Source organism: Chlorocebus sabaeus, chromosome 6 (assembly GCF_047675955.1).
Source record: "Chlorocebus sabaeus isolate Y175 chromosome 6, mChlSab1.0.hap1, whole genome shotgun sequence".
NCBI classification, from domain to species: domain Eukaryota; kingdom Metazoa; phylum Chordata; class Mammalia; order Primates; family Cercopithecidae; genus Chlorocebus; species Chlorocebus sabaeus.
In genome coordinates this window covers 23,778,904-23,919,355 of record NC_132909.1, presented here as the reverse complement: position 1 = coordinate 23,919,355, position 140,452 = coordinate 23,778,904, and the positions used below count along the sequence as shown (strand labels likewise).

The 140,452-nt window shown below is 52.1% G+C and overlaps 3 protein-coding genes and 1 long non-coding RNA gene across 10 annotated transcripts; 3 read left to right on the top strand and 1 right to left on the bottom strand.

Moving 5' to 3' along the window:
• Nucleotides 1–34,267: 34,267 nt before the first annotated feature.
• GRAMD1A (GRAM domain containing 1A) lies at nucleotides 34,268–60,672 on the top strand. Its single transcript, XM_007996289.3, has 19 exons — nucleotides 34,268–34,454; nucleotides 43,021–43,231; nucleotides 43,325–43,345; nucleotides 43,790–43,874; nucleotides 43,995–44,098; nucleotides 44,187–44,282; nucleotides 45,380–45,460; nucleotides 47,127–47,239; nucleotides 47,410–47,560; nucleotides 48,053–48,251; nucleotides 49,693–49,836; nucleotides 53,012–53,130; nucleotides 53,212–53,354; nucleotides 55,453–55,556; nucleotides 55,642–55,815; nucleotides 55,901–55,988; nucleotides 57,187–57,294; nucleotides 57,378–57,498; nucleotides 60,261–60,672. Exons 1-19 carry the CDS (start codon nucleotides 34,447–34,449, stop codon nucleotides 60,351–60,353), a joined length of 2,163 nt encoding a protein of 720 aa, XP_007994480.3. The 5' UTR covers nucleotides 34,268–34,446; the 3' UTR covers nucleotides 60,354–60,672.
• A 981-nt stretch (nucleotides 60,673–61,653) lies between these two features.
• On the bottom strand, nucleotides 61,654–64,517 carry LOC119621736 (uncharacterized). 3 transcript variants are annotated; one of them, XR_012093196.1, is made up of 5 exons: nucleotides 64,129–64,517; nucleotides 63,476–63,728; nucleotides 62,878–62,942; nucleotides 62,671–62,758; nucleotides 61,654–62,165 (listed from the first exon to the last, which is right to left on the bottom strand). It is a non-coding gene; the product is annotated as an uncharacterized lncRNA (long non-coding RNA). The 3 variants fall into 3 exon arrangements; XR_012093195.1 differs by having other exon boundaries at nucleotides 62,878–63,728; XR_005238285.2 differs by lacking the exon at nucleotides 62,878–62,942.
• Nucleotides 64,518–64,646: 129 nt separating this feature from the next.
• On the top strand, nucleotides 64,647–74,691 carry SCN1B (sodium voltage-gated channel beta subunit 1). Its single transcript, XM_007996296.3, has 6 exons — nucleotides 64,647–65,038; nucleotides 66,718–66,884; nucleotides 67,703–67,943; nucleotides 73,366–73,507; nucleotides 73,879–73,950; nucleotides 74,040–74,691. Exons 1-5 carry the CDS (start codon nucleotides 64,999–65,001, stop codon nucleotides 73,943–73,945), a joined length of 657 nt encoding a protein of 218 aa, XP_007994487.1. The 5' UTR covers nucleotides 64,647–64,998; the 3' UTR covers nucleotides 73,946–73,950; nucleotides 74,040–74,691.
• A 1,252-nt stretch (nucleotides 74,692–75,943) lies between these two features.
• HPN (hepsin) lies at nucleotides 75,944–100,582 on the top strand. Of its 5 annotated transcripts, none has more exons than XM_007996295.3 (13): nucleotides 75,946–76,129; nucleotides 76,710–76,779; nucleotides 83,392–83,493; nucleotides 83,576–83,617; nucleotides 93,587–93,716; nucleotides 93,788–93,910; nucleotides 94,041–94,081; nucleotides 94,259–94,424; nucleotides 94,539–94,729; nucleotides 99,258–99,353; nucleotides 99,547–99,689; nucleotides 99,877–100,041; nucleotides 100,258–100,582. In XM_007996295.3, the coding sequence occupies exons 2-13, from the start codon at nucleotides 76,764–76,766 to the stop codon at nucleotides 100,294–100,296; spliced, it is 1,254 nt and encodes a 417-aa protein (XP_007994486.2). In that variant the 5' UTR covers nucleotides 75,946–76,129; nucleotides 76,710–76,763; the 3' UTR covers nucleotides 100,297–100,582. The 5 variants fall into 5 exon arrangements, with proteins under 5 accessions (XP_007994484.3, XP_007994485.2, XP_007994481.3 ...); XM_007996291.3 differs by having other exon boundaries at nucleotides 76,565–76,779; XM_007996293.3 differs by lacking the exon at nucleotides 100,258–100,582 and having other exon boundaries at nucleotides 75,944–76,129; nucleotides 76,727–76,779; nucleotides 99,877–100,239.
• The last annotated feature ends 39,870 nt before the right edge of the window (nucleotides 100,583–140,452 follow it).

Below are 140,452 nucleotides of genomic sequence, written 5' to 3'. Positions count from 1 at the left end.
CAAAGCCATGTTTATTCCGCTCACAAATCTACAACTTGGACAGGACTCACTGGGGCTCATGTCTGCTTCACTCAGCATCAGCTGGGCCACTTGAAGACAGGGGCTGGAACCTTCTGAAAGCTCTCTCACGTACAAGTCTGGCAGTTGATGCTGGCTGTCGGACGGGGCTGTGACCAGGTTACCTACAGGTGGCTTTTCTGTGCATCTGCTTGGGCTTCCTCACAGCATGGAGCCTGGGTTCCGAGGATGAGCATCCTGAGAAAGAGAGAGCCAGACAGAAGTGATCCCCTTTTATGACTTAGCCTTCAAAGTCATCTGGGGTCACCCCTGCCACAGTCTCAGGCCTGCTGGATGGAAGGGGTGAGAACATCGATCCCGTATCTCCACGAAGGAGATCAAGGTCATCGAAGTCATTGTAAGGAGGGCATGTGGTATGGGATATATCCGTGCATTCACCTTTGGAAAATACCATCAGCCACAGAGAACAAACAACCCCACCACCATGCCATCCCCGAGTTTTCACGGGTGTCAGTGACAACAAGCATCATAGGATGAAAGGAAGTCAGCAGTCACGAAAAAATAAGGCAGCAAGAAGTACAATCCTTTCCACCTCGTCTCCCATGAGAGCAGGAGGTTGGGAATGAATCCATCTGCCTGAACTAGAGAAGAGACTTTATGCAACGTCACTGGGCCAAGCCTGTGGGTTTGGGCTTGTCAGCTGGCCTGTTACGATGAAGCTTGTTCTCGTCTATTGCTGCACAAAAAACTACCATAAATTTAGCAGCTTCAAACAACACCCGTTTACTATCTCACAGTTTTGTAGGTCAGGAATCCAAGCAGGCTCGGCTGGGTTGTGCTCGGGTTATTACAAGGCTGAAATCCAGGTGTCCGCCAAAAATTCTATCTGTTAGCCAGGGCTTCTATCATCAGCTCTTCCATGCGGGGCGCTGCTAGGGAGGTCCTGACCACCAGAGAGCACTAGAACCACAATCCCGGTCCCAGGGAACTTTGCTTGTGCTCCAGCCCCTTTCTGTCAAAATGCGGTCCAGCCACCAGCCGCAGCAGCCTGGGAACTTGTTTGAAAAGCTGAACCTCGGGCCGGGCGCGGTGGCTCAAGCCTGTAATCCCAGCACTTTGGGAGGCCGAGACGGGCGGATCACGAGGTCAGGAGATCAAGACCATCCTGGCTAACACGGTGAAACCCCGTCTCTACTAAAAAATAACCTCGCGGGCGCCTGTCGTTCCAGCTACTCGGGAGGCTGAGGCAGGAGAATGGCGTGAACCCGGGAGGCGGAGCTTCCAGTGAGCTGAGATCCGGCCACTGCACTCCAGCCTGGGCGACAGACTGAGGCTCTGTCTCAAAAAAGAAAAAAAGCAGAACCTCATGACTTAAAACCATATCCGCTGAATCAAAATCTGCATTTTGTCAACCCCCCGGCCCCAGTTGCGCCCACCCAGGCAATTCGTGTACACCCTTGAGGGCCAGGCTCTAACTCAGTGGTTCTCTAAATTGGCTGCATGTTAGAACCACCAGAGGAACTGTTTGTTTGTGTGTTTGTTTATTTGTTTGTTTGTTTGAGATGGAGTCTCCATCTGTCGCCCAGGCTGGAGTGCAATGGCGCGATCTCGGTTCACTGCAACCTCCCTCTCCCAGGTTCAAGCAATTCTCTGGCCTCAGTCTCCTGAGTAGCTGGGTTTACAGGCTCCCTCCCGCCATTACGCCCAGCTAATTTTTGTATTTTTGTAGAGACGGGGTTTCACCATGTTGACCAGGCTGGTCTCGAACTCCTCATCTCATGTGATCTGCCCAGCTCGGCCTCCCAAAGTGTTGGGATTACAGGCGTGAGCCACCGCGCCCAACCCAGCGGAACTTTTAAAATCCCTGATGCAAGGGACTACCCCCAGAGATTTTGATTGCATTGGTCTGGGGTGCAGCCTGCTGCCCAGATTGTTAAAAGCTTCCCTGGGGATTTTACTGTGCGGTTAAGGTTGAGAAGGGCTGCAAGCCTGGGTCATTGCACACCGTAAGAACCTTGTGTATGAATGGAACTGTGCTATGGAACAACTAACTCCATGCCACCTATGTGTGTAGGCACAGGAGAAACACATAAAGCCTTGTCTCTCAAGGGTCTCCTGGAATGGAAGACCTCAGCCCTCAGGGGCCTTCAGATAATGGTGCAGTCAGGGCAAACATGGAACACCAAGGATGTGTGATCTCATTTTCCAGGTGCTTCAAAGACTCAAGTCAAATACCAACTGCTCAGAGAGCAAATTCTAGTTCACCCACCCCAACGCATGCTCAGTGATGGGGCTCACGGCAGTTTCCTGTGTTTGCTAGTCTCACCTTTCTAACTCCATTGTGGGCCCCCTGAGAGAAGTAATGAGTTGGGTCCCCCGTCAGTGGAGTCCCATTCGCCATTGCTTTTGTGACCTAGGAAGAAACCAGCTGACGGTGGAATTGGTGAGTTGTGCTCCAGGAAAGAAGGTGCCTGGGCCGGGCGCGGTGGCTCAAGCCTGTAATCCCAGCACTTTGGGAGGCCGAGACGGGCGGATCACGAGGTCAGGAGATCGAGACTATCTTGGCTAACACGGTGAAACCCCGTCTCTACTAAAAAGTACAAAAAACTAGCGGGCGAGGTGGCGGGCGCCTGTAGTCCCAGCTACTCCGGAGGCTGAGGCAGGAGAATGGCGTAAACCCGGGAGGCGGAGCTTGCAGTGAGCTGAGATCCGGCCACTGCACTCCAGCCTGGGCGACACAGCCAGACTCCATCTCAAAAAAAAAAAAAAAAAAAAAAAAAAAAAAAAAAAAAAGAAGGTGCCTGGAAGACAGAGATCAGCGGTGTTAGGAGGGACTCTAAAAAAATGTATTCTTTCCTATGTATATAGAACTTCATGGTTCCCAATGCACTCTTAGGTGCACTGTTGCATTTTTATGACACCCATCTGCATTAGATTAGAGTAGGTTAGCTGTACGAATGAGGAAAACTAAGCGACAGAGGCGTAAATAGATAGGCTGGAATTTGCATGAGTCAGGCAGAATTAGAATAAGAAATCACCTTCCTAAATTTCCTAATTTCCTTTGTGCAGTTTCCAGGATGTAGCAATACCCAGCTTCTGACCGCTCTTTCCTCACTGTTGAGAGCATTTCTGCAGGATTTTGTCTTCATTCTTTCTTTTTGTTCTCCTCCCCAAAATTGTGGATTTGTTTTGTCATTCTGGAACTCTCTCTTAATCTCCCACCAAATGTCCACTGATGTACTTGATTTCTCATTTTTGAAGGAACATTCACCAGGTATAAATTCTTAATACGCGCTAGCAAAGACAATGATTTCATCACATTATAAGCTTCTGGAATGCAACAAACTTATTTCCCATTGCATCTCTAGCACCTTCGACAAATATTTGTGGAATGAATGAATAATGGATGAAGGGGATTTGCAAAGTTAAATGTGAGCGAGGGAGGAAGCAGACACAGGAAATTAATCTGAGCCAGTCTGCAGGTGGTGTGGTGGAGATGGTTGTAACCTCTGGACCAAGAGCTGTGAACGATGGTGCACAAAGAAATACTGTCAGCACCACAGAGAGTGGGTTTTATCTTCTCAAATAATGGCCAACTTTCCTGCGTCTTCTTGCCTTTTCCTGCTCCTCTTAAGGATGTATTCCCTGCTCAAATGAAATGCTGAAACCTGGCTGGGTGCAGTGCCTCACGCCTGTAATCCCAGCACTTTGGGAGGCTGAGGTGGATGGATCACCTGAGGTCAGGAGTTTGAGACCAGCCTGGCCAACATGGGGAAACCCCATCTCTACTAAAAATACAAAAATTAGCCGGGCATGGTGGCGGGTGCCTGTAATCCCAGCTACTCAGAACGCTGAGGCAGGAGAATCGCTTGAACCCAGGAGGCGGAGGTTGCAGTGAGCCAAGATGGTGCCACTGCACTCCAGCCTGGGTGACAAGAGTGAAACTCTGCCTCAAACAAAAAAAAAAAAAAAAAGAAAGAAATGTTAAGTTTTCCGTTTGAGATATTCTTTCAGGTTCTGTATACTGATGAAACCACTGATGCCACTTGGTCTAAAGGAACCCACAGGAGCTGCTGACTCACCAAAGAATGCAGTTTTCATACCCTGATTTCATCTCCCTAACCCCAAGCAATCAACAGCCCCAATTCTTCAGCTCCTCGTCCTTCCATGATCCCCTTAAAATCGCCAGCCCAAAACTCCCTGGGGAGATGGATTTGAGGGTTTCCTCTCCTGTCCTCACTTGGTGCCCTGTGGCCATGAAACTCTCTGCTGCCCACACTGTGGAATGTCTCAGTGGAATGGTCTGTCACTGCACAGAGGGCATGTGAGCCTGTTGGACCTATAACACTGAATCATCAGGATGCTCTGAGGCTCCATACCCCAGGCTCACCCTGCACTGGCCAGCTCCCCCTGCTCTTCTCCCCATTGCTGTCCTCCCACACTCCTCCACTTTCTTCCCTGAGAGCTGGCTCCCAGGGTCTGCAGGGCTCATCCAGGGTGATTCTGTGGCCAAGGGGCACGGTTCCAGCTCAGCCCCTTCTGCCCCTTGGACTGAGAACCAGGGTCTGCAGTCCGCAGTGGAGTAGGCCTTCTGTGTGGGCTCTGGGTCCATGCTTAGGACCTTATGAGGGGCAGGTGGTGGTAGAGGAAGAGGCTACACCTAATGGGCACTTGATTGGCAACAGGAAGGCTTAGAAAGGGGTCACAGGCTGGAGAGCTTCACGGACTGTATCCCACCATGAAGGAAATGGAAACTTGGCTTTTCCATTCTCAGATTACAAGGGAAGAAACTTTCATGATGGTGTTGATAAAGAGTATTCTGACTGAATACGTTGGGGCCAATTTGGGGTTGGGTCTCAGGGAAATGAAGAGGGTGTGAGAGCCCAAATCTTTCCCTTCATGTAGCCCCCAGAGTCTTCAAACTCTCCTACTTCTTCAAGACCCAAGCCCCTTCCTTCGACTCATCTTGGATCACATCCGAACGAGGTAACAAACATTTGTTAAGAATTTGTATTCACGGTTGGGCACGGTGGTTCATGCCTGTAATCCCAGCACTTTGGGAGGCTGAGGCTGGTGGATCACCTGAGGTCAGGAGTTCGAGACCAGCCTGGCCAACATGGTGAAACCCCATCTCTACTAAAAATCCAAAAAATTAGCCGGGCATGGTGGCAGGCACCTGTAATCCCAACAACTTGAAAGGCTGAGGCAGGAGAATCACTTGAACCCAGGGAGAGGCAGAGGTTGCAGTGAGCCAAGATCACGCCATTGCACTCCAACCTGGGCAACAAGAGCAAGACTCTGTCTCAAAAAAAAAAAAAAAAAGAATTTGTATTCACAAAACTTTGTGCCAGGCTGGATGCGGTGGCTCATACCTGTAATCCCAGCATTTTGGGAGGCCAAGGCAGGAGGATCACTTGAGCCCAGGAGGTGGAGGCTACAGTGAGTTATGATCAAACCACTGTACTCCACTCTGGGTGACAGAGCAAGATCTTATCTCAAAAAAAAAAAACAAAAAATTGGCCAGGCGTGGTGGCTCAAGCCTGTAATCCCAGCACTTTGGGAGGCTGAGACGGGCGGATCACGAGGTCAGGAGATCGAGACCATCCTGGCTAACACGGTAAAACCCCGTTCCTACTAAAAAAATACAAAAAAAACTAGCCGGGCAAGGTGGCAGGCACTTGTAGTCCCAGCTACTCGGGAGGCTGAGGCAAGAGAATGGCATAAACCTGGGAGGCGGAGCTTGCAGTGAGCCGAGATCCAGCCACTACACTCCAGCCTGGGCAACAGAGCAAGAGTCTGTCTCAAAAATAAAAAAATCACCCAATTCTGTGCCACAAGGAAACTTTTGGGGACTATGGATACACACATTTGCTAAAAGCCATTGAAGTATATGCTCAAAATGAGTACATTTTGTGTGTAAATTACACCTCAATAAGTTGATTTAAAAAAAAAAAACTGCATCAGAAGATTGGCAAGAATATTGGCAATTGTTAAAGCTTGATGATGGACACGTGGCAGCTCATTATGCTTTTCTCTCTACTTTTGAGAATGTTTAAATTTTTCATAATAAAATTAAAAAATAAATTTACTCTGTGCTAATATGTTTAGTTCTAGGAAGCAAAGTGTCATTGGGTATGTAAGATTCACACTTTAATTCTTCCATGTCACAAGCAATTCATTGAACACCAGCCTTGTGCCAAACATTGGACTGGTGCACTGGAAATCTTATGACAAGGTCACAGCCTGCCCCTGTCCTGATAGTGTGTACAGTGGAGGGAAAGACATGGATGCTTAACAAATAATTGCCCAGGTAAATGGTGACTTTCATAATCCATATAAAGAAGCCAGATGCCATGAGATATGATGGAAGAACCCATCTTGCTCTAGGCAATCAGAAAGGCTTTCTAGAGGAGGTGATGGTTAAACTGGGTGCTGAAGGATGAATAGGAGAGTGAGAGAAAAATATGGAAGCATTCGTTGTTGCTATTGTTGTTTTTTTGAGACAGGGTGTCACTCTGCAGTGGCACTCACTGTATAGCGGCACTCATAGCTCACTGTAAACTCGACCTATTGAGCTGAAGGGACCATCCCGCCTCAGCTTCCCCAGTAGTTGGGACCACAGGTGCACACCACTATGCCTGGCTAGTTTTTTTTTTCTTTTCTTTTTTGCTAGAGACAGGGTCTTGCCATGTTGCCCAGGCTGGTCTTGAACTCCTGGCCTCAAGTGAGCCTCCCGTCTCAGCCTCCCAAAGTGCTGGGATTACAGGCGTGAGCCACAATGCCAAGCCATACACAGGAATGTCTTAATCCAGCAAGCTTTTATGGTATCAATGCTATGTGATTAATTCCAAGTACTTTTCCTTGGGGAACTCTTATTCTACCAGGAGATTCCAAATGTGGTAAACACTTTATTACGATTCAAAGCATTAATTACTCTAATGGAAAAAACCTATCTCATTGAGAACCAAGGAGAAAAAGAGTTCTTGGAGAGAATTATTGCTGAAGTATTTACAATGGAAGTTGCTGCTAAACTGGGTGTTAAAACACAGTTGATGTTCGCTAAGTGCACCAAAGGGACTGCATGAAGCAGTAGTGCTCCAGCTATTCAAAACCTCAATGAGGACTTTGTTCCAAGAAGGACAAGGGTCTGAAACTGGACTTTGGAAAGCGGGTGGATTTGTACAGAAAGGAAGAGTATTGTAGGCAGGCTGATCGCGCAGGTTTTAAGGTGGTGTGTGAGAGACAGAGTGAATGGAGCTGAGGGAGCAAGCAGGGGGATATTTGGCTGGGTGTTTAGCTAGGGTAGGGTCCACATGGAACCCTTGGATGCCAAGACGAGGAGGTTGGAAAGGACCCTGACAATGGGACCTCACTCCCAGTTGCATTCCCCTCTCACTGCCTCAACTTTAGGTGTGTGGAAAAGCAGACCCTGGTGACCTTTCAGTACCAAGAGTCATCTTTGGTCAAAATTGCTGAGGATCAGGTCTGGCTGGGAGCAGCTAGTCTGGCTGGAGGCAGAGGTGGCCAGGAGCCGAGCACCAGGGGAGAGAGAGCTCTCAGCATGGTGAGGAGAGCACTGTCCAGTTTACATATTTCTTTCTGGAGGAATCAAGTTCTCCCAACTTGATTCAGGACCGGTGACCCCCACACTGGGGCTTAGCATGTGAGGGTTCTTGGCTTTGCTCAAGAAAGAATTCGAGGGTGAGTCAGTGGGAGCCAGTGGTAGGGTAGAAGAAAAGATGTTCATTGAAGAAGCCGTGTTACAGCTCCATGACTGCTCCTGCAGAGCAGGACTACCCAGTCCCATAGGCAGAGAGCAGCAGCTCAAAGGAGTTCTGCAGTCAGATTTATGCCCACATTTAATTGCATGTAGACTAAGGGGCGGTTTATGCAGACATTTCTAGGGAAGGGGTAGCAGCTTTGGGGTCGTTATATCATTGCCATGGAAAGGGGTGGCGACTCTCGGGTGTGGCCATGGCAATGGTAAACTGACATGGCGCACTGGTGGGCGTGTCTTATGGAAAACTGCTTCCCTCCTGTCCCTGTTTTAGCTAGTTCTCAATTTGGTCAGGTGTCTGAGCCTCACCTTTGAAGCTGAGCCCACCTCCTACCTCACGTGCGTATTGCAGCCAGTGTCATTGAGTCCCTGCATATACCAGACAGATTCTGATATTTGCCTTCACCCAGTGAAGTTCATGACCATTTGGACATGGTGCATAGATAGTGATAGAATAGAAAGGTAATAATGTCATCCACTATGCATTGTCTTCATTCTAATCACAAAATAAGTGTTTGAAAAATTAAGCACTATATTTTCAGGTGCCTTTCAAATTCTAGACCCAGCATACATACATACATACATACATACATACATATTATGCATAATACATATGTGCTGTATTTACTTTTTTTTTTTTTTTTTGAGAGAAGTCTCACTGTGTTGCCCAGGCTGGAGTCCAGTAGCGCCATCTCAGCTCATTGCAAGCTCCGCCTCCCAGGTTCAAGTGATTCTCCTGCCTCAGCCTCCCGAGTAGCTAGGATTTCAGGCATGCGCCACCACGGCCAGCTAATTTGTGTATTTTTAGTAGAGATGGGATTTCCCCATGTTGGCCAGGCTGGTCTTGAACTCCTGACCAGCCTCCCAAAGTGCTAGGATTACAGGCATGAGCCTCTGTGCCCATCCTATATTTACTTTATAACTGTACTTCTCTTATGTAGTGAGTATATATAAAGTAGTGTTAAAATATACATATTTAACATTTAAATATCAGGCAGCATTAAAAGACATGGCTGGGTCCAGTGGCTCCCATCTGTAATTCCAGCACTTTCGGAGACTGGCAGGCAGATGGAATGAACCCAGGGTTTTGAGACCAGCCTGGGCAAGATGGTGAGACTCCATGCCTACAAACAATACAAAAATTAGCCGGGCATGGCAGCATGTGCCTATAGTCCCAGCTACTCAGGAGGCTGAGGTGGGAGGATGACTTGGGCATGGAAGACCAAGGCTACAGTGAGCTGAGATGGCATTACTACGCTCCAGCCTGGGTGACAGAGCAAGACCTGGTCACAATAAATAAATAAACAAACAAACAATAAAAGACACATAAATAAATAACTGTCCTCTGCCTTGCATCCACATCCCATAATCAATCATTTTCATCTTTTGGCTCTTCTACTATTGCTTCATGTTGCTGAATAATTTGCATATTCTAATATCTCTTTTGCATTTTAATCAATATTATTGAAGGATAGTTTATATACAATAAAATGCACCCTTTTTTTGCTACTTATCGTTTTGACACACCTTCATTCCACATGTGTTTATTAGGTGTTTACAATGCTCTAAAAGTGCATTACAAATAAGTCATCAAACCACTAGCTTAGCATATTCACACAGGCATGTCAGCAGTGGGGAAAATAAAACAATTAATTACAATGTCCTGTTAATAATATCCTGTAGGCCGGGTGCAGTGGCTCACACCTGTAATCCCAGCACTTTGGGAGGCCGAGGTGGGCAGATCACGAGGTCAGGAGATCGAGACCACCCTGGCCAACACGGTGAAACCCCATCTCTACTAAAAGAAATACAAAAAGTTAGGTGGGCATGGTGGCAAGCACCTGTAGTCCCAGCCACTCGGGAGGCTGAGGCAGGAGAATGGCGTGAACCCGGGAGGCGGAGCTTGCAGTGAGCTGAGATTGCGCCACTGCACTCCAGCCTGGGTGACAGAGCGAGACTGTCTCAAATAATAATAATAATAATAATAATAATAATAATAATAATGATATCCTGTAAATATCAAACAAAACACATTTTTTCCTTTGTCCTCATTGCAAACTATACCGCCTAGTCTACCCGTAAACAAAATTATTTGAGCGTATTATAAGTATTTCCATCAGTTTGGGATTCTTAGACTCAAAATTCTTGGCCCTACCAGTTGTAAACTTTTAAAATTTTAATTCTAATCGGCCATATAAATGCGTAATAGAAAGAGTCAAAGAATTCAACAAGATTTCTAAACCCAGCAGCTCTCTTCTCTATCCCATGCCTTCCTGCCCCACCCCCCTCTCCAGAATTAGCCACTCTCTCTTTTAGTAAATAGTTCTATTTTCATCTCCTTTTTTTTTTTCAAGTTGGAGTCTTGCTCTGTTGCCCAGGCTGGAGTGCAGTGGTGCCATCTCTGCTCACTGCAACCTCTGCCACTTGGGTTCAAGCGATTCTCCTGCCTCAGCCTCTCAAGTAGCTGGGATTACAGGCATGCACTGCCACACCAGGCTAATTTTTGTATTTTTAGTAGAGACAGGGTTTCATCATGTTGGCCAGGCTGGTCTCAAACTCCTGACCTCAAGTGATCCGCCCACCTCAGCCTCCCAAAGTGCTGGAATTGCAGACATGAGCCACTGCGCCCAGCTCCATGTTTATAAATAGCAGGTTTATATACAGTCTTGAATTTGAGTGCTATATATTATGAACTTACTTTTTACTAGAAGATGATGAATTCGCTCTTTTCACTCCTCTCCCACACACATATTTCCTTCCCCTCTCTCCATCCTCCCAGAATTGTCATGTCATGATTTTTATTAAGTTCAGTGATTATGTTATAGTGATCAGGAAAATGTTAGAGATGAGCTATGTCGTGTGTTGTCCTTACATTTCTTTCTCATGCAAACTTTTTGTTTTCCTTTACAACTGTAGTTAAGATTTGTCCTTTTCCCCACTTTGAATAATTTAACCTCCAATCTCTGTTCTTCTGCTCCAATCTATACTTTCTTTAAGCCAGCTGCATGAGTCTCCTGCTGGGACTTCACTTCACCATCTTGTCATATTGGTCCTTCATTTTCTCTTTCCTCTTACTCCCTTGTTTAGGGTGGAAATATCTTCCAGGAACTTCCTGAGAAAGATTGTTTGGGAGGAAATTTTTTGAGACGTTGTTTGTCTGAAAATGTCTAACCCGGTTTCCACTTGACTGATAATTTGATAAAAGTCTAGGTTAAATAGCATTTTTTCCCCAGAGTTTCCAATGTCCTCCCACCAATGATCCTTTGACTATGATCTGTTTGGCTTTTTTTTCCTCTCTGGAAACCTCTAGAACTGATGTTCTGAAATATTATTACCATATTTTAACAATTGTGGGACACTGCAGGCTCTTCAAATTTCTTTCCATTGTCGGGACATTTCTTTAACACTTTCTTTTTTTTTTTTTTTTGAGACGGAGTCTTGCTCTGTAGCCCGGGCTGGAGTGCAGTGGCCGGATCTCAGCTCACTGCAAGCTCCGCCTCCCGGGTTTACGCCATTCTCCTGCCTCAGCCTCCGGAGTAGCTGGGACTACAGGCGCCCGCCACCTCGCCCGGCTAGTTTTTTGTATTTTTAGTAGAGACGGGGTTTCACCGTGTTAGCCAGGATGGTCTCGATCTCCTGACCTCGTGATCCACCCGTCTCGGCCTCCCTAAGTGCTGGGATTACAGGCTTGAGCCACCGCGCCCGGCCAACACTTTCTTCACTACTGGAGTCTCTGTTTTCTCTTTTCTGGAATTTCTAAATTTATCCTCTAATTTTCTTATATTTTCTCTTATTATCTATTTTTGTCTTTTATTCTACTTTCTAGAAGTTTTCCTTTTAGTTTGTCGTTGTTGTTCTTTAGAGACAAATTCTCACTCTGTCACTCAGGCTGGAGTGCAGTGGCATTATCATAGCCCACTGCAGCCTCAAGCTCCTGGGCTCAAGCGATCCTCCTGCCTCAGCCTCCCAAGTAGCTAGGACTGCAGGCTTGCACCACCACACCCTGTTAATTTTTTAATAGAGTTAGGGTCTCACTATGTTGCTCAGGCTGGTCTCAAACCCCTGGTGTTGGGGGCCGCACCGGGGGTGGTGGAGAATGAAAGAACACACACAAAGACAAAGACACACAGAGAACATGGCGGCCGCACTCAGAGCCTCCGCCTCACTTTATTTATACTCCATAAACCTCAGGTCAGCAGAAAGAATGCAATGCAAAACAAACTTTCTTTTCCCACATGTAACCTTCTACTCAGTACCTTGTTTCTATATTCTTTCTTATCTACCTGCCTTCTTGGCGCCTACGGGAGTTCATTAAAAGTTCAGTTGGAGATACTGTCCTTGAGCCCTATCTATTCTCAGCATACTGTTTTCAAAGGCCCCTGCACCTGGCCTTAAGAGATCTTCCCACTTTGGTCTCCAGTGTGGTGGTGTTGGGTGATGGGACTTTTAAGAGGTGATTTGGTCATTAAGAGAGACTGATGCCATTCTCTGGAGACTGGGTTAATTCTGGAGGCAGTGAGTTCTCACTCTTTGGGGACTGGATCGGTTATTGCAAGGGCAGGCTGCTATAAAGTGAGGTTCCCCCTTAAGTTTTGCCCCTTCGACACACACCTACTTCTCTTCTGCTTTTCCATCATGTTATGATGCAAGCACTAGTCCCTCACCCGAAGCCAACCAGATGCCGCCCACTTGGTGTTGGACTTCCCAGCCTCCAGAACCATGAGCTAAATACATTTCTGTTCACTATAAATTACCCAGTCTGTAGTTTTCTATTATACCAAAAAAAAATGGACTAAAACAATCACTGTCCGTTTAGATTTACCCACACATTTATCATTTTCATTGCTTGTTATTCCATCTTACAGCTCATATTTTCCCTCTGATATTGCTTTTCTTTCTTCTGACCTAATTTTTTAAGAATTTCCTTTAGGGGGATATGTTTGTCACAAAATATTTCAGTTTTTCTCTGAAAGTGTATTTAGTTCTTTATCCTTTAATGATTGTTGGGACTGCAGCTGTAGATTGACACGTGTTTTCTCCCAGCACATCAAACGTATTGTTCCACTGTCTTCTTGTTCCCATTTTTGCTATTGAGAAATCAGTGGAAAGTCCAATTTTGTTTCATATATGTAATCCATCCTTTATTTCCAGCCACTTTTAAGATTATGTCATTGTCTTTGGTATTCTGTGGTTTCTAGGTAGGCTTTTTAAATTATTCTTTTAAAAAATGAATTGAGGCCAGGCATGGTGTCTCATGCCTCTAATCCCAGCACTTTGGGAGACCAAGATAGGAGGATCATCTGAGGTCAGAAGTTTGAGACCAGCCTGGCCAACATGGTGAAACCCTGTCTCCACTAAAAATACAAAAATTAGCTGGATGTGGTGGCACATACCTGTAGTCCCAGTTACTCAGGAGGCTGAGACAGGAGAATTGCTTGAACCCAGAAGGCAGAGACTGCAGTGAGCTGAGATCACGCCACTGCCCTCCAGCCTGGGCGAGACAGAGCAACACTCCGTCTCAAAAAAAAAAAAAAAGTGAATTGAATTAATGTTTAATTTTATTTACTTTATTCTTTTTTAATCTATTTCATTCTAGTTATTTATTCTTTGGATTTGTTTGGGCTTCCTAGACTATCAGCATTTTTCGGTGGCATATTCTTCATCTGTTTTTTTTTTTTTTTTTTTTTTTTTTGAGGTGGAGTCTCGCTCTGTCGCCCAGGCTGGAGTGCAGCGGCCAGATCTCAGCTCACTGCAAGCTCCGCCTCCCAGGTTTACACCATTCTCCTGCCTCAGCCTCCCAAGTAGCTGAGACTACAGGCGCCCGCCACCTTGCCTGGCTAGTTTTTTTGTATTTTTTAGTAGAGACGGGGTTTCACCATGTTAGCCAGGATGGTCTCGATCTCCTGACCTCATGATCCACCCGTCTCGGCCTCCCAAAGTGCTGGGATTACAGGCGTGAGCCACCGCGCCCGGCCTGTTTTTGTTTTTGTTATTTGAGACAGAGTCTTGCTCTGTCACCCTGACTGGAGTGCAGTGGCATGACCCTGGCTCACTGCAGCCTCCGCCTCCTGGGTTCAAATCCTTCTTGTGCTTCAGCCTCCTGAGTAGCTGGGATTACAGGCATGCACCACCACACCTGGCTAATTTTTGTATTTTTAGTAGAGATGGGGGTTTCACCATGTTGGCCAGGCTAGTCTGGAACTCCTGACCTCAAGTGATACACCTGCCCTGGCCTGCCAAAGTGTGAGATTACAGATGTGAGCCACTGTGCCTGGCCTTTGAATTTTTTTTAATGTTGCTTTTATCCTTTTTCTTTTGATAACTTTGTTCTGTTTCTTTGTATACCCTTTCTTTTCTGTCTTTTTAATGAAACTTTCCAAACACAGAAAAGTCAAAAGAACTATACAGCGAATATCTGTATACGTGCCGCCTATGCCCTTAACATTTTACTGTACTTGCTCCATATGACTTTTTTGTGTGTCTAAAGTAAGTTGCAGACATCAGGTTCCTATCCCTAAATCTGCCAGTTACGCATTTCTCTTTTAGCTACCTTTGACTCTGGGGGAACTCTTCCTGTGCCAAGTAATTGAAGACATTTCTGCGGAGGAGGGGGAGGCTTTTGTTTCTGCCTAGCAGGAAGCATCTCCGGTTTCCAGGAATGTTGCTCATTTAGAGGAATATGTGTATGGGTGAGTTGCTTAAACTTCCTTTGCCCCAGCTGGCCAAGAACAGCAGCCGGAAAGCCACTTACAGTGCAGTAGCTCAGCCCCGCCTCCTCCCTGGCAAGCAGGCAGCATCCTGCCCAGACAACTGCGTGTTGATCGCTCCTCCAGAACTGCTTCCCTGGCCCCAGACATCAATGGCAGCAAGTACCAGGAAGGTTCCAGCGGCCAGGCTGTAACTCTCACTCTTTATGTTCCAAACAGGTGACTGCTGGTTTGCCCATCACAATGTGCCTTGCAGGCTTCGTCTAAGATCCAAACCATGGGCACTCCTTCTTGCCTTCCTCCTGGGCTCACTTGACTTTTCCTGTGTTGGTAGCTCTTCCTCTTCTGACCTTTCAGATACTCCCTAGTTATGCCAGAAGTGCAGAGTGCATTTATGTTTCTGAATCCTCCTTGCTGGTCTGGCGTAATTCCTGAAAGAAGGTATACTGCAGTAATTTTACCTGTGATTCCTTTTGCTACCAGCAAAATCAATCAGGTATTTATTTATTTTTTAGAAAACTTTAATATAATTTTAATGTTGTAGGGAGCATGGGGAATATGGAGAAAGGCAGGAAGAGACTTTTGGGGGTGATGTTGGCTAGCTTGATTGTGGTAGTGATTTCATGGATATATACAAATGTCACTATCAAAGATCAAAATTGTATAAATATGTGCAGTGTATCATATATCAGTTATACTTCAATAAGCCTGTTAGTTTTAACAATGATGATATATGGCAACTTGTCATTAAAATTATATTTATTTTAAACTAATTGAGTTTTTGTACATGAAATTGTACATGTAATTGAGTTTAAAATACATAAAATTTTAATGACAAGTTAAATTTCATAACATACATGCAGTAAAGTGTGTAAATCTTAAATGCATAGTATAATTAATTTTTCATATGAATACCACCACGACTCAGATTAAAATATAGAATACTGGCTGGAGGCAAATGGCTTATACTTGTAATCCCAGCATTTTGGGAGACCAAAGCAGGAGGATCACGTGTGGCCAGGTATTTGAGACCAGCCTAGGCAATACAGCAAGACCCCATCTCTACAAAAAATAAAAAGTAAAAATAGGCCGGGGGCGGTGGCTCAAGCCTGTAATCCCAGCAATTTGGGAGGCCGAGACAGGTGGATCACAAGGTCAGCAGATCGAGACCATCCTTGCTAACACGGTGAAACCCCATCTCTACTAAAAAAAAAAGTACAAAAAACTAGCCAGGCGAGGTGGCTGGGCACGTGTAGTCCCAGCTACTCGGGAGGCTGAGGCAGGAGAATGGCGTAAACCCGGGAGGCAGAGCTTGCAGTGAACTGAGATCAGGCCACTGCACTCCAGCCTGGGTGACAGAGCAAAGACTCCATCTCAAAAAAAAAAAAAAAAAGTAAAAATATTAGCCAGATGTGGTGGCACATACCTGTAGTCCCAGCTACTCGGGAGGCTGTAGTGAGAGGATCAGTTGAGTCCAGGAGGTTGGGGTTACAATGAGCTATGACTATGTCACTGCACCCCAGCTTGCACTGTAGAGCAAGTCTAAAAGAACAAAAAAAATATATACAATACTTCCAACACTTCAGAAGATCCCTTGTACCCTCCTAGTCATTATCTCCTGAGGGTAAGCATCATTCTGACCTCTATTACCATGGATTAGTTTTGACTGTTCTTGAACTTTATATTAACAGAGATGCATTCATGCTGATACTTGTGGCAATAGTTTGCTCATTTTCATTGCCATATAGTATTCCACTGCATGACTATATCACTATTTATTCATTCTCTTGTTGATGGACATTAGGGTTGTTTCAAGGTTTTGGCTGTTACGGATAACGCTGGTATGATCATTCTTATTCAGGACCTTTAGTGGACATTTGTGGTCTTTTTACTTGAGTGTTGTAGTATAATAGCCTCCCAAAAGATATGTGCACGTCCCAACCCTTGGAACCTGTGACGGTGACATTATTTGGAAAAGGAGTCTTTGTGCATGTAATTTTTTTTTTTTTTTTTTGGGATGGAGTCTCGCTCTGTTGCCCAGTCTGGAGTGTGGTGGTGCAATCTCGGCTCACTGCAACCTCTGCCTCCTGAGTTCAAGCAATTCTCCTGCCTTAGCCTCCTGAGTAGCTGGGATTACAGGCGCACACAACCACACCCAGCCTTTTTTTTTTTTTTTTTTTTTTTTTGTAGAGATGGGATTTCACCATGTTGGCCAGCTTCACTATGTTGGCCAGGCTGGTCTCCAATTCCTGACCTCAGGTGATCCGCCCAAAGTACTGGGATTATGGGTGTGAGCCACCGCACGCAGCTTGTACGTGTAATTAAATTAAGGATCTCAAGATAAGATCAGCTTGTATTATCTGAGTGGGCTGTAAATCCAATGACAAGGGTGCTTATAAGAGACACAGGGAGCAGGAGAAGTCCATGTGGAGACAGAGGCGAAGATGAGGGTTATGCAGCCCCAAACTAAGGACTGTTTAGAGCCAACAGAACCTGGAAGAGGCAGGGAAGGATTAGAGCCTTCAGAGGGAGCATGGCGCGGCTGACACCTTGACTTTGGCCTTCTGGTCTCTAGAACACGGAGATAATAATTCTGTTGTTTTAAGCCACAAAGTTTGGGATCATTTGTGATGGCAGCCAAAGGAAATTAATAATACAAAAGTTCGCTTTACTAATACCCGTTTATATTTGTTTGTGATGTGCACAACATTCCAATGGAAATTTTAAAAAGTGTTTGGAGTACAGACTTTCCCAAGCCTGGCTAACTTTTTCTTCCTTCTCTGAGAAAGGATGTTTTGAGCAGTGTACAGAAGTGTGGAGAGTGACCCCAATATCCTTGTCGATGTGTGTCTGCAAATCTTACCTGTCACAGTGTGGGCCACTCTGAGAGCCCTGTGTCCCTACTAGAGGCATCTCTTCCTTATGCAGCCTGAGCTTCCTCTGCTAGGGTGGCCAGTTCCCCCCCTCCGGCCCTGCCTTTTTACAGGTTCACAGGGCAAGACTGGCTGTTTCTTGCTAATATTAACTATACTTGAATTTTCAAGGATTTTTTTTTAAGAAAAAAAATGTATAATGCCAATACAAAAAAAAAAAAAAAAAACCACACAGGAAAAAAAATTAACCTTACTAAACTAAACCTGCCCTGAGAGGAGGGCTCTTCTCACAAACCTGACTGCAGAGCAAAATGGAATTGTTCCAGTTTCCTCCTTATTTGCAAACAGGCATGCATCAGCTTCTTATTTTAACAACTTTCTTTCTTTCTCTCTCTTTCTCTCTTTCTTTCTTTCTTTCTTTCTTTCCTTTCTTTCTCTTTCTCTCTTTTTTTCTTTTTCTTTTCTTTTTTTTAATTTCAGTCTTGCTCTGTCACCCAGGCTGGAGTGTAGCGGTGCGATCTCAGCTCACTGCAACCTCCAACTCCTGGGTTCAAGTGATTCTCCTGCCTCAACCTCTTGAGTAGCTGGGACTACAGGTGCACACCACCACGCCCAGCTAATTTTCTGTATTTTTAGTAGAGAAGGGGTTTCACCATGTTGGTCAGGCTGGTCTTTTTTTTTTTTTTTTTGAGAAGGAACTTGCTCTGTTGCCCAGGCTGGAGTGCAGTGGCACAATCTTGGCTCACTGCAAGCTCCGTCTCCCAGGTTCACACCATTCTCCCGCCTCAGCCTCCCGAGTAGCTGGGACTACAGGCGCCCGCCACGAGGCCCAGCTAATTTTTTGTATTTTTAGTAGAGACATGGTTTCACCATGTTGGCCAGGATGGTCTCGATCTCCTGACCTCGTGATCCGCCCACCTCGGCCTCCCAAAGTGCTGGGATTACAGGCTTGAGCCACCACCCTTTGCCTTTAACAACTTTCTTACTAAGTGGTGTGGGAAAACACCCAGAGCTAAACAAAACCAACATGGGGAAGTGACAAGCATTTGAGAATTCTTACATTTCTCCTAGCTGTATTCCCCCCAGAATCTAGTTTCCAGCTTTTTGTTTTGTTTTGTTTTGTTTTGTTTTGTTTTTTTGAGTCTGGAGACAGGTTGGAGTGTATTGGTGCGATCAGTGGGCTTAAGCAATCTGCCCACCTCAGCCTCCCAAATAGCTGGGTCCACAGGCATGCGCCATCAGCTTGGCTAATTTTTCTATTTTTTGGTGAAGATGGGGTCTTGTTATGTTGCCCAGGCTGGTCTCAAACTCTTGGGCTCAAGCAATCCTCCTGCCTCCGCCTCCCAAAGTGCAGAGACGATAGGCGGGAGCCATTCCAGCGTCTAGTATGATGCGATTGTTGAAATCGACCCTCTCGGGAACATTTAACAATAGCTAAAACAGTGAGTGGGCACTGGGTGTGTGCTCCAGCCCAGGCTCTTACTTATCTGGTTACATTCTCTCAAAACCCCTGGAGGTGGGGAATTTCTTGAAGGTGGGGGTTTTCCACACTTTCCAGATGCCGGCTGTAAGCTCATTGACTAGAGGCACCGTGTCTAACTCTCTGAGGCTTAATTCCCACCCTCTAGAAGAGCAGCGGACTATGTGCATGTTAGTGGGAGAGTGGAGAGCCCAGAAAATCAATGCAGGTTTTTTTTTATTATTATACTTTAAGTTCTAGGGTACATGTGCACAACGTGCTGGTTTGTTACATACGTATACATGTGCCTTGGTGTGCAAATCAATGCAGTTTATCACAGCCACCCCCACCCCCACCATCACCGCGGAAACCGAGCCTCCACTATCTTGGAGTTTCCAATATGGGATGGATGGTCGGGCCCTGTGGCTCACGCCTGGAACCCCAGCACTTTGGGAGGCCAAAGTTAGTGGATCACTTGAGGTCAGGAGTCCAAGACCAGCCTGGCCAACATGGTGAAACCCCATCTCTACTAAAACTACAAAAATTAGCCAGGCGTGGTGGCGCATGCCTGTAGTTCCAGCTACTCAGGAGACCGAGGTAGGAGAATCTCTTGAACCCAGGAGGCGGAGGTTACAGTGAGCCGAGATCGCACCACTACATTCCAGCCTGGGCAACAGAGGGAGACTGTCTCAAAAAAAAAAAGAAAGAAAGAAATATGGGATGGAATTTCCATTGGATGTTAAAGATCCTTCCAAAACAGGTATTTTCTACAGAAAATGTGATCTTTGGTTTGACAACTTTTTTTTTTTTTTTTTTTTGAGACAGAGTCTCTGTCGCCCAGGCTGGAGTGCAGTGGCCGGATCTCAGCTCACTGCAAGCTCCGCCTCCCGGGTTTACGCCATTCTCCTGCCTCAGCCTCCCGAGTAGCTGGGACTACAGGCGCCTGCCACCTCGCCCGGCTAGTTTTTTTTTTGTATTTTTTTTAGTAGAGACGGGGTTTCATCGTGTTAGCCAGAATGGTCTCGATCTCCTCACCTCGTGATCCGCCCGCCTCGGCCTCCCAAAGTGCTGGGATTACAGGCTTGAGCCACACACCCGGCCAGGTTTGACAACTTCTTGCAAAAATGAACTCAAATGGTCAGAAATATTTGTTGCTCTAGGTTTTCAGAAGCAGAACGGGCATCCTTTCTTAGAATACATCTTGGGCCCCTCAGGGTGTTCAGGGTGGGAATAAAGTATATAAAATGAGAAGTCAAAACAGACAAAAGGTACTAGGGAGGAAGCTGGGCAGAGGGAAGGAACCCTTGGGAGGCCCAAAATTTAATGCTCTGGTTCATAAAATGCAAAAAAGAAAAAAGAACAAGAAAAAAAATCCATTATCCCTCCTGTCCTGTTAGTGTCAAGATGCTAGCTCCTTGGACAATTCAAGATACACCAAGCTTTCTCCCCGGATAGCCCCAAGTTTAAGGGCAGGAAATGGCCTTGGACTGGGTGTCTTTGCTGAGAGAACAGCAGCACTTTGATCCAAGATGCCCGAAAGACAAAGCAGAAGTTCATGAGAAACAGAGGCTGCAGCGTCACTTGGGGTGGCGGGGGGCGGGACCTGTGCAGCTTGCGCCATGGACACATCGTTAGCGCATAGGAGCGCATCAGTGTTACAGAAATGGGGCTCCGTCTGGCCCAAAGGGAGAATGCCCAGGCTGTGATCAAGGGATTAAGGGTAGGCTATCAAAGGTTAGGGACTTTCCAGGGTGGAAAATGTGGGAAGGAATTGGGTCAAAACCAGTCACACATGGGGAAGAAACACTAGGTGTTACAGAGAACGTGGGCGAGATTTAGTAAGATGTCAAAACTTACCGGACCCAAGTGGGCATATTTAGGGGAAAACCAGAAGTTCATTGGAAACAGACAGATACAGTCAACAAATCTTCATGTATCGGGGGAGCGCAAATATCATGTTATTCCTTACTGTTTGTCAGAAATACACCAGCCCACACACTGTTGAGTACCTGCGTAGGAGTGGGAGATGTTCAGGCCTGCACATACCTTATCTGTGTATCAGCTCTTCTTCTACAGCATGGAAAAATGCTGTAGAAACAGCACAAGATCTGGACCATCCAACTCACCAACCCATCCCAGCTGGAACTCCAGTGGGCAGTCCCCTGACCCTCTTATTCCTCTGAATATGAGAAAGGCAGAGACAATTGAATAGGAGGGAGATGGTTTCAATCCACAGGGCTCTTTGGATGAGAAAACATGGGGCTGTTGTTAGGTAGCCCTGGTCTGCTTGAGATTTCATTTCTGGCTGGGCCCGGTGGCACATGCCTGTAATCCTGGCACTTTGGGAGGCTGAGGTGGGTGGATCACTTGAGGTCAGGAGTTCCAGAGTAGCGTGGCCAACATGGTGAAATCCCGTCTCTACCAAAAATACAAAAATTAGCTATGTGTGGTGGTGCATGCCTGTAATCCCAGCTACTTGGGAGGCTGAGGCAGGAGAATGGCTTGAACCAGAGAGGCAGAGGCTACAGTGAGCTGAGACTGTGCCACTGTGACAAGCGTGGCATAGCACACAGCCTGGTAACCACCACTCTATTCTCTGTTTCTATGTATTTGAGTTTTTTTCGGGTTCCACATATAAGTGAGATCATGCAGTATTTGTCCTTCTGTGTCTGGCTTAGTTCACTTAGCACAACATCCTCCGGATTCATCCAAATGGCAGGGTCTCCTCCTATTTGAAGGCTGCATAGTATTCTGTTGTATTGTATACCAAGTATCTTTATCTGTTCATCACTGATGGACACTTAAGTAGTTTCCATGTCTTGACTATGGTGAATAATGCCACAATGAACCTAGTCCAAAATGAGAAATCCTCAAATATCCATCATTGTTAAATCATTAAGTAAATAGTGGCGTTTATTCACGATTTATTCCATAGGTGGAATGCTACACAATGGTAAAAATGAACAAAGTTTAGCCATACACAATAAGGTGGATGATTCACAACCGTAATGGTAAATCAGAGCAGCTGGGCCGGGCATGGTGGCTCACACTAGTAATCTTTAGGAGGCTGAGGTGGGAGGATTGCTTGAGCCCAGGAGTTTGAGACCAGCCCGGGCAACATAGCGAGACTCTGTCTTTAAAAAAAAAAATACAGGCCGGGCGCGGTGGCTCAAGCCTGTAATCCCAGCACTTTGGGAGGCCGAGACGGGCGGATCACGAGGTCAGGAGATAGAGACCATCCTGGCTAACACGGTGAAACCCCGTCTCTACTAAAAAATACAAAAAACTAGCCGGGCGAGGTGGCAGGCGCCTGTAGTCCCAGCTACTTGGGAGGCTGAGGCAGGAGAATGGCGTGAACCCGGGAGGCGGAGCTTGCAGTGAGCTGAGATCCGGCCACTGCGCTCCAGCCTGGGGCGACAGAGAGACTCCGTCACAAAAAAAAAAAAAAAAAAAAAAATACAAAAACTATGCAGGTGTACTGGTGCACACCAGATACTTGAGAGGCTTAGGTCGGAGGATCACTTGAGCACAGGAGTTCGAGGTTGCCGTGAGCTGTGACTGTGCCACTGCACTACGGCCTGAGCAACAGGGCAAAACCCTATTTCAAAAAAAAAAAAAAAGGAAAAAGAAGAAGAAGCAGCCTAAACAAAAGAGTTCTAAGTGTGTTGGTCTACTTGTATGATGTTCAGAAACTTGCAAAACTAGAGCTTTTGGGAATATGCACTCAAGTAGTAAAACTAAAGAAAAGCAAAGGGGCCAGGCGCAGTGGCTGACGTCTGTGATCTCAGCACTTCGGGACGCCAAGGCAGGTGGATCCCTTGAGGCCGGGAGTTTGAGACCAGCCTGGCCAACATGGTGAAATCCCGTCTCTACTAAAAATACAAAAGTTAGCCGGGCATGGCGGCACACACCTCTAATCCCAGCTACTCAGGAGGCTGAGGCAGGAGAATCGCTTGAACCTGGGAGATGAAGGTTGCAGTGAGCCGAGATTGTGCTACTGCACTCCAACCTGGGTGACAGAGTTAGACTCTGCCCACCCACCCCCCAAAAAAAGCAAAGGAAGGGGTCACCATAGGGGTGAGGGAGGTGCTTCTCTTCAAGGGGAAGAGTGTTTGATGGGAAGACACTTGTGGTGTCTGGGGGTGCCGACCACGTGCTTTTTCTTGATCTCAGTGGTGGTTGCAAGGTGTTTCCTTTATAATTATATATATAATTATATGTAATTATATATTACATATATAATTGTGCAATGATATTTTAGTCCCTTTTCTGTATGTATCATCCGTCATAAAAAGGTTTTAAAAAACATGAAGCAACAAAGAAAAAATTGCTGATGGACACTTACGTGTCTTCACATAAGATATGAAAGAACTTTACAAGAAAAACTTAAAAAAAGAAATAGAGATGGGATCTCACCATCTTACCCAGGCTGGTCTCAAACTCCTGGGCTCAAGCAGTCCTCCGACCTCAGCCTCCCAAAGTCCTAGGATTACAGGTGTGAACCACCATGCCCAGCCGCCCCCCACAAAAAAATAACCCCTATACTTTAAAAAATGCCTAAATGAAGCCAGATGCGGTGGCTCACGCCTGTAATCCCAGCACTTTGGGAGGCCGAGGCAGGCGGATCATGAGGTCAGGAAATCCAGACCATCCTGGCTAACACGGTGAAACCCCGTCTCTACTAAAAATACAAAAAATTAGCCAGGTGTGGTGGCGGGTGCTGTAGTCCCAGCTACTCGGGAGGCTGAGGCAGGAGAATGTTGTGAACCTGGGAAGCGGAGCTTGCAGTGAGTTGAGATAGTGCCACTGCACTCCAGTCTGGGCGACAGAGCGAGACTCCACCTCAAAAACAAAACAAAACAAAACAAACCGTAAATGTTTACACAACAGTGTGAGTGTACTAAGTACTACTGAACTGCACATTTAAGAATGGTTACAATGGTAAATTTTGTTATGTGTGTATTTTACCACAGGTTTTTTTGTGTGGTTTTGTTTTGTTTTGTTTTTTGAGACAGTGTCTTATGTCACCCAGGCTGGAGTGCAGTGGCCTGATCATAGCTCATTGCAGCCTCAACCTCCCAGGCTCAGTCAATCCTCCCACTTCAGCCTCTGGAGCAACTGGGACTGCAGGTGCGTGCCACTATAATCAGTTAATTGTTTGTATTATTATTATTTTTTTAGAAATGGGGTCTTGCTATGGTGTCCAGGCTGGTCTTGAACTGGCCTCAAGCCATCCTCCCACCTCAGCCTTCCAAAGTGCTGGGATTACAGGTGTGAGCTAACAGACCTGGCCCCACAATTTAAAATAATGCCTGAACACAGAGTGACATTAAAACATACCTAAATACTTGGAGAGTGACCCCACGTAGTCACTTTGGAAAACTCGGTATTGAAAAGATATCAATTGTTGGTTATAGCATAACAATCGAATTCTCACTGTCGATTTTCCTGGCTTTGGAGCTTGACAAGCTGACTCTGTGTAAGAAGAACAACATGAGAACACTTACTTTATCCGATATCAAGAGGTACTATAGAGCTAAGTAATTGAAATAATGTCGTTTTTTGTTTTTGTTGTTGTTTTTTTAGAAAGAGTCTGTTGCCCAGGCTGGTGTGCAGTGGTGGAAACACAGCTCACTGCAGCCTCAAGCTCCTGACCTCAAGCAATCCTCCCACCTCAGCCTCCCAAGTAGCTGAGACCACAGGCATTCGCCACCATGCCCTGCTAATTTTTTAAAATTTTGTAGAGATGGGGTTTCTCCCTGTTGCCCAGGCTGTTCTTGAACTCCTGGCCTCAAGTGATCCTCCTACCTTGGCTTCCCAAAGTGCTGGGATTACAGGTGTGAGCCACCGCACCTGGCTATAAGCAACGCCTTATAGGGTTAGGGCTAGACAGTAGATCCACAGAATCAACCTGGGCACTCAGAGACAGACCCACACACATGAGGAAGGGATGGCTGGACAATCGGTGGGCCTCTGGCTTACCCAGGAGCATTCATGACAGCTCTGTTCATCATAGCACAAAACTAGAAACAACCCAGTGTCCACAGGCAGGAAAAATGGATAAATGAACTTCGATGTGTTTCCACTAAAGAATATCGTGCACCAGTGATATGGTTAGACTTTGGGACTCCCCCCAAATCTCCCATTGAATTGTAATTCCCAGCTTAGGGAGAAACCTGGTGGGAAATGATTAGATTATGGGGGCGGTTTCCTCTATGCTGTTCCTGTGATAGTGAGTGAATTCTCCCAAGACCTGATGGTTTTAAAAATAGTAGTTTTTTCTGTGCTAACATGCACTCTTTCTCAGCCACCACGTAAGATGTGCCCCCTTCCACTTCCACTTCCGCCGTGACTGTAAGTTTCCTGAGGTCTTCTCAGCCATGGGGAACTGTGAGGCAATTAAACCTCTTTTTTAAAAAAAATAATAAATTAGGCCGGGCGCGGTGGCTCAAGCCTGTAATCCCTGCACTTTGGGAGGCCGAGACAGGCGGATCATGAGGTCAGGAGATCGAGACCATCCTGGCTAACATGGTGAAACCCCGTCTCTACTAAAAAATACAAAAAATTAGCCGGGTGTGGTGGCAGGCGCCTATAGTCCCAGCTACTCAGGAGGCTGAGGCAGGAGAATGGCGTAAACCCAGGAGGCGGAGCTTGCAGTGAGCTGAGATCTGGCCACTGCACTCCAGCCTGGGCGACAGAGCGAGACTCCGTCTCAAAAAAAAAAAAAAAAAAAAAAAAAAAATTACCCAGTCTCGGGTATGTCTTTATAACAGTGTGAAAATGGACTAATACAACCAGCAAAAATTGATGAAGTGTAGTTAACCTGCTGCCATGTGGATGAATCTTAGGAATAATGTAAGAAAACTAAGTCACAGAAGATGGCAAATGGTATGATTTTGTTTTTAAAAGCTCAACCAGGTGCAGTGACTCATGCCTGTAATCCCAGCACTTTGAGAGGTCAAGGCAGGCAGATTACCTAAGGTCAGTGTCAGGCCTCTGAGCCCAAGCCAAGCCATCGAATCCCCTGTGACTTGCACGTCAGATGGCCTGAAGTAACTGAAGAATCACGAAAGAAGTGCAAATGCCCTGCCTCACCTTAACAGAGGACATTCCACCACAAAAGAAGTGAAAATGGCTGGTCCTTGCCTTAAACGATGATATTATCTTGTGAAATTCCTTTTCCTGGCTCATCCCAGCTGAAAAAGCTCCCCCACTGAGCACCTTGTGACCCCCACTCCTGCCCGCCAGAGAACAACCCCCCTTTGACTGTAATTTTCCTTTACCTACCCAAATCCTATAAAACGGCCCCACCCTTATCTCCCTTTGCTGACTCAGCCCGCCTGCACCCAGGTGAAATAAACAGCCATGTTGCTCACACAAAGCCTGTTTGGTGGTCTCTTCACACGGACGCGCATGACAGTCAGGAGTTTGAGACCAGCCTGATCAATATGGAGAAACCCCGTCTCTACTAAAAATACAAAATTAGCCTGGTGTGATGGCGCATGCCAATACTCCCAGCTACTCAGGAGGCCGAGGCAGGAGAATCACTTGAACCCAAGAGGCAGAAGTTTCAGTGAGCCAAGATCATGCCATTGTACTCCAGCCTGGGCAACAAGAGTGAAACTCTGTCTTAAATAAATAAATAGATAAATGCTCAAAAGCAAGGAAAACTAAAAATCATATTGTTTAGAGATGCATACCAATATGATAATAACTATTTAAAAAGTAAGGGACTGGCTTTGGGAGGCCGAGGTGGGTAGATCATGAGGTTAGAAGATCGAGACCATCCTGGCTAACACGGTGAAACTCCATCTCTACTAAAAATACAAAAAAATTAGCTGGGCGTGGTGGCAGGCACCTGTAGTCCCAGCTACTCAGGAGGCTGAGGCAGGAGAATGGCGGTGAACCCGGGAGGTGGAGCTTACAGTGAGTTGAGATGGCGCCACTGCACTCCAGCCTGGGCGACAGAGCGAGACTCCGTCTCAAAAAAAAAAGTAAGGGACTGGGCCGGGCATGGGGGCTCACGCCTGTAATCTCAGCACTTTGGGAGGCTGAGGCAGGAGGATCACTTGAGCCCAGGAGTTTAAGATGAGCCTGGGCAATATGGCAAAACCCCATCTCTACAAAAAAAAAAAAAGTAGCCAGGTATGGTGGTGCACGCCTGTAATCCCAGCACTTTGGGAGGCTGAGGCAGGAGAATCGCTTGAGCCCAGGAGTTCAAGAGCAGCCTTGGCAACATGGCAAAACTCCACTTCTACAAAAAATTTTAAAAATTAGCCATGTGTGGTGGTGCGTGCCTGTAATCTCATCACTTGGGGAAGCTGAAGCAGGAGAATCACTTGAGCCCAGGAGCTGAAGATCAGCCTGGGCAATATAGGGAGACCTCATCTCTACCAAAAATTTAAAAATTGGCCAAGAGTGACGGTACAAACCTGTAGTCCCAGCTACTCAGGAGGCTGAGGCAGGAGGATTGCTTGAGTCCAGGAGTTGGAGGCTGCAATGAGTATGATGGCAGTCTGGAGAGTGAAACCCTGTCTCTAATAAATAAATAAATAAATAAATATAAAAATGTAAGGGAATGATAACCATCAAACAAAGGGCAATGGAGACTTCTGAAAGCCAGACAAAAGTGGAATGGGGAGGGGCCCAAGGCAGTCACAGGGTACTCCCTGGTGATGTGCTGGTTCTCAAACTGAATTGGTGGATGGAGTTAGGGGGTCGTTTTATTGTTATACACCCCATATCTTATAACATTTTATTGTTATACATTATAACCCACATCTATGGGTATATGTCAATTCTCATATAATAAAACTGGAAAATGGCCATGCATGGTGGCTCATGCCTGTAATCCTATCACTTTGGGAGGCCGAGGCGGGCGAATCACTTGAGGTCAGGAGTTTGGGACCAACCTGGCCAACATGGTGAAACCCGGTCTCTACTAAAAAAAATACAAAAATTAGCCAGGCACGGTGATGCATGCCTGTAATCCCAGCTACTTGGGAAGCTGAAGTCAGAGAATTGCTAGAACCTGGGCAGTAGAGGTTGCAGTGAGCCAAGATCGTGCCATTGCACTCCAGTCTGGGCAACAGAGCAAGACTCCATCTCAAAAAAAAAAAAGAAACTGGAAAAGTAAGAGAGAAGTTCCCAGACCTCAGCCACGCGGAATGCCAGCTTTTACGGACCAGGGAGAGGCGCAGTTGTGCATGAAACGAGATAGAGCTGCCTAAAGTGGGAGAAGAGGAAACTGTGACATCACAGTGGCCAAGGGAGCCTTCCAGGAGGAAGCAGCATCTCCCAGGGTCAGGGCTTCTAAGAGCAGTTGGGGAAGACAAGGACTGGAATTTGGATTTGGCCACCTGGGGGTATTTTCTGAACTTGGAGGAGCATTCTTGGGGAGTTGGAGTTGGGGGACGCCCCTACGATGCTTGCAACGGCTGAGGACTCCAAACCTGCAGAGTCTGTCCTGAAACAGGTCAGACCTGGGCAGTGGATGAGAAAGGGAGCCTCTCTGTCTAGGGACTTGGGCTCCAGTGTAGTTGGATGTGCTACACTGTGGCTGGCCACAGACCAACACGAGAGATAGACCACAAGAGGGCTGGGGTAGGTAGCCTTTCCTCCCTGTACAGCTAAGAATGGAAGGATGAGAAGGGTTCCTTCTGCCTCCTCCTTAGTACAAGCACCTCCACCTCCATCCCCACTCTGTCCTTTCTCCCAGGAGCAGCTGGCCAGAGAGTAACATGACTCTAGCCGGACATGGTCATGACTATTCCAGCCTGCAAGGTCATGACTCTGGCCCAGCTAGGACTCCTAGGGGAAAGGAAGTGCCTGGTCTACCGCCCTTTCCCTGCAAGTCTGAACCCTGTGTGGACAGAAGGAGGAGGACCCCATAAGGTAGGGGTATTGGGGTACTCGGGTGCCTGGGAAGATCCAGGCCTGGCCTGTAGGGGTCAAGGTCTTTTCCAAAACGGGGGAAACCCTCTCTGGTTCCCGAAGGTCCTCCCTTCCCTATTCCCTGAACAGCTGGATGCCAAGAAGCCCCTGTCTTGAGGACAGAGAGATTGCAGTCGGGCCTCCCCAGACCCAGGCAGTCTCCAACATCACAGCCACAGCTCAGGAACTGGCCTGGCTTCCTCCCAGGCCCAGAAGGCCCCAGCTGGCCACCTCCCTTTGTTTGTCTTGGGAGGCGCAACTGCTAGGCAAACAGGGAAGGGGAATCCCCATTCGGCCTCTCTGTCTGTTCGGCCAGCTGTTACCCAGGCCCGGGCCTCTGGTGCCCACTGAGGCCTGGCTCCTTCCTGGCCCCTTGTGTGGAAGGGACACAGGGCACGTGTGGGTACAGAGAACACCCAGGGCTTTCCGAAAAGATTGCCCAGGCCCCCCACAGATGAGATAGGAGCTATGTGGTTCGGTAAACCTCAGTTCCAGCTACAGGCAAATAGGATTAACCAGGCACTTACTGTGTTGGGGCCCTGGCCTAGCGCCTTGCATGTCAGAGCCCTCCAGATACTGTCTGGCCATCCTACAGGGTCCTATCAGGATCTCAAGTTTCCAAAAGAGGAAACAGGCTTGGGGTCATAAGGGAAGGAAGTTAGCAGAGGTGGTAATCCCACGCAGATCTCTCTGACCCCCAGATCATGATCTTTTTTTTTTTTTTTTTTCCTGAGACAGGGTCTCGCTCTGTTGCCCAGGTTGGAGTGCAGTGGCACAATTATAGCTCACTGCAGCCTCAAATTCTGGGACTCTCATGCGATCCTACCGCCTCAGCCTCCCGAGTAGCCAGGGCTATAGGGATGTGCCACCACGCCTAGCTAATTTTTAACTTTTTGTAGAGATAGGGTCTTGCTATGCTGACCAGACTAGTCTCAAACTCCTGGCTTCAAGTGATCCTTCTACCTCAGTCTCCCAGAGAGCTGGGATTATAGGCATAAGCCACCGCGCCCGGCCCCCAACTGTGCTCTTAATCATAGCTCATTTATCTTAGTGGAGCCACAGGGGAAGGTGGTAAGGGGCTTAAACAGGAACTCTGCCTCTCACCTCTCTTTTCTGTCTCCCAGAGACCACACCGCTGTTCCAGACCCTCCTCATGGATGAGGTCCTGCCCCTGATGCCTTGGGAGACCCTGTTGGCACAGGGCAGTCCCCAGGGCTCGCCTGCCCTCCCAAATGGGGAGCGGAAGCAGCAGCCACAGGGTGACAGGGCCCAGGGCCTGGCCTCTGAGTCCTGGAAGCTCCTGGAAGTGCCCATCATTCACATAACACCATCCAGTGATGGGGAGTCCCCTGCCTGCACCCCAACCCTCCAACGCCGGCAGCAGCTGAGGACGCCAGACCCGCAGAGTCCGTCCCAGGACAGGTCAGACCTGGGCAGTGGGATGGGACAGAGGGTCTCTCTGTCTAGGGAGGGTTCTCTCTGTCAAAGGTGGGTTCCTTGTGGCTGCGGGTCAGAGTGCAACCTTAGCCCCACAGAGGGCTGACTCAAAGCCACAAAACAGATGCACAAACAAAAGGTAAAAACTAATGGTGTGCATTGGGACAACCAGCTATGAGTGAGCTCAGCTGAGCTCTGCCTAGTAAGAATGGAGGGGAAGCTGGGTGCAGTGGTTCATGCCTATAATCCCAGCACTTTGGGAGGCCGAAGCTGGTGGATCACCTGAGGTCAGCAGTTCAAGATCAGCCTGGCCAACATGGTGAAACCCTATCTTGACTAAAAATACAAAATTAGCCAGCAATGGTGGTGGGCACCTGTAATTCCAGTTATTCAGGAGGCTGGGGCAGGCAGTTCTCTTGAACCTGGCAGGCAGAGGTTGCAGTGAGCCGACATCGCGCCACTGCTCCATCCTGGGCGACAGAGCAAGACTCTGTCTCAAAAAAAACCAACCAACCAAACAAAAAAAAAACGAGTGGATGGGTGGAGGAGAACCCCACCCAGTGTTTTTCAAACTGTGGGTCAAGACCCATTTAAGGGCCATAAAACTAATATAGTGAATTGCAATCAGCCGTTTTTTTCCTTTTTGAGACAGCATCTCTCTCTGTCACCCAGGCTGAAGTCCAGTGGCACGATCTTGGCTCACTGCAACTTCCATTGCTCCCCGCTCCACCCAGTAGCTGGGACCACAGATGTGCACCACCACACCCGTCTATTTTTTTGTATTTTTAGTAGCAACAAGGTCTGACCATGTTGCCCAGGCTGGTCTTGAACTCCTGAGCTCAGGTGATGCACCCTCCTCAGCTTCCCAAAGTGCTGAGATTGTGAGACGCAGCGCCGGACCGCAATCAGCACTTCTTTATCCAAATCAACATAAAATAGAATTGCAAATAACACCATGCACAAGGCCTAGTGAGGGTAAGTGTGGTTTCTTACAACTTCCGTGGCATTATGTGTATTTCTAAGTGCGTGCTGGAAGCCCATGTGAAAGGTATTTCCTGCTATAGACCACAGGCAAAAAAAAAAAAAAAAAAAAAAAGGAGAGAGAGAAGAAGAAGAAGAAAACAAAGAAAAAAAGAAAGTTTAAACACAACTTCTGCAAAGAAACACTACCTCTGGTACAAGGAGACAGAAAATGGGAGGTTCAGGGCCATAGGGGGAAGAGGAAAGAACTCTACTGACCCTGAACAGAAGAAGTAGCCACTGTGGTTTCTTCCAACAAGGGACACTCGATAAGAGTTAAAGTTTATGAAGCAGAGCTTTGTGCATGGATGTGGAGAAATCGCAGAAATACTGATGATGGGGGAGAGCAAGTTGCAAATGAAACAGAGGAAGCCTAATCATGTATCTTTTAAAAAGGACACTGGATAATGGGCGATATTGTTGGTGGATGCCTCCTGATGTAGAAAAAGAACAGAAAAGTGCACAGGGGCCAGGCGTGCTGGCTCACGCCTGTAATCCCAGCACTTTGGGAGGCCAAGGCAGACAGATCACCTGAAGTCAGGAGTTCAAGACCAGCCTGGTCAACACCGGTGAAACCCCATCTCTACTAAAAACACAAAAATTAGCCAGGCGTGGTAGCGTGTGCCTGTAATCCCAGCTATTCAGGAAGCTGGGGCGAGAGAATCGCTTGAACCCAGGAGGTGGAGGCTGCAGTGAGCCGAGATCGAGCCACTGAATTACTCCAGCCTGAGCAAATGAGCAAGACCTTGTCTCAAAAAAAAAAAAAAAAAAAAAAAAGGCACAGGAAGGAAACACACCAACTGCACGGCAGGCAGCAGGCTCCTTGGCGGACACGGGAAGGGAAAGGAGGGATGGGGAGCCAGGCCTTTGGTTATAACTGTAATCATTTATTTCTTTTAAAACAAGGACCTGAAGCAAAATGGCAAAATGTCCACATCTATTCTATATAGGTACAGAGGACACAGAGGACCGTTATATTTTTTTCCTTTTTTTTTTTTTTGAGATGGAGTCTTGCTCTGTTGTCTAGGCTGGAGTTCAGTGGCGCGATCTTGGCTCACTGCAACCTCCACCTTCCGAGTTCAGGCAATTCTCCTGCCTCAGCCTCCCAGGTAACTGGGATTATAGGCGCAAGTCACTACACCTGGCTAACTTTTTTGTATTTTTAGTAGAGATGGGGTTTCACCATGTTGGCGAGGCTGGTCTCGAACTCCTGATCTCAGGTGATCCACCCGCCTTGGCCTCCCAAAGTGCTGTGATTACAGGCATGAGCTACTGCGCCCGACCTGAAATAAATATTCTTTAATTAACAAAGTAAAAGCATTAACAGAAGAAACAGACCAAAAAGAAATCTTTTTAAAGAAGAAAATCATTAAAAGAAGAAACAGACCAAAGAGAAATCTAAAGAGATCAGTTGGATAGAGGAAGGTGGTGGGAGGAGGGCCTCTTTGACATTGGCAGGTGGCAGGCAGCAAATGTCAGATGGGGGATGGGGGGTAGGGAGTAGCATGGGAGGTTGGGCATGGCGGGGGTGGGGTGGGGGGGGTGGTGCTGTCCAAGCAGAGGGAATAGCCGGTGCAAAGGTCTTGGGGTAGGAGGCAGGAAGGTGCCTGGTGAGTTAGAACAGCGGGAATGCGGGATGGAGGGCATGAGCGGGGTTGGGGGGTGAGATGAGGAGCTGAAGTCAGACAGCTGACAGGGGCCTTGGATGCCAAGGTGAGGACTTTGCTTTTACCTGGAGTGAGGTACAGCTGGGGCAGAGCTCTGAGCCAGGAGGGTTGTTACCTGACTCAGGTGGTCCCAGGCTCTCTCTGGCTGCAGGTGAGAACAGACAGTAGAGGCAGGGATGGGAGCAGGGAGATCAGGCAGGAGACAGCGGGGATGTCCAGACAGGAGAGGATGGAGGCTGGGCCAGGGTGTGGGCAGTGGAGGAAGAAGAGTTTAGAATCTGGAGCGATTTGATTTTATACGTGGAGCCCACAGAGTTTGTGACAGATTGGATGTGGTGTGAAGGAAAGGAGAGGGTCAGGAAAGACTCCGAAGTTCTGGGCCTGCCATTCATCAAAATGGAGAAGTCAGGTGGGGTTCTCTTGCAGGAGGAGGGGAAGGGTTGATGTAGAGCGATGGGAAGGGAGTTTTTTCAAAAGAGGCGGGGACAGCGTACCCTGGAGAGCGCTGGGGAGCCACGGCCCAGAGCTGTGAGGTGGGACTCGCATTTCTGAGCGGTTGGGCCAGAAGTCCAGGACACCACGACTCTGACCTCTTGCAGAGTGGGGGACGCAAGTTATGGCGTCAGGGCAGGATCGAATCCAACTCTGCCGGCTACCTACCGGGTGACCCCAAGTCACTTCCCAGCTTACAGGCCGGGCTTCTCTTTCCGTAAAAGGACTGCTTTTGCCCGTTCCTGCGCTGTCCCCGGGAAAAGCCCTTATCACCTAGTCAGTGGGACTCCCAGCATTGGGATGATGAGCCCAAGGTCTCAGCACAGATAAGAGCTAGGGAGGCTGGATTCTGACTTAGTACTTGGACTGGCCGACCGAGACTGGGAAGTCCCTAGAAACGGAGGCACAAGACCTCCTGGGGACCAGGAACCCGGGCTCAGAGACTGGGAGAGGGAAGGAGGAGGCCAAAAGGCCCCACCCCTTCCCGCCAGCTTCGGGCTCCCTCCCCCATACACACACCTCAGTTTCCCAGCATCTCCAGTCCTCCCCCACCTTCGCCCCGGCTCTCAGGTTCCTGCTTGGGAGGTCCGGGAGCTCCTGGCCAGGGGCATAATAGTTGCTGGGGATCCTTTTCTAGGTACTAGGGGAGGTGGCTCCCCAGCCTGCGGCAGGCGGCTGCCTCCACGATGTTTGGTTTTAATAAAGTCTCTTTGTCTCCTTCTCTGTCTCTCTGCCCCTCTGTTGCCCCTTCTCTGTCCAGTCCCTCTCTCCCCGGCTTCTCCCTCCTTCTAGGCCTCGGCGGCCCTCCCCGCCTTCCCTCCCGGGCGGGGGGCGGCGCCGTGACGCGGCGGGGCGGGGGAAGGAAGGGGGTGTCGCTGACGCCGCGGCGGCCTCCGGCGGCTCCGGCCTTTTGTGCGGGCGGTTGGGTCGGGTGGGGGCGGCGGCCGCGGAAGGCCAGGCCGGTGCCCTGCGGGGACGCCCAGAGCAGCCCAGCCCCGCGCAGCCCGGCCCTGCCCTGCCCTGCCCTGCCCTGCGCCCGGGGCGCGCCCGCCGCGCCGCATCCATGTTCGAGTAAGGACCCGGCGGCCGGGGCTCAGGGACCGGGCGCGCCGGGGAGGCCACCGGAGGGACGGGGCGCCGCGGGCTGGGGGAGGGGGCGGCGCGGCCGCTGCAGAGGTCGGGGGCCTCTGCACGTGGCCCTGGCCGGGGCGATGGAGGTGGGGGCGGGGCAGGGGGCCCCCGGGCGAGGGGTGCAGCTGGGGGGTGGGGCGCGGACGCAGGGCAGGGCCTGAGGTCTGGGTCGCCTCTGCCGGCCAGCGACGCACTGGATTGCGGGGTTTGGCTGGGGGCCCGCGGGCTCATCTGGCGGGGAGGGCGGCCTTCGGGGAGGGCCCCCAGGCCTGGCACCCCCCTGCCTGGTAAGCGAGGGGTGAACGCGAGGCAGAACTGGGGCTCCGGCCTGGGATGGAGGGAGTATCGGGACCAGCCCAGGCCCACAGGCCGCGGAGCTCTGGGCGCGCCCGGAGCAGCCCCTTCCTGGCTGGGCCCCCTCCCACCGTCCTCGACTGTTGTGGGTCTCGCGGCTGCCGGAGGTGGGGGCTTCCTGTGTCTCCCCAGGACCGCGTGCTTGAGATCATGGGGGACGGGGGGTCCTGTGTGCTTGGAATTGACTTCTTACTCCCCTTCCGGTCCAGGTGGGCGCATGTGCTTCCGACTGTGAATTGTCTTGCCAGTGTGTGTACGTGTGTCTGGGGCTGCTAGCCTGCAGCAGCTTTGGGCCTCTGATAGGGTTCCTGAGTGTAACTTACCATTAATTCCGACCGCGGCTCTGTGTGTTACTGTAAGTTACCTGTGTGTGTCTGGGGTTCCAAGTCTGTGGCTGTGAGCAGCTGGTTGTGTCCGCGCGTCCTGTGTCTCATTCCATCTGTGGCTCCCTGTGCAAATATAAATTACCCCTGTGTGTCTGAGTGTGACGTTGGAGTGTGTGTACGTGTGTCTGGAGCTACTGTGTGTAGCAGCCCTGATCCCTCTTGGGCTGTGTGTGTTTTACCATTAATTCCATCTGTGGCTCCAAGCGTCGCTGTAAGTTACCAGTGTGCTTCCCATTGTGACTTAGTGGTGTGTGTACAAGTGTGCCTGGGGCTCTGGGTTCTACCGTGACCCTCTGTGTCTGCATATGCCTGTAATTTAGCTCTGAAACGCTCTTTTTTTTTTTTTTTTGAAACAGAGTCTGCCTCTGTCGCCCAGCCTGGAGTGCAGTGGCGCGATCTCAGCTCACTGCAACCTCCACCTCCTGGGTTCAAGCGATTCTCCAGCCTCAGCCTCCCTAGTAGCTGGGATTACAGGTGCGTGCCACCACGCCTGGCTAATTTTTGTATTTTTGGTAGAGATGGGGTTTCCCCACATTGGCCAGGCTGGTCTTGAACTCCTGTCCTCTGGTGGTCCACCCGCCTCGGCCTCCCATAGTGCTGAGATTACAGGCGTGAGCCACCATGCCTGGCTTGAAACTCATTTAGCTCTGTGTGCCAATGTAAGTTACCTGTGTGTGTCCATTTGTGACATTGTTGTGTGTCTGGGGCTCTGTGGGTGTGACTGTAACTTACATCTGATTCCATCTTTGTGTGAACATTCCCTTGTGTATCCCTTTGTGACGTATTGAGTGGTACCTAGGCCTCTCTGTGTACAGCTGAGACCCTCTGTGGTTTTGTGTGTGTGTGTGAACAGTGTGAGACCTCTTGTGGCTCTCTGTGGGCTTGGGACCCTCCCTTCTAAGATCCTGGGAGTACCTAGGGCACTTTGGAGGCCATAATGATAACTGACATGTCCACCTGTTACAGTTAGTATAGCATGTGCCACACATTATTCCACCACCTGGCCACTGTGTCCTCGAGATCCACACCCCGCTCGGCTGCATTATTCCCAAGTCCTGCTTGACTGTGTGAGTGCCCGGGCTCTCCACCAGCGACAGCCCCTGACACCTCCACCTCTTGCCACTGTATTTTTTCTTTTTCTTTTCTTCTTTTTTTTAGACGCAGTCTTGCTCTGTCGCCCAGGCTGGAGTGCTGTGACACGATCTTGGCTCACTGCAACCTCCACCTCCTGGGTTCAAGCGATTCTCCTGCCTCAGCCTCCCAAGTAGCTGGGATTACAGGTGCTTGCCACCACACCTGGCTAGTTTTTGTATTTTTAGTAGAGATGGGGTTTCACTGTGTTGGTCAGGCTGGTCTCGAACTCCCGACCTCGAGTGATCCACCCACCTCGGCCTCCCAAAGTGCTGGGATTACAGGCATCAGCCACTGCGCCCAGCCCCTTGCCACTTTAGAAGTAGCCTTTGCTCTGGCTTCCCTGCCAGACAGTGAGCCCCATGCGGGCACAGGGACAACTCCGTGGGGATGTTGGCCAACGGTGGGACCTGATTTACCTGGGACTATGTATGTGTCACCTGGGGTCTTTTGGGACCAGTCTCACAGTATGGCTGTCTTCAGCTCTTGGCTGAGACTTCCTCCTGCCTGTGTGTGTGAATATAATTTATTGGGGACTTTCTGTGGGTCGCTGTTTGTTTCTGTGACCCTCTGCAGCTCTGTGTCTGTGTGCACACATGCATGTGTCTGGATAACTTTTCTGGGAAATTGCCATGTGACTGTAGCAGACTAGCAATGCTGCAGGGGTGTGTGTGTGTGTAATTTGTGGCTCTCTGTGGCATACCTGTGATGCTGTTGCTCTGTGCATGCATGCGCGCCCGCATATGAGAGAGAGAGGGGAAAGAGACTCCTTGCAATTGTAGGGAAATGCAGTTTACCCCTGACACCTACTGTGTGACTCTCATCGAGGTTCCCTTTTATGCACACCTGTGGGTGCATCTGCCCTTTTCTGATCAGAGGCAGCTCTAGGCCCATTGGGGCCTAGGAAGTTGGAGGTCAGGTGTCTGCTGTAGCAAAACCCCATCCCTTCCGAGTCTCCCCACCCGTATAACAGCCCCCAGGCTCCTCCCTTCACTCTGCCTTCAGCTAGCCCGGTTGGGCAACCCCGGGGCCCGCCCTTGAGTACTTCCTCTTTGCCTAGCCCTGGAGCAAAAACTGGGCGCGTGGTCCCTGCCCTGTCTGTGTGCCTTGAGCCTCTCCTCAGGCTTCCTTCCCCCAGGCCCTGCCCCTAGACCTGTGGTTGTGGGAAAGTAGGGCAGGTCTGTGTTTCAGGCTAGAGGGCTGAGAAAAGCAGGCAGGGGAGGATGTGGTCCCTGATACTTAAGAGTCCTTGCCTGCTCACCACTGCTGTCTGGGTGAAGCCAGACTCCTGACCAGGATCACCAGGCCTGTGCACCTCCGCTGCTCCCCCAGCCCCACGGGCCACCTCACTCATGCTCAGACCTGCCAGGCTCAGTCCTGTCCCTGAACTTGATGTTCTGCACCTGGAACAGTCTCCCAGCCTTTGCCACATCTGTTCTTTGTCCTCAGGTGAACAAGTGGGCTTTGTTCAGGGAGGCTTTTGCTGACTCTTACTAAAGAAATTAGTTGGGCACAGTGGCTCATGCCTTTAATCCCAGCACTTTGGGAGGCCAAGGTGGGAGGATCACTTGAGTTCAGGAGTTTGAGACCAGCCTGGGTAACATAGCAAGACCCCACCTCTACAAAAACTTTAAAATTCAGGTAGGCGTGGTGGTGTGAGACTGTAGTCCCAGCTACTTGGGAAGCTAAGGCTGGAGGATTGCTTGAGCCCAAGAGTTCAGTCCTGGAGTGACCTGGGAGGCTGAGACTTGAGAATTGCTTGAGCCCAGGAGTTCGGAGCTGCAGTTAACCATGATTTCGCCAGTGTACTGCAGTGACAGAGTGGGTGACAGAGTGTGACCCTGTCTCTAAAAAAAATTTTTAAAGCATCTCTGCCCCCCTAGTTGTCCCATCCCTTATCTCTGTGGTCCTCAAACTTGAATGTGCATCAGAATCCCTGGCCCCACCCCAGTTCTGATTCAGGAGGTTGGAAGTGGTCCTGGACTCTGCCTTTTGAACACCTCCTGCCTGCTGCTCTCTGGGGACCATTCTGAGCAGCATTGCTTTATGGCGTTCACCAGTGTCTGAGGTCGCCATCCCTGCTCATTTGTTTTCTTACTGGTGGTCTGTGTTTCCCTGTTACAGCATCAGGTCCCTGCAGGCAGGGACTTGTATTGGCTTTGCTCACTTCCTTGTGGCAGGTGCACGTTATGTAGAGGTGACAGGCTGGAGTTGAGGGTCAGTCATGGAGGCTCCTAACATCAGGTGTAGTGCTTGTGAGGTCCCGGTCAGGGTCAGCAGAGCGTCATGGCAGTGGTGCACGGGGCTGGCAGCCGGGCTGTACACTCCATTTTAGTCTGCCAGTCCCTGCGGGAGGGGAAGCAGCATAGTTAAACCAGGTGCCTTTCAGGTACTGGGCTTTGTGGATTCGCCTCACCTCCATCTCTGTGCAACCCTAGGTGGTGAGCACTGTAATTCCCATCATACCCAAGAGGAAACTGAGGCACAGGAGGCTTCAGACACTGGCTCAGGGTCACATGGAAAGGACGCGGCTGTACTTGACTGGAAGCTCCTTGGACTGTGGGGCCCACACTCCAGGCTGCTGCCCCGGAGACCTCCGGGTCCAAGGAGTCGTGCACCTGCTGGAACCCAAGTTCTATGAGGGGTGGGGGAGGAGGGCCGATCACCCAGGCCATCCTCAACAGTAAGTGCTCACGGAGCACCTCCTGTGCGCCAGGCCCTGCTCTAGGTGATGGGGACACTCACATCGTGGGTGGGGGGTGCGGTGGGGAGAGATGGATAAGAACTAGGGGAAATACTGAAGGTCCCGGGAGGCAGCAGGGAGATGCGCTTTGCAGAAAGAGAGCAGGGAGGAGGGGGATCGGGAGGGCGGGATAGGGGGTGTTAAATAGGGAGGTGGGGAAGGTGTCCACTGAGCAGAGACCTGAGGGAGGTCGGGGAGCCCTGTGGATGTGGATGTCTGGGAGGAAGGGCATTTTGAGCAGAGGCACCGGCCAAGGCAGGAGCTGGAGAGGGAGTGCAGGGCTGATGAGGGCAGAGAGGGACGAGGCAGGAGGGCCCTGATGGACTCAGGTGATCCCCGGCTCCCTCCGACTGCAGATGGGGGCAGGGACGGGAACAGGGAGACCAGGGAGGAGGCTGCTGGGATGGCCCAGGGGAAAAGCAGTGGCCTGGGCCACTGGCTATTTAATTATTTTATTCATTTATTTTATTCCACACGTTTATTTTACAAGTGTTACATTGTAAGTGTTGCCTACCCTGCATCCTGTCCCACACTGTGCTGGGGACAGAGCAGTGACCCACAGACCCATGAGGGACTTGGACCTGTCATCGGAGAGTGACAGCCCAGAGTAGTCTGGGATGGGAGCTGCCCAGGGGACTGTGGGGTCACGCATGAGCCAAAGTCCTGAAGGCAAATAAGGATTTGCTAGACAAGAACTACGGTCTGGACAGACAGAATGGCATGTATTAAGGCTTGGAGTTAAGAGAGACAACTTTGAGTTGCCCCAGGTGGTGGAGGGAATCCCACCTGCACCCCAGAATACATCGAGGCCCCCAAATGGGAATCCTGCCTTGAAATAAACCAAGCCTGTGGCCAGGTGCAGTGGCTCACACCTGTAATCTCCTAGCTCTTTGGGAGACTGAGGCAGGTGGACTGCGTGAGCTCAGGAGTTCGACACCAGCCTGGGCAACGTGGTGGAACCCTGTCTCTACTAAAATACAAAAAATTAGCCAGGCGTGGTGGTGGGTGCCTGTAATCCCAGCTACTCGGGAGGCTGAGGCAGCAGAATCACTTGAACCTGGGAGGTGCAGGTTGCAGTGAGCTAAGATAGTGCCACTGCACTCCAGCCTGGGCGACAGTGTGACTCTTTGTCTCCAAAAAAGAAAGAAAAAAGAAATAAGCCAGGCCCGTATCCTACGGCAAGTGGTTTGCCACTTGGAGCTAGTTTCCTCCTCTGTAAAGCAGGCATGGTTAATAGTATCAAAGGCACCGGCTTGAGAAATAATACAGTTAATCATACGGAGAGCTTGACATAGTTCCTGATAAGGAGTCAACAAAGAATGTCCTTTTAAGGTTCCCGACGCCATCCCCACAGTCCTTATTACAGTTCATGTTTGCACAGTCAAGTTGGGAGTGTCCTGTTTGTTCAGTGTCTGCCTCCCCACCAGAAGGCTCATTCCCCAAGGGCAGGGGCTGCATCCGGCGGGCTCTGCTGATGCCAGCTCCAGCCAGTGTGCAGATTACTCATTTAGCCTCCAGTGTTTATTGAGCATTCGCTATGTGCCTAGAGTTTTGGGCTCTAGGGACCCGGTGGTAACCAAGACCTCCTGAAGGTCACAGTCTGGGTAGACAGTAAACAAACAATAAATAAGCAGGACACTCCAGATAACCTGAGGTGTGGCAACGGAGGTGACTGCCTTAGGCTGGATAATGAGGAAGGGGAGAGCATTTGAGCTGAAGGGGACACAGCCAGTGATGCCGGGCCATGGAAGGACATTCAGGTGGAGGGACTACTAGTGTGGAGGCCTTAGCATGGGAATGAGGTTGGAGAGCTTAGGGACAAAAGCAGGCTGGGATGGCCAGGGTGGAGGGAGGACAGGGAGAGGGAGGACATGAAGTCAGCGAGGTTCCAGGGCCAAATCAACCACACCAGGGTGAGGTCTTTGCTTTTACCTGGAGTGAGATGCAACCAGGGCAGGGCTCAGACCTGACTCAGACAGTTACAGGCCCCTTCTGGTTGTCGGACACCAGGGAAGAGGCTGCTGGGATGTCCAGGCTGGAGGTGATGGAGGCTGGAGCAGGGAGAAATGGGTATAATAAAAATAATGGATGCCGGGCACGGTGGCTCACACCTGTAATCCCAAAATTTTGGGAGGCCGAGGCGGGCGGATAACCTGAGGTCAGGAGTTCAAGACCAGCCTGGCCAACATGGTGCAACCCCGTCTCTACAAAAATTAGCCAGGCATGATGGTGGGTGCCTGTAATCCCAGCTACTAGGGAGGCTGGGGCAGAAGAATCGCTTGAACCCGGGAGGCAGAGGTTGCAGTGAGCTGAGATTGTGCCATTGCACTCCAGCCTGGGCGACAGAGCGAGACTCCATCTCAAACTAAAAATAATGGAAATAGGGCTGGGTGCAGTGGCTCAAACCTGTAATACTAGCACCCATGGTAGTGTCCAAAGTGGGAGGATCACTTGAGGCCAGGAGTTTGAGAACAGCCCGGGCAACATAACTAGACCCTATCTGTACAAAAATGTTTTAAAAATAAAAAAGCTAATGCAGGGGGGTGCACACGTAGTCCCAGCTACCCGGGAGGCTGAGGCAGGAGGATCTCTTGAGCCCAGGAGCTCGAGGCTGCAGTGAGCCATGATTGTGCCACTACACTCCATCCTGGGTGACAGAGCGAGACCCTATCTCTAAAAATAAAAATAAGAATAAATAATGGAAACAGATTTTGAAATGAGAGATGGGGAAAATAAATTAAGAAAGATGCTTAGGGTTTAGCTCCAACAACTGAGTGGAAAGTTGCTGTTCAATAAATATTTGTTGTATGAATTAGGAAGTTAACTTAAAAAATAGCAGGTATAGGCTAGGCATGGTGGCTCCACGCCTGTAATCCCAGCATTTTGATAGGCTGAGGTGGGCAGATCACTTGAGGTCAGGAGTTTGAGACCAGCCTGGCTGACATGGTGAAACCTGTGTCTCTACTAAACATACAAAAATTAGCCAGGCATAGTAGTGTGATCCTATAATCCCAGCTACTCGGGAAGTTGAGGCAGGAGAACTGCTTGAACCCAAGAGGAGAAGGTTACAGTGAGCTGAGATCACACCACCGCACTCCAGCCTGGGCAACAGAGCGAAAAACTCCATCTCAAAATAAAGCAGGTGTCGTTGAGAGCTCTCTATGTGCCATGCTGTGTTAGAATTACTTTACGTGGGCTGGGCATGGTGGCTCATGCCTGTAATTCCAGCACTTTGGGAGGCTGAGGCTGGAGGATCACTTGAGGCCAGGATTTTGAGATCAGCTTGGGCAACTTATGAAGACCCCATCTCAAAAAAAATTAAAGTGGGCTGGGCATGGTGGCTCGCACCTGTAATCCCAGCACTTGGGAGGCCAAGGTGGGCGGATCATGAGGTCAAGAGTTCGAGAGCAGCCTGGCCAACATGGTGAAACCCCATCTACTAAAAATACAGAAGTTAGCCATGTGTGGTGGCAGGAACCTGTAGTCCCAGCTACTCGGGAGGCTGAGGCGGGAGAATCAGCGGAACCCAGGAGGTGGAGGTTGCAGTGAGCCGAGATCATGCCACTGACACCAGCCTGGGCGACAAAGCAAGACTCTGTCACAAAAAATAAATAAAATAAAGTAAAATAAAAGGAAGTGCTTTACATGTCCTGATGTGTTTAAGCCCCAAAACAACCAGATGAGGACATGTGTTTATTATCCCTGGATTACTGATGAAGTAACCATAGCACAGAGACGTTAAGGAGCATGTTGTGAGCCTCACTGCTGGGAAGAGGAACGGGATGGCTGGGTGGATGGGTGTGTATTCGGGTGGGCCTCTGAAAATAGGCCTGTCCCCGAACCCCAGCCTGTTTCTTCCAGTTAACACTTCTCTTCCTCTTCCTGCCCCCAGCACCACACCCCACTCCGGCCGGAGCACGCCAAGCAGCTCCCCATCGCTCCGGAAGCGGCTGCAGCTCCTGCCCCCAAGCCGGCCCCCACCTGAGCCAGAACCAGGCACCATGGTGGAGAAGGGGTCGGATAGCTCCTCAGAGAAGGGTGGGGTGCCTGGGACCCCCAGCACCCAGAGCCTAGGCAGCCGGAACTTCATCCGAAACAGCAAGGTTGGTGCAAACCCAGGTGGGGTGGGGAGAGGGCTGGGGGGGGCTGGCCGGTGATCTAGGGGCTCATCCTGACTCCTCTCCTTTCCTTTGCAGAAGATGCAGAGCTGGTACAGTGTAAGTGTCCGGGCAAGGGGCTTGCTGGAGGGTTGGGAGGACAGGGTGCTGGGCCAGGAGTCCCAGGCTGCAGCAGTCAAGGAGTGCGTGCTGAGATGGAGTGGGTGCAGGCCTAGGATCACATTCCGTGCTGTTATTTATGTGCTGTGTGACCTTGGGTGAGTTACTTAACCTCTCTGGGCCTCTCTCTGTCCTTGAGAAGCAGCTCCACCTTACAAGGCTGGAGGGAACATTGAATGAGTCAGTGATGCTGGTGGGTGCTTGGTGCAGGGCCTGGCTTACATAAGAAATCTGTAAATGGCAGCTGTCATTGCGGTTACTGGTGTGTTGTGTGCATTAGAATCTGTCAGGGACTTAAGAGGCTGAGGGGGTTCCAGGAGCTTTGTGGGGCAGAATTGGGAATGTGAACCCCCATCCAGATTCCCACCTCCCAAACTTCCTCAGATGCTGAGCCCCACTTACAAGCAGCGTAATGAGGACTTCCGGAAACTGTTTAGCAAACTCCCCGAAGCAGAACGCCTCATTGTGGGTGAGTCCCGGACCCCCAGTTCCAGCTTCTAGCCTGGCCCTGTGACTCCCCGTCAGCCCGCGGGCGCCAGCACAGCCTCGTGACTCGGGTGTCCTCCTGTCTCTCCCCGACCACTCTCAGATTACTCCTGCGCCCTGCAGCGCGAGATCCTGCTCCAGGGCCGCCTCTACCTCTCGGAGAACTGGATCTGCTTCTACAGCAACATCTTCCGCTGGGAGACCACCGTGAGCCCACGGCGGGGTGGGGTGCAGGGGCGGGGGCCCTCACATCCAGGCCCCACCCCGCTCCTATTGACCATTCTGCTGTCCTCAGATCTCCATCCAGCTGAAGGAAGTGACATGCCTGAAGAAGGAGAAGACGGCCAAGCTGATCCCCAACGCCATCCAGATCTGTACAGAGAGCGAGAAGGTGACGGAGGACCTGGTGATAGGACCACGCGGTCCCCCCTCTCAGCAGGCCGCCTCCCCCAACCATGCAGAGCCCCATTTGTTCTGCGTCCTGAGTTCTCTCCGTGCTGTCCCCTTCTCTCTGTTCTCCCGGCCCAGGCGCCCATCACCCCTGACCTGATCCCTGCACCAGCCTCTCCTCTCTTTCCCTGCAACCTGTCACCTCACACAGCTGCTCAGGAATAGCAGAAATAGTAAAACTCTTCCATGCATGTGGCACCTCAGCCGCCCCTCCCTTCGTAAGTCTCCCCTGATGCTGTGTCCTGTCCCTGTCATTGTGGCCTCATGTCCGTTGGTTGCAAGATGGCTTTCTCACCAGCGGTCCAAGAAGAAGGGGGACAGGTGTAGGGGACACTTCCCAGCAGACTTCCCTTTGTGTTTTGTTGGTTAAAAGTTGATCTGGCCAGGTGCAGTGGCTCATGCCTGTAATCCCAGCATTTTGGGGAGGCTGAGGTGGGAAGATTGCTTGGGCCTAGGAGATCGAGGCTAGCCAGGGCAACATAGTGAGACCCTGTCTCTAAAAAAACCCCCAAAAATTAACCGGGTGTGGTAGCACACACCTGTAGTCCCAGCTACTCACTCAGGAGGCTGAGACGGGAGGATGGCCTGAGCCCAGAAGGTTGAGGCTCCAGTGAGCCGTGATCACACCACTGCACTCCAGCCTAGGTGACAAAGCCAGACCCCGTCTCAAAAAAAAAAAAAAAAAAAAAAGATCAACTGACCATCCTTAGTGGCAAAGGAGGCTGGGAAAGTTCCCTGGGCTTCCCCCATCATATTCCAGCCTCTCTGGGCTGACTCTGTCTAGAGATGCATCTGTCCCCTCCCTGGACTGGGAGCTCCAAGGACAGGGCCAGCGGCCGTCTCCCCATCCCAGTGATTCTGGCATTGTCCAGCGCAGGGCCAGGCGCAGGACAGACGTTCGGTGGAACTAATGCAGAGGTGAATTAGTGGATTCATGGGGACAAAGATGTGGCGTCAGCACAATTGAAGGTGCCGCTTCTCCGCCTCTGTCCTGGTCTCTCCCCAGCCTGCTCACCCCTCTGTCTCTCTCCCTGACAGCATTTCTTCACTTCCTTCGGGGCCCGTGACCGCTGCTTCCTCCTCATCTTCCGCCTCTGGCAGAATGCGCTGCTTGAAAAGGTGGGCCTGGGTGAGGCCTGGGTGGGGATGGGGAGTTCCCAGGGGGACCATGGAGCCAGGGACCCCAGAACTTGCCAAGCTGTAGGCAGCCTGGCTCTTCTCCATGGGCACCAGGCCCGGTGCCCCTGCAGCGCCTCCCTGGGCCCCACCTGACCCTGAAGCTGAGTCTCTGGCAAAGAGACATGAATTGGTGTAAACCGTCATAATTCTTCCCTGGGGCTGGGAATGATTTTCACCCTGAAGGAAGTCCAGGTTCCGCTGGTAGTGGGGGAGCGTGGAGCGTGGAGCGTGGATAGAGGTTGGGTGGTCATCATAGGATACCGGCTATGGCTGGCCCACAGCACCTCAGAGAGCCCCAGCCCCGTCCTCTGGCTGCGCGGCACTCACTCGCTGTCTTCTCAGAGGCTCCGATCTCCCTCGGGCAGGCAGGAGTGCTGAGGGTCCCATTCAGTGTCCTGAGAGAGGGACAGAGCACAGTCAGACCCTAAGGAGGACAGGGCAGAGCCCCAGAGTTCCAGCTCCATCCCCTGGGGCAAGTGATTGAACCCCATCTGTCAAATGGGAGCCATCCCCACTTCACAGCACCCAGAATTGTGCCCAGAATAAGTACTCAGTCATGTCAGCTCTTAGGAGCAGAGTAGCCCAGAGTAGGGTCACATCTCAGCACTGCCACTTCCTGGCAGGACCTTGGCATGTCATCTTGCACTTCTCAGCGCCATTGTCTTAAAAGGATGATGAGGTTAGTGCCTACTTTCCAGATGGTTATGAAGACACAGTGAGTTAGCACATCTGTAAAGCCGTTAGAAGAATGCGCCTAGTTGACAAGGCGGCAAATGTCTGCTGCTATGATCACTTACTGTTATCTGTCATCACTGTCGTTCAGCCACTCTGGCCATGGGTGGCTGAAAGCCCAAGGCTCCCGAGGACACTTGGGAAGAGATTCGGGGAGCCGGGATGGCATAGGGGTGGGAGCCTCAGCCCTGGAGTCTGGCAGGGCTTGACCAAGTCACTTGGTGACCTTGAGCACATGACTTTCCCTACATGACTTCCCCTGCCTGGGCCTCCATATTCTCTGTAAAAATGGGAACATTCATGGCTGGGCGTGGTGGCTCACGCTTGTAATCCCAGCACTTTGGGAGGCCGAGATGGGCAGATCATGGTGCCCACAAGGTAAGGAGTTCAAGTCCAGCCTGGCCAACGTGATGAAACCCCATCTCTACTAAAAATGCAAAAATTAGCTTGGTGAGGAGGCGGGCACCTGTAATCCCAACTCCTTGGGAAGCTGAGGTAGGAGAATCGCTTAAACTCAGGAGGCAGAGATTGCAGTGAGCTGAGATCATACCACTGCACTCCAGCCTGAGCGACAGAGCCAGACTCCATCTCAAAAAAATAAAATAAAATAAAGTTATAAAAAGAATGGGAACATTTTCTGGCCAGAGTATTGTGGGGACTTGGGAGGTGGGAGGTTTGAGTTCTGGGCACAGGGCCTGGAGGGACTGTAGCAGGGGTTTCCCCGCATGCTGGGGCCAGGTCTGGTGCGGGAGATCGTGGCTGCCTCCTTGTGGAAGCCAGGGGAACTGCGGAGGCCGAGGGCTAGTGGGGAATCTGGTGGGCCGGGCTCTGGCTGGGGTGAGATGGAAGCCAACCCCAGATCCTGCCTCCCCAGACGCTGAGTCCTCGCGAGCTCTGGCACCTGGTGCATCAGTGCTATGGCTCAGAGCTGGGCCTCACCAGTGAGGATGAGGACTATGTCTGCCCCTTGCAGCTGAACGGTTTGGGGTGAGTTGGAGGTCAAGGGAGGTTGAAGGGTTCAGGGGAGAACTGGACGGCCGGCGTGCAGTTACTGGAGTGCTGGGGGACCTGAGGTAGTGGTACGAAGTCTGGGGGATTCAGGAGGGTGTGTGGGATCTCAAGGACACAGCAGTCCTGCTTCCTCCCCTTCCCCACAGGGCCCCCAAGGAAGTGGGAGATGTGATCGCCCTGAGTGACATCACCTCCCCGGGGGCGGCTGACCGAAGCCAGGAGCCAAGCCCAGTGGGTTCGCGCCGTGGCCGCGTCACGCCCAACCTTTCCCGAGCCAGCAGCGACGCAGACCATGGGGTGAGTGGTGGGGTGGAAGAGGGGTGGGATACTGATAGGAAGAGACAGGAGGGCTGGGGGGGGTGCAGTGGGAGAAGGACAGCCTGACAGATGTGGAGGGGAATGGACAGAGGGACAGGGGAGGCCTGGATGGAGCGATGGGATGGGGAGGGGAAGACGGGCATGGAACAGATAGGAAAAGAGAGACAGGGAAGAGAGGGGACAGACAGAAAGGACAGAGGGGTGGGAGATGGGTGGATAGATGAAGCAGCAGACATCCAAACAGGACAGGTAAGAAAGCTTATGGCCCGGGCATCTGAAACAAGCCTGGCAGGGGCTGAGAGGGGCCCTCATTTGGGTGGCCCCAGGCCACTCGCAGCTCAGCCACGAGCCCTTAGTGCACACACCACCCAGGGTTTGCACAGGCTCTGGAATCCTTGTGGCCAGTGTGGACTTGGGAGCCCTGGGGCTGGGATGGAGGTGGCCAAGGCTGCATCAGGCCTTTCTCTGTAGGCAGAGGAGGACAAGGAGGAGCAGGTAGACAGCCAGCCAGATGCCTCCTCCAGCCAGACAGTGACCCCGGTGGCTGAACCCCCGAGCACAGAGCCCACCCAGCCTGACGGGCCCACCACCCTGGGCCCCTTGGATCTGCTGCCCAGCGAGGAGCTGTTGACAGACACGAGTAACTCCTCTTCGTCCACTGGGGAGGAAGGTGAGGCAGGCGGGCCCGATTCATTTGCCTCTGGTACTTGCAAGCCTCTCTTAGTCTTAAGCAAGAGGGGATGGATTAGCTGGCGGCACTGAGAATCCAGGGGCAGGCGGGATGGCGTTCAGCCACTGTTGCTAGAAATCTCTGTCTTCACCCTGCTTTGAAGGCAGCATAGCAGGGTGAACACGAGCACAGACTGAAGGCAGCTTGCCAGGATTCAGATCCTGGTCACACCACTTCCTGACCATGTCACGTGGGCAAATTGTGTAACTTCTCTGAGCTTTGCTTTCCTCCTCTGAAAACGGGGTTAACAATGATAATACCCACTTCATAGGGTTGTTGTTAAGAGACTATAAACAAGGCCAGGTGCGATGGCTCACACCTGTAATCCCAGCACTTTGGGAGGCCAAGGTGGGAAGGATTGCTTGAGGCCAGGAGTTGGAGAACAGCCTGGGCAGCAAAGCAAGACCCCATTCTGTACAAAAAAGAAAAAAAAGGAAAAAGCTAGTTGTGGTGGTGCACACCTATAGTCTCAGCTACTTGGCAGACCAAGGCAAGAGGATCCCTTGAGGCCAAGAGTTTGAGACAAGCCTGGGCAACATAATGAGACCCCTGTTTTTACAAAAAAATTAAAAAATTAGTCAGGCATGGTGTCATGCACCCTGTGTAGTCTCAGCTACTGGGGAGGCTGAGGCAGGAGGATCACTCGAGCCCAGGAGTTGGAGGCTGCAGTGAGCTATGATTGCACCACTGCACTCCCGCCTGGGCAACAGAGCGAGACCCTGTCTCTAAAACGAACAAAGGGAGAGAATTAAGTGATTTCAAACATCTAAAGCACTTGGGCCAGTTAGTAAGTGTTGACTATTAGTATTTCTATTATCATTATTATATTCATTTTCTCTCTCCACTAAGTCTCAGATAGCCTCTACTCTTGTGTCTTATGGGGCAGAGATGGCCTCAGCCCTGCCCCAGTCCAGCTCAGTGAGAGCGAGCAGCCTATTTCTCCCAGTGTCTACAGCGGACACCCTAGGGTTGGCTCTGATTGGGCCAACTTGAGAGCATGCCTGCCCCTGAACCAATCACTGTGGTTGATCGGCTAGATCTGGGCCACCCACTCACCCCTGAACCAATTGCTGTGCTCCTAGGCTGATGCTCCCAGGAGCGCGAGTGCTATCCTGTAATGAATCCCTGTGAGTTAAGTCTCAGGGCCTAGGTGTGTTCTCCACCCAGAACCAAGCACAGTGGCTCTGACTGTCTGGACCTGGAGCACATGCCAACCCTCAGCCCATCCCTGAGTCACAGGAGGGCTCTGGGTCAGTGTCCTGCTCTGCTCCAGGAGGTTGGGTCTGCCCATGCACCCTACAAGGCCTGGGAGTGGGGAGGCGTGGCCCGCGGAGGGAGGGAAGAGTGGAGGCAGTCATCATCCCCAGCTCTCTGTCTTTAGCGGACCTGGCTGCCCTGCTTCCCGACCTCTCCGGCCGCCTCCTCATCAACTCTGTCTTCCATGTGGGCGCTGAGCGGCTCCAGCAGATGCTCTTCTCGGACTCGCCCTTCCTCCAGGGCTTCCTACAGCAGTGCAAGTTCACAGGTCAGCGGGCACGTGAAGGAGAGGCCGAGGTTACCCAGGTGCAGGGGAGGGGTGAGAAAGGGTAGCCCACGACAGGGGAAGGCACTGCTAGTCAGTGCGGCTGGGTGGGTGCTGAAAAGCAACGTTTCTGAGACCAGAAGCAGTTCTGCCTCTTACTAGCTGGGTAGGCTTGGGAGGGGTTCTGAGACTCTGTGCCTCAGTTTCTCCTTCTGAATAATGGGGGTATGATAATAGTACCTGGCTTATTGGTTATCATGAGATCTAAGTGAGTTCATACTAGAAAAGTGCCTGGAGCAATACCATATAGTAAGCATTTAATAAATACAAGTTAAGAGGCTGAGGCGGGGCTGGGCGCGGTGTCTCACACCTGTAATCCCAGCACTTTGGGAGGCTGAGGCAGGTGGATCACCTGAGGTCAGGAGTTCAAGACCAGCCTGGCCAACATGGTGAAACCGCGTCTCTACTAAAAATACAAAAAAATGAGCCCGGCATGGTGGCGGGCACCTGTAATCCCAGCTACTCAGGAGGCTGAGGCAGGAGAATCACTTGAACCTGGGAGGCGGAGGTTGCAGTGAGCCGAGATCGTGCTGTTGCACTCCAGCCTGGGCGACAGAGCGAGACTGTCTCAAAAAGAAAAAAAAAAAGAAAAGCAGGAGTGGGGCCAAGGCAGAAAGGTCATGTCAGCCCAGAAGCCGGAGACCAGCCTGGGTGACATAACGGGACTAAGTCTTTACAAAAATAAAAAAAAAATTAGCTGAGCATGGTGCTGCACACCTGTAATCCCAGCTACTTTAGAGGCTCAGGCAGGACAATTGCTTGAACCCAGGAGGTGGAAGTTGCAGTGAGCTGAGATCGTGCCACTGCACTCCAGAGGCCTCCCCGACGCCGAGCAGATGCTGGCATCACGCTTCCTGTACAGCCTGTGGAACTGTGAACCCATTAACCTCTTTTCTTTTTTTTTTTTTTTTTTGAGATGGAGTCTCGCTCTGTCGCCCAGGCTGGAGTGCAGTGGCCGGATCTCAGCTCACTGCAAGCTCCGCCTCCCAGGTTCACACCATTCTCCTGCCTCAGCCTCCCGAGTAGCTGGGACTACAGGGGCCCGCCACCTTGCCGGGCTAGTTTTTTGTATTTTTTAGTAGAGACAGGGTTTCACCATGTTAGCCAGGATGGTCTCGATCTCCTGACCTCGTGATCCGCCCGTCTCAGCCTCCGAAAGTGCTGGGATTACAGGCTTGAGCCACCGCGCCCAGCCAACCTCTTTTCTTTATAAGTTACCGAGCCTCAGGTATATATAGTAATGTAAAAACAGCCTAATACAGAGCTCCTCAGCGTGACACGCCAGCCCCTTTAGGACATAAGCATAGTTTTGGGGGCCTTGTAGCCCCACAACACGAGGCACAGTCGTCCTGACTCTGCAGGAGATACTACATGTCTCATCAGTATAGAAAAAGAAACGAAGAGAAACTCCCATCTTACATGCTCCTCCCCTGCTTGAATCACTTTAGTAGCCTCCCAGGTTCCTTGACTGGTCCCATGTCAACCCTTCCAGCCTCATCCAGTGCTGTGGCTGCCCCTCTCCATACCTGGCTGCTCTGTCCCAGCCTCAGGGGACTTCTCCCAATGTCGGCCTCCAGCCTCAGGGCCTTTACTGATACCACACCTTCTCCCGGGCTCCTCCGCCCCCACCCCCTTCCTTCCTCAGTTCCTTCTTCAGGCCTTGGTTTTGATTTCACATCCTCCTGGCAGCCTTCCCTGACCTTCCTCAGATCCCATATACCCCCAGATACTCAGCCTCTGCCCTTAACTCACACCACGCCGGCAGTGTGTGGTCTTTATTTTTAGATGTTTCCTGTTGTTCTCAAAAGATTCTGGGTGCTAAGGACAGGAGTTCATCTATCCTGGTCTCCCACTGGCCTCCAAGCCCTGCATAGGCCTGACAGAGTGGACATGAAGTGTGTGATCATTAACATGTATTTATGTATTTATTTTTGAGTCGGGGTCTTGCTGTCACCCCAGCTGGAGTGCAGTGGCACAATCTTGCGTCACTGTAGCCTCTGCCTCCGGGGTTCAAGTGATTCTCCTGCCTCAGCCTCCTGAGTAGCTGGGATTATAGGCGCCCACCACCACACCCGGCTAATTTTTGTATTTTTAGTAGAGACGGAGTTTCACCATGTTGGCCAGGCTGGTTTCGAACTCTTGACCTCAAGTGATCCTCCTGCCTCGGCCTCCCAAATTTCCCAAAGTGCTGGGATTACAGGCATAAGCCACCATGCCCAGCTGTCTCAGGGAGCTTTTGATCATGGTGGAAGGCAAAGGGGGAGCAAGTGAGAGAGAGTGGAGGGGAGGTGCCACACACTTAAATGACCAGATCTCGGAAGAACTCACTATCATGAAGACAGCAGCAAACCATGAGGGATCCACCCTCATGATCCAAACACCTCTCACCAGGCCCCACCTCCAGCACTGGGGATTACAATTCAGCATGAGATTTGGGTGGCGACAAATATCCAAACTGTACCAAACTTAGACTCTGTTCTAGGGATACTGGGGAGCCATGGAGTGTTCTAGGCAGAGAAGGGATAGAGTCAGGCTTGGCTTTAACAAGATGCCCCTGGACCAGATGAGGAGACTGAGGCCAGACACTCAAGGGAAGGCTGGGAGGGGCACCGGGCAGGCACAGATGGGCTGAACCAGGAGTGATGCTTGGGAGGTTTGGTGAACACACAGTGTACGTAACAAACTAGGGGTCTGACTAGGGGGTGTCCACGGCAAGGCCTGGTGCTCCAGTGGGAGCCTGGAGGACCCTGGACCACCCCTGAGTGGGGGCCTGAGAGATGCAGCAGGTTTGGGGAGATGCTGAGGCCGTGTGGAGCTCAGTGGGTTCGAGGGGTCCAAGGACCTTCCAGGAGAAGGTGTTCAAAAGATTGCAGGTCCAACGCTCAGGGCAGAAGCCAGGACGGGTGCAGAGGGGGAAACTGAGGCTGCAGCAGTGGATGAGATGGCCCTACCCCAACAGCTAAGGTTTTAGGCTCCTGGAAGGAAGGTGGGGACACAGAGGAGGGGTGTGGATTGGGACAAGTCCCCAGAGAGAGACCTCCCAGAAGGCGGAGTCTCCTGCGGCCTGTGGGCAAAGGACTGGGGTATGGCCTCCTCATGCTGATCCTCCCTCCCCTAGACGTGACCCTGAGCCCCTGGAGCGGGGACAGCAAGTGCCACCAGCGCCGGGTGCTGACGTACACCATCCCCATCAGCAACCCACTGGGCCCCAAGAGCGCGTCTGTGGTGGAGACACAGGTGGGCCAGGCGGGGCAGCCGGGCAGGTGGGGCAGCTGGGTGGGGGGGGTGGCCCTGACTGCGCCAGCTCTGTCCCTGCAGACGCTGTTCCGGCGCGGCCCCCAGGCTGGCGGGTGTGTGGTGGACTCCGAGGTGCTGACGCAGGGCATCCCCTACCAGGACTACTTCTACACTGCCCACCGCTATTGCATCCTGGGTCTGGCTCGGAACAAGGCACGGCTCCGGTGAGTGGTGACTGGGCCCCTCCACCCGATGCCCTGGTGGCCCCAGGGCCTCCTGTCCACTTCTCAAGTCAACAGCAGAGCGTTGGTTCCCACCTTGGTGGAGGAACAGAAGTGTGGGGTTCCTGAGGACCCTGTGCTCCGAATAGTGGAGGGTAGAGAAAGAGTGGATGGCTCCTCCTATCTGCAGAGGGTGTTTGAGCCTCAAGACTCTGAGGATACAGCAAAGCCAGGCAGTATCACTTCTCTCAGGGAGCTCATAGTCTAGTAGGGAATTGGACAATAGAGAAATAATTAGAAAATCTGCAGAGAGGCCGGGCGCGGTGGCTCAAGCCTGTAATCCCAGCACTTTGGGAGGCCGAGATGGGCAGATCACGAGGTCAGGAGATCGAGACCATCCTGGCTAACACGGTGAAACCCCATCTCTACTGAAAAATACAAAAAACCAGCCGGGTGAGGTGGCGGGCGCCTGTAGTCCCAGCTACTCGGGAGGCTGAGGCAGGAGAATGGCGTGAACCTGGGAGGCGGAGCTTGCAGTGAGCTGAGATCCGGCCACTGCACCCCAGCCTGGGCGACAGAGCAAGACTCCGTCTCGAAAAAGAAAAATCTGCAGAGCATTCACTGGCAGTTAGGCCTATGGAGAAAAACGAGGAAAACACGGCAGGCTGAAGAAGCAGGGCGTAGAGGCTTTTACACCCGATACGCTGGTCAGGGAAGGGCCCGCTGGAAAGAAATTTTTCACCAAGAACCTGAAGGAGCTGAGAGCAACTCATTTGGGACAGCAAGTGCAAAGGCCCTGAGGCAGGGGCAGGGGCAGTGACTGGAGTGGAGTAAGATTGGGTGAGTAGGAGCTGAGATTAAAGCGGTGAACCGGGGCCCTGCGCAGTGGCTCACACCTGTAATCCCAGGATTTTGGGAGGCCGAGGCAGGTGGATCACTTGAGGTCAGGAGTTTGAGACCAGCCTGGCCAACACGGTGAAACCCTGTCTCTACTAAAAATACAAAATTAGTCGGGGGTGGTGGCGCATGTCTGTAATCTCTACTACTTGGGAGGCTGAGGCACAGGAATCATTTGAACCTAGGAGGCGGAGGTTGCAGTGAGCCGAGATCGGGCCACTGCACTTCAGCCTGGGTGACAGAGTGAAACTCTGTCTCAAACAAACAAACAAAAAAACAAATAAAAAGATTGGCCAGACATGGTGGAGATTTCAGTGAGCCGTGATCACGCCGTTGCACTTCAGCCTGGGCCACAGAGCAAGACCCTGTCTCAAAAAAAAAAAAAAAAAAAATGGTGAACCAGATGTGGCCCATGGTGAATGAAGACTTTACTTTTACCTGGAGGGCAACCAGGCCAGGGCTCTGAGCCAGGAGGGGCTGACCTGACTCAGGTGGTCCCAGGCTCCTTCTGGCTACCTCTGTTCTGGTGGGAATAGACTGCAAGGACAGGGACAGGAGCAGGGAGGAGGCTGCTGGGGTCACCCAGGCTGGAGGGGACGGAGGCTGAATCAGGGTGGGGAAATGGAGGGGGAAGAGTTCGATTCCGGAGAGATTTGGTAGGTTTAGCTGACAGGATTTACAGAGAGATTGGATGTGGGGGTGAGGGAAAGAGAGCTCGAGGAATACCCCGAGGCGTTTGGCCCGAGCCACCACAACCACAGAGCTGCCGTTGACCCAGATGGGGATGGCAGGGAGGAATGGATTTGGGGAACGACCAGGAGATCAATGTGGGACTGAGCTGTCTGTGTGGAGCTGAGCCCGTGTGGAGTTGGGGTGCAGCAGTGGGATGGAAGAGGTTCAGGGGCAAGGTCTGGCTAAGACGTCGGTCAGTGAGTGGACAGGGCTCAGGCCACTGGGAGCCTTGCCCATGTACTGGGCATGGGTGGAGAAGGACCGAGGGCTGAGTTGGCTGGCATTCGGGCTGAGTGGGGTGGTGTTTGGGATATCCAGGGAAGCCACAGAGGGTAGGGAACCCATCTGTTTTGTCTGTGAGTGACAAGGGGCCCTCTCTGAATTAGGGGAAGGAAAGAACTCAACTTGGGGGATGGGACAGCCAGGGCTGGAGTCAGACCCTCACCTCCTTCCCCTGATCTCCCAACCCCAGAGTGTCCTCTGAGATCCGCTACCGAAAGCAGCCATGGAGCCTGGTGAAGTCGCTCATTGAGAAGAACTCGTGGAGCGGCATTGAAGACTATTTCCACCATCTGGGTAGGGACAGAAGGCCAGCCGGGGCACGGGTTGGGGGATGGCCTGGCCAGGGATGGGCATCCAGAGCCCCCTCTCTTTTACGTAGAGCGAGAGCTCACCAAGGCCGAGAAGCTGTCTCTGGAGGAAGGCGGGAAGGATGCCCGGAGCTTGCTATCCGGCCTGCGGCGGCGGAAGCGGCCCCTGAGCTGGCGGGCTCACGGGGACGGGCCCCAGCACCCAGATCCTGACCCCTGTGCCCGGGCTGGCATGCACACCTCGGGTGCGTTCCGTTGGGGCTGGGTCGGGGTGGGCGGAGGATCGGGGGCCTGGGCCGGGCCCTCTGACTCCAAGCTGCCCTCCTGCAGGCTCCCTCAGCTCCCGCTTCTCCGAACCATCTGTGGACCAGGGCCCCGGGGCAGGCATCCCCAATGCCCTGGTTCTCATCAGCATCGTGTGAGTAAGAGACAGGAGCAGTGGCCACACAGGCCCGAGCCTGCCTCCTGGCTGTGTGACCTTGGGCAAGTGCATGGCCTCTCTGGGCTCTCTGCTTAAGTGGGAGTGTGGGTTTGCTCACAGCAAGGATTAGATGAGGCAATGTTTGGGATGTGTCGGTTTGTCATGGAGAAGCCTTCCCTGCTAGAAGAGCAGAGCCCGGCGGAGCTATGGGAGATCAGAGGGGCTTGACCTCACCCAAGGATCAAGGGGGGCTCTCTGGAGGAGCAGGCACACAAAGATTCTGGAATTAGGTGCACAGGGAGAGGTGTGCCTAACCAGTGAGGTCGTTTATACACGTTGCATTCTCTGTGCCCACCCCTAAGCCGGGCGATGTTGAGGACACAGCAGTGACCTTGAGGAAAAGATAGACCTGACACCAGACCAGAGTGGTCTGGGCCGGGATGGAGGATGCATGGGCAGAGGGATCAGGGTCAGGAGTGGGAAAGCCCTGGGAGGCCAGCGGCGGCTTCCTCCCAGGCCACAGCGGGCGGTCAGGATGGGGCGTCCTGAGAGAGTGGAGACCGTCTAGGCTGAGAAGGGCTTGGGCAGGGAGAATCCACACGCCTGCCCAGAAGCCTGCAGGAGTTGGCGGGCAGGACGCTGGGAGGAAACAGAAGCCGGATCCGGGGGTTGAGCAGACCCTGGGAGGTGAGGGTCAGGCCGGCTACGTGCTCAGCCTCTGAACCTCAGCTCTCAGCTCTCATGCAGTGAGGGGGTATGGTGCGCTCGGCCCAGAGCTGCCCAGGGCGAGGAGGGCTGGGGGTGTCGGGGGCAGGCCGGGCGGCGCTCATCTCTCTGTCTCCCCTCACTGCTGCTGTTGCAGGATCTGTGTGAGGTAGGGTCCTGAGTCCTCCCCCTGCCCTCCCTTCCCTGCACCCCACCCCTGTTGCAGCCTCTTCTCCCCACCCCACGCCCCCCGGCTCCCCCAGGGAGGCGACCTGGCATGGCAGTCAAGGGTATGGGCATCAGACAGGCCTGGATTTGAACCCTGACTTTCCTGCTATGGACTGTGCAACCCTGGCATGTCTCACCCTCTCTGAGCCTCATTCTCCTCCTCTGCAATGGGGGATAGAGGTGTCCCTACAAGGTGTAGCTATATGGGGGGGTTCAGAGCATCTAGACCCTAGGAATCCTGACCTCTGACCCCTGTCCCCAGCCTTATCATCCTCATCGCCCTCAACGTCCTGCTTTTCTACCGCCTCTGGTCCCTGGAAAGGACAGCCCACACCTTTGAGTCCTGGCACAGCCTGGCTCTGGCCAAGGGGTGAGTGGGTAGCCTGGGGAAATGGGGGGGCTTGGGCACACTGGGGGAGGCCAAGGCCCTGCTCAGGCCCGGCATCTCCACAGCAAGTTCCCCCAGACGGCCACAGAGTGGGCTGAGATCCTGGCGCTACAGAAGCAATTCCACAGCGTGGAGGTGCACAAGTGGAGGCAGATCCTGCGGGCCTCCGTGGAGCTCCTGGATGAGGTAGGAGGCGCCGCTCGGGCAGGGCCCGGGGCTCCAGGGCTGTAGGGTCCTGTGTTGAAACTCCACCATGTGGCAGGCACCTCCCTTCTCTGGGTCTCGGTGTCCTCCTCTGTAAAATGAGGAAGCCACTCAGAGTCCCCACTGCACAGCATTGCAGGGGAAAGCACAGAAGCGTGGATGGAAGAAAGAATTGATTGGCTCACGTCCTGGAGAAAAGTCCAGAGGCATCTCACGTTAGGCGCGGCTGGGTTTGGTCACTCAATGGCAGTAAGAGTCAGTCTCGTGCTCACTCTGCCCTGTGCCCATCTCCAGGGTTGGCTTCATTGGAGGCCACACTTTTCCCCCCACCAGGGACCACGGCGCTTACTCGCATTGCCTGCTGGGGTCTCAGGCCCACCCCTGACCCATCACAGCAGCCAGGGCAGGCCAGGTGTGGTCCCTCTACCCCCTACCCCGCTCTGGGGTAGCTAAGGGGTCACAGGGTCTGAAGGGGAGAGACTCTTCAAAGGATCTGAGGTCTCATCTCCAAAACGGAGTGGATCCAGACACCCAGACACCCAGTGTAGTTCAGGGACAATGTGTACGCAGACAACCAGGTTCCAATTCCGGTGTGTGACCTCTTGCAAGCGATTTTGCCATGGTGGCCGTGGCCGCCTCTGTGCACAGGATAATGACTGATGCTACTTCAAAGACTATTGTGAGGATGGGACAAGTTGACACTGGGAGTGGTGCCAGGCCCACAGGAAACACTGGATGTGGGCTGGGTGTCCTGAGTGTGAGCCTAGTGCCAGGGACAAAGCAGATGCCCAATAAATGTGATGTCATCACACAGCAATGCCCTCAGGCCCCAGTAGACTCAGGCCAGCAGTTGCGGTGGGTCAGAGCAAGTGTTGGGCACTGCGGAAGGTGTCAAAGTGGGAAGGTGGTTGGGAAACAGAGAGTCTGGCACTGCCTGCATTTCCAAGGCCATCAGAGCTGAAGCTGTGGGTGACGGTGAAAACCTTGTTTCATCAGACCCTTCCATATCAGAAGGCCCATCTTTAGGGGTCTCATTCCCCCCCGAAATCAAGCTTGGGAGAGGCTCACACTGGAAAGGGTGGGGCAGGACGGGGTTGGGAGAGGATGAAGGCTGAGGCCCCATCACTCAGAGAGGGTGGGCAGGGCACCCCATCCTGCGTTATTTTATTTTATTCTTTTGAGACAGGGTCTCATTCTGTTGCCTAGGCTGGAGTGCAGTGGCACGATCATGGCTTATTGCTGCCTCGATCTCCTGGCTCAAGTGATCCTCCTGCCTCAGCCTCCTGAGTAGCTGGGACTATAGGCACGCACCACCACGCCTCTTCAATTTTAAAATTTTTTGTAGAGACCAGAGTCTCACCATGTTGCCCAGGCTGGTCTCAAACTCCTGGCCTTGGGCAATCCTCCTGCCTCGGCCTCCCAAAGTCCTGGGATTGCAGGTGTGATCCACCACACCTGGCCCTGAGTTAAATTTTTATCATTTTCCTCCCTCTCAAACTGCCAAGGGTGCAGAGTTGATGTCACAGATTGGTACTCAGAGTAGATGCAGACTGAGCACTTACCTGTGGGCTATTCCAATTTTTTTTTTTTTTTTTTTTAGACTGGGTATCTCTCTCTTGCCCAGGCTGGAGTGCAGTGGCATGATCTCGGCTCACTACAAGCTCCGCCTCTCAGGTTTACGCCATTCTCCTGCCTCAGCCTCCCAAGTAGCTGGGACTACAGGCGCCCGCCACCACACCCAGCTAATTTTTTGTATTTTTTAGTAGAGACGGGGTTTCACCGTGTTAGCCAGGATGATCTCGATCTCCTGACCTCATGATCTGCCTGCCTCGGCCTCCCAAAGTGCTGGGATTACAGATGTGAGCCACCATGCCCGGCCTGTTCTAAGTTTTAAGCATGACTGCCTTATCCCCACAGCCAGCCTTTGAGGAAGATGCTCTTGTTATCCCAGTTTTTTTGAGACAGAGTCTCAATCTGTTACCCAGGCTGGCGTGCAGTGGCGCGATCTTGCCTCACTGTAACCTCTGCCTCCCAGGTTAAAGCGATTCTCGTGCCTCAGCCTCCCAAGTAGCTGGGACTACAGGCACCCGCCACCACGCCTGGCTAATTTTTGTATTTTTAGTAGAGATAGGGTTTCACCATGTTGGCCAGGCTGGTCTTGAACTCCTGACCTTAAGTGATCCACTGGTCTCGGCCTCCCAAAGTGTTGGGATTATAGGCAAGAGCCACTGCGCCCGGTCGTTATCCCGGTTTTATACATAGGTAGGCGGTATGAGGCATCCAGAGGTTTGAGGAGCTCAGGAGCTTGCCCGAGGTCACAGAGGGGGTAATGGTGACAGCTAACATGTGCTGAGCACTTAGTATACACCGGGTTCTCAGTGCTCTTCAGAACCCTGAAATAATCCTATGGAGCAGATGTGTTACAGACACATATTTCAAATGAGGGGATTTTGACTCAGGGTGGTTACAGGACGTGCCTGAGGTTAACTGAGATAACAAGATCAGAGCCAGGATTTGAACCCAGGCCATCGGGGTGCCAGGCACACACTAAACCCCTTCTTCTGCTGCCTCTGAGAATTTAAACTGGGTGCAGCGTGGCTGTGCTCTTTTCACTGAGGGACCCTGGGGTGGGGCAGTATGGCCTCTAGACCATCCTCAGTTTCTCAATGGCAGGATGGGGGTGGGTGACATCACCCCCCAACCTCCAGCGTTCACCCCCAATCCTGCTCACCTCCCCCCCACAGATGAAGTTCTCGCTGGAGAAGCTGCACCAAGGCATCACAGTCTCAGATCCTCCCTTCGACACCCAGCCCCGGCCCGAAGACAGCTTTTCCTGAGGTCCCCAGCCATGCAGCTGTTCCCCCACATGGACAGATGGACACACAGAGCCTCGGCGGCCACTGCTGGCACGGTGTGAGCGCCAGGCATCTCCCTCCCGACGGCCCGACCAGGGGCTGTGCAGACGTGGGGGCCACGGAACCGAGATGCACTTTAGACCAGGGAGCTGGCCCGGCCTCTGGCAGGCCCCCCACTAACTTATTTTGCCCGGCTGAGGTTGTGGGGGGCGCCTCCTGGGGTGCACGGTTCCCTCAGCTCTGGGTTTAATGTATTATATTTATTTGGGGCTGATGGTGCCCCAATAAAGGGTCAGAAGTGGCTGTGGCTGTGCCTGTGGGGCCCTGGGAGTGGTTGGGAGCCTCCTGTTACACTCAGATCCCGCCGTGGTAGGGAGGGGACCTCGGTCTGTGTTCTGGGGCCATAGTCACTGAAACGATCTGGAATTTCCCCAGCATCTTACACAAGCTTTACATCATCTGAGGTCAACGCAGGAACTCCGGGGACAGACTCTGGGAGCCAGAGTTCAAATCCTGCTTCCTAGCAGTGGTGTAACTGCAGCAGGTCAACCCCCTGGAGCTCCAGTGCCCTTTCCTGTGCAATGGGCAGAATGGCAGTACCTGTCTCTCAGGGCTGTTAGAAGGGAGTGGTTCTCAAACTTGAGCTGCGTTCGAATCTCCTGGAGGGCTTGATGAAAAACAGACTGTGGGGCCCCTCCCTCCAAATTTCTGGTTCAGTAGGTCTGGGGCAGGGCTGGGATTCTGCCTTTATAATGAGTTCCCAGGGGATGCTCATGGTGCCATCCCAGACCACACTTTGTTTTTTTGTTTGTTTAAGTTAGGGTTTCTCTGTCACCCAGGCTGGAGTGCAGTGGCACAAACATGGCTCACAGCAACCTCGACTTCCTGTGCTCAAGCCATCCTCTCACCTCAGCCTTCTGAGTAGCTGGGACTACAGGTGTAAGCCACCATGGCCGGCTAATCTTTTATTTCTTTCTGGAGATGGGATCTGACTATGTTGCTAAGGCTAGTCTCGAACTCCTGGCCTTAAGTGATCCCTCCCGCCTCAGCTTCCCAAAGTGTTGGGATTACAGGTGTGAGCCATCATGCCCAGCCCCAGACCACACTTTGAGAACTGCTGTTACAGGTTCAAGGAGTTCAGAAATGTGGCTACTTGTAACAGGGCCTGGCACAGATGGAATGGAGTAAGTATTCAATAAATGTTACACTTATTGCATAAAAATAGAGGGAAAAAAGTAACTCGTGTAGTGAGTACCAAGTACGTACGTACTGAGCTCTGTGCCAAGATCTGATGTTCATTTTATTCTCACAGTGACTCCATGAGGTGGAGACAAAGATGTACATGCCTGAGGCTACCCAGCAGGGAGGCAGACTCCAGGCCTGACTTCTGGGGTCTCCCCATTTAGATGCAAGGTCCTAACCCCCTCAGGACCCCACCACAGCCCATTCAGGCTGACAGTTGTTTGGATCCCTGTTTTACAGATGAGGAAATGAGCTTGGAGGCAAAGTCCCTGGTCCAGATAGAACCCAGGTCCACCTCACTGAAACCTTGTCCTGGTTCCAGAGTGAGTGTATGGGGTAAAGAGACATCTTTGGCATGTCACACCTCTGGCTATAAGAATCATCCTAACTGATGGCTTGGGGCAGGGGACTGGAGGAGGGATTAGAGAGTGGATCAGGAGTGGCATAGGAGGCAGAGCCAGCCCCTCTTACCCTCTAGCTGTGTGATCATGGCAAGGTACCCATGCTGAGCCTCAGTCTTCTATATCTGTAACATGGGTATAATAATATCACCTATAGGAAGAATTAAATGAGCTCATGTTAGTAAAGTGCTTAGAATGCTTAGAACAGCACCAAGCCCATACATAGTAGGTGCTCACTGAACATAGCTTATAGGGCTGTGAGGTGCCTCCTGTCCAGTGCTGAGGCCTGTCCTCACTGTGCCTTCACCTACCATCCCCCACCAGTGGAAGGGCCCGGAACAGCAAGAGGGTTATTCTCTGCAGGGGAATTTCACAGCTCAGGAGGTGCTGGCATAAAAGTCTAGACCACAGAGGTGTCGGGTGTCCCTGGCTCCCTGCCCCTCTGCCATAGTCCTGCCCCACACCCTAGCTCCTCTTGTCTGGCAGGGCTGGGCCAGGGGGATTCTGAGACCTTACCCTACCCAGAATTGGAGGCTAGGACCTAGGTAGTGACCCTTCAGCTGAGAGTCTCACTCCCACCCTGGTCCTGACAGACCAGAACTCCCACCTCTATTTTCTTCATTTGGCAGAACCTACTGGTAGGATAGGCCACTTACCACTGCTGGGGCAGGATTCCACATCCATCCTAGGCCAGCTACATGACTGTGGGCAAGGGAGCGGCCCTCCCATCCTCAGTTTCTTCATCTGTAAAATGGGGATAATAGAACTCACTGAAGATTTGGGGCAGTAGAAGTGGGTTCAGCAAATCCCAAGGGCTTAGTGAACATTGACTTTCATTTATTTGACAAATACTGATTGAGTACCTGCAATGTGCCAGGAACAGTTCAAGGTGCAAGAGACATGGTGGTACACAAGACAGTGTCCTCACCTGGGGGATTTTTTAAAATTTATTTTTATTTTTTATTTTTTAGACAGAGTCTCACTCTGTTGCCAGGCTGGAGGGCAGTGGCGTGATCTCGGCTCACTGCAACCTCCACCTCCTGGGTTCAAGCGATTCTCCTGCCTCAGCTTCCCAAGTAGCTGGGATTACAGGCACACGCCACCACGCCGGGCTAATTTTTGTATTTTTAGTAGAGATGGGGTTTCACCATGTTGGCCAGGATGGTCTCGATCTCTTGACCTCATGATCCGCCCACCTCAGCCTCCTAGCATGCTGTCATTACACGCCTGAGCTACCGCGCCTGGCCTTTTTTTTTTTTTTTTTGAGAGGGAGTTTCGCTCTTGTTGTCCAGGGATTACAGGTGCCCACCACCACTCCCGGCTAATTTTTTGGTATTTTTAGTAGAGATGGGGTTTCACCATATTGGTCAGGCTGGTCCCGAACTCCTGCTCTCAGGTGATCTTCCCCGTCTCCCGCCCTTGGCCTCCCAAAGTGCTGGGAAGGCGACGCGTGGCTCATACCTGTAATCCCAGCATTTGGGAGGCTGATGCGGACGGATCACCCGAGGGCAGGCGTTCCAGACGAGCCTGACCAACATGGTGAAACCCTGTCTCTACTAAAAAATAAAAAAAGTAGCCAGGCATGATGGTTCGCGCCTGTACTCCCAGCTGCTCCGGAGGTTGTGACAGGAGAATCTCTTGAACCCAGGAGGCAGAGGTTGCAGTGAGCCGAGATCACGCCACTGTACTTCATCCTGGGCGACAGAGCCAGACCCTAAGAAAAAAAACAAAAACAAAAAAACAAAAACATAATGTCAGGTAGTGAGGCTGCTATGAAAAACACTCAACAAGAGTAAAGGAGGTCAAGTTAGGAGCGGAGGAGGCAGTTTGCCCTGAAGCGACACAAGACCTAAAGAAGGTGACATTGGAGCCATGGAGGCGGAGGGAGAGTGGCAGGGCAGCAAGGAGAGCAGGGGTAGAGGGGAGGGCAGGGGCCAAAGGGTAGAGGGGAGGGCAGGGGCCAAGGTCCCGAGGCAGGAATGGGTTCCCTGTGTTGGGAACAGCAGGAGGGCCTGAACAGCCAGAGTGGAGTGGGAGGAAAGAGGGGTAGAAGGTGACATCAGGGACATAAAGGAGTGCAGAGGATTGAAGGGGTCATCCTCCTGAAACAGCACCTCCAGATCCCCGGGGCTGCTTCTGCCCAGGGTGCCCCGCCTGCTTGGGTGAGGTCTGGATTGTAGCTGTAGTCTTAGCTTGACGGCCCCCACCTTCCTCTAATGCCTATTTGGGGGTCCCTGCACAGTGACCCCCAGGCCTGGATATCAGGGCTCTGAGGGGAGATCACTCGGAGGTTCGCTTCCTTGAACTCCTGAGGATGACCTCCATGATTTGAAATCGGAAACCCGGCTCCCGAACTGCGCTCCAAGTCCTCTTGTGATTCTGGGGGTGACCTTTCCAGACTCCCTGGGAAGGTGGGGGTGTGGTCCTCAGAGCCCCAGCGGAGTCGGAGACACCCGGACCATCCGCCGCGTTCCCAGAAGTCGCTGTCCCTGCGCCACCCGGAGAGGCCCGTGCAGCGGCCGCTTCCCGGGCCGCTGCGGCAAAGGCTGGGCGACCGCGCCCTCCCCCCGCGGTGATTCATCCCGCCCCCTCCCTCTCCTCCCTCCTCCCTAGGCCGCCGCCGCCGTCGCTGCAGTGCGCAGGAGACCGCGGTCCGCGCCCGAGCGCGCCCGAGCCGAAGCGGGACCTGGGTCGGTGCACCTAGCGGATGTGCCCGGCTGTGCGCGCCAGCGCAGCAGCCCGAGCAGCGGCCGCCGCCCGCGCGGCGGGGATGCCCGGACGCCGGGCCCCGGGGCTGGGCCCCCGGCGGTAACCGGAGCGGGGGGGCCGCGCCCCCCCTCTTCCCCCCTCGCCGGTCCCAGAGCCGCAGCTGCTGCGCCCGCGCGCTCCCGGGGACATTCTAACCGCCGCCGGGTCCCGCCGCCTCTCGCCCCGCTATTAATACCGGCGGCCCGGGAGGGGGGCGCAGCACGCGCCGCGCAGCCATGGGGAGGCTGCTGGCCTTAGTGGTCGGCGCGGCACTGGGTGAGTGCACAGGGGGCGCGCGCGGCCAGGGGCACCGCGGGGTCGCTTGGTGGGGCGGCGGGAGTGGCGCTCGGGACTCGGGGCAGTCGCGCGAGGGCCGCCCCCGGCCCAACCCCGGGCCCCGCCAAGTCAGCTTCAGAAGTTGTGCGCGCGGGAGCCGGGTTTGGGGAGGGCGGTGGAGGTGCGGGTGGGCTCCAGCGGGCGGGGGCCGGGCTGGCACAGCCTCGCGGCTGCAGGCGCCCAGCCGGGGGCGAGAAAACGCGGAGTCAGCTGCTCCCGTAGCCCCGCAGGCTGCAATGTGACACCCACAGCCGCGGGAGGGGGGTGGGGGGAAGGCGGCGCCCGGAGACTGGGACAGGAAAGACGGAGGGACAGGGAGAGATGGAGACGGGAGGAAGGGGGCGAGAGACAGAGAAGGACTCAGAGCGCACCTGAGTGGTCCGCTGGGAGGCTGGGGACGTGGGGGTCAAGGGGGAGACGGAGACAGAGAGAGGGGTATTGGAGACAGAGAGAGAGAAAGAAAAAGAAAGAGAGTTAAGAGACTGAGCGCGATGGAGAAAGGGAAACTTGAGAGAGGCAGAAGGAGATGGAGAGAAGAGAGAGGGAGATGGGGGTGCCCGTGAACACCGGGAGAGAATCTGGCATGGAGTTTTAAAAGGGATAGACGTGGAAAGGTGGAAAGGGATTAGGAGAGGTCTCCTTCTGAGCCCAGAGAGTGGACACAAAGTGGAGGGACCTTCAGAGAGACCCCTGAGAGGGACAAAGATGGGAGGGACTGAGACAGAGGCCCTCAGGGAGTCTGAAAGGGACCGCAGCAGGGGCGGATGGATGAGAAGTCCTGAGGATCAGGAGACAAGGACAGCACAGGGCTGCAGCAGAAGAGACACAGCGTTAGCTACAGAGTGCTAGGAGGCAGGAAGGAGGTGCCAGGTAAGAGAGTGAAGGAATTCTAAGACTGGAATTCCATGGGGTGCAAAGGCCCTGGGGCAGGAGAGAGCTCAGGAAAGCTTTGAGTAGTGGATGGGGTTGGGGTGGGAAGAGATCTAGAGGCGAGGGCCCTGGGGAAGAGGGGATGATGGAAGCAGGAGAGGCTGGGGAGGGGATGGCTCACACAGGGGCTTGTGGGGCTGGGAAGAGGGGCTGAGTGTGGATCAGCCCCAGTTCCAGTGCCCACCTCCCCAGAATCCCCCACCCCCCGCCCTTCTTTTCTCCCAACCCGTTTCTCCTGGAGCTAGCTGGTTTTGCAATTTAATGGTGAAAACGACTGCCACCTTGAACTTCTAACTTAGCTGGAAGTGTCATTCTACCACCTAGGTGCTTGGGTTCCTCCAGCAAGGGACTTTCTGAGAAGGGGCTCTCGGGTAGCAAAAAGTCTGAGTTACTGGCAACGTTGACAGTCCCTATGGGGCCTCCCATGTACAAGGCCCTACTTTATGTATGAAAATGGGCCCAGCCAATGCTGGAAGCAGAGGACCGTTTCTTTCAACAAGAGAGAAGGAAACTGAGACCCAGAGACACGAATGACTTGCTGAGGTCACACAGTGAGTGACAGGGCTTAGCCTGGCATCCAGTCCCGTCTGCTGGTCATCATTGAGGGGGGAACAGATGGTTTGTGAGGGGTCTGGCATTGCTTAGGGCAATGGGTGCCTCTGCCTGACCTGAGCCTGCTGTCCCCACAGTGTCCTCAGCCTGGGGGGGCTGCGTGGAGGTGGACTCGGAGACCGAGGCCGTGTATGGGATGACCTTCAAAATTCTTTGCATCTCCTGCAAGCGCCGCAGCGAGACCACCGCTGAGACCTTCACCGAGTGGACCTTCCGCCAGAAGGGCACTGAGGAGTTTGTCAAGGTGTGTGGGTGCCGGGCACGGGTGTGGGATGGCGGAAATCCGCCTGTGGGAGGCAGTGGGGCTGGATCTCAGGGAGGGGGGTTGTTTGTTTGTTTTAATAATATGCTGTGATTGCTGACCTGGATTCAGATTCTGGCTCTGCCAGTGGCCAGCTGGTGACCTTGGCCAAATCAGTGAGCCTCTCTGAAAGTCAGTTTCCTCCTCGAGATGGGGTGGCAGTGGTCTCTAGCCCATAGGTTTGCGTGAGGACCGAATGCATTGACACACCTGGCACATGGTTGGCACGAAATAAATGTCAATGGACTTATTTGGCACCAGCAAACAATGTCTCAGATAGTCATTACAGAGGGAAGACAGAACTTTTTTCTTTTTTTTTTAACCTCCTTTGAAATACGTGTGTATTTTGCATTACATATGGGAGAGGGAACCATAAACTTCGATGACGTGCTGGAGAATTGGGGTCTCCAGCTGCGGGGATCAGACTGCCCTGTCCCTGCTGGAGGAGTGTGTCTGGTGGCTGGGAAAGAACTGCAGAGAATGATGGCCTACAGGCCAGATGGGGCTTGAGAGGATGACTGAGGAACGTGTGTGTGCACAGGTGCATCTCGGCTGGAGGCAAAAGCGGGGTCTGGATGACTCCAGGCATGATCCTAGCCCCCGCCCCCCACCCCTGTGCCCTCTCTGCCTGAGGTCAAGGCATCTGAGCCCATCTATGTACCATCTGTGTCTGTGGGTGTCACGGCAGGGGAGAGAATCAGGGTCAGGTGAGGGAAGAGAGGCCCAGGCAGCGACACCTCCCCCTCCCTGGCTACCCCTAGATCCTGCGCTATGAGAATGAGGTGTTGCAGCTGGAGGAGGACGAGCGCTTCGAGGGCCGCGTGGTGTGGAATGGCAGCCGGGGCACCAAGGACCTGCAGGATCTGTCTATCTTCATCACCAACGTCACCTACAACCACTCGGGCGACTATGAGTGCCACGTCTACCGCCTGCTCTTCTTCGAAAACTATGAGCACAACACCAGCGTTGTCAAGAAGATCCACATTGAGGTAGTGGACAAAGGTGAGTTGGGCGCTGCCTGCCCCTTTGCCATCACCCACTGGTGAGCCAGATGGAGGGACAGATGGCAGGTAGCAGACAGGACAGGCTGGCTCTGTGCCTGGCCAGCCATCCGCCCACAGCAGCGGGCTGGGGGAAGAGGGGAGCAGCCTCTCCCGCCCACTCCAGCTCTGGCCTCTGTTTCCCTCCAGCCCATGGAGAGGTCAAAGCATGCATCTCCCCCACAGATGCTCCGGGTACAGAACCCAGCTCTGTCACCTGTGCTGCATGATCTCTGGCAGGTGCCTTCTGTCTCTGAGCCAAAGGGTTGTCCTGGGCTCGCCCAGGATAATAATCTGATGTGTTTCTCAGGGTGTAGTTTGAGCCATTATTCCATCACAGGCGTCATGAGGATTGAGCAACTGCAGGCACATGCCCGGCTTCCAGCAGAGCCTTGCACGTGGTGGTGAGGGTGGCGGTTCTTACTGTTTGAGTAACTCAGGCCTGCTGCCCTCTGTCGTGATGAGACAAGAGAGCGTGCCACCTAGAGCAGGGTTCCGTACACCCCTCTGCACTCCTGCCACAGGGGAGCCGCGCTGGCCTGCAGAGTCTCACTCAACACCTCTGAGGCGGGCCCAGGGCTCCTTTTTAAACTCTCAGGTGAGGCAGTGTGGGGCCACAGGTGTGGGGCCCACCCTCTGAGCAGCAAGGATCTACAGCGCTTTCGGATGTCTCATCATTTTGCCTCAGCCACCCTGGACCCCTTGTTTGAGGGAGGTCCACCCCTTCTCTGAACCATCTTCTGCTCAGCATCAATTGCAATTGTCCAGGGCCCTGTGGCCACTGGCTTAGAGTCGGGGAGATAGCCCAGGTTTGAACCAGCTACAGGCCGTGGCAAGAAGGTCTCTCGGGGCCACGGCACACACATCCTCACGGGCAATATGCACTGCCCGTCTTTTCCGTGAGATGGATGCCGGCCTCAGTGCCTTACAAGGAGTTCCTTAGTGAATCCTCTCCCTGCCCTCGGGGTAGGGGCTCTTCCTATCCCCATTTTACAGATGAGAAAACCACAGCTCAGGGAGGGAAAGTTATGTGGCCAAAGTCATGTGATTGGGAGCTGGACTTGAACCCAGAGAAGCTTGGGTGACTGTGTTTCTGTTCTTGGCATGATTCACTGTACTCTGTGATCAGCCAGAGCCTGTGGGTTTCTTTTTATAATTAGCATTTTTACGTTTATTGTCAAAGTGGTGTAGCCAAATGCAATTCAGCAGGCATGTCTGAGCCACTCTGGTGTTCGTCATGCTGCTGGGCGGTGGGGGTCAGCCGCAGACGTGGACGATGGAGCCCCGCCCGCGGAGTTGCTGTGACAAAGACGCCCCCAGTACTGGGGCTTTACAAAACCTGTTATTGCTCTTGCAAATCTGTGGAGGTGAGATGGGAGAGGGTGGGAGGCCCCAGGGCACTGTTCAGCCACCTAGGTGCTTTCCATCTTGTTGTTTAGCAATTGGCCAGGGTGTTGTGTCCTCTGTACACCATGACCCAGTAGAGCCTCTCTTTTTTTTTTTTAATTTACATTTTTATTTTTTGATACAGAGTTTTGCTCTTGGTGCCCAGGCTGGAGTGCAATGGTGTGATCTCGGCTCACTGCAACCTCCACCTCCCGGGTTCAAGTGATTCTCTTGCTTCGGCCTCCTGAGTAGCTGGGATTACAGGCATGCGCCACCACGCCCAGCTAATTTTTGTATTTTTAGTAGATATGGGGTTTCCCCACATTGGCCAGGCTGGTCTCGAACTCCTGACCTTAGGTGATGATCCACCTGCCCTGGCCTCCCAAAGTGCTGGGATTACAGGCATAAGCCACTGCACCCGGCCTGAGCCTCTCTTTTTTAGGATTGTCCACTGTTATCACACTACATCCCAGAGCCCGTATTTTTACCAGCATTTACCATTGTATGCAGTTCCTTATGTTGGCCCTGCAGAGTTTGTTTTCTGCACTATCCACCCAGTTCTAGTGTTTTTTACCCACCATATGTAGTATTGCCTTTTAAACATTACCCACTGTATTATAGTATTTTATATTATCCACTATAGTATATTTTATATTACACAATATATTATACTATCATAATATTGCCAAACACAGCAGTTTTTTGTTTTTTGTTAAAGAGAGACCAAGTCTCGCTCTGTTGCCCAGGCTGGGATACTGTGGCATAATCATAGCCCACTGCAGCCTCAAACTCCCCAAATCCAGCGATCCTCCTGCTTGAGCCTCCCAAGTAGCTGGGACAACAGGTGTGAGTCACTATGCCCAGTTTTTTATATATATATATATATATATATATATATATATGTCTTTTTTTTATAGAGACTGGATCTTGCTACGTTGCCCAGGATGGTCTTAAACTCCTGGCCTCAAACAATCTTCCCTCCTTAGGCGCCGTTAAGTGCTGGGATTACAGGAGTGAGCCTCCACACCTGGCCTGCAGTATTTTTATTATAATCCATCATGCTAGAGTATTTTTAACATTCCCCACCATGGTGGGTATTTTTATTATCCACCATGCTATGCTATAGTATTTTAAAAATCAATCCTATTGTAGCATTTAAAAATATTCCATTCTATACTATACTATATTCATTATCACCCCGATACTACAGTATTTTTAACATGACTCACTGTGCTACTGTATTTTTCATTACCCACAATACCACAATATTACTGTATTTGTTAGCACTGCTTGCCATTCCTTATTATTATTATTTTTGTGATGGAGTCTCGCTCTGTCACCCAGGCAGGCTGGAGTGCAGTGGCACAATCTCGGCTCACTGCACCTCCCGGGCTCAAGTGATTCTCCTGCCTCAGCCTCCTAATCCCCTCCTGGGATTACAGGTGCACTCCACCATGCCCAGCTAATTTTTGTACTTGTAGTAGAGACGGGTTTTACCATGTTGGCCAGGCTGATCTCGAACTCCTGACCTCAGGTGATCACCCACCTCAGCCTCCCAAAGTGCTGTGATTACAGGTGTGAGCCACTGTGCCCGGCCTATTATTATTATTATTATGCCCGGCTTATTATTATTATTATTATTATTATTATTATTATTATTTTGAGTCAGAGTCTCACTCTGTCGCCTAGGCTGGAGTGCTGTGGCACGATCTTGGCTCATTGCAGCCTTTACCTCCCGGGTTCAAGTGATTCTCCTGCCTCAGCCTCCGAAGTAGCTGGGATTACGGGTGCATGCCACCACGCCTGGCTAATTCTTTTTTATTTTTAGTACAGATGGGGTTTCGCTATGTAGACCAGGCTGGTCTTGAACTCCTGGCCTCCACTGATTCACCCACCTTGGCCTCCCAAAATGCTGGGATGACACATGTGAGCCACCACACTGACCTTTTTATTATTTTTATCCACCATCTCGCTACAGTTTCAGTATTGCCCATCAACCTCTATTGCCTCCTGGTAATGACCCCTGAGGAACGAGCCATGTCGTTTCCGTAGGAGGAGGCGACGGGTCATGGTGGTGAGAACTTCACTGACCTGGAAGAGGTGGAGAAGATGCTGGGAAGCTGCTGGGGGCTGCCCACCGGTGGTAGGAGCAGGCAGATGGGGACCCATGGGGACAGTAATCCTATTTTGGATCCACACAACATGAGTGGAAAATGCCTTGAGGCGCAGCAGCGTCTGAGGCGGGTGAGAAATCCGGCCTGCAGTGTCGCGGCTGGCCTTCAGATCTGCGGGCTGCCTGTGAGATGCCATGTTACCTAAACCCATTTGGGCACTGAGTTCCAGGAGCGGGGGCATGAATTCCGATGATGGGGCTTTATCCGGTGTGCATCCAGCTCAGAGTGGTTCCTGAGGCCAGCCCCTGTGGGCAGCCAGGATGCGCTCGTCCTTGAGGTTTTCCGAGGCATCAAGGAGATGGTTGGATAAAGAATTTAGCACAGAGCTTGACTGACAGCAGGTGCCCACTACATGAGACACACTAATAATGTCTGTGGAGGCCGGGTGCAGTGGCTCATGCCTGTCATCCCAGCACTTTGGTGGGAAAATTTCTTGAGGCCAGGAGTTCAAGACCAGCCTGAACAACACAGCGAGACCTCATCTCTACCAAAAAAAAAAAAAAAAAGGAAAAAATTCACGGAGCCTGGTGGTGCACACTTGTAGTCCCCACTGCTCAGGAGGCTGAGGCAGGAGATTGCTTGAGCTTAGGAGTTCCAGGCTGCAGTGAGCTATGACAGCATCACTGCGCTCCAGCCTGGGCAATAGAGCAAGACCCTGTCTCTTATAAAAATAAAGAAGTCTGTTGAAAAGAATGAATGAATGAAGGAAGGAAGGAAGGAATGAGAAGGAAACCCTGTCCCAGCTCCTCCCACAGGGAAGCTGGGGCAGGGCAGGCAGGGGGAGCATCCAGCCCCGCTCCCTCCCTCACTCTGGCCCAGAAAGCACTGGTGCCATCTGCACAGGGTGGAGCCACAGAAAGTGCCCCACTCACAGCAGAGGGAGGCCATTTGAGGACAGCAGGGAAAATGGGATCTCAGCCATCCAGGAGGGGGCCAGAGATGTGGGATGGACACCTAGGAAATCCAGCCGAGGACACCAGAGTGGCTTTTGACTCTGGTCCCCTGGCTGAACGCGTTCCCTTTACAGTTTAAATTTAGGCTCAAGGAGAAGCTGGCAATTGGCAGGGCCAGTGCTGTAGAGAGAATGTAGGGTTTCCGGAAAATAGCCAGCACTTCAGCAGTGCTGACTATGTGCTCATCCAAGCATGTTACGGATGTTAACTCATTTCCTCTCCCAGCAACCCTGTGAGAGGGTCTGGGTATTCCCACCTCCATTTTACAGAGGCTCAGAGAGGTGCAGTCCTTTGCCTGAGATCACACAGCTAGTAAGAGGCAGAGCCGGGATTTGAACCCTGGCAGTCTGGCCCCAGAGCCCAGGCTGTTAACCATTAGGCTTTACTGCCCCAGTTATAGTAATAATAACATTCATAAAAGTGAACCTTCATTGAATGCTATTTCTAGATCAAGCACTATTCTAAGGATTTTAAAGCATATTTAATTCTCACGGCACTCTGATGAAGGAAGTATTAATTCTACAATGGAAGAAACTGAGGCCCAGAGACACTGAGTCACTTGCCCAAGGTCACACAGCTGGCCAGTGGCAGAGCCAGCCTTTGAACCTGAGCCTTCTGGTTGCAGAGCTACGGCTTTTAGGCACTGTGCTGAGGGCCTCTGGAATGACATAGATGTGCCCTCGAGTTACACAGGGAGGCAGGTTGAGGGTGACCCCCACCAGGCCCACCCAAGGCTGGGCATTAATAATCAGTGCATACACCAGGCCCAGGGAGGTCGAGCCACTTGCCCAAGCTCACACAGCAAGCTCACAGCACACTCAGGCTGTCATGCAGTCTGGGCTACCCCCGTAACCCTGCCTGGCCCCTGCAGCCAACAGAGACATGGCATCCATCGTGTCTGAGATCATGATGTATGTGCTCATCGTCGTGTTGACCATATGGCTGGTGGCAGAGATGGTTTACTGCTACAAGAAGATCGCTGCCGCCACGGAGACTGCTGCACAAGAGAACGCGTGAGTGGGGTGGCTGCGAGGAGTGAGGGCACACAGGGCAGCTTCGCACTTGCCAGAGAGGAACACCCGGAGCCAGGCGGGGAGGAGGCAGTGGAGCGGCCCAGGACGCCATCTCTCAGTACCACCCAGAGGGGAGCACTCCCTGTCAGACATGGGATAGGGGTGTCAGACCCAGTCCCTTCCTCCCTCAAACCCAGGAGCCCAGGCTCCCAGCCAGATTCCTCAAAGACCCTGAGGAGTCCACTTGTAGCCCCCTCCTCTAACTAAGGAGCCCTGTGTACTTGGGGTGGAGCCCGCTACCTTCCCCCATCCCCTGGGGGTTGGGTCGGTCCGATAATGGGGTCACTGTATACCTGGCCTTTCCCCCACAGCTCGGAATACCTGGCCATCACCTCCGAAAGCAAAGAGAACTGCACGGGCGTCCAGGTGGCCGAATAGCCCCGGTAAGGCGGATGGGCGGGCAGAGGAGAAGGGGATTGGGAGGGGCCGAAGTCCCCCAGTCCCTAATTCCCCGTCTCTTGTTCCCCTTCAGGCCCTGGGCCCTGCCTCAAGGAAGAGCCAGCCCTAATGGGGACTCTCCAGGCACCGCCTGCGCCCAGTGTGGGGGTGGCCACTCCTGGGCCCCGGAAAGCCTGAGTCCTGCTGACGGAGCCGCTGGGGTGGGAGGGGCAGGGGGATTGGCTCGCACCCCCGCCTTGGCCTCCTCCAGCTCCTGCCCCGCCGGCCGCGCACCGCCATGCATGATGGGTAAAGCAATACTGCCGCTGCCCCCACCCTGCTTCTGCTGCCTGTTTGGGGAGGGGGGCGGTGAGGTGGGGGCAGCGGCCCCGCACCCCTCCTCCTTGCTGATTTGCACACATTGGCCGCTTCAGACATGCACTTCTGGTGCCAGCCCCTCCCCGCCTCCTCCCTGCCCGGCGGCAGGGATCGCGATGATGGGCTGGAGCAGTCTGGGGCAGGGGGTTCTGGGACCCACTCCGACTCCCCTTCCCCGGCATCATTTCCTCTCCCGCTTCCTCCGGCTGGACCTGGGGTCCCCCCTCCCTGTAATGCACTCCTGCCCCGGCCCAACCTCGCCCTCTCTCACCAGCCTTGAACTGTGGCCACCTAGAAAGGGGCCCTTTCAGCCTCGTCTCTCTTTACAGAAGTAGTTTTGTTCATGAAATAAAGACTCTTGGACTTGATGCATAGTTTTCGATTGTGAGCCCCGTCACCTTCCCCCCATCCCCGTCCCCGAATCCTAGAGCCCGCTTTCCAGGGACTCTACCCGAGGGCCCACAGGTGAAGACACTAATGTCTGATCTGTGTCGGCGTTGGGGGAGCCATTCGCTCAGCGGGGACCATGAGGGGTGAGGGAGAGTAGAACGGAGCCAGGAAGCGAGGAGGTGCCGTGGAGGGAAGAGAATGGAGGCTGATGCTGGGGTGCAGGGGTGGCATGGGGTGTGCGGTGTGCCCAGCAGTGTGGGTCTCTGGAGAGGTGGGCACTGGGGAGAAGGAGAGGGAAGGAGAGACAGGTATGGATGGAAAAGCAGAGGAAGCCAGGCTAAACCAGCGTGTCCCAGTGAGGGGCCCTGGGCTGAGTGGAGGAAATGGGTGCAGTGGAGATGGGTTTGGCTGGGCACAGCGGGCACGTGTGGGTAAGCCGGTGGGGCCGGTTGTGCGGGAGGCCTAGCTGGAGCAAGCAGCCGAGGTTGACTGTGTCCGGCGTGTGGTTGAGCACGGGCAGGTGTCTGGCAGTGACCCTGCGCGTCTGGTGTTTACCTGGCCCTGGGTCTGACGTCGACCGCGCCTGGCTGCTGGCGGGACAGTGTGTTATCTGCCTGCGGACGCTTCCGGCCACTTGGCCTGGGCCTCTGCCCTTAGCGCTGTGTTTTCCGGGCCAAGCCCCCCATCCCCCCATATCTAGTGCTAGGACTTTCTGGCTCCAGAGGTCACTGCGGCCGGGCGGAGGCTGCCAAAGCAAACCAGCCCCGTGACTTGTAGGAAGGCAGCGGGGGAGGGGCCGGGGGAGGATGAGCAGGGCAGGCGGGAGAGGCTGGGGCTGGGGTCGGGGCCCAGGAATTGAGCAGGGAAGTAGGCAGAGGTGCAGCAAGTGGCGGGCGCAGCCTGGACCTGGGGCTGGAGGGTGCAGACAGGCCAGGGGGGAAGGGGTCACCGGGTGGGGATGGAGTGGGCTTAGGGCAACTGGGGCCCTCCATCTGATCTCTTCCGGTCACACCCCCACCCTTCAGCCTGCACTTTCTCCCTAAACCCCCAGTCGCCAGCCAGGCCTGTCCCTGTTCCCACACCCCCGCAGACAGGCACACCTGGGTCCCCTTGGAGGTCCAAGGCGAGCCCCATAGCTGGGCCCGCCTGGTCCAGCCCCCGCAAGCCCAGCCCCATCAGCTAGGTGGCCTCCAGCGCTGCCAATCGAATGGTCCGGCCCCTCCCCGCCCCTTCGCCCGCCCCTTGCCCAGCCCCCTCCTCCTCAGGTGAGGCAGCCTGGCCTAGCAGGCCCCACGCCACCGCTTCTGCCTCCAGGCCACCCGCTGCTGCGGGGCCACCATGCTCCTGCCCAGGCCTGGAGACTGACCCGACCCCGGAACCACCTCCAGGCTCCGCCCTCACCTGCCGGACCCCAGGGTAAGGACCAGGGCCCCCAGACTCACAGTTCCAGCCCTGAGGACAGGGGTTCCCTCATACCCCCACCCAGCCTAATGCCCACCTCCTAATGGAGGGGTTCCCGGGGACCTGAAGAGGGTGCACTGTGACATCCCCCCCAAGCACCTAGGTGTTCTGGCCTGCTCTTCCTTCAGACTCAGCGGTTGGACCCCAGTCCTTCCTCCCCAGACCCAGGAGTTCCAGCCCTCAGGCCCCTCCTCCCTCATACTAAGGAGTCCTGGCCCCCAAATTCCTCCTTTCCCAGGACTTATGATTTCAGGTCCTCAGCCGTCTCCTCCCTCAAACCCGGATCCTCAGTCCCCTGCTCCACCAGGCTTAGGCATGGGGGTCCCCAACCCTGCAAATCCAGGCATCCCCCCGCTGCTGGTCAGAAACTGACCCCATCCTTGAACCCAGCCCAATCTGCGTCCGTGATCACGGCGTGCTCTGGCCAAGGCCCAGTCCCTACAGCCTGCCTGGATGGACGCCTGGGACTGGGGGCGCCAGGACTGGGCTGGGCTGGGCTCCCCCAGGCCCTGCCTCCCCGTCCATCTCCTCACAGGTCCCACCCTGGCCCAGGAGGTCAGCCAGGGAATCATTAACAAGAGGCGGTGACATGGCGCAGAAGGAGGGTGAGTCCCCTTCCCTGAGCCCCAGCTTTGGTTCTGCCTGGCGCCCCGCCCTCTGTGCTCTCTTCTCTACCCTCTACTCTTCGGAGCCCCCTCTCTCTGGGCACCCCTCCCAGATGTATCCCCACCCCCTCTTAGTCCTCCTCCACCTGATTAACTATTAACTACATTTTCTGTGCAGCTGTGCCACCACCAGCCTCCCTTCTACCCTATATGACCTTCCTGGCATGCTGCCTCAGTTTCCCCTCATCCCCCAGTGATTTCTCAGCTAACCCTGGATTTGTCCTGTACTGGGGCTGAGGCGGGGAGGCTGTAGCTGTCATGGTTAAGGACACAGGTTTGGAGTCAAACACACAGGCTTGCATTTGAATTTGCTCTTGCCACCTTTTTTGCTGTGTGATCTTATGCAAGTGACATTATTCTCAGGGCTTTGGTCTCCCTCTGGGTCAAGCATGGATCCCAGTCCTCCTTCCATGAGGTTGCTGAGTGCATGAGACACACCAGGCACTGGCTGGGGCTCTGCATATAAGACACATGCCATCAACCAGAGCTGTCATGACAGAGGTTGGCAGACTCGGAGTCCCAGAGACCCAGGACCCCCACCGATTCCAGACGTTCCTCCACCTCCTGGCACTGTGGGCAAAAGAGCAGAGGGAGGACTTTGGACTGGGCCTGGATGGATGGAGAGGGGAGAGACGGCAGATAAACCACCATAAGGATGACAGAGAGAGACTGCGTGATGGAGTTGCTGGACCTTGGGAGGCTCCCGGCAGCCCCCGGCTAGCCTGGCTTCCTTTCTACCTCTCACACATGGGACCCAGTTGGAGGGGCACATGGAGGGGCGGCCTGTTCTTTCCGTCTTCTCCTAGCTGGGGCTGACTCCCTCTCTTCTTCCTGCAACCAGGCTAGCTGGGCTCAGTCCCAGGCAGTAGCATTTTCTAGCTCTATGGCCCTGGGCAGGCGGCATGTTCTCTCTGGGCCTCCATTCTCTCATCTGTGAAATGGAGAGGGTGACAGTGCATGTCCGACAGTGTGGGGCGAGGCCTGAAATGCCAGGATGGGCAGGAAGCACTGAGCGCGTTGGCTGAAATGGTTAGTTCAGATCTCTGGCTCCTCGGGTCTCGGCAGAGCTGGCAGTTCAGACTCCAAACCATTCAACTGCGGTCCAGGGGCACCCAGGCTCCCAGTTACTCAGGAGAAGGCACTCCACCCTAGCTGAGCAGGTGGATGACAGAGTCCAGCTCCTTGGGGACAACGTCTTTCCTGGAGCTGCTGGAAGGATAGCACCCGGGCTTGGGCCTATGGGTGAATGAGCCAGGGAAGAAAAGCAGAAAATGTCTGGATAGACAGAGATGGCCTGGGTACAAAGAGAAACAGATACAAAGTGGGCTCTGGTGCCTCCCCGGCAGCTCCTGGCTGGTCTTGGAGGGGAGTCCTGCTGTCAGGGCTGGGGATGTGGGAGTCGAACCTGGACACAGATGCTGAAGCGTTCCAATTCGGCACTTACTTGCCGGGTGACCCGGGTTTGGTGGCTGCTAGACTTTGGGCCTCCTTTTCTCATCTATAAACTGGGGATGATGGCAACAGCGTCTTCCTCATGAACAGCTGCAAGGACTTAAGGATGCTGTGCAGGACTGGACGGGGTTAGGGCAGGGCGGTGTGTCCATGTGTGATTCTGAGATCTGTTGTGGCTGCAGCGGCTGCTGTTGTTGGTGTCACTGTTATTGCTGCTGGCTTCTGGGTGCTGCCTGGGAACTTGGAATTGGAGGAGGTGATATTGGAGTTGCAATTCCAAAGATGCCAGGCAGAGGGAAGAGCAAGGCTCTTCCTCTTCTGTGGGAAGCTGGGAGGTGACACAGCGCTGGTGTGCACATAGCCAGTTGTGGTAATTCTGGAGGTGAAGTTGGAAGTGGAGCTGGGTGGGAGAAGAGGTGTGCAAGCTGGACCAGGCAGCAGTGGGACTGCTTTGAGGAAGAGCCGGCCAATTCCTCGCAGTGCCAGGTCTCTCCACAAGGTGGCACCAGTGGTTAGTCCCTGCTTCTCTTGTCTGACTTGTATTTCACAAGTTCTACTGTTCGGGTTGTTTTTGGAAGCTCTCTCTGGTGCCTGATAATGACCCACATGGTTGTCTGGGAATTGGGGTAAACATACTTCCAATTCTCTAAAAGCCATGCTTATACCCTAGTGGGGCTGGAAATGCCAGGCTGAGGGACTTAAGCTGTCCTGGGGGTACTAAGGAGTCACAGAGGGCTCTATAGGTAAAGAGGGGACAGGTTGGATTTGGTGTCTCAGTAGGTTCCCCAAGCCTCCGTGTGGAGGGTGGGCTAGAAGGGAGATTGAGCCCACCAGTTGGATGGGGCTGGAGCAAGGTGGAGATGGAGGGAGAGAAGGAACCGGGAGAAGGAGAGTCACTCAGGAGGATTGGCAGGCTGTAGGGGGAGGGGAATGTTATGCAGACGGGGATGGTCCTAGGAGTGAGGGCCTCTGAGACAGGACCTGGGAGGAAGAATATACCTGGGGAGACATTGAGGCCATTCTGGGACGTGGTAGGGGCAAAGAGACTAGGAGGAGGTCCCAGGGAAAGGTATTTAAAAGCTATTTAAAGGACTGCATGAACCCTGACCTGGGACCTGGAAGACCATCTAGGGCTGGGGACAGAAGGGAAACTGAGTCCACAGAGGTGGATGAGACAGACTTAGGGGTAGGGAGCAGTAGGGGGAGGCTGCGGCCAGCCCTACAAACTCCACATTTTATGGAGTAGGTAGAGCGTGGGTGGAGACAGCAGCCTCAGAGACAGGAAGAAGAATCAGATGTACGTGGTGTCCCGGAAGTCCAAAGAGGAGATTTAGGAAGCTGCAGTCATGTAAGATGAGGCCTGAGACACACAGCCACCAGTTGAGTGGATTTTCAGAGCCAGAGAGCCAAAGGTGTCACGTGTGAGGGTCTTTGCAGCCAAATGGTGGAGGTGGAAGAACTGACCTGTGACAAGACCCAAGGCAGCCGGAGGGGCCTGGAGAAAGCAGGGGCAGAGAGTCTCAGGGACACATGGGGGTGGCGGAGGTCTGGCTTACCAAGGGAAATGGCCCTGCTGCTGGGATCAAAGAATTGATGATGACATGTCGCCTGTCCCAGTAGAGACACGCAGGGAGGAGGATGAGGATGCGTCCCACACCCTGGGCCAGATGAGGATGCTGCCTGTCCCAGTAGAGACGTGCAGGGAGGATGCCTGTCATACTGGGGGAACCCCAGGATGCAGATGCTTCCTGTCCCACTGGAGGCACTGAAGTGCTCTGAGCCATGCAGCATGGAAGGAGGTTCTTCCTCTCACCCTAGGAGACACATACATAGTGGTGTTGCTTCCTGTCCCACCAGATGTGCCAAGGCCTCTAGGCTGCATTCTGCGTGGCCTAGAGCCCTGGCAGGCACAGCTGAAAACAAAGGAAGCAAGACCAGCCCCATGGCTGTGGGGAGGCAAGACCTCCCGTTGGAACCTGGAGAATGGTCCTGAGCAGAGTTGGGGGGCGGCAGGCCTGAGAGCCCCTCGTAGGACAGGCAGGGGTCAGCCAGCAGTAGCTGGGCTGGTCTGGCCCACTGGGGCCTCTTTTGGGGAAGACAGTGTTCCCTCATGCCTTGACGGGAGCCACTGAGCTCTCAATTTTTTTTTTTTTTTTTTTTTTTTTGAGACAGAATCTCGCTCTGTTGCCCAGGCTACAGTACAGTGGTGCAATCTTGGTTCACTGCAACCTCCACCTCCTGGGTTCAAGCGATTCTCCTGCCTCAGCTTCCCAAGTAGCTGGGACTACAGGTGCCTGCCACCACGCCCAGCTAATTTTTGTATTTTTAGTAGAGGCAGGGTTTCACCATGTTGGCCAGGCTGGTCTCGAACTCCTGACCTCAAGTGATCCACCTGCCTCAGCCTCCCAAAGTGCTGGGATTATAGGCATGAGCCACTGTGCCCCACTTGAGCTCTCAAATTCTCTTTTTTTTTTTTTTTTTTGAGACAGAGTCTCGCTTTGTCTCCCAGGCTGGAGTGCAGTAGCCTGATCTCAGCTCACTGCAACCTCCGCCTCCCGGGTTCAAGCATTTCTCCTGCCTCAGCCTCTCAAGTAGCTGGGACAACAGGCGTCCATCACCACGCCTGGCTAATCTTTGTATTCTCAGCAGACACGGGGTTTCGCCATATTGGCCAGGCTGGTCTTGAACTCCTGACCTTGTGATCCGCCTACCTCGGCCTCCCAAAGTGCTAGGATTACAGGCGTGAGCCACCGCACCCGGCTGAGCTCTCAAATTCTTAAGACACCCAGATAATGTCCACCCCAGGAAGGTCCTATACCACTCCCTGCTCTGTTCCGGGCGCTGGCCTGGTGCCGTGCTCACCAGCCACACCACCATGGGCGCAGATGGGAGAGCTGGGAGCTCCTGCCGCCCCAGGGGTGCTTTGCGGCTGCCAAGGGCAGTTGAGCCCAAGCCAGGCCCAGCTGAAGGCTTTCAGCAGCCTTTACTCTTTGGTCCTCTTATAATCCCTAGTGAAGCGGTTGGCTTTTAATCTCCAGGACCTCTTTGCGCTGGGAATAAAATCCCTTTTCTTGTGCCACCAGGCCTCCCCAGCTGGCCCCAGCCTTGGTTCCCACTACCTTCCCCAAGCTCCGGCCATCTGGTCGTCTCGATGGCCTCTCCAGCCTCTGACATAACAGAGCCTGCTTATTCTTGCCTCAAGGCCTTTGCCTGTGCTGTTCCCTCTGCCCACAGTGCCCTTCCTTGCGGTCTGTGCATGGCTGGCACCTCACCTTTCAGAGCTTAGCTCAGAAGTCTCTTCTAGGGGAGGCCCTCTGATCCCTGATCCCCCTGCAGCAGCCCATTTGCTGCCCCCAGCCTGCACGGTTTTCCTCACAGCCTCTGCCACAATCTGGAAATTATCGGGTTCATTTACTTGTTTCCTTGTTAATGTCTCCCACTCCCCACCCACACGCATGAGAATGTGAACCCCTGAGAGCCGTAACCTTATCGGTCTTCTTTGGGTTATGTTCCCGGAACCTAGAAAGATGCCAGGCACACAGCGGATGCTCAGTAGGATGGCAAACAAATAAAGCTCCATTAGACTGATGACAACACTGAGGGTCAGGTGCGGTGGCTCACAGCTGCAATCTCAACACTTTGTTTGGGAGGCTGAGGCAAGCAGATAGCTTGAGTCTAGGAGTTCATGACCAGCCTGGCCAACATGGCAAACCCCGTCTCTACAAAAAATACAATAATTAGCCGGATGTGGTGGTGTGCGCCTATAATCCCAGCTACTCAGGAGACTGACAGGTGGGAGAATTACCTGAGCCCGAGAGCTTGAGACTGCAGTGTGCTATGATCGCGCCACTGCACTCCAGCCTGCGCAGCACAGTGAGACTCTGTCTCAAAAAAAAAAGAAAAAACAAAAGATAAGAAAAAACTGAGGCTGAGGCTCAGAGAGGGGAGGGGAGTTGCTCAGGCCCACACAGCTCTAATGATTTATAAAGCATTTATAAAGCACTTGCTATGTGCCAGGCACTTCTGCACAGTGACAGACTGGATGGCTTCGTGGCTGTACACAGGGGACCTGGCATCAAACCTGCTCAGGGTTCAGGACGCTGTTCTGCCTCTTCCAGGCTGTCCCCGTGGGCACGTGACCCCCCTTCTCTGAGCCATCTGAAAGACAGGAATCATAGTTGTGGGATTGAAATAAGGACTAAATGAGCTGATGTATTTAGAGCAGTGCTTAGCACCTAGGAGGCATCTACACAATTTGGGCTATTATTCTTCTTCTTGAAAATAACTTTAAATTTTTATTTTTATAAGTAGGTGCTCAGTGGATGCCCATTTAATAGATAAGAAAGTTGAGGCTCAAAGATAGGATGGCACCTGCCTTACATCCCAGCTAGGAAGGGGTTGAGTCAATATTTTTAAATGGGGCTGGCCAGGTGCAGTGGCTCACTCCTGTAATCTCAGCACTTTGGGAGGCTGAGGAAGGAAGATCGCTTCAGCACAGGAGTTTGAGACCAGCCTGGACAACATAGCAAGACCACGTCTCTAAAAAATAGACACATAAAATCAAATGAGGCTGGCAGATTTTCAAGTGGAGGGGCAAATTTGATCTTGCAACGGGGTACCGTGAGAGAGGTCTGATTTAGGGGGTATCTAGGGGCAAAGTATCTAGAACAGCAGATACAACTGAGGCAGCAAGGAAATGCCAGCGGCAGGAAAGAGAGCTACCAAGAGGGCAAAGTTTGGGAGTCACAGTCCCTAGAAGAGACGACCCAAAGCAAAGACAGAAATACAAAAGCACAGTGTCACTGGGGAGGAGACATTCCCTAAGTGCCAGTAAGTGCAGGGCGGAGGCAGAGACGGTGGCAGGTGGCCCGGCCATGCCCGCCTCCCAGCTGGAACCCTGGGGGAGTTGGGCACCTGGTTGTTCACGTGGCAGGGGAGGGACAGCCCTGTCAACTGCCGGCCTCGGGAAACTGGGCCCAGGGAGGGCAAGCTTGGGCATAGTAAGTTAGCCCTGGGGGCAGGGCAGAGCTGGCCTCGTGCCCAGACCCTGCCACAACGAGGACAGGCCTGGCTGTGGCCCCAGCATGGTGTCTGTTGCAGGTGGCCGGACTGTGCCATGCTGCTCCGGACCCAAGGTGGCAGCTCTCACTGCAGGGACCCTGCTACTTCTGACAGCCATCGGGGCGGCATCCTGGGCCATTGGTGAGAGCGGTTCCTGTGCTTCTGACCTCCCCTGGCCCTGCAGCCTCCAGCCTGCCTGCCCTCACCCCTCCCTTCTCTGCAGTGGCCGTTCTCCTCAGGAGTGACCAGGAGCCGCTCTACCCAGGTGAGTGGAGCAGGCTGGGACCCTCTAGGGGAGCCCTGGAGGACACCTGTATCTGGCGGGAGCTCAACAAGCGTATTTGTTGAATAAATGTACAAATGCATGCAGAAATGCGAATCATAATAGTGCATTTGTATCGAGTGCCTGCTATGTACCAGGCACTATTCTAAGCACCCCACATGTCTAACCCAGACTTTTTCAGACACCAGTGTATTACTCATGAGTGCCTCATAAAATTAAATTAGTGAGTTGGAAAACCACTTTTTTTTTTTTTTAAGTATGAAATAGATTAGATTACAGACTATCACAGTGCATCTCGCAGTAAGCAAAGGTTACGCTAATTTTTGTTTTGTTTTGTTTTTGCATCCATATACATGTAATCCCACTGCATCCCCAGGCTGTGAGGGTGGGACTGTTATTCTCCCCATTTTACAGATGGGGAAACTGAGGCTTCGAGCAATGTGATAGTTTGCCACAGACTACAGAGCTACGGGCTACATCAGGATGTAAAAATGTGTTTCTTACTGCAGGGCATGGTGAAAACATGTTGGGGAGGCATGGTATAAACTCAGTGGGCCCTTCGAACTCTCCTAGGAGGTAGGGTTTTTTTTAAAAAAAAAAAAAAAAAAAAAAGTCTTGCTCTGTCACCTACGCTGGAGTGCAATGATGCAGTCTCGGCTCACTGCAACCTCTGCCTCCCAGGTTCAAGCGATTCTCCTGCCTCAGCCTCCCAAGTAGCTAGGAATGCAGGCATGTACCACCATGCCCGGCTAATTTTTGTATTTTTAGTAGAGACAGGGTTTCACCATGTTGGCCAGACTGGTCTCGATCTCCTTACTTCAAGCAATCCACCTGCCTCAGCCTCCCAAAGTGCTGGGATTATAGGCGTGAGCCACTGCACCTATCCCTGGTAGTTGCTGTTATTAGTTCCATTTTACAGATGTGCAAAATGAGGACCAGAGAGGACATGCAGCTAGGGAGTGAGGGGCCAGGAACAGCTCTTAGACTTACCCACTGTAGGTGTGTCTGCAGGCATGTGGAACGAATGGCCACACAAATAAATAGATAAAGAAACTGTGGGATGAATGAATGAATATTCCCAAATGCCAACTTCAAGCTGCCATTCCCTGGTACAGGACAGCAGGAAAAAAGGGGAAGTTGGGTGGTGGGATATATTTTTCATGTCTATGAGCCTCATCTAATTCCATAAAGGATTCAGTTCACACTAAAATCAGAAATGAAAATCCAGACAAGGAAAGCCAGCATCAACATTAATCATCATTACCAGCACTTAGCATTTGTACATACCAAGCAAGGCCTTGGGATCTTATGGTATCAACTCATTAAGTCTTCACAACAACCTGTTTTTTTTTTTTTCTTTTCTTTTCTTTTTTTTTTTTTGAGATAGGGTCTTGCTCTGTCGCCCAGGCTAGAGTGCAGTGGCACAATCTTAGCTCATTGTAACCTACATCTCCCGGGCTCAAGCAATCCTCCCACCTCAGCCTTCTGAGTAGCTGAGACTATAGGCCAATGCCACCATGCCCATCTAATATACATTTTCTAAATTATTGTTATTTTTATCTTTTGAGCTGGAGTCTCACTCTGTCGCCCAGGCAGGAGTGCTATGGCGTAATCTCAGCTCACTGCAATCTCCACCTCCCAGGTTCAAGCGATTCTCCTGCCTCAGCCTCCCGAGTAGTTGGGACTACAGGCACGTGCCACCATGCTCAGCTAATTTTTGTATTTTTAGTAGAGACGGGGTTTCACCATGTTGGCCAGGCTGGTCTCAAACTCCTGACCTCAGGTAATCTGCCCGTCTTGACCTTCCATCCACCCATCTCGGCCTCCCAAAGTTCTCGGACTACAGGCATGAGCCACTGCACCCAACCTCATTTTTAAAATTTTTAGTAGAGATGGGATCTTGCTATGTTGCCCAGCCTGGTCTTGAACTCTCGAGCTCAAAGCAGTCCTCTCAGATCGGCCTCCCAAAGTGCAGGGATTATAGGTGCGCACCACCACAGCCCATTTTCCTACGGGGACGCTGAGGCACAGAAAGGCTTAGTGACTTGCCCCAGGTCATGGAGCTAGTCAGTGTCAGGGCTGGGATTTGAACCCAGGCAGCTGCGTAGTAACTGTATATAATGTCTACAGTTGATTGCTTGTTAAAAAAAAAAAAAAGAACAGCTGAATTCATTGCCATAGTGAAGACTAACGTATGCCGGGCCCTGGCTGCAGCCTTTACCCAATAGGCCTATGAAGTTGGGGCTGTTAATGTCCCAACATTTTGCATGTGGCTGAAATTGAGTCCCAGCGAAGCAAACTGACTTGCCCGAGACCACACATCAGATAAGAGACAGAGCGAAGGGATCATACCCCTGCCAAAAGCCCCTCCATGACAACACGTGGCATTGAGATAAAATCCCAACCCATCACAGGCTCCAAGGCTCCTAGTGTGGGGGCCCCTCTCTAGCCCCACCTCACACTGGCTTCGAGCACCCTCGGGGCCCAGTACCTCGCTCAAATGACCTGCTCACACAGAAGTCTCTATTCACCCACTTCTTTCTAGCTCACACCTGGAGGCAGATTTCAGTTCTGCACAGTTCCTTCTGAGCCGTAGGGCCTCCCACCAGTCCCTACCCTCTCCGAGCCTCAGTTTCCTCATCTGTGAGATGCGGGTAAGAAGAATCAGTGAGAATAAGAGGAGAAAAAAATCTGTGCAGTACTTGGGCGGGGCGCGGTGGCTCACACCTATAATCCCAGCACTTTGGGAGGCTGAGGCAGGCAGATCACCTGAGGTCAGGAGTTCGAGATCAGCCTGGCCAACATGGTGAAACCTCATCTCTACTAAAAACACAAAACTTAGCCGGGCATGGTGGTGGGCACCCGTAATCCCAGCTACTCAGGAGGCTGAGGCAAGAGAACTGTTTGAACCCGGGAGGCACAGGTTCCAGGTTGTAGTGAGCTGAGATCACGCCACTGCACTCCAGCCTAAGCAACAGAGCGAGACTGTCTCAAAAAAAAAAAAAAAAAAAAAAAAAAAAAGCCACGCAGTACTTGGCTCTTAACCAGCACAGTGGACATTGGCTTTTGTTTCTCATTCTTGAAATTCTTTCTTGAAATTTATTGAGCAAGATCTTCCTGATCTTCCAGACTCTACGGCCTCTCACCCTATGGTGGTGTCCCTGCCACCCCGGTAAAACCCTCCTCACTCACTGTGAATTATTTACTCCTGGCGAACTCCAGGAGGGCAGGGACCTTTTGTGGTCAGACAGTGCCTGGCACATAGTAGGTGCTCAGGAAATCCTTGAGTTGTGAGTGCACCCAAAGCCAAAACACTGAGATGAACTAGAGAGTCATGGGCCTCCAGCTGGACGGGAGTGAGGTCAGCACTCATACCAGGCTCTGGCCGGCGCCACGCCCCCGCCCTGTAGTGGTACTTGGGTTTTTCAACAACTCAGGGAAATGATAAACCAACACAAACAAACAAAAGCAACCCCAAGCTTGTATCCCCACCTCGTTTTTTTTTTTTTTTTTCCTGGGATTTTCACACTTCTAAATATATCCAACAACTTGGCAGGCACACCAGGTGACCCAGAACATCCTTTTTGTATTGTCTGAAATGATAGGAACAAGAATAAAGAATTGAAAAGTGAGAAACAGCGGCAGAGAGTGTGACTTTAAAAATAGCCAGAGGGGACATTTGATGTTCTCTCCCCACTCCCGTCTCCCCCAACACACATCTATAAAGTGATTTCCCCCCCAAAACCTCACACTTTCTGGAAATCACATTTCCAGAGCAGTTAGCAGTCATTTTAAAATAAGAATCCACCCCTCTCCCTGCCCCAGCTGGTGTTTCAAACTCCAAGCCTTGGCTTTGGAATTCATGGGGCGATGAGGACCCCCAAGCTGGAGGTGCCGGGCATTCCCTGTGCCAACCCCAGAGCAGGAATCTGTAATTAAGGCAGGCCAAGCCAGTTCGGGGGCTCACGCCTGTAATCCCAGCACTTTGGGAGGCTCAAATGGGCAGATTGCTTGAGGTCAGGAAACCAGCCTGGCCAACATGGCAAAACCCCATCTCTACTTAAAATACAAAAATTAGCCAGGCGTGGTGTCTGGTGCCTGTAATCCCAGCTACTTGGGAGGCTGAGGCATGAGAATCGCTTGAACTTAGGAGGCAGAGGTTGCAGTAAGCTGAGATCCTGCCACTGCACTCTAGCCTGGGAGACACAGCAAGACTCCATCTCAAAACACACTTAAAATAGAATAAAATAAAATAAGAATCCACCCCCTCCCCGCCTCAGTTGGTGTTTCAAACCCTGGACCTTGACCTTGGAATTCATGGTGTGATAAGGACCCCACAGCCAGAGATGCCAGGCGTTCCCTGCCCCAACCCCAGAGCAGGAGGCCATAATTAAGGCAGGCCAGCCAGGTGGCTTTTCAGTCCCAGCCATAGCTGAATACATTAGGCAGGGAGATATGCAAGGGTTTGTATGAGACCCACAGAAGGAACAGGGAATATGCAGGTCTGGGTTCAAGTCCTGGTTTTGCTGGTTAGCCATGGCCCCTGGGCAACTTTATTCCTCTGAGGCTCAGTTTTCCCATCTGTAAGATGGGCATAGAAGTGGTCACTATTGGCTGGGCACGGTGGCTCACACCTGTAATCCCAGCACTTTTGGAGGCCAAGGCAGGTGGATCACCTGAGGCCAGGAGTTCGAGACCAGCCTGGCCAACATGGTGAAACCCCGTTTCTACTAAGAACACAAAAGTTAGCCGGGCTTGGTGGTGGGTGCCTGTAGTCCCAGCTACTTGGGAGGCTGAGGCAGGAGGATCGCTTGGACCTGGGAGGCAGAGGTTGCAGTGAGCCAAGATGGTGCCACTGCACTCCAGCCTGGGCAACAGAGCGAGATTATGTCTCAAAGAAAAAAAATAGTTGTGGGATTGAAAGAGCCACTTGGATAGGATACATAGCATGGGGCCAGCCCACTGACACCCCCCAGTAAATATAGCCAGTGCTATAATTACTGTGCTGTTGTTTAACCCTCCAGAGGGGAAGTCTCTTGAGAAGCTGTCCAGGGCAATGTTAAAACTTGGGGTTTGAAGTCACTCAGACCTGATTTCAAATCCTCTCTCCCCGCTTCTCATGCACTTGGTGGTGGTGGGGAAGCCACTCCACCTCTCTGAGCTTCAGCTTCCCCGTCTGGAAATGGGGGATGATCTTTGTGGTTCCTAGGGCGTGCGACGAGGCTTTGGTTGATGGTGGGGGCACACAGTAGGTCCTCAGCTGGGGAGAGTTCTACTTGGAAGTCCTGCTTCTCCTTGTCCCGACCTGTGGGGCTGTGGGAAGACCCCTCAGCTGGTGTGTGGCCTCACCAGGTTCCTTCTAAGAGGATGCAAAAGCAAGTTTTCATATGACTCAGTTTCCCAGAATGTGCTCTCAGAGCCCAGGCCAGGCGGGAGGCTCCTGAGAAAAGGACAAAAAGGCTGGGCGTGGTGGCTCACACCTGTCATCCCAGCACTTTGGGAGGCCAAGGTGGGAGGATTGCTTGAGGCCAGGAGTTTGAGACCAGCCTGGATAATATAGCAATACCCAGTCTCTACAGAAAAAAATAAATTTAAAAGGTGTTTTTAGCTCAGGCTTTGCTGGATTCTAACCTGGCTATTGTCACTCAGCTCTATCCTAACATAAAAAAGTAAACAAATTAGCAGGGTGCAGTGGTATGCACCTGTGGTCCTAGCTACTTGGGAGGTTGAGGCAGGAGGATCATTTGAGCCCAGGAGGTTGAGGCTGCAATGAGCTATGATCATGCCACTGCACTCCAGCCTGGGTGATGGAGCGAGACCCTGTCTCAAAAAAGAAAAAAAAAAAAAAAGATGGCGGGGAGCAGGAAAGGAAAGGACAAAGACGTTCACAGCTGATCTCTCCCCGAACCTGCTCCCTCTGTCCCCATCTCTGTCCGAGCCATCTTTTCAGGCTCAGACCAAACCCCTCGGTTACCCTCCCAGTTCCTCCAGCCACCCATGAATCAGATCTTGCAGGAAGCCCTGTCAGCTCCACCTACAGAACCTCTCCAAAATCTGAACTCTTCTTCCCCTCGACTGCCCCCACCTTGCTCCAGCCCCCTTCCCCTTCCTGCTGCCTGCTGGACATTCCAGAACCTCCTCCCTGGCCTCCCTGCTCCCATCCCTGCCCCCCAATCATATCCCACAAAGGGGATATTACTCACTCACTTAACCGGCAATTCTGGAGGGTCTTAAAACCTGGCTGCCTCAAGGGGCTTTAAAACGTTATCAGATGGGGACCGGGTGTAGTGGCTCATGCTGCCGCCAGAGGGAGCTGGTGACCACCTGAGTCAGGTCAGGGTCCTCTCCTGGCTGCACCTCACACCAGGTACCAGCAAAGCCCTGATATTGCTCTATTTCTAGCTCCCACCTCATCTCCCCCCCCCTCCCCCCCGGCTCACTCTGCTCCGGCCTCCCGCTGTTCCTGGAGAACTCCCCCCAATCCCCCGCACCAGCCTTGGGATCTTTGCACCTGCAAGTCTCTCTGTCTCCATGCTGATCTCACACACCTCCTGACACTTTCTCACCCCCTGCAGGTCTTTGTTCCTGCACCACCTTCCCAGGGACACTCTCCTTGCAGCGATTGAAAAGTGCAACCTCACCCCACCCGCCACACTGGCACTCTCCTCCCTCGGTGGCATTTTATTTTTTTCCGTGGCCCCTTCCTATCTTGTGACACACAATATATCCTACTTATTTGTCCCGTTCATGTTCTGTCTCACCTACTGGGCTTTGAGTTCCACAGGGGTCAGGGTTTTTGTCTGATTTGTTCATTGCAGTGGTGATTTGTTCACTGCCTAAAATAGAGCTTGGCAGGTACAAAGTGTTTGATAAATAGAAATCAATACCCCAGGGGCTGTGACCTGACTTAGGTGTTAACAGGTTCCTCTGAGGTGTGTGGGGAGCAGACTGAGGGATTTCAGGGAACTTCTGTTCTCACCACAAATTGCCCCCCAACCAGCCCCAGACATGAACAGTCTCCCGGGAGCTCCCTCTAGCCTTCTCGTATATTCCAGCCCTGCCTCATGTCACAATTTGTAATGATGTGTTTGGCTGGGTGACATTTCTATGGCCATCTGTCTCCCTTTCCCCCATAATGTGGTTTGCCGAAAGCAAAGCCCAGGGCTGTTTCGTTCATCTCTGTGTCTCCAGCATCACCCCTCACTGGGCATGGAGTATGTGTCCAGTTAACGCTTGCTGAGTGAATGAATACTCCATTCACTGCTTGGAGAATTATGCACGTTAGCATATTCAAGGCTCTGACAAGTCCTGCAGAAAAGATCATTATTGTTTTCTTTCTTTCTCTCTTTCTTTCCTTCTTCTTCTTTTCTTTCTGGCTACAAGATATTGATTAGCAATCTGGCAATAGTCAAGATTGGCAATCTGGTGTATTAGTCAAGGGTCTTCAGCCTACAAAAGACAAAAAGAAAAAATAAATGGCTAAAAACAAAACGGGATATGATTAACTCGCTTAACTGACAATCACATAGATTCTTCAAACCTGGCTGCATCAAGGGGCTTTAAAATGTTATCAGATGGGGGCCAGGTGCGGTGGCTCACGCCTGTCATCCCAGCACTTTGGGAGGCCGAGACAGGCAGATCACTTGAGGTCAGGAGTTCGAGACCAGCCTGGCCAACATGGTGAAACCCCCGCCTCTACTAAAAATACAAAAAATTAGCCGGGTGTGGTGGCGCGTGTCTGTAGCCCCAGCTACTCAGGAGGGAGAATGGCTTGAATCTGGGAGGCGGAGGTTACAGTGACCCAAGATTGCACCACTGCATTCCAGCCTGGGTGGGTGACAGAGTGAGACTCTGTCTCCAAAAAAAAAAAAAAAAGGTTATTAGATGGGGAATGAATTCTGATATTAAAAACTGATGTTTATGTATACTATATTATTAAAGTTATTTTTCATAAAATGTAGAAGGGTAAGTTTAAGAAATGAGAAGTATTTATACCAAAACTATTAAATATTACTTAATTTAAAGATGTAAATGTCTTGTTGGACAAAGAAATCAAAATTTCCATTAGACACGAAAAATAAGTTCAAGAGGTATATTGAACAACATGGTGATTATAGTTAATAACAATATATTATATACTTGAACATTGCTAAAAGAGAATTTAAGTGTTCTCACCACACACAAAGGGTAGTGCATGTGTTAATTAGCTTGATTTAGCCATTCCACAATGTATACTTATTTCATATCATCTTGTACACTATCAATCTATATAATTTTTGTCAATTAAAGTAAATACATACTTTAAGGCCGGGCACAGTGGCTCATACCTATAATCCCAGCACTTTGGGAGGCCGAGGCAGGCAGATCACCTGAGGTCAGGAGTTCGAGACTAGCCTGGCCAACTTGGTGAAACCCCCATCTCTACTTAAAATATAAAAAAATTAGCCAGGCATGGTGGTGCATGTCTGTAATCCCAGCTACTCAGGAGGCTGAGGCAGAAGAATCACTTGAGCCTAGGAGGCAGAGGTTGCAGTGAGCTGAGATTACACCATTGCACACCAGCCTGGACAACAGAGTGAGACTCTGTCTCAAAAAAATAAATAAATAAAAATAAAATAAATACATATATATACTTTTTTGAGATGGAGTCTCACTCCATCGCCCAAACTGGAGTGCAGTGGTGAGATCTCAGCTCACTGCAACCTCTGCCGCTCGGGTTCAAGCTATTCTCCTGCCTCAGCCTCCTGAGTAGCTGCAATTAAAGGCACCTGCCATCACGCCCAGCTAATTTTTGTAGTTTTAGTAGAGACGAGGTTTCACCATCTTGGCCAGGCTGGTCTTGAATTCCTGACCTGGTGATCCACCCATCTCAGCCTTCTAAATAAATACATATTTCAAAAGATAGAAATCACTCTGGAAGGAGAGTTAATCTGTTGGATATAATAATAATAATAATAATAATAATAATACTCCATATAGCTATGGAAAAGTTCATAGGAAGAAATTAGGCTACGACCTACAGACTGGCAACAAATTTGCTCTTCTATTTTCCATATGCTGTCTGTGTACATATAAAGTGAGAGGTCTTTTTATATGAGTTAAGAGTGTGGCCAAAGACAAATGATAAACATACTAATAAATAGCTCCAGTTTCTCCACAAAAAATACAATAATAAAATAAAATGTTATCAGAAATCTCTTGGCTCTCCTCCATGTTAGCTTACTTTCTCCCTCAAGAGAGTGAAGATGACCCTTAACAGATCCAGCCTTCTGTGCTGGATTCTCTTGGGAACTTGGTTAAAAGTCTTTTTATCTTCCTGAATGTCCAAGTCACCTTCCAGACCTGCAGCTCCTGAACAGCCAATTTGGGACTTCTAGGGGAAAGGGAAGTTCCCCTGGTTTGCCGAGGGGCCGGCCACAGCCCCAAGGCTGCTGTTCATTGGTCAGTCCTGAGTCCTTGAGTCTGGCAGAGTGCCATGGCGCTCTGTAATCCCACCTGTAATCTCAGCATTTTAGGGGGCTGAGGCAGGAGGATTGCTTGAGCCCAGGAGTTTGAGACCAGCCTGGGCAACATGGCAAGACCCGTCTCTACAAAAAGTATACAAAAATTAGCCAGGTGTGGTGGTGCACGCTTGTGGTCCCAGCTGCTCAGGAGGTTGAGGTGGGAGGATTTCTTGAGTCTGGGAGGTCAAGGCTACAGTGAGCCAAGATCATACCACTACACTCCAGCCTGGGCAACAGAGCGAGACCCTGTCTTTAAAAAAAAAAAAAAAGTCCTTGAGTCACGATTCCAGATGCAATCACGGATGTGGGGGCTGCAGCCCTCCAGTGGGCTGGGGTTCACGTCTACACCACATGGCCGTAGCACAGGCCAGGAGGGGCTCCGGCTGGAGAAGCACGTGGGGAGCCTGGCTGTGGGACCCAGGCGGCCCCGGGCCCTGTCACCCTGCAGTGCAGGTCAGCTCTGCGGACGCCCGGCTCATGGTCTTTGACAAGACGGAAGGGACGTGGCGGCTGCTGTGCTCTTCGCGCTCCAACACCAGGGTAGCCGGACTCAGCTGCGAGGAGATGGGCTTCCTCAGGTACTGGGGGCCCTCAGAGGGGTGCGAGCCGGGAGGGGTGGGGGAGCAGGCCTAACCCCGGCCCTGCCCAGGGCACTGACCCACTCCGAGCTGGACGTGCGAACGGCGGGCGCCAACGGCACGTCAGGCTTCTTCTGTGTGGATGAGGGGAGGCTGCCACACACCCAGAGGCTGCTGGAGGTCATCTCCGTGTGGTGAGGAGGGCAGCGGGCAGGCGGGGCAACACCTCGGACCCCCAAGGCACTCCTTCTCCCCGTTTTCCTTCCACCTGTCTTAATTGGTCTATTTCCTTTTTTTCTGTGTCTCCAATCCCATCTCTCCCAGTGACTGTCCCAGAGGCCGTTTCTTGGCCACCATCTGCCAAGGTGAGACCCTAAAACTCAGAACCCTCTCCTTTAGACCCTCGGGGAGGCCATGTCCCCTCAGGCTCCCCAGGATGGGGCTGTGTCCTTTCAGACCCCCTAGGGCAGGGCCAAACCTGGGCTCTGGGGACCTGGGCTCCAGTCCTCTGTCGCCGCCCCCGGCTGACCCCTGTCCCACAGACTGTGGCCGTAGGAAGCTGCCCGTGGACCGCATCGTGGGAGGCCAGGACACCAGCTTGGGCCGGTGGCCCTGGCAAGTCAGCCTTCGCTATGACGGAGCACACCTCTGCGGGGGGTCCCTGCTCTCTGGGGACTGGGTGCTGACAGCTGCCCACTGCTTCCCGGAGTGAGTGCCCCCCATGGTGCTGATGAGGGGGAGGCAGAGGAGCGGAGAGACAGTGGGGAGGGGGGGCGGATTGTGCCCAGGCAGGTGGCCACCCTCCACCCCTTTCCCTGGTAGGCGGAACCGGGTCCTGTCCCGATGGCGAGTGTTTGCCGGTGCCGTGGCCCAGGCCTCTCCCCACGGCCTGCAGCTGGGGGTGCAGGCTGTGATCTACCACGGGGGCTATCTTCCCTTTCGGGACCCCAACAGTGAGGAGAACAGCAATGATATTGCCCTGGTCCACCTCTCCAGTCCCCTGCCCCTCACAGGTAAGTCTGAGGGGTAAGCCTTGGGACTTGGGGACCTGAGGCCAGGAGGACAGAGGAGGGGACCAGGGGCACAGGGGAATCAACTTATGGTTCAGGTATTCCTGGCAATAGGGGGAATGATCTCGGGGGAGCACAAAGTGGGCCTGAACTATCGATGGTCAGTGCAGTCAATTTGAAAAACTTACCGGCATTTCCCCAAGAAGCAAACATGAAGTTACCATTGGACCCAACGCTTCCACTCCTAGGAAAGGAGATATATACCTAAGACAAATGAAAACTGTGTCTACACCAAAACTCGTACATCAATGTTCATAGCAGCATTATTCATAATAGCCCAAAGATGGAAACAGCCCAAGTGCGTTTCATCGGACAAATGCATAAAGAAAATGTAGTATATTGGCTGGGCATGGTGGCTCAAGCCTATAATCCCAGCACTTTGGGAGGCCGAGTTGGGCGGATCATGAGGTCAGGAGTTTGAGACCAGCCTGGCCAACATGGTGAAATTCCATGTCTACTAAAAATACAAAAATTAGCCGGGCGTGGTGGCAGGTATCTGTAATCCCAGCTACTCGGGAGGCTGAGGCAGGAGAATCGCTTGAACCGGGGAGGTGGAGATTGCAGTGAGCCGAGATCGCACCACTGCACTCCAGCCTGGGTGGAGCAAGACTCCATCTCGAAAATAAATAACTAACTAAATAAATAAATAACAAAAAAATAAAATGTGGTATATCCATACAACGGGCAAATATTGGACCATAGAAATCAATGAGGTACTGATTCATGTTACCACAAGGATGAACCTTGAGAACAGTGCTGAATGAGACAAGCCAGCCACAAAGGCCACGTACTATAGGATGCCACTTGTATGAAATGTCCAAGGCTGGGCATGGTGGCTCATGCCTGTAATCCCGGCACTTTGGCCAGCTGAGATGGGAGGATTGTTTGTGCTCAGGAGTTTAAGACCAGTCTGGGCAATATAGCAAGACCCCAACACTTTAAAAAAATGAGCTAGGTGAGGTGGCTCATACCTGTAGTTCCAGTTACTCAGGAGGCTAAGGCAGGAGGATCACTTGAGCCCAGGAGTTCCAGGCTGCAGTGAGCTAGGATTGTGCCACTGCACTCCAGCATGGGTAACAGAGCAAAACCCTGTCTGTTAAAAAGGAAAAAAAGAAAAAAAGAAAGAAAAATGTCTAGAATAGGCACACTGGTAGAAATAGAAAGTTGATTGATGGTGGCAGGGTGGGAGGTGGGGATGGGAGATTGGGAGGTGACTGGTGAAGGACACAAGGTTTCTTGTCTGGGTGATGAAAGATTCTAAGTCGATCATGATGATGGTTGCACTTGTCTGTGACTATACAAAAAGTCAGTGACTTGGTGCCTTTGAAAGGAATTGCGTAATATGTGAATAATAGTTCAATGAAGCTGTTACCAAAAAACTAATAAAATGAGAAGAAAATTTGTTAAAAAATGAATGAATCAGAATTAGAAAGTAAGTTAGGAGTCATTCCCTCTGCAATTCCCTGGAGTACTTCCTTGGTCTTACTGAGAAAGACTCACTTGGGTGCCAACGTGTCCTTAACGCCCCTCCAACACGTACATCTTCCTTTTGGATTAAAAGCAGGCCTTGGGCTTCAGATTTCAGCAGCCCACAGTGTAAAAATAATAATAATAAAAATAGGCCGGGCATGTAATCCCAGGCCAAGGCAGGGGGATCGCTTGAGCTCAGGAGTTCAAGACTCGCCTGGGCAACATGGCAAAACCCCGTCTCTACAAACAATAAAAAAAATTAGCAGGCCATGGTGGTGCGCACCTGTGGTCCCAGCTACTTGGGAGGCAGAGGCAGAAGAATCACCTGGTCACTCAGGAGATCAAGGCTGCAGTGAGCCATGATCACACTACTGCATTCTAGTCTAGGCAATAGAGCGAGACCCTGTCTCAAAACGTAATAATAATGAGGGTGATAATGATGATCATGAAGTAGTAATAGCGATCATGATGAGTGTACACAACACAGTGAAATAATCTGGTAAACATGGCAGTGAACACCAACACTGGCACGCAGCCTCCTGTGTGCCAGGTACCATTCGAAACATGTCCTGTGCATGGACTCACTTAGTTCTCACAGCAACCCCGGCACACCCTGGTAAGGGGGCATTCTCTTTAGATCCTGTTTTACCACCTGGGAAAAGGTCCCAAACCAAAGAAGGCAAACAATGCCCCGAATTCATACAGCTGGTAAACGGAAGGATTTGCGCCCAGGCGGACTGGCACTGGAATCTGTGCTTGTGGCCCCCACGCTGTGGTGATGGAGAATCCGGCCATGCTGGGATTGGCATTATGTTTATTTTTATGTTTATTTTCTTTTTCATGATCTGTGATACTGGTTTCCCATTGAAGGGAGTGATACATGCTTTTCTTTAAAACCAAACCCCGTCCTGACATAGTGGCTCACGCCTGTAATCCCAGCACTTTGGGAGGCTGAGGCGGGCAGATCACTTGAGGTCAGGAGTTCGAAACCAGCCTGACCAACGTGGTGAAACCGCATCTCTACTAAAAATACAAAAATTAGCCAGGCGTGGTGGCAGGGGCCTGTAATCCCAGCTACTCTGGAGGCAGAGGCAGCAGAATCACTTGAACCCAGGAGGTGGAGGTTGCAGTGAGCCGAGATTGTTGCCACACCCTTCTCGTTAGTGAAAAGAGTGAGGGAGTTAACCCTGAAGTGAGAACGTGCCTTTGAGGACACAGGTAGACAGGTGGAAGCCACTGGGGTTTCAGACACAGGGCCGAGGGGGTCACAGCAAGGGCTTTGGGGTCAGATTCAGGTATTTGCCAACTGCGTGATTTTGGACACAGGGCTTCACCTCACCGTGCCTCAGTTTCCCTTATCTGTAAAATGACTTCCCAGGGTTATCGAGACAATTAAAAGGGTTAATATGAGTAAAGAGCTTAGAGGTCTGCTGGCACATAGTGAACACTGGTAAATGTTAGCAGCAACTTCTACTGTTGTTAATACTTTTACTAGTTATAGGAACACTTGCTGTTTGCCTGGCATGCTACTCAATGACTCACCAATTTCTCACTACAACTTCTGGGGATAAGTGATTATTATTTCCATTCTACATCTGAGAGCTGGAAGACTCAGGCAGGTGATGTCATCAGCAGGCTGCAGGCAACAGGCAGGGCTGCCAGGAACCCTTGCATAGGTTGTGCACAGCACAAGGACACGACATCTCAGGGGTGCCATTCTCTGTGTAGACCTGTGTATTTATTATTAGGATCTTCTGACAGGTGGAAGTCAAATGTCTCAAGATAGGAGTCTCTTTCTTTTCTTTCCTTCTTTCTTTGACAGAGTCTTGCTCTGTTGCCCAGCCTGGAGTGCAATGGTGCACTCTTGGCTCCCTTCAACCTCTGCTTCCCAGGTTCAAGCGATTCTCCTGCCTCAGCCTCCCGAGTAGCTGGGATTACAGGCACCTGCCACCTGTAATACCAATGCTTTGGGAGGCTGAGGCAGGAGGATTGCTAGAGCCCAGGAGGTCGAGGCTGCAGTGAGCCATGTTCCTGCCACTGCACTCTGGTCTGGGTGACACTGCAGGCTTAGAAATGAAAACAAGCGGCCAGGCGTGGTGGCTCACACCTGTAATCCCAGCACTTTGGGAGGCCGAGGTGGGCAGATCACAAGGTCAGGAGATCGAGACCATCCTGGCTAACATGGTGAAACCCCGTCTCTACTAAAAATTCAAAAAAATTAGCCAGGAGTGGTGGCGGGCGCCTATAGTCCCAGCTTCTCTGGAGGCTGAGGCAGGAGAATCTCTTGAACCTGGGAGGCAGAGCTTGCCGTGAGCCGGGATCGCGCCACTGCACTCCAGCCTGGGCAACAGAGCGAGACTCTGTCTCAAAAAAAAGAAAAAGAAAAGCTGTGTTAAAACAGACTTGTTATGAAACTTTGGACACATGGCTTGGCCTCATTTTCCCCCTCTGTAAAATGGGATAATACAGACCTTACCTCTCTGGACTGATGGAAGATTAAAGAAAATGGTGCAGGAAGGCGCCTAGTACGCAATGAGTTCTCGGTAGATGGCAACTTCTGTTGTGGTTTTTTTGTTTGTTTGTGTGTTTGTTTTTGAGACAGAGTCTTGCTCTGTCGCCCAGGCTGGAGTGCAATGGCGCGATCTCGGCTCACTGCAACCTCCACCTTCTGGGTTCAAGTGATTCTCCTGCCTCAGCCTCCTGAGTAGCTGGGATTACAGGTGTGTGCCACCATGCCCAGCTAATTTTTGTATTTTTAGTAGAGACGAGGTTTCGCCATGCTGGCCAGGCTGGTCTCAAACTCCTGACATCAAGTGATCCTCCTGCCTCGGCCTCCCAAAGTGCTGGGATTACAGGCATGAGCCACCGTGCCCGGCCTATTGTGGTTATTTTAAAAGGACAGAGGGCAGGGTGTGTTAGGGGCCATGGTGGGAGCTGGACAGAGGTTTGTACCAGGTGGGGCAGGCCAGTGGGGGCTGGACCAGCATGGTTTCTCTCACAGAATACATCCAGCCTGTGTGCCTCCCAGCTGCCGGCCAGGGCCTGGTGGATGGCAAGATCTGTACCGTGACGGGCTGGGGCAACACGCAGTACTATGGTGAGTCCTGTCCTCTGCCTCTGATGTCACTGTTTGGGAGACTCTGAACTGGGCTGGGGATGGGCAGTGTGGCCGGTTGGATGAGTCTTGACCATGAGGAGTAGGGATGCTGAGGGGAATGGGGTGGGCACCAGGAGGGAAGGGGGATGTGTACACCCCCCAGCTCTGGCCAGCCTTGCCTGCACACCACCAGGCCAACAGGCCGGGGTACTCCAGGAGGCTCGAGTCCCCATAATCAGCAATGATGTCTGCAATGGCGCTGACTTCTATGGAAACCAGATCAAGCCCAAGATGTTCTGTGCTGGCTACCCCGAGGGTGGCATTGATGCCTGCCAGGTGAGGGACTCTGTAGGGGCAGCCCCCTGGCCGCTGCCACCCCAGGGATGGAGATGCAGGGGAGTGGGTGGTCCGGCTCCCTATCTAAAAACCTGAGGGCTCTGGGGCCACAGCCCATGGTCATCCCAAGGGGGGCCTCCTGTCCAACCACTTTGGCCCCTAGCCAGGCCTCCCTCTCCCCTCCCAGGGTGACAGTGGTGGTCCCTTTGTGTGTGAGGACAGCATCTCTCGGACGCCACGTTGGCGGCTGTGTGGCATTGTGAGCTGGGGCACTGGCTGTGCCCTGGCCCAGAAGCCAGGCGTCTACACCAAAGTCAGTGACTTCCGGGAGTGGATCTTCCAGGCCATAAAGGTGAAAGTTGGGCCCAGATGGGAACCAGGGTGGGGATGTTTGGGCCTCTAATGGGGAAAGGGAGGCAGAGATTTGTTTTAGGAGACCTACGCTCAGGCCTAGAAGAGGGCCCCCCTCGGGAACAGATGGACTTTGAAGGGCTCCTGGGGAAGGGAGGCCAGTGGTGGGATGTGGAAGCCTCTCAGACCTCGGGAGCCGCCAGCTGTCTTTCCCCAGACTCACTCCGAAGCCAGCGGCATGGTGACCCAGCTCTGACCGGTGGCTTCTCGCTGCGCAGCCTCCAGGGCCCAAGGTGATCTCGGTGGTGGGATCCACGCCAGGCCTAGGATGGGACGTTTTTCTTCTTGGGCCCGGTCCACAGGTCCAAGGACACCCTCCCTCCAGGGTCCTCTCTTCCACAGTGGCGGGCCCACTCAGCCCCGAGACCACCCAACCTCACCCTCCTGACCCCCATGTAAATATTGTTCTGCTGTCTGGGACTCCTGTCTAGGTGCCCCTGATGACGGGATGCTCTTTAAATAATAAAGATGGTTTTGATTAATGCGGCCTCCGAGCTTACAAATGTACACAACAATGAGGACGTTTTGGCGGGAGGGAGAAGAATTAGGACCTGGTGCAAATCAGGCAGAGAGTGTGGGTCCCTCAGTTCCCACTGATTTTAGATGTAAGATTTTAGTTGGTTCACTTAACTGGAATTTTCCTGGAGCACATTGGCTTCAGGTACAGCTGGATCCAGCTGCTCTCTCAAATCTGCCTTACTCTGTGTTAGCTTCATGTCCAAGCAGCCTCTCCTACAACCAGAGAGGGGGATGGCCCCTTCCACACAAACTCTTTCCCAATCACTTCTGCAGAAAAAGTCCCAGGCAACAAAATCCCAGGCCCAGCTCCCATTGTACAGATTTGGGTCACGTGCTCATCCCTAGGCAAATCACTGTGCACCTGATGCACGGGGTAGGGGCAGAGCAGGGTGGAGTGGGAGAAGCTAGGCCTTCAAGAACCATGTGACCTGAGTGTGGGAATCCCAAAGAAAAATAGGGTGCTATTTCCAGAAGTGGAAGTAGATGCTCAGTGAGCAAAAAAGACATCTACCTTGAACCAACACGGAAAATGGGGCCCTGCAGGGTGGAGACAGGGACACTAGACGCTGGGAACACAGCCTCCCCACCAACCCTTTCTCCATCTGGGCAGCTTCTGGGGAGGGAACTCCCTTCTCTAGAGCCTCTGCAGAGCCTCCTGCAGCCCCGGTGGCCACCAGGGGGCACTGCTGCCTCAACATTGTGACACATTAAGGGGTTTTCTGCCAGGAATCGGCCACGGGTTGCTGAAAACCTGCTGTTCTGCTGAAGAAAGGCTCAGCGGGGGGCCTGTTCACCACGACTTTAAATAATAACAATTATAAGACAACCGCCACAGCTCCCAAGCACTTTCCTTTTTTTTTTTTTTTTTTTTTTTGAGACAGAGTTTCACTCTTGTCTCCCAGGTTGGAGTGCAGCGGAGTGATCTTAGCTCACTGCAACCTCCCGGGTTAAAGCAATTCTCCAGCCTCCGCCTCCTGAGTAGCTGAGATTCCAGGCGTGCGCCACCACACCCAGCTGATTTTTGTATTTTTAGTAGAGACGGGCTTTCATCATGTTGGCCAGGCTGGTGTCAAACTCCTGACCTCAGGGGATCCGCCTGCCTCGGCCTCCCAAAGTGCTGAGTGTCACGCGCCTCCGTGTGAAGAGACCACCAAATAGGCTTTGTGTGAGCAATAAAACTTTTTAATCACCTGGGTGCAGGCGGGCTGAGTCCGAAAAGAGAGTCAGCCAAGGGAGATGGGGTGGGGCCGTTTTATAGGATTTGGGTAGGTGGTGGAAAATTACAGTCAAAGGGGGTTGTTCTCTGGCGGGCAGGGGCGGGGGTCACAAGGTGCTCAGTAGGGGAGCTTCTGAGCCAGAAGGAATTTCACAGGTAATGTCATCAGTTAAGGCAGGAACCAGCCATTTTCACTTCTTTTGTGATTCTTCAGCTACTTCAGGCCATCTGGATACCTGCAGGCTTGGCCTCACAGGCCTGACACTGGGATTACAGGTGTCTGCTGCCACACCCAGCTAATTTTTGTATTTTTAATAGAGATGGGGTTTCACTATGTTGGCGAAGCTGGTCTCAAACTCCTGACCTCAGGTGATCCACCCACCTCAGTTTCCCAAAGTGCTAGGATTACAGGTGTCCACCGCCACACCTGGCTACTTTTTGTATTTTTAGTAGAGACAGGGTTTCACCATGTTGGCAGGCTGGTCTTGAACTCATGACCTCAGGTGATCTGCTCACCTCAGCCTCCCAGTACAAGCGTAAGCCACTGCGCCCAGCCCAACTTTCTAAAATGCAAACGACCTACAAGAGCTCCTTTGAGAAACTGACAAACTATGCATTTGGAAAACGATCCCAGAGTCAGTCCCTGACCCCCACACCCCTGGTGAGGTTGAGCCCCACCACAACTTTGTTGGTCAAGAACCCCCAGGCCCACATCTCGTTAGCAGAGCCTCAGTGCAGTTTCCCCAAACGTCTACCTCTGGCTGTCGTCTTCTACCCATAGGATGTGGTATGTAATTTGAGACCTGTCCTAAGGCTTGCTTTGCTAGAGACATATTGAGTTACAAGGAGTGACTGAGTTTTCCTTTGTAATTGCCAGCTGAGAAACGTACTGTACCTATGTTTTAGGAAGTTTAGGGACTCTGAGAGAACACGGTCCACCCTGGGGGTTCTGAACCGACGTGACCATGTCCTGGAGGGACACGGTTCGCCCTGGTGAGGAGGAGGGCGGGTGTGAGGGGCACTGAAGAAGGCTTGGCCGTGCCCTGGGAAGTCTGGGGGGATGTGGCTTTATTCTAGGGGATCTGATGGAAATTTGGTCATTAAAAGTCAACAGGAAGCCTGCTGGGAAAATAAAAACCAGGTGGCCATGTTCCTGGAAAGGGGTCCCAATCCAGACCCCAAGGGTTCTTGGATCTCGTGCAAGAAAGAATTCAGGGTACGTCCACAGAGTAAAGTGAAAGCAAGTTGATTTAAAAAGGAAAGGAATAAAAGAATGGCTACTCCATAGGCAGAGCAGTCCCGAGGGTTGCTGGTTGCCCATTGTTATGGTTATTTCTTGATTTAGTCTTGATTTCTTGTTTAGTTATGCTAGACGAAGGGTGGATTATTCACGCCTCCCTTTTTTAGACCATATAGGGTAACTTCCCCAACGTTGCCATGGCATTTGTAAACTGTCATGGCTCTGGCGGGGGCATGTAGCAGTGAGGACCAGAGGTCACTTTCGGGGCCATCTTGGTTTTGGTGGGTTTTCCCGACTTCTTTACTGCAGCCTGTTTTATCAGAAAGGTCTGTATGACCTGTATCTTGTGCGGACCTTCTATCTCATCCTCTGACTTAGAATGCCTTAATTTACTGGGAATGCGGCCCAGTAGGTCTCAGTCTTACTTTATCCAGGTCCTATTCAAGATGGAGTTGCTCCGGTTCAAACGCCTCTGACAGCCATTCTGAGTTGTCTGCATTATTGCTTTGTTGGAGGAGTGGAGGGGCTGGGGAGATTGTGATTCACTCAACAGCCATTCACTAGTTTCCCTTGTATGTCAGGGGTGAGTGAGCCTCAGTTTCTCCTCCTGCTCCCAGCAACCTTGCCACTCACCCCAAGGAGCCAGGAAGATATTAAAAAAGAATAATAGCAGTCACAAGGTTGCTTTGAGGTCCTGCCAGGGTCTCGGTCTTCAGAAAAGCTGAATATGAAAATTACTTCCATGTCATTGCGGTGCTGCTCAGAATCAGAAATATTTGACCCATCTTATGGAATTAGTGCAACTATATCAGGAACCCAAGACATGCTTTGCATTCCTATTTAGCACTTATATCTACATAGTCCCTTTCAAATATAGAAAAGCTTTCTGGATGTCACTTGGAACAGATAGCTCCATATGTGTTTATAAGTTGGCATTCTCCCAGTCGGGTTGAAGGAGAAGTGTACAGTTACTCTGCCACAAAAGTTATTTCATACATAAAATCATGGCCATGATTAGCAGTGACGGTGAAGGCCATTCATTTTATATTCAGAAATAATTATTGTGAACATTCAGATAGCGGCATAAGTAGGGAGATGGACTTTAGTTTCTGCATAAAAGGTAACACTGTGTCAGTCCTGTTATGAAGCCAGGAGCTGTTTTGGCTCTTGCTGCATGACAAACCACCCCAAGCTAGTGGGTACAGTAAATGCTCATGGATTCTGCGGCTCAGAAAGTTGGACAGGGAATAGCAGGCACAGCTTCTCTCTGCTCCATGATGACCAAGTCAGGCCAGGCACTGTTCTAGGTATTGGAGAAATACAGGGGACAGAACAAAGTGTCATGTGCGTCTATGTGAAGAGACCACCAAACAGGCTTTGTGTGAGCAATAAAGCTTTTTAATCACCTGGGTGCAGGCGGGCTGAGTCTGAAAAGAGAGTCAGCAAAGGGAGATAGGGGTGGGGCCGTTGTATAGGATTTGGGTAGGTGGTGGAAAATTACAGTCAAAGGGGGTTGTTCTCTGGCAGGCAGGGGCAGGGGTCACAAGGTGCTCAGCAGGGGAGCTTCTGAGCCAGGAGAAGGAATTTTACAAGGTAATATCATCACTTAAGGCAAGGACCAGCCATTTTCACTTCTTTTGTGGTGGAATGTCATCACTTAAGGCAGGGACAGGGCATTTTCACTTCTTTTGTGATTCTTCAGTTACTTCAGGCCATCTGGGCATATATGTGCAAGTCACAGGGGATACAATAGCTTGGCTTGGGCTCAGAGGCCTGACATTCCTGTCTTCTTATATTAATAAGAAAAATAAAACAAAATAGTGTTGAAGTGTTGGGGTGGCAAAAATTTTGGGGGGTTGGTATGGAGAGATAATGGGCAATGTTTCTTAGGGCTGCTTCAAGTGGGATTAGGGGCGGCATGAAAACCTAGAGTGGGAGAGATGAAGCCGAAGGAAGATTTTGTGGTAAGGGTTGATATTGTGGGATTGTTAGAAGGAGCATTTGTTATATAGAATGATTGGTGATGGCCTGGATGCGGTTTTGTATGAATTGAAAAACTAAACGGAAGACAGAAGGTCTGAATAAGAGAAGGAGAAAAAACAGATATTAAAGGACTAAGAATTGGGAGGACCTAGGACATCTAATTAGACAGAGCCTAAGGGGGTTGAGCGTAATCACTTGCTTGGTTGGTGAGTTTTTAGGCTCTAGCCAAGTTTTTGGGGTGCAGTTTAAGTTGATCTGGTGTCTGGAATGAGACTGGGACCTAATAAAAAGGAGTGTCCACCCAGGAGCTCAAATGGGCTGGAACCTGTAGCATTCCAAGGACAGGCCTGAATTCTGAGAAGGGAAAGTGGTAAAAGTATTTGTCTAGTCCTTTTTAAGTTGGTGACTGAGTTTGGTGAGGTGTGTTTTTAAAAGACCATTAGTCCATTCTACCTTTCCTGAAGATTGAGGATGGTAAAGGATATGACGGTTTCACTGAATACCAAGAGCCTGAGAAACTGCTTGGGTGATTAGACTAATAAAGGCCAGTCTGCTCTCAGACTGTATAGAGGTAGGAAGGCCAAACCGAGGAATTATGTCTGACAGAAGGGAAGAAATGACCGCGGTGGCCTTCTCAGACCCTGTGGGAAAGGCCTCTACCCATCCAGTGAAAGTGTCTACCCAGACCAAGAGGTATTTTAGTTTCCTGACTGGAGCATGTGAGTGAAGTCAATTTGCCCATCCTGGGTGGGGGCAAAACCTCGAGCTTGATGTGTAGGGAAGGGAGGGGGCCTGAGAAATTCCTGAGGAGTAGCAGAATAGCAGATGGAACACTGAGAAGTGATTTCCTTGAGGATCGATTTCCACGATGGAAAGGAAATGAGAGGTTCTAAGAGATGGGCTAGCGGCTTGTAACCTACATGCAAGAGGTTATGAAATGACGACAGAATAGAATGGGTCTGTGAGGCTGGAAGGAGATATTTTCCTTGGTCTAAGAACCATTTGCCTTGTGTGGGAAGAGATTGATAGGTGGAAGTTTCAGCGGGGGAGTAGGTGGGAGTGACCGATGTGAAGGCGGAAAACTGCTGTGAGGGATAGAAGTTGGAACGCTAGCTGCTTTTTTTAGCTAACTTATCAGCATAAGCATTGTCCTGAGCGATGGGATCTGAGGCCTTTTGATGGCTGCTTTTTTAGCTACCTTATCAGCATAAGCGTTGTCTTGAGCGATGGTGGGGGGAAGAAAATAGATTTTGGAAGTTAAGAGAACTGTAGAGAGTGAGTTGAGCACAGTTTGTGATTTTTAGGGCCTCTAAAATATTGAGGCAGCAGCAGTGGCAGCCGCTGCACACAGACATAAGGGCCAGGCTAAAACAGTAAGGTCAAGTTGTTTGGACAGAAAGGCTACAGGACGTGGTCCTGGCTCTTGTGTAAGAATTCTGACCTTTCTAACTATGCCTAGGAAGGAAAGGAGTTGTTGTTTTGTAGAAGGGGTTGGGGTTTGGGAGATTAGCTGGACACAATCAGCGGGGAGAGCACATGCGTTTTTATGAGAATTATGCCGAGATAGGTAACAGATGAGGAAGAAATTTGGGCTTGACTGAAGTGATTGGGGCTGCCTGTGAAGTCTTGGGGCAGTATAGCCCAGGTAATTTGCTGAGCCTGATGGGTGTCAGGGTCAGTCCAAGTGAAAGCGAAGAGAGGCTGGGATGAAGGGTGCAAAGGAATAGTAAAGAAAGCATGTTTGAGATCCAGAACAGAATAATGGGTTGTGGAGGGAGGTATTGAGGATAGGAGAGAATATGGGTTTGGCACCATGGGGTGGATAGGCAAAACAATTTGGTTGATAAGGCAGAGATCCTGAACTAACCTGTAAGGCTTGTCTGGGTCTAGGACAGGTAAAATGGGGGAATTGTAAGGGGAGTTTACAGGCTTTAAAAGGCCATGCTGTAGCAGGTGAGTGATAACAGGCTTTAATCCTTTTAAAGAGTGCTGTGGGATGGGATATTGGCGTTGAGTGGGGTAAGGGTGATTAGGTTTTAATGAGATGGTAAGGGGTGCATGATCGGTCACCAAGGAGGGAGTAGAGGTATCCTATGCATGTGGGTTAAGGTGGGGAGATACGGGGGGAGGATGCGAAGGAGGCTTTGAACTGGAGAAAAGGCGGCAATGAGGGGTGGCTGTAGCCTAGGAATAGTCAGGGAAGCAGATAATTTAGTTAAAATGTCTTGGCCTAATAAGGGAACTGGGCAGGTGGGGATAACTAAAAAGGAGTGCATAAAAGAATGTTGTCTAAGTTGGCACCAGAGTTGGGGTGTTTTAAGAGGTTTAGAAACCTGGCCGTCAATACCCACAACAGTTATGGAGGCAAAGGAAAAAGGCCTTTGAAAAAAAGGTAATGTGGAGTTGGTAGCCTCCATATCGATTAAGAAGGGGATGGACTTACCTTCCACTGTGAGAGTTACCCAGAGTGTCTGTGATGGTTCTGTAGGCTTCCGAGGCAATCGGGCAGTGTCAGTCTTCAGCTGCTAAGCCAAGAAGATCTGGGAAGGAGTCAGTCATGGAGCCTTGGGCCAGAGTTCCAAGGACTCTGGAAGTGGCTGCCAGGTGAGTTGAACAGTCTGATTTTCAGTGGGGTCCCACACAGATGGGACACGGCTTAGAGGAGGAATCCTGAGCTCTGGGCATTCCTTGGCCTAGTGGCCAGATTTCCGGCACTTGTAGCAAGTTCCTGGGGGAGGCGGTCCTGAAGGAACGCCTGGCTGCTGGACTTCAGGCATTTGGAAGTTCTTGTGTGCTGGAGATGTGGCTGGGGTTTCTCTCACAGTGGAGGCAAGGAATTGCAACTCAGAAATACATTGCTACTTGGGTGCCTCTACTTCACTATTGTACACCTTGAAGGTGAGGTTAATTAAGTCCTGTTGTGGGGTTTGAGGGCTGGTATTTAATTTTTGCGGTTTTATTTAATGTCGGGAGCAGATTGGGTAATAAAATGTATATTGAGAATAAGATGGCCTTTTGACATTTTAGGGTCTAGGGTTGCTGCCAAATGAGCCATGAAGTGGGCTGGGTTTCTCATATTTGATGAAAAAGAGCCTAAACGCTAACTGATTTGGGAGAGGTCGGATAAAGAAAAAGGAGCATTAACCTTGACTATGTCTTTAGCTCCAGTCACCTTTTTAAGAGGAAATTGCTGGGCAGGTGGGGGAGGGCTAGTCACAGAATGAAACTCTAAGCCAGATTGAGTGTGAGGAGGGGAGGTGATAAAAGGATTATAGGGTGGGGGAGCAGAGGCTGAGGAAAAATCAGGACTTAGCTCAGCCTGGCGAGGAGGGGAGAGGTCAGATGGGTCTGTAGAAAAGGAAAATTAGAAAGACTCTGTGACGCTTAGGGTTGGGACTGAGGGGACAGGTGGGAGGAAAAGAAGGAAGATTTGGGACGAGCTGCATTGGGAACAGAGACTAGGGAGGGACCGATGTGTAAAAGAATGCCTAGACATCAGGCACCTCAGACCGTCTGCCTATTTTACGACAAGAATTATTTAGATCTTGTAGGATGGAAAAATCGAAAGTGCCGTTTTCTGGCTATTTGGAACTACTGTCGAGTTTGTATTGGGGTCAAGCTGTATTGTAGAAGAAAATAAGGCATTTAGGTTTTAGGTCAGGTGTGAGTTGAAGAGGTTTTAAGTTCTTGAGAACACAGGATGAGAGAGAAGAAGGAAGAATGGAGGGTGGAAGGTTGCCCATAGTGAAGGAGGCAAGCCCAGAAAAAAGAGAGAGTAGAGACACGGAGAGAAGGGGTTTGGGGGTTCTTGCCCTCCAGAAAAGCGGGAAAGGGGTCAGGACACGGAGATAAGGGGTTGGGGGGTTCTTGCCCCCCAGAAAAGCGGAGAAGGGGTCAGGAGGTTCTTGCCCCCCAGAAAAGCGGGAAAGGGGTCAGGACGCAGAGATAAGGGGTCGGAGTGTGGAGATAGGGGGTCGGGGGGTTCTTGACCCCCAGAAAAGCGGAGAAGGGGTCAGGAGGTTCTTGCCCCCCAGAAAAGCAGAGAAGGGGTAGAGACAGGGAGAGAAGGGGTCGGGGTTCTTGCCCCTCCCCTCCAGAAAAGCCGTACTTGCCTCTCAGGGTGAAGGACCGAGGCAGGTGTCCTCGTGTGGTCAGACACCTCTGAAAAGTGGGTGAATAATCAGGCAGGCATCCCCGCGTGATTAAACACCAAGGGAAGACTGTCTTCCTGAGTCCGTGACCGGCGCCAGAGTTTTGGGTCCACGGATAAAACGCGTCTCCTTTGTCTCTACCAGAAAAGGAAAGGAACTGAAATTAAGAAAGGGAGAGATTGAAGTGTGGCACCAAGATTGAAAGGGGAAAGAGGTTGAGGGATAGTGAGAGAGGTTAGAGAAGAGAGTAAAAAGAGGCCAATTACCAGATTTAAAATTGGTGAGATGTTCCTTGGGCTGGTCAGTCTGAGGACCCGAGGTCGTGGGTGGATCTTTCTCACGGAGCAAAGAGCAGGAGGATAGGGGATTGATCTCCCCAATCTGAGTCACGGCACCAAAATGTCATGCGCGTCCGTGTGAAGAGACCACCAAACAGGCTTTGTGTGAGCAATAAAGCTTTTTAATCACGTGGGTGCAGGCGGGCTGAGTCCAAAAAGAGTCAGCAAAGGGAGATAGGGTGGGGCTGTTTTACAGGATTTGGGTAGGTAGTGGAAAATTACAGTCAAAGGGGGTTGTTCTCTGGCGGGCAGGAGTGGGGGGGGGTCATAAGGTGCTCAGTGGGGGAGTTTTTGAGCCAGGATGAGCCAGGAAAAGGAATTTCACAAGGTAATGTCATCACTGAAGGCAAGGACCGGCCATTTTCACTTCTTTTGTGGTGTAATGTCATCGGTAAAGGCAGGGACAGGGCATTTTCACTTCTTTTGTGATTCTTCAGTTACTTCAGGCCATCTGGGCGTATATGTGCAAGTCATAGGGGATGCGATGGCTTGGCTTGGGCTCAGAGGCCTGACACAAACCCGCATCCCTGCCCTATGGAGCTTAGGAGCAAACAATGAACAAATACCACTGGTGCCAGTTGTATTATTTTATTCAAATTATCTCTTTTCCTTTTGCGTGTGTGTGTGTCTTTTTTTAAACTTAGCCTTGACTTTATTATTTTTATCGATTTATTTATTTATCTTGAGACCGGGTTATGAGACTGGCTCATTTTTGTATTTTTGGTAGTAATGGGGTCTCGTTATGCTGCCCAGGCTGGTCTTAGACTCCTGGGCTCAAGCAATCCACCTCCCTTGACCTCCCAAAGTGCTACGATTACAGGCATGAGCCACTGCGCCCTGCCAGCCTTGACTTTTAACAGTGTTTATGAAACTGTGGGTTTGATGTGGTGGTGGCAGACATATGTTTTTCAATATAAATCAAAACAAACGTATTAAATAAACAAATACTAGTGAAATAATAACGATTGCTTCTTCACTGCCATCCTGTACTCTCCCGGGGTGTCCCACCAGCAGCCCGTGTGCCGCCCTTCAGGAAACGCTTGTTTCATCTCCATGCAAGCTGGGAAGAAGCGGCTGTGGGGTTTGCTGTCCTACAGAGGGGCTGCGTAGCCCGTCCAAGGTCCACATCCGAGGGGCAGGGCTGGCGCTGGGACCTGGGGCTGGACCAGCTCGGGATATGGCACTGAGCTCTCACTTCCTGGCTCTCTCTGCTGAGCAGGTTCGGACACTTCCTCCCTGACGGGGTTGGAGGGGGGTTCCTGGCCCCCTAGGGAAGTGCATGTCTCCAGACGCTGGGGGTGTTCTGGGGAAAAGATGGGATGCCTTAACCCAAACACTCCTTGGACTGGTGGTGCAAAAAGGAGCCCTCGAATCAGGACGGGGCCCAGGCGTGGCAGGCCAGGTCTCACTAACGCAGGCCTCCATAACACCTGTTTCAGCACCAACTGAGTGGCTAAGTTAAATAGTAAAAGCTGATAGAGCCAATGACCTATACAGAGGCTGGGATGTAACAAACGCCCACCAAGAGTTTTGCTCAGGCCTTTCCTGGGCTTTAAAGCATGACAAGATAACGAAGGAATTCTTAACAGGACCCTTTTAGGATTAAACAAGTTTAATTGGGGTCTGAAGAAACTCCCCAGGCCTCTACAAACAAGTTCATTGGGAGTCTGAAGGAGCTCCCTAAACCTCCCTGATTTAGCAGGACACAAAATAAGGGTAATCACCCCAGCACCTGGACCCATTTGGGTTAAGTAAATTTACTGAGGTTCCAGAGGAAGGTCTTCAGGACTCAGATCTTAGTAATAGATTACAAGAAGTTAATCACTTATGTCTTTAGATGAATGCACACTTACATGCAGACATATAGCTTAGAAAGTATATAAGCTCTGGAAAACTTTGTCATTTTGAGTTGGTCTGGGGATGAGTTCCAGGCTTTCGCCCTGTAACCAGTTACAGAAATAAAAACTCCCTTTTCGCTGGGTGCGGTGGCTCACGCCTGTAATCCCAGCACTTTGGGAGGATGAGGTGGGCGGATCACCTAAGGTCAGGAGTTCGAGACCTGTCTGACCAACATGGAGAAACCCCGTTTCTACTAATAATACAAAAATTAGCCGGGCATGGTGGTGGGTGCTGGTAATCCCAACTACTTGGGAGGCTGAGGCAGGAGAATTGCTTGAACCCGGGAGGCGGAGGTTGCAGTGAGCCGAGACAGCGCCATTGCACTCCAGCCTGGGCGACAGGGCAAGACTCTGTCTCAGAAAAACAAACAAACACCTCCCTTTTCTCCCCGTTCAATTGCATCTCTTAACTGGGTCATGAGAAATAGCAGCCCAATCCTCAGCGTGGTCCGGGAACTCAGGTGACCCTCTGTCCCATCTGGTTTGACCAGGTGAAGGGCTGTCTGGGGTTTGGGGGTCTGGAGCACCCCTTTGGGACACAGCTTTGAAGATGGAGTCCCCAGTGCCTAACTCTGAGCCTCCTCCACCAGGGTGGCCCGTGAATCTCATAGGTGCACAATACTGAGCCCCCTTGCCTGTATGCTCCTCCTCCCCCTCTCCCCGTTCACCTCTCCAGGCGAATCTCCCCTTCTGGGTCCCCCAGTAACACTCCTGAATGCCCGACCTTGAGTATCCACCATGGCAGCCCCAGCCATGCCCTGCAGATGCCCACCCCTGGGCCCCTGGGGCTGGCCTGCAGCCCACGAGTCTCCCCAGCCACATATCTTGGCCCCGCTTGATGCACACCCACTCTGTTCCCTGACGCTGTGCGCTCATCTCTAACCTGCTCCAAGAGAACCAGCAGGGCCCCATGGGAAGAGGCTCCCTGCATGTTCAGCTGTCTGTCAGCAGCGGCTCCTCACCAAGCAGTGGTTCAGCTTCCCCACCGTGGATTGCGTGACTTGTAACCAGCCCTGCTAACAGGTGGGGGGTTCCTCCAGGGTCTGGCAACCTGGCCCCCTGGGAAAGCCCTAGAAGATGTCCATCCCCTCTTTCCTCCCTTGCCCTGCCCACTACCCCCAGACCTGGCCCAGCCTCAGGCAGATGGAATGGGAACCAGGATCCCTGGGAGACTCCCAGGCCCCCTGGACCTATGAACAATGGCAGCTGAGCTCCAGCAGCCTCGTCCCCACCCTGGCCCCACCTCTGCCCTGGTATAAGCCCGCCTGGCCTGCAGCACCTGCAGCCACCACGGGGATGCTGTGGCTTCTGCTGGTAGGTGAGTAGGAGTAGGGGCTCCAGAAGGGGGTTGGCTGTGGTGTGTGGGCCCCAGCCCTTAGCTGACATCCTTCCCCTCAGTCCTACAGAAACAAGTGACTTGGAGCAAGGAGATCAGAGGTGAGGACGGACGTGCTCCCTAACCTGGAGAGAGGACAGGGCCATGGGGACAGGCAGGGAGGGCTCTAGGGGTCTGAGGAGCGTGGCCCCACCCCAGAGTCCCTCAGGGGACCTGGAGCTTTCACTTGGGGACTGAGGGGACACAGCCCTGACTTGGGGCTCTGAGGATAGCCTCAGTGGTCTCGTGTCCCCAGCCTCGCTCCTGTACCCCTACGGGCTGGAGCATGGGGATCAGGTTCTCCCTGCAGAGGACGATGACTTCTCCGAGGAGCTGCGGCTGCTGGATCCCTTCATGCTCTTCGAGGCCATACACCGGATGGCCTATGTGAGTGCCCTGGCCCTGACTGTGCGGTCCCTGGGCTCTCTCTCTTCTCCCCACCTCACTCTTAACTCAGAGCCTGTCTATATCTATAGCTCCTGGCTCCTTCTGGCTTCATCCTCTGTCTTGCTGGGGAGGGCCCTGTCCCTCTTCTGCCCCCTGCCCTGCCAACATCCCCCTGCAGGTCTTGTCCTTCCTCATTTCCCCCAGTTCTGCACCAAGGGGCTGGTGTCCTTAGGGGAGCCTGTGGCGCTGTTCACACTGGAGGCGTTTCCCCCGGAGACGGGCCAGGACTTCGCAGTCCCGTTCTGGGCCGATGGGTCCATGCTGAGCAGGGGCTGGGTGTGGCACCAGCAAAGCTGCCAGCCAGAGCTGCCGCAGCAGGCGGCCCAAGACCTGGCCTCGGCTTTGCCCCACGCCCCACCCACCTCTTGCGCCCTGCTGGTGGCCACGTGGGACCAAATTCCCTTTTACGGGGCACTTGGTCCCCAGGTGAGGAAGCAGGTAGCAGAGAAGGGCCCAGGCTGAGGCTGTTTGACCCAACCTCTGGGGAAGAAGGCTTGGATTCCTAGGCAAGGAGGAGACACCACAGGGGAGAGACGGAGATGGAGGAACAAGAGAGAGAGAGAAAGAAGGGGAGAGAACAGAGAGACAGAGAGACAGCGGGAAGCATGGAGATGCAGCGAGGGAGAGAAAACAGGTGAGAAAGAGGATGGAAGACACGAACAGGGAGAGAAATGGCAAGAGAGAGGAGGCAAGACAGGAAGCGAGAGGAGTGAGATGATCAGATGGAGAGGCAGGGAATAGGAAAAGGAGAGAGGCGGAGAGAGGGGATGAGAGCAGCTTCACCATCAATTTCCCCTTTTTGTAGTCTCACTCTGTCACCCAGGCTGAAGTGCAGTCGTGCAATCTTGGTTCACTGCAACCCCCGCCTCCCGGGTTCAAGCAGTTCTCCTGCTTCAGCCTCCCAAGTAGCTGGGATTACAGGCGTGTGCCACCACGCCCAGGTAATTTGTGTATTTTTAGTAGAGATGAGGTTTCACCATGTTGGCCAGGCTGGTCTCAAACTCCTGACCTCAAATGATTTGCCCACCTCGGCCTCCCAAAGTGTTGGGATTACAGACATAAGACCCTGCGCCTAGCCAGTTTGCCCTTTTCTACCAGATCCTTCTCACTGCATTCCAACAGGCTACAATTTGTGCTATCTTCAACAACCTTTCTCCTCAATCCTTCATCTGTCTCTAGCCACTGCCCTGTTTCTCAGACACCCTGTACAACAAAAGCACACAGAAGAGTTGTCAGGCTCACCGCCTCCAATTCCTCTCTTTTCTTTCTTCGAGAGATAGGGTCTCACGCCATGGCCCAGGATGGAGTGCAGTAGTGCAATCACGGCTCACTGCAGCCTTGACCTCCAAGGCTCAATTGATCCTCCTACCTCAGCCTCCCGAGTAGCTGGGACCACGGGCACACACCACCATGGCTGGCTATCAGTTCCTCTCTTCATTCTGTTTCTGACCCTCTCTAGTCAGGCTTTTTCCACCTTCAACTTCATGCAGCCAAAACCACTCTCAATGAGGTCCCCCCAGGACAGTGGATTCCTAGGCAAGGAATTCTTCTCCATGAGACACTCTTCCCAACTTCCAAGACCCCACACTCTCCTGGTTTTCCTCCAGCCGTGCCTCCCCATCAGCCCACACACTAAACGCTGGAGTGCCCAGGGCTCGGCCTGCCCTCCTCTCCTCCCCACCTTCACCCATTCCTGTGCACTCATCCAGGTTTTCTGCTGGAAACACCCCAATCTGTTCCTACTTTTCCTCTTAAGAATTTTACCTGACCGGGTGCAGTGGCTCATGTCTGTAATCCCAGTGCTTTGGGAGGCTGAGGCGGGAGGATCGCTTGAGTCTAGGAGTTCCTGACCAGCTTGGGAAACATAGTGAGAACCCATTTCTACAAGAATTTTAAAAGTAGCCAAGTGTGGTGGTCTGTACCTGTAGTCCCAGCTATGTTTCGAAGCCTCATGGCATCTTCTCCTTCTTGCTGACAAGTACATTTCTATCCGAATGCCTCCCGCTGGGAGCCTGCGCCACCACGCCAAGGCCCCGACCCCAGAGCTGGCTCCTGTCCTCACAGGTGAATGGGCGCCTGCTTCTCCTGCCCCTCTCCCTCCCTGAGGCTGGGCTTGCCGCGCACTCACAAGGTTCAGCCATCCGCCTGGTCACAGACACAGGTCTGGAACTGTGGATCCAAGATGGGTATCGGGAACCCACGGTGCCAGAAGCTGAGGTCACTGTTACCAGGGGCCTGTGTGGGCGCGATGCCTTGACCCCCTTGGATGCCCCTGCTGGAGCCCGAGCCGTTCCAAGCCAACTGGCAGGAGGGACCGACCTGCAGATCAGCCAGGCTGCTCAGGCCACGTGAGGGTGGCTCTCAGATCTGAGGGGCCCCTTTGCAGCCTGCGCCTGGGCCCTCCCTGTGGGCCCTGTGGGCCCATTCGTGGACAGCTGTGTCAAGGAGCTGTGTGCAGCCAATGGAAGCCTGCCTGTCCTCTGTCAGGCACTGGCTGCCTTCACCTGGGCCTGCCAAGCCACTGACATCCCCATGGGCACCTGGCATGGTCCTGCTTTCTGTGGTGAGCTAGAGGGAGGTAGCAACGAAATGGCAGGGGAGCTGGGTTCGAGACCACTGCATACAGTTGCACAGGTTGTGAACTGCACAAAAATATCTGGCCCGGAGGTTTGAGAGGACACAGCCCTGCCCTGGCTGGGGGTGGGGGGAAAGGGCTGAAGACAACACGGCTCTAGGGCTCGGAGCAGTCAGGGCCTTCAAAGACCTAGAGCTGTGGGTGGGGGGTGTGGGTGTTAAGACTCTTTTCCTCTCTCTGCTCAACCCAGAACCCTCCTGCCCTGAAAACAGCCACTGGGAGACGTGTGCCGACATCTGCAGGGCCAGCTGCTCCAAGGAGGACGTGTCTCTGTCTCTGGCCTGCCACAGCCGCTGTCGGGAGGGCTGCGTGTGTGACACCGGCTACCTGCTTGGCGGTGGTGCTTGTGTGTCCCTGGCTCTCTGTGGTTGTCCCTGGCAGGACCACATTTTGCACCTGGGGGTGCAGGAGCTGAACCCCAACTGCCGTGAGCTGTGTGAGTGCAGGGAGGCTGGGCGGCCACCCCACTGCAGCCCCCAGGCGAGTGGGGACAGGGAGGCCTGCCTCCTGTGCACTGGGGCCTGGCACTGTGGGGTCCGGAGAGGTACCAGCTGGGTGTCAGGTGACCCCCATGACTGCACCTTCAACAGTGCAGCTTTCACAGCCCAGGGGGCCTGTCGCTATGTGCTGAGCCACACCTGTCGGGCCAACCTGGGGGCACCACCTTTCACGGTGTAGGTGGACAATGAGTACCTAAGCCCCACGGCCCTCATGACTGGGGCTCAGTGGATCGAGGCGGACGTGCACAGGGTGAAGGTGATGATGGAGGCTCAGACCCCCGGGAGGGTACAGGTGAGCTTGGGCAGGGGCTGGGATCGGGCCCCAGAAGGGTGGGCTTAGACTCAGGAGTCTGGAGAGGACCCAGTCACCTCCTAGGAAGACTTGAGGGGACACAGCCTCACCCCAAACGTTCTCAGGGATTCCCAGACCCACCTAGGGGTGTCTGATGTGGACATGGCCCCGGGTGTGTCTCCAGGTTAACAGAACCCAGGCCCACCTGCCCCTAAGCCTGGCCGGCGGCCAAGCGCACGTCTATTTCAGCGATTCTGGGGCCATGCTGGAGACTGACGCTGGCCTCTTGGTCTCCTATGATGGCGCCACCACATATCCATCATGGTGCCCAAGACCTACGCTGGCACCCTCTGCAGCCTGTGTGGGGACTTCAACGGGGACCCCTATGATGACTTCGTGCCCATGATAGCTCCCTCCTGCCAGACCCGGAGGTGTTTGCACTCAGCTGGAAGGACCCAGACTCCCCAGCCAGCTGCTCCACCGTCCCTCGGTGTCCCCACGACCGAGAGGGCCAGTACCAGTTGCTGGCTTTCTGTTGGCTGCTGGGTGCCCATGACAGGCCCTTCCAGGCCTGCGATGAGCTAGCCCAGGCCCAAGTCCACATGGAGAACTGCATCCACGACCTGTGCCATAAGGGGCTCGCAGCAGATCCTGTGCGAGGCTTCGGGGAGCCATGCCCAGCAGTGCCAGCAGCATGGCCTCCTAGCGAAGCCCTGGAGACACCTGGTGGACTGCGGTGAGTGGTGTCCTTTCCGTGCCAGCCAGCCAGCACATTCTGCCGGCCAGGTCCACAAAACCAGTTCTGCTCATTTTGTAGGGCTGCATAATTAATGATCTCAGAGTAGCTCCTTCAGGCCTGGCCCAGTGAGACGCTCGACGTCACTGGCCCTGGTTTCATGCTTCCCACCAGATTGGTTCCACATCCAGGCAGGCTCACCCTGACCACAGTGGCTCCACACCTTGCAGCCACTCAGGTTTCGCAGCCCAGCAGGAAAGAGCGCTCCGTGGGTCGCAGAAGCTCCAGCATGATTTGCACTGCGTCTCTGTGGCTTTAATTGACCCCTTCCTGTACCACTCACTGTGGCCAGGGGAATGTGAGTCTCTGATTGACTTCTGCCTGACCCCGGGCTCTGCCCTTGGGCCCAGGCAGAAGTTGGGATGAGGTTAGCAGTGGGCAGTAGTACTGGCTGGTACCCAAAGGACAAATGTCTGCTGCGTCTCATCCTTGTCCTGCTGCCAAACGATCTTTGTCAAGAGCATTAAGCAGTCTTTCAAACATTTTTGATGGAGACCCACAATACAAAATATAGTTCATTTCAGGATCCAGTTCTATTAGTTTTCTATCTCTTGCTGCTGTAACAAATTGCAACAAACTCAGCAGCTTAAAAAAACACTTTTTTGGCTGGGCGCGGTGGCTCAAGCCTGTAATCCCAGCACTTTGGGAGGCCGAGGTGGGTGGATCACGAGGTCATGAGATCGAGACCATCCTGGCTAACACGGTGAAACCCCGTCTCTACTAAAAAATACAAAAAACTAGCCGGGCATGGTGGCGGGCGCCTGTAGTCCCAGCTACTCGGGAGGCTGAGGCAGGAGAATGGCGTGAACCCAGGGGGCGGAGCTTGTAGTGAGCTGAGATCGCGCCACTGCACTCCAGCCTGGGCGACAGAGCGAGACTCCGTCTCAAAAAAAAAAACACTTTTTTTTTTTTTTTTTTGAGACAGGATCTCACTCTGTCACCCAGACTACAGTGCAGTGGTGCAATCATGGCTCATGCAGCCTCCAACTCCTGGCTCAAGTGATCCTTCTGCCTCAGCCTCCTGAGTAGCTCAAACTACAGGCACACACCACCACACCTGGCTATTTTTTAAATTTTATTTGTAGAGACAGAGTCTTGCTATGTTGCCCAGGCAGGTCTCAAACTCCTAATGTCAAGTGATCCTCCTGCTCAGCCTCCCAAGGTGCTGGGACTACAGGCGTGAGCCACTGCACCCAGCTAATTTCTTTTTTCTTTTTTTTTTTTTTTGAGTCTCACTCTGTTGCCTAGGCTGGAGTGCAATGGGGCAACCTTGGCTCACTGCAACCTCTGCCTCCTGGGTTCAAGCAATTCTCCTGCCTCAGCCTCCTGAGTAGCTGGGACTACAGGCACCCACCACCACGCCTGGCTAATTTTTTGTATTTTCAGTACAGACAGGGTTTCACCATGTTGGTCAGATGGTCTCAATCTCCTGACCTCGTGACCTGCCCACCTCAGCCTCCCAAAGTGCTGGGATTACAGGCATGAGCCACCCCGCCCGGCCCAACTCCAGCTAATTTTTTGAAAATGTTTTGTACAGATGGGGTCTTGCTATGTCAAATTTTTTCTTACAATTCCAACACAGTTCTCACTGGCCTAAAAATCAAGGTGTCTGCAGGAGTGCCTTTCTTTCTGGAGGCCCTAGGGGTGAACTGTTTCCTTAATTATTTCAATTGTTGGCCGAATTCGGTTTCTGATGGTTATAGGACTGAGGGCCCTGTCTCTCTGCTGGCTGTAACCTGAGGGTTGGTGTCTGCTTCTAGACACCACCCACATGCCTTGACTCATGGCCCCTTCCATCATTTTCAAGGCCACTAACAGCAGGTCAAGTCCCCATCATGCTTCGAAATCCCCTGCCTCTTTCTGATGGACTCTCTGGCCTCCGTCTTCCACTTTTAAGAGGCCATGTGATTACACTGGGCCCAGCCAGATAACCCAGGTGAATCTCTCCCTTCCCAGGGTCTAGAACCTTAATCACATCTGCGAAGTCCATTTTGCCATGTAATGTAACATAGGATACAGCAATTAGACCGTGGACATCTTTGAGGGGCCGTTCTTCAGCTGACCACACCAACGTATGCATACACAGCACACAAAGTGTCACCAAATAGGAAAATACACTCAATACTTTGCATTACATTCTTTTCTATTCTATTTCATTTTTCAAAGCAGGGAACGCTCCCACTGATCTGTATAGCATTGAGATTGAGAACACAGATCCCAAAGTCTGGCTGCCTTGGTTAGAATGACAGTACCACCATTTTCAGCTGTGTGCTCTTGGGGAAGTCACTTAACCTCTCTGTGCCTCAGTTTCCCCTTTAACAAGAGAAAGAATGGTGATAATACCACTTCTCTTGTGGGGTTGTTGTGAGAGCCAAACAAATAAACAGTAGCTGGCAATGTAGTGAATATAGTGAATGCCCTGCAAGTATCAGCTGTTATTATGAAATCGATTTTTTGTTGTTGTTGTTCTTTTTGATATGGAGCCTTTCTCTGTCACCCAGGCTGGAGTGCAGTGGCGTAATCTCGGCTCACTGCAACCTCCACCTCCTGGGTTCAAGCAGTTCTCATGCCTCAGACTCCCAAGTGTCTGGGATTACAGACACACGCCACCATGCCCAGCTAATTTCTGTATTTTCAGTAGAGACGGGATTTTGCCATGTTGGCCAGGCTGGTCTCAGACTCCTGACTTCAAGTGATCCACCTGCCTCTGCCTCCCAAAGTGCTAGGATTACAGATGTGAGCCACCGCACCCAGCCTCAAATTGATTTTTAACTTGTGTTAACATCACTCTGTCCCGTGAACCACAGGGCTCTGCTGTTGGCAGGCCTTATCCCAGAGGCTGGGTCAGCCTGTCCTGGGGAGGGCCTGGAATCAGCCTAGCCCATACCCTCCCCAGTCCAGCAGGCAGCTGACATGGTCCTGAGTCATCTTTTTATTGCTTTGGTGTGAATGGGACAATAGGACCATCTCACAGATAAAGAGCAGACACAGAGCTGCACAGCCACGGAGTGGCAGGGAGGGGTGCCCCTGAGCCTGATCTCGCCCTGGGTGATGCAGGGGCCATGGCAGGACTGAGAAGTGCCGGGTCTCAGACCTCGTAGGGCCCACACGCTGCCAGGGTGGCCGGGTCTGAGGTGGGGCAGCCACGACAGAGTGATCAGGGCTCAGATGATGGAAGCATAGGGGCCACATGGGAGCACAGAGGAGGGGCTGGCCCAGCCTGGAAAGTCAGGCCAAGTTTCCCAGAGGAAGGGCCACGCGAGCTAAGGCCTGAATAACAAATCAAAGCCAATAGATAAGCAAGGAGACACCAAATGTTCTAGGGAGAAGGAACAAGGTTTTCAGAAGCCCAGCGGCTGTGTAGAGTTCAGCCAGAGGTGGGGGAACCTGGAGACTGATGAGACTGAGGCATGGTCCTGGGTTGTGTCTATGGGGCCTTGAATGGCAGGCAAAAGGTGAGGACTTTATCCTGAAGGACTGGGCCCCTAACTTCCAGGACCCCGAGGCGCAACTCCTCTTCTCTGCCCATAGTCCCCCACTCCTCTCAGAGCAGGAATCAAGTTCAGCATCTTGTAAACAAAATCTCTCTTTGTCCAAAGGAAACAGCCCATTGCAAGCTCCAAAGGCCAACACAAGGGACTGTTGGTGGGTGCTCTGGCCTCTGGCTTGCCTGGCCCACCCCTCCTCCCAAAGTCAGAGACAAGCCCTGGGGGCATCACATGCTTTGACTAAGGCTAACTGAACACCTACTAAGCGCCAGGCAGCATTTTAGGCACCGCAGACACAGCAGTGACCCAAACAGACAAAACCTTGCCCTCATGGAGGCGACATTCTAGTGGAGAAGACAGAAAGAGTGCCAATAAGTAGGTGATTAAACAGTAAATCAGGCGGGGCAGTGCTGGGGAGTGCTGGAGAAGGGGCATGCAGTATTAAACTAGGGGGTCAGGGTTCCCTGAAGTGCAGAGAGGTGCCCTGGGAATGGAGACTGAAGGGGGTGGGAAAGGGAGCCGAGCCGGCTGGGGGAGCAGGGGAGACATTCCAGGCAGCGGGAACCCAGGAAACCCATCCAGGAAGGGTGCAGGCATCTCCCCCAGCCCCCAGACTCTGGGTGCCCAAATCAAGACGAACTTTGAGCTAGAAAATCTCCCACATCCCACTCCAGGACATTTCTCCTTTTCTGACTTTATTAATCCTGAGACTGGGCGACACCCCCCACCCCCAGCACTCACGCACACACACACCCCTCCCCAGCAATCTCTCCTCCAGTATGTTTTTCCCCTGATCTGTGAAACCCCCAAAGATAAGGGTTGAAGATGAGGTCTGGGGTCTGTCTTGGTCACAAATGTGTCACCAGAACCTACCATAAGGCCTTTAAAAGCATAGGTCAGGTCCGGGCACAGTGGCTCACACCTGTAATTCCAGCACTTTGGGAGGCCAGGGTGGGTGGATCACTTGAGGTCTGGAGTTCAAGACCAACCTGACCAACGGGTGAAACCTCGTCTCTACTAAAAACATACACACACAAAAAAAAATTAGCTGGGTGTGGTGGTGGATATTGGGGGAAACCCCACCCCCAATATTTAACGTGGGTTCTTTTCTATTTCCCTAAGTATCGGCTGGTCTGAGAAATAAAGGGAAAGAGTACAAGAGAGAGAAATTTTAAAGCTGGGTGTCCAAGGGAGACATCACATGTCAGCAGGTTCCGTGATGCTCCCTGAGCCATAAAACCAGCAAGTTTTTATTAGTGATTTTCAAAAGGGGAGGGAGTGTATGAATAGGGTGTGGGTCACAGAGATCATATACTTCACAAGACAATAAAATAAAGCAAATGGAGGCAGGGTGAGATCACAGGACCACAGGATGGGGTGAAACTAAAATTGCTAATGAAGTTTTGGGCACACATTGTCATTGATAACATCTTATTAGGAGGCAGGGTTTGAGAGCAGACAACCTGTCTGACCAAAATTTATTAGGCGGGAATGTCCTCATCCTAATAAGCCTGGGAGTGCTATAGGAGACCGGGGCTTATTTCATCCCTTTGGCTTCGACCTAAAAGACAGCCGCCCCCACGGGGGCCATTCATAGGCCTACCCTCAGGGGCACATTCTCTTTCTCAGGGATGCTCCTTGCTGAGAAAAAGAATTCAGCGATATTTCTCCTATTTGCTTTCAAAAGAAGAGAAATATGGTTCTGTTCTGTCTGGCTCACTGGCAGTCAGAGACCAAGGCCATCTCCCTTGTTCCCTGAACATTGCTGTTATCCTGTTCCTTTTTCAATGTGCCCAGATTTCATATTGTTCAAGCACACATGCTCTACAAACAATTTGTGCAGTTAATGCAATCATCACAGGGTCCTAAGGTGACATACATCCTCCTTAGCTTATGAAGATGATGGGATTAAGAGATTAAACTGAAGACAGGCATAGGAAATCACAAGGGTATTGATTGGGGAAGTGATAAGTGTCCATGAAATCTTCACAATTTATGTTCAGAGATTGCAGTAAAAACAGGTGTAAGAAATTACAAAAGTATTAATTTGGGGAACTAATAAATGTCCATTAAATCGTCACAATTTATGTTCTTCTGCTACGGCTTCGGCCGTTCCCTCCGTTTGGGGTCCCTGACTTCCCACAACAGGTGCACGCCTGTAATCCCAGCTACTTGGGAGGCTGAGGTGGGAGGACCTCTTAAACCCAGAAGGTGGAGGCTGCAGTCAGCCGAGATGGTGCCACTGCACTCCAGCCTGGGTGATAGAGCAGGACTCCATCTCAAAAAAATAAAAAAGCATAGGTCAGATCTCATCAGATTCCTGATTAAAAGCATCCTTGGGTCCCCCTTGCCTCTGGGATGAAAGATGACCTCCAGGCCTCCTCCTAAGAGGCCCCCACGGCTGCCTCTCCCTGCTCACCCTGCCTCCTCCTACACTGTCTTTGTCTAGCTCACTCCACACTGAGGGTCCAGCCACACTGGCCTCTCTGCTGTCCCTGAACCACGCCAGATGCCTTCCCACCCCTGGGCCTTTGCATCTGCTGTCCCCCCGGCCTGGAATGCTCTTTCCCAGACGTACACATGGCTGGCTCCTTCCATCATTCAGGCCTCTGCTCCAATGTCACCTCTGCAGAAAGGCCTCCCTAACCACTGTCCTCAGATCAGCATATGGGGCTTGGCCACTCTGTGCTACCTAAAGCTGGGTAACACAGATCTGACCCAGTTTCTCAATCTGAAATTATCTTTTATTTATTGCTAGTTTGTTGCCCATTTCCCCACTCTACAACAGGTCAGCATACTTTTATGATAAAAGGCCAGATAATAAATATTTTAGGCTTTCAGGGCCACACTCTGCCACAACTACTCAAAGCTTCTGTTGTAACACAAGAACAGTCACAGACAATACATGAACCAACAAGCTGGCTTCCATTAGGACATTATTTATAGACACCGGAATTTGAATTTTACATGATTTTCACACCTCACAAAATTTCTTCTTTTGGTTTCTTTTTTTCTAACCACTTAAACATGTAAGGACTATTCTTGGATTGTAGGCTGTGCCAAACCAGGTGGAGGGCCAGATTTGGGCCCCGGGGTGTAGCCTGTCAATGTCTCACTAGAACATCTGTTTCACGAGGTCAGGGATCTCTGTCTTGGTCATTGCTGTGTCCCCAGGCCCTGGGATGATCCTGGCATGTAGTGGATGCTAAAGTTGAACAAATATGTGCTATAGAGAAGGCTTCGATATATTCATTAATTCCTCCAACAAATATGCATTGAGGTTTGCCATGAGCTGGGCTCTGGGGAGATAGCAGGGAACATAATTTGAACGTGGGGCAGAGAGTTGACGTCCTTGCATTGAATGACTTGTATTCCTCCAGAGCTGACCTGTCCCCGCTACAGCCACTACCAGCTGTGTGGCTTCTGTCCCAGCTCCTGCACCGAGCCTGCCCTGCCCGACAGCTGCCCGACACCATGCCAGGATGGCTGCCAGTGTGACCCAGGGTCTGTGCTCAGTGGCACGGACTGTGTGCCCCCCATTCAGTGCGGCTGCTCCACTGGAGGCAGCTACCACCCGGCCAGGGAGGCCTTCTGGGCTTGGGAGCACTGGGAGCAATTCTGCCACCGTGAGGCTTCCACCCACGCCGTGTGCTGTTCCCCCTCCTCCTGTGGGCCAGGGCAGAGATGTGGGACCCTCAGGGGCATCTTTGGGTGCCACCTGCTCTCCCGTGGCACCTGCCAAGCAGCTGGGCACTCACACATCATCACCTTTGATGGGAAAACTGTTGAGTCCTCGGGTACCTGTGTGTCTGTCTTTGCCAAATCCTGTGGCTCCTCCGGCTCACTGCCGTTCTTCAGGGTACAGCCGGCAAAGGAGAACAGATCCACCAGCCCCCTCACACTTATCATGGAGGTGTCTGTCCAGGTAAATGGGACCCAGGTCCACCTGCGGAGGGACAGTCCAGGCATGGCTCAGGTAAGCACCAGCTTTGGGGACATGTCGTTTCTAGGAACCCCAACCCTTCACCCAAACCCATAGCCCCAAGGGAAAAACTTATTCTGTCTCCATTATTTCTACATTTTACCTCTATTCTCTGATTATACACCCATTTTTGACTATATCCATCAGATGCATTCAGTTAAAATAACAGAAACACTCTCAGACCAGCTTAAGAAAAAAAAAAAAAGAATTATTGATTTACACAATTGAAAAAAAAACTACAGGTATATGGATTCAGGCATAGGTGGATCCAGATGCTTGAACAATATGTCTCAAAGCTGTCTCAATTTCTGGGCTCTCCTTTCCTTCATTTTCAGACATGCAACATCCCATCCCACCTTGTAGGGACAAGGACAGCTGCCAGGTTAGCAAATGTCACCGGAGGAAAAGTGTCCCTCATTGGCCCAGCTTGAGTCATGTGACCACCCCTGAATCCCTGGTGGACTAGCTGATTGGCTGGGCCTGGGTCACATGCTGGAAGTTCAGGTGGGGTTGACTTCCTGTGAACCACATGGATTGATTTTGGAGGGGTGAGTTCTCAGGGAAATCCAGAGAAAGGAGAAATGAATGCAGAGCAGGATAAAACAAGAGATGGTCGCTATTATAGTTCTGTCTTTGTTCCATCATCTAAAAATGTTTCACATGTATTTGGGCCAGGTGCAGTGGCTCACATCTGTAATCCTAATACTTTGGGAGGCCAAGGCGGGTGGATCCCTTGAGCCCGGGAGTTCAAGACCAGCCTGTCTCAAGCAGGCAATATAGCAAGACCACGTCTCTAAAAAAGAATTAGCTGGGTGTGTTGGCACATGCCCGTAGTCCCAGCTACTTAGGAGGCTGAGGTGGGAAGATCGCACGAACCCAGGAGTTTGAGGCTGCAGTGAGCCATGATCATGCCACTGCATCCAGCCTGGGGGATAGAGTGAGACCCTATATCAAAAAAAATACCAACATTTTTACATGTATTTGAACACCTACTATGTGCCAAGCAACACTGACCCAACTGTGGTCCTATGCCCCCAAGCCTTCCTTTGATTCTGCCTGCTTCTTAGGTAAATGGTGAGACAACAGCGCTCCCCGTAAGCCTGAATGGGGGCAGTCTTGCTGTCCACTGGAATGGCCTCTTCTCCCTGCTACAGTGGGACTTTGGCCACTGGCTCAGCACAGATCTCACCTACAGCCTCACCCTCATCCTGCCCCACCTCTACGAGGGTCACACCTGTGGGCTCTGCGGCAACTTCAACAGCGACCCCAGTGACGATGCCGAGGCTGACATTACCTCAGAGAAGCAGAGCAAGGCTTGTAGGGACAACTGTGGGGCTGCCTGTCCGGTCTCAGTCTGCAATGACCAGGAGCAGATTGTGTCAGCCAGGAGGCAGTGCTGGCTCCTACAGGACCCCCAGGGACGCTTCAGCCACTGCCACTGGGAGATCAACCCAGACTCATATGTTTCCAGCTGTGTCGATGATTTGTGTCTTGCTGGAGGCAACGACCACATGGTCTGCCTGGCCCCGCAGACATATGCCGCCATCTGCCAGGGCGCCAACGTCACCTTCAGGCACGGGAGGAACTCTTCCTTCTGTGGCGAGTCATGGTTGAGCAGGGCAGGAATTCATCTGCATGCTCTGTATGGCCACACACAGACTGACATCCTTCTGTACTCCTGGGCTGCCTGAGTGCCCCAACCACTTCCGATATTCCAATTCCAGCACGGGAAGGCCTTCCGGGCCCTCCTCCTAGGCTCCAGCTGGATGCATATGGATTGGTAGGGGGCTTGTTTGCTACTGATTGCTATTTTTTTTGTTTTTGTTTTTGAGACAGAGTCTCACTCTGTTGCCCAGGCTGGAGTTCAGTGACATGTTCTTAGCTCACTGCAGCCTCTACCTCCCGGGTTCAAACCATTCTCCTGCCTCAGCCTCCCGAGCAGCTGGGATTACAGGTGCCCACCACCACACCCAGCTAATTTTTTGTATTTTTAGTAGAGATGAGGTTTCACCATGTTGGCCAGGCTGGTCTTGAACTCCTGACCTCAGGTGATCTACCTACCTCAGCCTCCCAAAGTGCTGGGATTACAGACATGAGCCATGGCACCAGTCTGCTATGTATTTTGAATACCACCCTGGGGTGACGGGATCCATGGCTCCCCGTCAAGGGGATGTCCTTTTCCACCCTCAGACAGCCTGACTTGAGATGCCACAATAATAATCCCAACAACTGCTAACACTTATTGAACATCTACAATGTTCCAGGCATGGGGCCGAAGGCTCTGTGTACCTCTTGCCACCATGGTCTCAGAACCACCCGGCAAGTGAGAGGCAATAACTGTTATTATTCCCATTTTACATTTGGGAAAACAGAGGCTCCCAGAGGTAAAGCCATTTGTCCACAGCTAATCACAACAGACAGAGTTGAGACTTGAACCAAGACTTTCCTTCTCCAGAGACAAGTTTTGTTAATAGCCATATCCTCCAATTCTTTCTTTCTTATTTAACTATTATGGAAAATTTGAGCATAAAAGTAGAGAGAATAACCTATTGAATGCCCCTGTACCCAGAAGGCAGCCTCAACAACAGCCAAGTTGTGGCCGACCTGTGTCCACCTCCGCCCCTCTCTTATTGATTTATTTTGTGTAAAGCAAATCCCAGACATCGTGTAAACCTGTAAATACTCCAGCATGATTTTCTAATAGATTAGGACTTTTAAAACGAAAAAAACCTGCTGCGGCCGGGTGCGGGGCTCACGCTCACGCCTGTAATCCCAGCACTTTGGGAGGCCAAGGCAGGCGGATCACCTGAGGTCGGGAGTTCGAGACCAGCCCGACCTACATGGAGAAACCCCCGTCTCTACTAAAAATACAAAATTAGCCGGGCGTGGTGGCACATGCCTGTAATCCCAGCTACTCGGGAGGCTGAGGCAGGAGGATAGCTTGAACCTGGGAGGCGGAGGTTGTGGTGAGCCGAGATAGCGCCATTGCACTCCAGCCTGGGCAATAAGAGCGAAACTCCGTCTCAAAAAACAAAGACAAAACAAACAAACAAAACAACCTGCTGTGATTTGCTCACACCTAACAAAATAAGCAATAATTCCCAGATATGATGAAAAGCCTAGTCCATGTTCAGATTTTTCTGATTGTTCCTAAAACATCCTGCTTTCCTCCCTTGCACCAAAGCTTTGCTGGCCCCTGATGCTTGCCCATTAAGGGTTCCTAGCTGGTTCCAACATTAGGTGCGCAATGGGGGCAAGGTCATGTTCTACGGGGTGGGGGTGGAAGGTGCCGCTTTCTTGCTCAACCAACAGGCAACAAAAGCCTGTCCGGTACCATCCTGGGGGTCAGGACACCCCTAAAACCAGGTCCTAACCCACCTATGTTAGAGCCAAATGTGAATCTCTGACACCTGGGCCGTAGGGAACCCTCAAAGGGTTTGGAGTAGGGGAGTAGGGGTAAGACAGTGTTCTTGGAGTGAGAAAGGTGGGCCACCTAGGGGTTACTTCTGGAATAACAATAGGTGGCATTTATCCAGGGCTCCCAGGGTGCTGGGCGCTGTCCCAACCACTTAATTTATTTTAACTTGCTTAACCTTCAAAGCCAGTTTGAGGTCAGTACTCTTTTTGGAGAGATGGGTACGGAGTTCTGGAGAGGTTAAGCACCACTACAGAGCCGGGATTTTAAGCACGCGGTCAGGGAGTTGGGCAAGTGTGGCCTGCAGATCCTGTTTCCTTACCCACGCCGTTTCTCCTCCCTGCACAGCCGCCACGTGTCCGAAGCACAGTAGCTACCAGCAATGCTTGGATCCGCCAGGGCGCGGCTCTGCGTTCCCGCGGCGCTGCTTCCGCCCCACGGCCGCCCTGCCTGCTCCGAGGGCTGCGCCTGCGATAACGCGCACCTGTGGGCAAGGGCCAGGTGCGCGCGCCCGGAGGAGTGCGGCTCCGCGCACGGCGGCCCCTCCTACCAGGTGAGCTGGGGGCAGGGTCTTGCTGTTGTGAGGGGGTCGTTCCATCATGGGGGTCAGGGAGCCCCCAAAACATGCCAGGGATGGGCGCCCAATCCGGGACACCTATATTCAGTTGTGTGGAGGGCACATTGTGGGTTCACAATGTGTTGACCTGCTTTATTACTGATGATTCCAATACTGCTACTAATTACTAAGGTCATTACCTGTGTGCTAAGTGCTTAATAATATTATTATTGGCTGGGTGCGGTGACTCACGCCTGTAATCCCAGCACTTTGGGAGGCCGAGGCCGGCGGATCACCTGAGGTCAGGAGTTTGAGACCAGCCTGGCCAACATGGCGAAACTCCGTCTCTACTAAAAATACAAAAATTAGCTGCAGGTTGTGGCCCACGGCTGTAATCCCAGCTACTTGGGAGGCTGAGGCAGGAGAATCGCTTGAGCCCGGGAGGAGGAAGCTGCAGTGAGCCGAGATGGCGCCACTGTACTCCAACCTGGGCAACAGAGCGAGACTGTCTCAAAAAATATATGTATTATTATTATTACTGTTAGCACTATTGACTTTTTAAAATATTAGCCATTATTTATTGAGTGCATGGCCCCCACTACACACTTGGGCAATATAATAGTAGTAATAATAACAATAATCAAAACAGCTCATTTTATTTATCATTAATAGGTACAAGACTCTGTCCTACATGTTTTAGTATTGTGGTCAGTGCTATTTTCTATTTTTTTATTTTTTATTTTTATTTATTTTTATTCATTTATTTATGTATTTTATTATTATTATTATTATTATTATTATTATTATTATTTGAGACAGGGTCTTGCTCTGTTGCAGGGGTGTCATCTTAGCTCACTGCAGCCTCAAACTCCCTGGCTCAAATGATCCTCCCCTTCAGCCACCTGAGTAGCTGGGACTTCAGTTGCGTGCCACCATGCCTGGCTAATTTTTAAATTTTTTGTAGAGATGAGGCCTCACTGTATTGCCCAGGCTGGTCTCAAACTCCTCGCCTCAAGGTATCCTTCTGCCTCAGCCTCGCAAAGTACCAGGATTACAGGCATCAGTCACCATACCCAAACCCTTTGCATTATTTTGATGGCCAACATTTGAATAGTGATCAGACATCAGGTCCCATACTACTGCTAATAATAATTAAAATGTGGGCGGGGAGCGGTGGTTCACGCCTGTAATCCCAACACTTTGGGAGGCTGAGGCAGGTGGATCACCTGAGGCTGGGAGTTCGAGACCAGCCTGGCCAACATGGTGAAACCCTGTCTCTACAAAAATACAAAAATTAGCAGGGCATAGTGGCAGATGTCTGTAATCCCAGCTACTCGGGAGGCTGAGGCAGGAGAATTGCTTGAACCTGGGAGGCAGAGGTTGCTGTGAGCTGTTGTACTCCAGCCTGGGTGATAAGAGTGAGACTCCATCAAAAAATAAAAATAAAAATAAAATAAAAAATAAAATGTGGCCAGGCATGGTAGCTCACGCCTATAATCCCAGAACTTTGGGAAGCCAAGGTGGGTGGATCACCTGAGGTCAGGAGTTCTAGACCAACCTGGCCAACATGGTAAAACCCGTCTCTACTAAAAATACAAAAATTAGCTGGGCGTGGTGGTGTAGCAGGACTAGCTGCAGACAAAACCCCTCAGACACCGACCAAAAGAAGGAAGGGCTTTATTCGGCCAGGAGCATCGGCAAGACTCACTTCTCAAAAACCGAACTCCCTGAGTGAGCAATTCCTGTCCCTTTTAAGGGCTCACAGCTCGAAGGGGGTCTGTGTGAGAGGGTCGTGACTGATTGAGCAAGCAGGGGGTACGTGACTGGAGGCTGCATGCACTGGTAAGAATGAAACAGAACAGGAACAGGGATTCTCACAGTGCTTTTCTATACAATGTCTGTAATCTATAGATAACATAACCGATTAGGTCAGGGGTCAATCTTTAACTGCCGGGCCCAGGATGTGGCACTGGGCTGTCTGCCTGTGGATTTCATTTCTGCCTTTTAGTTTTTACTTCTTCTTTCTTTGGAAGCAGAAGTTGGGCATAAGACAGTATGAGTGGTGGTCTCCTCCCTTAGTGGCAGGCACCTGTAATCCCAGCTACTCGGGGGCTTGAGGCAGGAGAATCACTTGAACCCGGGAGGCAGAGGTTGCAGTGAGCTGAGATTGCGCCATTGCACTCCAGCCTGGGGGACAAGAAGGAGACTTCGTCTCAAAAAAAAAAAAAAAAAAAATTAAAATGTATTGGGGAGGGGAGGGGGAAGGGAGGGGAGGGGAAGGGAAGCCAGTGGCGAGTGTGGCTGGAGTGGAGTAAACCCAGGCACCCAGGGAGAGTAGGGTGAGGTTGGAGCAGTAATGGGGACAGATCCTGTAGGGCCTTGTGGGTCACTGTAAGGACTTTGGCTTTCACTCAGAATGGGTTGGGAGTTCCAGGGATTTCCGGTAGGGCTCTGAGCCCAGGAGAGCCCTGATCTGACTCAGGTGTTAGCAGATCCCTCTGGCTTCATGCAGGGGACAGATGGCCGAGGACCTGGGGGGAGCAGGTAGACAAGAGGAGGCTGACACGATTGTTCAGGCAGAACATGGCAGTGGTTGGAATCAGGAAGAGGGCAGTAGAGGGAGTGAGAAATGGTTAGATTCTGGAAATATTTTGAAATGATCAGCTGTGGGGCGAGAGAAAGGGCAGGTTCCAACATGATTTGGTTTTTGGCCTCCGCGTCCTGGGCAGAGCTGCCTCTGCCTGAGATGGAGAAGGTAGGAGAAGAGGCTTGGGGTAAGATGAGGAGTTCAGGCCGGGCGCAGTGGCTCAAGCCTGTAATCCCTGCACTTTGGGAGGCCAAGACGGGCGGATCACGAGGTCAGGAGATCGAGACCATCCTGGCTAACATGGTGAAACCCCGTCTCTACTAAAAAAAAAAAATACAAAAAACTAGCCGGGTGCGGTGGCGGGCGCCTGTAGTCCCAGCTACTCGGGAGGCTGAGGCAGGAGAATGGCATGAACCCGGGAGGCGGAGCTTGCAGTGAGCTGAGATCCGGCCACTGCACTCCAGCTTGGGCGACAGAGCGAGACTCCGTCTCAAAAAAAAAAAAAAAAAAAAAAAAAGGATGAGGAGTTCAGATTTGAACGTGGGGAGTGCGAGGTGCCTCTTTTCTCCCAGAGCTGGGGCGCAGCAGGATGCAGATGCCTGGAATTCTAGGACTGGTGGGGGCTGGAGGTAGACATTTGGGAACTGTCAGAATACCGCTGGGGTTTACAGCCAGACAGGTGGATGAGAAGACTAAGGGAGGGGAAAGGAAGGGGAAGGGGCTGAGGTGAGCTCGGCAGTGTGAGGTGTGAGGTCCTTGGTGGCATGGAGCAGACAGCTGGGCTCGGAGATTCATACACCTTACCTGCCGTGGGGTCATGAGGAGCGTGTGGACGGCACTAGAGGGTGGAAGGTGGTGGGGGAGATGGATCCTGAGCTTTTCCCCTGCACTGCAGGTGGACGGCCAGGCAGTGAGCCTCCCGGTGCGGCTGGGCCCTGAGGCCCACGTGTAGCGGGAGCAGGCCTGGTGCTCCTGCAGGTGGGCACCCGGCTCCAGGTGCAGTTCAACGGCCACAATATGCTGTTGGTGCGCGTGGGGCCTGAGTTCCGGGGCCACCTCTGTGGCCTCTGTGGCAACTTCAATGGCAACACCAGTGATGACAAGGTGCTCCCCAGCGGGGTGCCTGCCCTCAGTGATGCCGTCTTTGGCAACGCCTGGTGGACCCAGTACAGCCGGCCTGGGTGAGTGGCTGCCTGGGACCAAGAAGGGCCCGGGTTGGGAGAAATCCAGGGCTCAGAGAAAACAGTGGGCAGACAGGCAGCCTTCGAGGACAGACAGGTGGAAGAAGAGGGTGTGAATTGCACACACGGCTCTCTGTAGAATCAGGAACAATGATTATACCCATTCACGGATGGGGAAGACTGAGGCATGGAAGGGAGAAGCATCTGTCCAAGTTCCCACAATAAGAAATGATGGAATGGGCTGGGCATGGTGGTTCTTGTCTGTCATCCCAACATGTTGGGAGGCCAAGGCAGGAGGATCACTTGAGCTAAGGAGTTTGAGACCAGTCTGGGCAACATACCAAGATCTCATCTCTACTTAAAAAAAAAAAAAAAAAAAAAGGTAGGCCTGGTGGTGGTGCACACCTGTAGTCTCAGCTACTCTGGAGGCTGAGGCAGGAGGATCACTTGAGTCCAGGAGTTCGAGGCTGCAATGAGCTGTGCTGGCACCACTGCACTCCATCCTGGGTGACAGAATGAGACCCTGTCACAAAAAGAGGGGAAAAAAAATGGTGGAACAGGGATTTGAGCCCAGGCATCCTGGCTTCAGGGTCCCTGATCCTGAATACTCCTCTCCCCCACCTCTCACAGGGGAGACAGGAAGCACTCCCCCTCACAGAGACCTTATTTATTTATTTATCTATTTATTTTTATTTGAGTCCTGCTCTGTCACCCAGGCTGGAGTGCAGTGACACGATCTCGGCTCACTGCATTCTCTGCTTCCCAGATTCAAAGGATTCTCATGCCTTAGCCTCCCGAGTAGCTACGATTACAGGCACACGCCACCACACCCGGCTAATATTTATATTTTTAGTCGAGACAAGGTTTCACCATGTTGGCCAGGCTGGTCTTGAACTCCTGACCTCATGTGGTCCACCCACCTGGGCCTCCCAAAGTGTTGGGATTACAGGCATGAGTCACCTTGCCAGCCTCCCTTCACTGAGACCTTAGTCCTGCAAAGTCCAATGCACCAACCACACGTGCTGTTTAAATTTACGTGTAAAATAAATTAAATATCTTCCGTCACACTACCTACATTTCAAATACTCAGTAGCCTCTGGTTGCTAGTGACTGTGGTATTGGATGGCACAGATTTGGGAATTCGTCCAAGTAGCAGAGCTGGGATCTGAAGCTAACAAAGTTGGTTCCGGAATCCATGATCTAACTAATAACTATCCTGGCCGGGTGCGGTGGCTCACACCTGTAATCCCAGCACTTTGGGAGGCTGAGGCGAGTGGGTCACCTGAGGTCAGGAGTTCGAGACCAGGCTGGCCAACATGTCAAAACCCCATCTCTACTAAAAATACAAAAATTAGCCGGCCATGGTGGTAGACACCTGTAATCCTAGCTACTTGGGAGGCCGAGGTAGGAGAATCGCTTGAACCCGGGAGGTAGAGGTTGCCATGAGTCGAGATCGTGCCACTGCACTCCAGCCTGGGTGACAGAGCGAGACTCCATCACAAAAAAAAAAAGCCATAAAAGAAATTAATGACTCCCTCATGTTGAGTGACTGTATGAAAATCTTTTGTTACTACAGAGTTGAGGTTTTTAAACATGTCTAAAACTGCATCAGGAGCTGTCAGCAGCTGGGAGGGAGAGCCTGGCTGGGGCAGAGGAGGAGGACTGGCCGAGGGTGGCCAGGCGGGAGGCATGAGGAGGAGGAGGCTTGGAGGTGGCGGTGCTGAGTCCTGTGATCCCTCAGCTGCGGGCGGAACCCTGGCGGCGCTGAGCCCTGCCAGGAGAGGTCCCGAGGGGAGCAGCTCTACAGCGTTCTGACAAACCGCTCCGGGCCCTTGGCCAAGTGCCACGGGTACGAGGGCCCCGTGTCCTACACGCAGGTGTGCGTCTTTGACCTCTGCCAGTATGGCACAGGCAACAGCATGCTGTGCACCGCACTGGAGGCCTATGTCCAGCTCTGCGCCTGGCACCACGTCCGCCTGCCCGCGTGGCGAGCCAGCCTGGGAGGCAGTACGTGCTCCTTCGCTTTCGCTGCCCCCAGCTCCAACGAGGGCCTCCCCACTTGGCTAGCTAGGATGTCCCCTTCCCCGGTGAATCAGAAACCCTCCTCCCCAGGGAGACCCCAGCCCTGCCTGGGATGTTAACCCAAGCTTCAAGCCAGACCAGGTCTCCCCTTGGGCCCTTCCTAATCCTACCTCTCACCTCCCCACACTGGATCCTGATTTGTCCGAGTTGCTCACTGTGTGCTACAAGTTTGAAGTGGACTGTGGGCGTGACATGCATAACAAACCACATGGTTAAAAGTTTCATCAAGAACAATCAGAAGGCTGAGGCAGGAGGATTGCTTGAGGCCAGGGGTTCAAGCCTGGCCAACATGGTGAAACCCTGTCTCTATAAAAAATTTTAAAAATTTAGCCACAAGTGGTGGCACGTGCCTGTAGTCCCAGCTACTCAGGAGGCTGAGGTGGGAGGATCACTTGAGCCCAGGAAGTCAAGGTTGCAATGAGCCAAGATTGTGCCACTGCACTCTAGCCTGGGCAACAGAGACCCCACCTCAAAAAAAAAAACACACAAACAGGCTGAAGAAATAAATGGTGGTGGCCTGAGGGCAGTTTTTTTTGGAGAAAGAGCTATTAGGACTCTGTCACTTTTTTTCTTTTTCTTTTTCTTTTTTTTTTTTTGAGAAGGAGTCTCCCTCTGTCGCCCAGGCTGGAGTGCTGCGGCGCAATCTCGGCTCACTGAAACCTTCACCTCCTGGGTTCAAGCAATTATCTGCCTCAGCCTCCCGAGTAGCTGGGATTACAGGTGCCCGCCACCACGCTCAGCTAATTTTTGTATTTTTAGTAGACACGGGGTTTCACCATCTTGCCTGATCTGATTTGTTGGAAGGTAACAAGCCTGACCTTGTGATCCACGCGCCTCGGCCTCCCAAAGTGCTGGGATTACAGGCGTGAGCCACCGCGCCCAGCAGGACTCTGTTACCTTTAGAACAGGGCAGAGGGCCCCAGTCCTGAGCTCCAGAGGATCCACCCACTTTGGCCTCTTCTGGCTGCACCCCACTCCGTGGGCTTTAGAGTCCTCTGGGAAATGCCCCTGACTCCTGAAGTCTGGGCCCTGCATGGCCCTCCCCTTCTAGACCATGCTCCAGGAACGGGGATTCCCTGCCTAAGAGGCTCAGAGCTGCTTCCAGGGCCCACACCGGCCTCGTCCCCAGGTCCATCCTCACAAGAGTGGACCATGTGGCTGATGTGATGTATTCTGGGCACCATTGCAGGAAGCAGGTGTGGAGCAAGCTGGGCAGAGCGGTACAGGCTGGGTGTATGGGGATGCAGTGCCTCTTGCAGAGAGGGCCAGAGCTGGGGCTGCACAGAGAAGAGATGGGCCCAGGGCAGCCTCTCCTTGGATGCCAGATCCCATTCAGGAAAAGCTGGAAATTCTGATTTTGCACCTGACCACCAGGACACTAGGGAGGTTTATGCATCGAGGCGGGAGGATAGAACGTATTCCATGTAATAGCATGACAGCTTGATTTATAATCTTAAACATGAAGATGTATAAGGTGTGCGCCTCCATTTCTACTCTTGTCTGAGCCCCACAGGGTTGATGCACGTTGGGCCCACCTGGGGCTCAGTGGATGCTTTAGCTGGCCACGTGGTAACACGGTAAATCCTGTAGTGATGGGCCCAGGGGGCCAGGACTGAATCCCACTGTGCCATTTGCTAGCTGTGGACCTGGCCCTAGTGGCTTTACATCTCTGTGCCTCAGTTTCCCATCTGTAAAAGGGAAGTGAATGGGACCTACCTGTGTGTGAGGACTAAGAGGTGTGAATTGCCTAGGAGAAGGCATCTAGTAAGGGCATAAAAGCATTTAATCAATAATTAGCACAGATGAAGTGTGGTGGCTCATGCCTTTAATCCCAGTACTTTGGGAGGCTGAGGCAGGAGGATTGCTTGAGCCCAGGAATTCAAGATCAGCCTAGGCAACATAGCAAGACCCTATCTCTATTTAAAATTTAAATTTAAAATTAAAAAATAATAGTAAATAAATAAAACATATAACTGCAAAGTCAAGTCAACTTTGTATCACTAGTGCCACGTCCCCACCCACAGCAGGCAGAGTAAAGACGCATCTTTAAAAGTCTGAGGCCAGGCGTGGTGGTTCACGCCTATAATCCCAGCACTCTGGGAGGCTGAGGCAAGCGGATCACCTGAGGTCAGGAGTTCGAGACCAGCCTGACCAATATGATGAAACCCCATCTCTACTAAAAATACAAAAATTAGCCGGGTGTGGTGGCATGAGCCTGTAATCACAGCTACTCGGGAGGCTGAGACAGGAGAATCGCTTGAACCCAGGAGGCAGAGGTTGCAGTGAGCAGAGATCACACCATTGCACTCCAACCTGGGCAACAAAAGTGAAACTCCATCTTAAAAAAAAAAAAAAAAAAAAAAAAAATCTGAACTCAGGAGCCAGGTGTGGTTCACGCCTGTAATCCCAGCGCTTTAGGAGGCCGAGGCAGGCAGATTGCTTGAGCCCAGGAGTTTGAGACTAGCCTGGGCAACACAGTGAGACTCCATCCTACAAAAATAAAAATATTAGGCTGGGTGTGGTGACTCATGCCTGTAATCCCAGCACTTTGGAAGCCAAGGCAGGTGGATCACCTGAGGTCAGGAGCTGGAGACCAGCCTGGCCAACATGGTGCAACCCCGTCTCTACTAAAAATACAAAATTAGCCGGGTGTGGTGGCATGCGCCTGGGAGGCTGAGGCAGGAGGATTGCTTGAACCCGGGAGGTGGAGGTTGCAGTGAACTGAGATTGTGCCATTGCCCTCCAGCCTGGGCTACAGAGCGAGACTCCATCTCAAAAAAATAAAAGAAGAAGAAGAAGGAGAAGGAGAAGAAGAAAGAAAAGAAAAAGAAAAAAAATTAGCTGGGCATGGTGGCACACACCTGTAGTCCCAACTACTCAGGAGGCTGAGGCTGTGCACTTCAGCCTGGGATACAGAGTGAGACTTTGTCTCCAGGAAAAAAAAAAAAAAGGGTTAAGAAAGAAAAAAAGAAAAAGAAATGAGCTCAGGTCACATTCCTTCTGTCTCAAAGCCCTCCCACGGCTCCACCTCACTAAGAGTGAAACCGTGGCCTCTCTGCCCTTGTCCCCTCCCACCTGCCCCTCACTCACTCTGCTGCAGCCACAATGACCTCGTAGTGTCCTCCCGTACCCCAGGAAGGCTCCCACCTCAGGGCCTTTGCACAGGCTGTTCCCTCTGCCTTAAACACTCTTCCTGGAGGTCCTTATATAACTGATCATTCTCATCCTTCAAGTCTCAGTGCAAATGTCACCTTCTCCAAGAAGCCCTCCCTGACCATACACATGAAAAGAGTCACCATTCCTAGCCTCTCTCTACTGTAACCCTTCTCATTTTCTTTCCTTTGAAGTATCTGTCAGTCTCTTAAATCATCTTTTCTGTCAATCGCTTCCTTGTTTATGATCTGTCTTCCTTTTGACAGAGTATGTATTCTTCAAAGGCAGGAACTTTGTTGAAAAATAGACAAAAATCCCTGGAAGAAAGACAACAAACAAATACAGAAGTAAATTTTTGATATGTCGAAAGGTAACAGCTAGTTCTGGAGAAGAAAAAAGCAGGAAAGGGGTGAGGGGCCAGTGAGGGTGTTACCCTTTAAGACAGGGAAACAGTCCAGGCACAGTGGCTCATGGCTATAATCCCAGAACTTGGGAAGCCAAGGCAGGAGGATTGCTTGAGCCCAGGAGTTCAAGACCAGCCTGGGCAACATAAAGAGACCCCATCTCTACAAAAAATCATGTAAATTAGCCGGGTGTGGTGACATGTGCTTGTAATCCCAGCACGTTGGGAGGCTGAGGCAAGAGGATTGCTTGAAGCCAGGAGTTCAAGACCAGCCTGGGCAACATAGTGAGATCCCACCTCTACAAAAAATCAAGTAAATTATCCAGGCGTGGTGGTGCATCTGTAGTCCCAAGTCGGGAGGCTGAGGTGAGAGAATCACTTGAGCCCATGATGCTGAAGCTGCAGTGAGCCAAGATCATGCCATTGCACTGTAGCTTGAGTGACAGCGCGAGACCCTGTCTCCAAAAAACAAAAAAAGAAGGGAAGCAGTGAAGTGTGAGCAGAGATCGGAAGGAGAGACCGGGAGCCATGTAGATACATGGGGAGGGTGTCCAGGCAGAGGAATAGAGGCTGGAAGGGTGCCTGGTGTGTTGGAGGAGTGGTGGGGAGATCCGGAGAGCTGGCGCAGAGTGAGCGGACGAGTGAAGGAGTGAGTGAGACAAGATGAGGAGAGGGGACAGAGGTTCATTTTGTGGGACTGCCCAGGCCACGGTGGCGAGTTTGGATTTTCTCCAAGTGTACTAGGGAGCAATGGAAGGGTTTTGAGCAAGGGAGGGATAGGATCTGATGTGTGGTTTCAAAGGGCTCCTTGGGTGCCATGTGCAGAGTGGATCTCAGCAGTGGCAGGAGCAGGGGCCCAGGAAGGGCACGTGTCTGGACGTGGTTGCCCGACGCAGCCTGGGTGTCTGCGTTCCAGGTGAACAGCTCCCAGGCTGGCCTGCCCCTGACCCTGGCTGGGGGGCACACTCTGGGCCTTCTCCATGCCCTTGGCCATCACAGTCCAGGTGGCACCCGGCCTCTCCATGACCTTTCACGAATCCCATGCCCTCTGGGTGGTAGTGCCTGAGACCTACACCAGCACCCTCTGTGGCCTGGGCGGGGACTTCAGCATGGTTACCCGGGATGACTTCAGCGGCTCTGACAGCATGTGGCTCTCTGATGCTAACAGCTTAACGGGGGGTCCAGCCCCTCTGTGCCCACCAGACAAGGCAGCCCTATACCAGGCCTTCTATGGCTTGCTGGGCACCCAAGATGGGCCCTATAGGGCCTGAAGTGAGGATGTGGATCCCCAGGTCCATGTGGAGAACTGCATCCGTGACCTCTGTGCCACGGGGGAGCTCAAGAGAGTCTCTTGAGCCTATTGCCGTACTGGGGCGCTATACCCAGGAATGCCAGCAGTGCAGGCTTCCCATGCAGCCCTAGAGACACCTCATGGCCTGCGGTGAGCGGGTATTCCAAGGAGGGTCTTTCTCAGCCTGATGTTCCCGGCTGGCCCAGTACCACCTCCAGGATGTCCTCCTAGGTCAACACCACCCAAAGTGAACCACTGCAAGCCTTGCTGGTCAACTGTTCCCTCGAAGAACCTACCTGCTTAAAACTCTGCAATAACAATGACAGATGACACTGAGCGCTATTGCATCAGTCAGGATGGTCTGGGTTATGTTGAAATGACAAACTGACCTGGACATGACTCAGCATGACCAAGGTTGTTTCTTCATCACTATCTTCATCACCTTTGTCATCACCACTGTCACTATCATCATTACCATCACCATCACCACCATCACCATTATCATCACCACCATCACCATTATCACCACCACCATCACCATCACCACCATCACCATTATCATCACCACCATCACCATTATCATCACCACCATCACCATTACCACCATCACCATTATCATCACCACCATCACCATTATCATCACCACCATCACCATCACCACCATCAACATCATCATCACCACCATCACCATTATCATCACCACCATCACCATCACCATCACCACCATCACCATTATCATCACCACCATCACCATTATCATCACCACCATCACCATTATCATCACCACCATCACCATTATCATCACCACCATCACCATTACCACC

Coding starts and splice junctions, on each gene's coding strand:
- SCN1B (XM_007996296.3), top strand. CDS start 64,999: ATGGGGAGGCTGCTGGCCTTAGTGGTCGGCGCGGCACTGG. Junction 66,885..67,702: donor GCACTGAGGAGTTTGTCAAG/GTGTGTGGGTGC, acceptor GGCTACCCCTAG/ATCCTGCGCTATGAGAATGA. Junction 67,944..73,365: donor CATTGAGGTAGTGGACAAAG/GTGAGTTGGGCG, acceptor TGGCCCCTGCAG/CCAACAGAGACATGGCATCC.
- HPN (XM_007996293.3), top strand. Junction 83,618..93,586: donor CCAGGAGCCGCTCTACCCAG/GTGAGTGGAGCA, acceptor GTCACCCTGCAG/TGCAGGTCAGCTCTGCGGAC. Junction 99,690..99,876: donor GTGGCATTGATGCCTGCCAG/GTGAGGGACTCT, acceptor CTCCCCTCCCAG/GGTGACAGTGGTGGTCCCTT.
- GRAMD1A (XM_007996289.3), top strand. Junction 45,461..47,126: donor AGAATGCGCTGCTTGAAAAG/GTGGGCCTGGGT, acceptor CTGCCTCCCCAG/ACGCTGAGTCCTCGCGAGCT. Junction 48,252..49,692: donor TTCGTCCACTGGGGAGGAAG/GTGAGGCAGGCG, acceptor CTCTGTCTTTAG/CGGACCTGGCTGCCCTGCTT.